Genomic DNA, 112,668 nt, shown 5'->3' with positions numbered 1-112,668 from the left:
GTGAGGCGTGCCTGGTGGCTCATTCCAGCGGTGGCAGGCGCGCCCCAGCCTTTCGAGGGCTGCAGGTTACGCGATTGGTCATACGCCTTCTGCTTCTTCACGACAGGAGGCGTGAAGGGGATTGTACTGGGGGAGGCGTGAAGAGGTTTTCCTGATGTAAGCACTAGAATGTATCTCAAAACCCGGATGTGGTTCTGTGCTCTCAACGTAGGGTCCAGTAACACCGGTTTGAGTACAGACTGTTGGGCTTCACCTTGTTTCTATGTTAGCTTGTATAGCAGGAAATAGTGGTTATCCTTGAACCTTCTTGTACTTGTGTAGATTAAAACATTCCTTTAATACCAGTGATACTTGATGATACTAAGTAGTTGCTTTTACTTAAGTCATTCTGATTATAAGCATGTAAAAGTCCAGTGTAAAAATAATCAAATAATGTATGTAACCTATTAATCTATCTTGTCCAGATCACAGAATCACAGAAGTTAGGAGTTGGAAGGGACCGTGAGCAGTGTTTATTCCAACAGAAATACCTATAGTTACATGATTGTCCAGGTAGTAAGTTCTAAAGCAAGTTATTAAAATACTGGTTTATGAGATAAATGTGGGTGGTTTTTTTTCTTTGGTTGTAGTTAAAATAAATCATCATACACTGTAAATCTGCAAGCTGTGTGGAATGTCATCAGTGGCACAAGCGTGAAACTTTTAAGCCAGCAAGGTGACAGACTTAAGTATCTTTGGTTAATAAGGGGGGCAGACAGGAATCACTCATTGTGTTTCCTTAACTGTGGAAGGCTGTAAATCTCATCCATTCATTAGAAGATATAAGCATGCGGTTTCTTGATTTATAAATTTTTAGGACCAATAGATGGTAAAATGCATCTTTTTGCATTCCTGTTTCAACCATTTGAGTCATCCCCTTGTATGACACATACTGTTTTATAGGGAAAACATGACCATTTTTTCAAAACTATATCCATTAGAACCCTGATTTACCGTATGATATATGTTTTTGCTGCCCTGAGACTGCTCAACTTTACATACATCTGTTAAGGGACTGATGAAAACTTTATTTTACAGATTTTCTCTACAAAAAAAGCTGTGGTATAAAGAAAAAAATCAGAAAGGTATTGGGAACTAGCATACAGAGCATATAATAGCCTGTAAGTTATCTTTCAAAAAAGAGACATTTTGTGATACTGAAATTTCATTTACAGAGCACTGAGACATCTGGTACTGGGAAAGAAAAAGATGATAAAACTAGTGTCCTGGCTGTTGTGCTCATTATTTTTCTTTTGAACAAAATTAGCTAAAATAAATACTGTGGTTTCTGGGTTTCTTTTTGGTTTCTTTAAAGTTTGTATTCAAACATTAAAATTTTGTTGTATTAACTGTCTTTGTGTTTCTACTGAACTGTGTAATAAAGCCTGCTTTGTAAAGACAGATGCAAATTCTGTGTATTTTATTGTGGTGGCAGCTAAGTGAGCATAACAAATCTAAATCTTTATTACAAGGTATTTATTTATAGACCAGACATGCAACATCAGAAAGCAGTAAAGTGTTGATGGCTACCATAAGTTTTATTTTATTATTATTTTAGGTGGCTGCAATTGAAATAAGCTAGTCCCATGCCAAATGCTGAAGATCTCAGTGCAAGTAAAACCCTTTGCTTCAGACTGATTTGGATGATGGATAGAAGTGTTACTCTTTGAGAACTGGGGAAGAGGGTTCTAAGAGCCATGAAAATAAGGAAGGGCATGCACTGCAGAGCATTGCAACCTACTGATTCCTGATACAGTAGCAAGAGAAACATAATCTGACTGAAAGAACAGAAGAAGAAAATCATGGCATTCCAATATTCCACAGAGTGTAAGAGTCTCAAAGCATTGCGGCTGCTGGAGAGGGAGATTCTATTCAGGTACCACGAGTCTGTACAAGACAATGTCGTTCAGCATCACAGTGAAAGGAGTTGCTGCCAATTCATACAATGCAAAAAAATGGGGAAACAGAAATTCAGTTTTGTGATCAACTCAGTAGCTGCTGAACAGGCCCATGTATATCTCAAAATATAAGCTGATAAGCAGTCGTAACTTCAGCATAATTTGCATACTCCCATGGGTACATTTACTTCTTGCTTGCCTGTTAGCTGTGTTCAACTGTTTCTGTGTTAAACTCTGTTTTTTCACCTGTTCTTGGATTGACAGCTGCTTCTATCAACTAGATTTTACGTTTCTTGGAAGAGTGCAGATTATTCACACATGTAAGAGAAGGAAGACATCAATCAGCATGCCTGCTTTTTAATGCTGCTCCTTTTTTACAACTTAGGTGCTCAATATACTGTCTCTTCCTTCTCATGTGAGACTCAGTGAAGGCGAGAACGTTAGAATAAAGGTATGGCTTATAGTCAAGATTTAAATAGCAACATACATCGTTTAGTCAGTTGCCTAATTGTACATAAGAAGGTGGCAAGGATGAAAATTTCATCAGTGTTGTCTCTGTTTAAGTTCTGTTTACTGTGAATAAAGAAACATTTATCTCTGAGAAACTCCCTGTTGAGGACCTGGCCAGTAACATTTTTATTTCTTCAGAAGAATTTGCATAGATAAATGGGAATAGAAGATATGCTTTCACATAACCACAGTGTTTTGTAAAAAAACAGAAGGCTGCAAAATGTTCTAAGTTCCCTTTCTACTGTTTCACCAATACGGAAATGAAACTTATACTGGGAGTGATTTATTTAATTATTATTTTTTAAGGAAGGTTCAGAATTTAATTTCCAATCCGTTTAACCATCAGTCATAGAAGCACAGAAAGGTTTGGGTTGGAAGGGACCTCAAAAACCATCTAGTTCCAAGTCCCCTTGCCATGGGCAGGGACACCCTTCACCAGAGGGAGTTAATGGCACAATAGAAAATTACACTTACTTTTCTGAGATTTAGCCTACTAAATTTTATGTAACATTTTTTGTTTATAAAAAATCTTGAATTAATCAGATTTGATTGGATGAAGTTGAGACCCATGCTAGCTGTGTCAGCATATCAGCTTCCTTTAAGGAAAGAGTGCCCAGTTGCACTGGTGATGTTACACTCATCTAGCAGTGATGTTGTAGGGAGATGGAATATGAGCAAACATTAGCAGTCATTGTGTCTTGCTGGCAGACACTGAGATCGTCACAGTTTTTCTGTTGGTGTGAACCTCCAGATATTCCTACCCTACCAGATGGCAGGTATTTATTACTGAACCAATGGTGTATTTTGCCAAGGATGCAAACTGTGTTTGGTTTCTGTTTCCCTTTTCAAACGAAATCTGAGTTCTGCTTATCTGCAGAAGCAGTGAAATCTGCACCAAGGCTGAGAGAAACATTACTTTGTAACACAAGAATGAGATACTTATTAAAAATAGGTTTTTTAAAAAGTTGAGCTGGAAGCACAGGTGAAGAGAACATCAGCAGGACTTTGTGCCAAGCTGAGCTGCTCTCTGGTGTTGTGTTTTCCTTACACACTCAATTAGTTCAGGAGCAAGAGAGACATATCCTGGGTGCACGTGTGTATTGGCAAAATACCATCCCAGGTAAAGAGCTGGCACCTATTCATGCGTTACACCTTAGTGTCTCTACCTGCCCGAACAGCTCCATCCGTGTGTCAGCGGGGCCGAAGGACCCTGGCGATTTCCGCTGCCTGGAGGGCCGTGGGTGCCGCTCTGCCCTGCCCCGAGCAGCCCGGCCCGGCCCTGCCCTGTCCTGCCCTGTCCTGCCCAGGGTCCGCGCCAGCTCCGCCGGGGGAGAACGGCACGGACCGGCGGCGCCTGGGTGCGGCGTGGGGCGGGGCTGGTGCCCAGCGGTGCCCGCTGCCTCCTCAGAGTAGCGCTTGACACTCGGGCGCGGGTGTTTAATACCCGCACCGATGTTTCCAAAAGAAAAGGGGGTATGGAGGTGCCTAAGAATTTCCGCAGCTGTGCACATTCACAGTACAAGGTGTCTTCCCTCCTTACTGCGCTTACTTAAATGCCTGACTTCCCCGCTGCTTCCCTCCGGATCCGTCCAAACCATCCACGGGCGGGCCGGGTGTCGCCTGTGTTAAACGGGGAGGTGAAATTCCTGCCCCCTCCCAGTGCCCGGCTTCGGTACCACCCGCGGGAGCCATCGGGCAGAGTCGCCGGGGCTGGGCGCTGCCGCCCATCGGGGCAGAGGGGCAGCAGCCAGCTGGGTACGGGCAGAACAGGCACAGGGCCTCCCACTCCGGCCAATTTCAGTAAGGAAGGTGAAATGCGGAAGTTGCCACCCAGACTATCAGAGGACCGTCGGGTTTTTAGCCCGGAGCATGCAATTAAGAAAACTAAATTAAGAAAATAAAGCCGCCCTTCGTGCGTACAGCCGGCGTCGGTCCTCCTCGGCAGCCGACAGCCGCGGCTGCTCTCCCTTATGGCGACTTTACCCGCCGCAGACAGGAGGGCGTTCGCCCTGAAAATCAACAGGTAAGGAAGGGGCTTTCCTCGTACCGCGCAACTACTCCCTGGCAGCTTTCACCTGAGACGCGGCTACGGCGGGCGGTCGGGCTGCGGGAGCGGCGGCAGGACGGCTCCTCCCAGGGAGAACCCTGGGGCGTGGAGCCATCTGCCAGATCCCGATAGCCGGGCTGGCTCTGCCCGCTGCCGGGCAACCTTCGGGTCCTCCGCCGGGCTGCTCCCGCGACCGGCAACCGGCCACCCTGGGCGCGCCCCGCCGGCCCTCTCCCGGCCCCGCGGAGGTGCACCCCAGCGTGCGCTCCTGCGGATAAATTTGGCCTGATGAAGGGTACACAGGCGAAGCCGGCTCATGGGTTCACGGCCTCTGTCTGTGAGGAAATACCCAGTCTCAGTCCGGGAGTTTACTCCCCGTTTGTCCTGTTCCAGTGATCCCCGAGCCTGCGGTGGGGGCGGTGAGGAGCTGCTCGCTGGCTGCAGGGCGGAGGGTCGGGGTTCCTCCTCCACACGCAGCAGCAAAACAAGCTGGTGCCTAAATTAGCGCTCCTGGGAAATAAAGGTTTTATGTAGGACATTAATGCTGCAAGGACATACAACGCAGGGATTATTTTGCTCTTTCCACCCTTTCACCTTGAGAAAAAAAAAAAGAAAAAAATCCTTCTGATTTAAAGTAAATCTACCTCACCCGTTCTCCCAATAAACCAAATAAACTAGAGGAGTTCAGCTATTGGAACACCATGCTCTTGCAGCTGAGCTTGCTGTCTGCTAGGCTTGGGGAAGTGCTGGCTCTCAGCTGGTCTGTGCTCTGTGGTGGTGGTAAGAAACCAAGACAATTATTTTCATGCTGTTTGGTTAAAGGATAACACAGGCCTCCTTGTAAGAGTCTTGTCAACTGAGTCAAAAACTGTTTCCAGGGTGTTGATGTAAGTACAAGGTAACTGAGTTTCCCGACACATAAAAGAACAAATAGCATAATGGTAATGTAAACTGAGGGTAAGTCTCTGTGCCAGAGAGAAAAGTATGTGGAGAAACTCCACCTCCTCAGCAATTTATGGAAGACATGGAGTTTGCAGTCGCAGAGGATAAAATTAGCTCCTCAGTGGTGTGCCTTTCCCATGGCAGTATACACATCAGTGTACCTTTCTGTATCCTTGGGGAATGCATTTTAAATTTGTGGTGAAACATTCACAAGAGCAAGACATCATATTGAGAAGCCATCAGATGAGCGCTTCGCTACAGGATCCTGCCACGATACCTGATAATTTGGAGACTCGGTTGTCTAATATTTAGAGGGCTTGGGTTATTTTCTTTCTTCCTATTTTTAGGGTCAGCTTTCTGGCAGCTTTTCCCAGCTGTGATGATGGTCACTGTTCATCTGTGTGACTAAATCCTTGCAAAATCATGGAGTCATACAGTTAATCTGGCTTCATTTCACAAAAGCTTTCAAAAGGTTTTGCTATTTTTTTAATTTGTTCTAATTTTTATTTTCTTTTAATTCACTAGTGAAATAGTGCCTTCTGTAGCAAATGGAATGTTCAGATATGTTACTCATCATGTTCTGAGCATGATTCCCATCTGCATGTTTATTTTGCAAGTAAGAATATTCTCTTTCACACAGTATGGTAGAAATTACTTATATTTACCAGCAGAAAATAACATTTCCCTCTCTTCAAAAGGTCATTTTTTCATGAGTTAGGTGAGTAGAGTGTCACTGACATTGGAGTGATATAATCTTCACAAGAAGTGTTTTTAATGCGGTGTTTTGGGCTGGTTTTTTCAAGAGGGATTTTCAGAACAAGAGGACTGATAGATCACTATGTTAGCTTTCCTGCTTGTACACAGAAGGCTAACTTGCAGCTATGACATTTTGTTCCTCTTTCTTCAGAGTTCCTGAGTTTACTTCTTCAAAATGCAGTTCTTAGTGAAAGCTGGCAAGGCATTAATGGCAGGAGTTATTATGTTGCCTGTATAATTGATCTCCATTCAAGCAAGCTCTTCTCCTGCTCTTTCTCTTATCAGTGGCTTGACTAAGCCATACAGTTTTTAAGAGGGCCAGCAGAATGTTAGGTTCTGTGTCAGTTCATCAGTACAGTATCAGCTGCCTCCCTGCTATTTATGAAAGGTGTGCCCTGGTGTGTTCAGTGAAGTATGATAGATATCTCACCACCTTATGGACTGTCCTACACACACTGCTCTGTAAACAATTAACAACATGATCAGAAATGTTGTGTTAGTGGTCTTATGATTTGAAGTTAGTGTAAGTTATCAGTCATGAGTGTTGGAGCTGCAGATGCTTGAGGAACAGTTCTTATATGATGAGCATCACATTTGTTTAAAACAAGATCAAACCTTAAAATAAGGCCTTCTAGTGCCTTCAAACTTATAAGTTGCATATGCAACCTGCCCACATAACCATGTCTTCCTACTTCTTTATTCTTCCTTCCACCCATCTCATGTCTGTTGCCCTAGTCTGTTGCTTCCTACCTTTTTTAGTCCCGCAAACGCTTGCACATATGTTTTTAAGGCATATATGTGAGCAGTTCCTTCTGGTTTAATGGGATAATTTTTATATAAAGGGATGTGTATCTCATACATAGTAGTGAAGGAACAAGCCTTTAGAGTCTCTCAAATTAGGCAGCATTCCTACTATTGATCCAGAGCTAAGTTGCAGAACACTGAGCAGGACCTCAGAAAACATCCTCTTCAAATAACATTGACTTTACTATGTGATAAATTAAAATTTTGTCCAACTTACGTTCTTTAAAACCAAGCCAAGAGTACCTCTTAAGTTGTAACTGTCTTTCTGAATGGCCTCTCACATTGGACAAAGGGAGGGGAACAAAACTCTCATTACTGTGCAACACTGAAAGGCCTGTGTGGCACTCACTGAGCGCATCAGGTGATTGGAAGGCATCAGTGGACATGAAACAGCAGATCATCCTTGTTGATTCCTAGGTAGCAATTAGAAGGCATCTGGATTGTGCGTTGTAAATGTGTCCATTTTCCAATCGCAGCATTTATACTTAGAAGTGAAGAAAGCTGAAAAATAATTTTGTAAGCTGCTGAGGAAAAACCACACATCATTGGTGAAAGTGTGGACTCTAACATATACCAGCAGCATGCATCTGAGAGGCCATAAAAGCTGAATTTTAATCAGTTTACCTCAGCAGTGTGTTAGGATAAACATAGCATTCACTGAAGGGATTTTCTATTTTTATTCCTTTATTTAGCTAGTGTAGTTTGGTATTTTATCTCCCACAAAGATCTTGCAGTTACTTGTTTTGATTCCAAGTGAACAAAATTGTGCATTAGGCACCCACCTGGGGCCCTGGCCACCAGTGCTATATGTTTGAAACGTTTTGACACATACATTATGAAACAGAGACTATTGAGAGCAGCAATATAGCTTCCTAACATATCACTTAACTTTCAGTCACGTGACTCAGGCAATTGAAACCCCTCCCAACAGACATACTCCTCAACTGTCTCTATAGGCAACCCACGTCTGCATTTTACAAGTGCTATAGAAGAAATTTTTAGCTTTTACTTCTATAGTTTCATTTCCTTGTCCCTGCAATTGTCTGGTTGCCAGACAAAATCTTCTGCTCTAGTTTTAAGAAGTGTACTTAAGGATAAATTTACATGCACAGATTTATATTAAAAAAAAACCCAAAACCAAACAACTCACACATTCAATACTAAAACAAGCATTCAGGTAAAGTTTTAAAATTTTTAAAAGCCTATGATAAAAGTGAAACCCCTGCCCAATCCTCAAACTGTACTATGAATTCTACTTTACATTAATAATGACAACATATTTGAATTATTTCTACCCAAAATTAAAAGGTCAGATTAAATCCTTTATTGTATAAAGTTTTGGTTCTGAAGTTTCAAAAGAAATTATCCTAAGTGGCAGAGGCTGTTGCAGGTGTCAGTGGCAGAACAGACCATTTCATGTGTACTCTGATGGCAGAGTTCTGTTCGGTGCAATGCCTTTATGGGGCTGAGGCCACCATCTTGATTGAATTTCAGTAAAACCCTTTTTATACAGATATAATAAAATGCCAGTAACTTACAAGCATTGTCTAGGTTCCATTGTATTTCTTTTAAAATTTAAAATGTATTTAAAAAACTGCAGAAAGAAAATCATCCCTTTCTATGTACAACAAATCCATGTAGCAAGCATAAGGATCTAGCGCATTTTTAAAACAATATGGTAAGTCTCATGGTCACTTTCTTAAATAAAGTAAAACATTATAAAAACATTAATAAAATTACCAGTCTGCTGTTAGCAAAGGCGTTTTCTGTGTTGCTGCATATCTGAAATATATGTTCATACTTTATCAGCTTCTAAAAGCTGCTTGTAGATATAGCCTTATCAAGTATGACCATGGTCTTACAGTATGTAAAGTCAGTACAGTGGTAGTATTCAAAATCCTGTGTTCACTTTTACGGAGTCAGCTTAATTCAAGAAAGACAGTGGAAAAGGGGGGCACACTTGATGAAAGGGTTGAATCCTACTTTAACCTAAGGAGTTACACACCGGGAATCTATGTAAGTGACTACAAATCAAGTTAATAAGCCTTTTCAGGTTTACATTCAATACAACTTTTTGTAAATTGATCAAATAATAACCCATTTGAATTAGTCTAAAATCCACGCCATAAATATACAGTGCACAGAATTTACCTTAAAGATCACCTAGTTCCAACCCAGCTGCCATGGGCAGGTACACCCTCCAACAGACCAGGTTGCCCAAAGCCCCATCCAGCCTGGCCTTGAACACTGCCAGAGAGGGGCATCCACAGCTTCTCTAGGCAACCTGGTCCAGTGCCTCACCACCCTCACAGGGAAGGATTTCTTCCTCATATCTAACCTAAATCTACCCGTTTAGTTTAAACCCATTAGCCCTTGTTCTGTCACTACACTCCTTGATAAAGAGCCTCTCTCCAGTTTTTCTGTGGACCACCTTCAGGTACTGGAAGGGTGCAATAAGGTCTCCCCAGAGTCTTCTCTTCTGCAGACTGAACAAACCCAACTCTGTCATCCTGTCTTCACAGGAGAGGTGTTCCAGCCCTCTGATCATCTTTGTGGCCCCCCTCTGGGCTTAGTCTAATGGGTCCATGCCCTTCTTGTGCTGAGAACCCCAGAGCTGTTCTCAGTACTACAGGTCGGGTATCAACAGAGCAGAGGGGGTGAATCACCTCCCTTGACCTGCTGGATACGTTTCTTTTGATGAAGCCCAGGATATAGCTGGATTTCTGGGATGTTCATGCTGAGCTTCTGTCCACTAACACCCCCAAGTCCTTCACCTCAGCGCTGCTCTCGATCCCTTCATCCAATATTTGGGGTTTGCCTGGCCCATGTGGCGGACCTTGCGCTTGTCCTTGCAGAAGTTCATACAGTTCACATGGGCCCACCTCTTAATCCTACCAGGGTCCCTCTGGATGGCATCCCTTCCCTGAAGTGAAACACCACCACTCAGTTGAAACTGCACTACTCAACTCGATGTCTGCAAACCGTTTATGGCTCTACTTGATCACTTCACAACTTACTGCAAGCTGATTTCTCCTAGCTTTTTATGGCATCATTGTTTTGGTGTCTTCTGGATTTGTATTGAGCAAAAGGAATAGGTTGCACTTGGCTCTAAAGCAGGTGCAGAGGAGAAAGAGAAGACAAGGAGCTCTGCTCCTTCATACACTACTTATAAAGACCAGCCCTCTCTGCAGCCTCTGCACATAGGTGCTCTACATCCCATCTCACCACTGTTTGAACAAGGCAATCTGAGCAGAAAAGGAGGAGTTGGGACCATGGTTTTATCCCTGTCATATCAGTTATGACCATTCATTGTGTGTGACTAACTAAACAGCTACTGAATGCCTCACACAGCCTTTTCCTTGGGTTTAGTAACCTATCTCCTTTTGGGACATTTTTACAGGTACTCCTTCACCCCAAGGAGAGGTGTAATCTGTAGGGATAGTAACCTTCTAAACCTACCACAAAGTCAGGAGTATTAAAGCTAGCTAGGGATGGATCCTTTCTATTGTAAACAGCTCTGAAGATAATAGAGGGAACTTCCTAATGCCTGCGAGGTTATCTTTTCATCAGCCCTAGGGTTAACTCATTTGCCTTTGCTAGGGTGTTTCCAGTGAGCAGTCAAATTAGAGTGAATCTGTGTCAGTGCAGCGCTTCAAAACATGTTCTACAACTACATTCGAGCAAATGACAAATTCAAGTGGTATAGTTTGGCTGTTCCCTCCGTATAATTCAAATCAGTATCAGCTGATTTGCATCTCACATTCTGTCACTGATGATTGCCAGAAAAGCCACGCTTTTCTCTCCAGAGCTGTGTGTCCGTCCTTCAAATGTTTCTACTTCTGGTGGGGAACTGTGTGAACATCGCTTCCTCTTCTTGCAGAGGTGGATTGTAAATCAGTTAGAGTAAGCTGAGGAAGAAGCAGTATTATATATAAAGATTATGCCATAGGGTATTAATGAATGGTGCTAATACAGATTCCTGTAAGTACCTGATCATTTTTCAAAGGTGAGATTATTCAGGATGCTCTTACTGGATTTGATATCCTATTGTTCATCACAAAGTCTAAATGCACAGACCTTTCCTCTGGAACGCTGTGCACAGTTTACAACATTTCTGCTTAAAATGCATCTTCTAACTTTTAGGAAATAGAAAAGAAAGAGTAAGAAGATATCCTCTTAACTGATTTTCAGAGGATACTAGTGCCTTGGTTTATTGACAGTGGTTTACTTTTTGCTTGTATTGTTCACCCTGAATTTTATGATTCCTTTTGCAGTGGTCTGCCTGCTACACAACAAAGTGCTAGTGGCCACGAAGGTAGGGGATTGGTGACAAACTCAGGTCCACCTTGCCAAATCTCAGTCAAAATTTACAAATGCAGGACAGATAGACGGCAGCAGGTAAGCAGCTGCAGAAAAAGCAGTTGATCATGCAAGCAAAATACTGTTGAGGCAGATGTTACTTGCAGCTGTTGTTAGGAGGAAGCCAACCTTTTCATCTGGCTGAGTACTCAAATTGTATTTAAAATATAACCATCTATTTTCTGTTACAGTTTTTTTGAAGACTGGTATTTATACTGTACTTTCACATTGCTGCAGTCACTGGAATCAGACATCATAATCCCTGCGACACTATTAGAATACTGAGGCTTTTGCTTTGTCTCTGGAAGATGGCTGGCAAGCACCTTCTGAATAGAAAAGCTGCATTTTAAAATCCTTTCTAAGATCTTTTGTCCCTCTTAGAGGACACTGGAGAAGAGAAGTCTGGGCGACCTCATTGCAGCCTTCCAGTACCTGAAGGGAACATACAAACAGGAGGAGAATCAACTTTTTAAAATGGTAGATAATGGCAGGACCTGGGGGAATGGATTGAAGCTAAAGGAGGGAAGGTTTAGATTAGGTGTTAGAGGGAAGTTCTTTACAGAGAGAGTGGTGAGGTGCTGGAACAGGCTGCCCAGAGAGGTGGTGGATGCCCCATCCCTGGAGGTGTTCAGGGTCAGGTTGGATGGGGCCCTGGGCAACCTTGTGTAGATCCAGGCCTGGAGGTTGGTGTCCCTGCCTGTGGCAGGGGGGTTCCAGCTCTGTGATCCTCGGGGTCCCTTTCAACCCATGCCATTCTATGATTCTATGATTTTTAGATTTCAGATGTATGTATACACTCTGAAGTCGAGATTGCAATTTATAATGTTCTTTTTTTATAGTACAGGCAATCCTAGGGTTACCCAAGCAGAATGTAGTTGCAAATGAGAAACATCTTTATGTCCACCAGGTCCTGTGCATGAACATTCCCTATTTATCCTTCAAAACAGTTTTCACTTTCAGAGGTGAAGGCCAGCCAGGAAGAAATATTTTATTTTGTGTTTTATACCCTCTACTGCTTCTAGATTTTACGATCACTAAAAATTATGGTTCATGAGCATGATCATGCTTTTTCCTATTCTGACTTGATTGGGGTTTTTTTGTTTTTTTTTATATTTGAAAACACACCGCAGACTATACTGTTGTTTGTAGCAGTGAGAAAAAGGATAGCCCATGAAAAGTGTTTTCCCAATAACATGCTCACACTAAACACCTGCCGTCATGAATACTGTTGCAAAAAAACCCCCAATAGGTCCAGACCTGGATCAGCCAAGTTCATATAAAAGAAGTCCACAATAGTTTACCTCACAACCTTTGTAAAATAATATTTGCACATAACAAAGAACATGGTTTCCAGACTTTTTATGATGAGTCAGCACACCTGTACTAGATATTAGGTAAGAGTTTATTTCAGTTGTCACATGCTCTGAGCTTTACAATTGTTGTAATAACAAAACTTCACATTTAGAACATTGTTAGAATAAAATTTAACCTTTCCCCATGTGTGAAATTTTCCAGATGAATGGCAAAGTGAAATTCAGTTTGTAACTTATGATATGAAATGCTATGCATCGTCTGAATGTATGTGTGAGGGTGTATGATGTAATCTCTATGGAGTTTGTTCCTGTAGTGATAGCCAGCAGACAAAAAAAAACATTATTTTTAACAACATAGCTTTTAACTAACTAGAAAAATCCCAACTTATGGTTTTCCTGTCACAGAAGGTCACAGTAAAGTTCCACAAATCTCTGTTCTTATGAAATGAGGGGCCAAAATATTAAGCATTTTTCAATTTCTCTGCCTTTTGCACCATCTCCTCCTTTGGCTTTTGAAGTACTCACTGTATTAAAGACCCAGCTGTGAATATATTGTGAATTTCTTTGAAGTTTTCAGTCATGAAAGAGAAAAAATACACTTTATTTTTTTACCTTGTTGATACAAATACCAATTGTATCCCTGATAAAAACGAAAACAACCCTGTAGGAGCAAGAGGAAAGAATATCCCTAGAATAACACTTACATAGTCTTTATCATTACTCTTAATGTTTTACTTTACTTTTTTTTTACTTATTATTAATAATTGTTTATTAGGAAGAAAGTTAAAATAAAGTAGATAAAATATTAAACTTGGTACAGGTTTTATGATTTTATCAGCATTATGGTAATATTTTATCAGTGAAGTCCTTGTGAAGCTCAGAGAATACATGTGAGCTGGAAGAGAAATCCTTGCATTTATTTCTTGGGAATTGGTAGGATAGGCCAGACAAAACAAGTCTAAAACCATAAACTGACACTGTTGTATGACATTCCAAGTTACAGTACAAAAGGAAGATGGCGTGTATGTCCACTAATGCATTTGACACTCTCCAAAACAATATCCTTGCCACTGGAGATACATGGATTCAACAGATGGACCCCTTAGTGGTCAGGTGGCCGCAGTGAAAGAGTTGTAGTCAATGGGGTTAAGGTCCAAGTGCAGAACAGTGACAAAGGAAATTCCTCAGGGGTCAGAATTGAGACTGTTGCTGTTCAACTTGTTTGTCAGAGATGGACAGTAGGATTGAGTGCACCCTCGGGAACTTTGCTAATGACACCAAGCTAAGTGGTATGGTTGACATACTGGAGGGAAGGGATGCCATTCAGAGGGACCTTGACAGGCTTGAGAGGTGGGCCCATGTGAACTGCATGAACTTCAGCAAGGCCAAATGCAAGGTTCTGCACATGGGTCAGGAAAATCCCAAGCACAACTACAGACTGGGCAAAGAATGGATTGAGGAGAAGGACTTGGGGGTGTTGGTGGACAGAAGCTCAACATGAGCAAGCAATGTGTGCTTGCAGCCCAGAAAACCAGTCATATCCTGGACTGCATCAAAACCACTGTGACCAGCAGGTCAAGCAAGATGATTATGTCCTTCTACTCTGCTCTGTTGAGACCCAACCTGTAGTACTGAGAACAGCTCTGGTGTTGCCAGCACAAGAAGGACCTGAAGGGGGTCAACAGAAGAGCTGGTGAGGGGCTGTTAATGAGGGCATGAGGTTATCAGACGTGGGGTAATGGGTTTAAACTGAAAGAGGGTAGATTTAAGTTAGATATGACAAAGAGTTTCTTGACTGTGAGGGTGGTGAGGCACTGGACCAGGTTGTGGGGAGAAGCTGTGGCTGCCCTTCTTTGGCAGTGTTCAAGGCCAGGTTGGATGGGGCTTTGGGCAACCTGGTCTGTTGGAGGGTGTCCCTGTCCGTGGCAGCTGGGCTGGAACTAGGTGGTCTTTGAGGTGGTCTTCTAACCCAAAGCATTCTGTGATTCTAGGAATGTTCTTGAAGTTGCCCTTGTTGTCCCTGTTGTAGAGGATCTAAGATTTTGAAAAACATTTAAACAATTTAGCAAGGCACAGGCCAACCAAAAAGAAGTAGGCCATAACTACAAAGTTTTGCCCTGGAATGTGCACCTGTAGAGTCTTCTGAAGAACTGCAATGCATGTTTGTTGTTCAGCCAACTCAATTTAAATTAACATTTAACGAAGAACCATTTGGTACTGTCTCCCATGACATCCTGATAACAAAGCTGAGAGACCATAGGATAGATGAATGGACAGTGAGGTGAGTTGAGCATTGGCTGTCAGACTGAGCTCAGAGGGTCGTGATCAATGGAGCAGAATCTGACTGGAGACCTGTGACTAGTGGTGTTTCCTCAGGGCTCAATGTTGGGTCCAGTCTTGTTCAATATCTTCATTGACAACCTTGATGAGGGAATAGCATCCACCCTCAGCAAGTACACTGATGATACACAGCTGGGAGGAGTGGGTGACATGCAGAAACACTGTGCTGCCATTCAGAGAGACCTGGACAGGCTGGAGAGTTGGGCAGGGAGAAACAGGTGAGGTTCAACAAAAGCAAGTGTAGAGTCTTGCACCTGGGAAGGAATAACCGCTTGTATCAGTACAGGCTGGGGGATGACCTGCTGGAGAAGAGCTCTGTGGAGAAGGACCTGCAGGTCCTGGTTGATGACAGGTTGGCCATGAGCCAGCAGTGAGCCCTGGTGGCTAAGAGAGCCAATGGGATCCTGGAGTGCATCAGGAGGAGTGTGGCCAGCAAGTCAAAGGAGGTGATCCTTCCCCCTCTACTCTGCCCTGGTCAGGCCCCACCTGAAGTATTGTGGCCAGTTCTGGGCTCCTTGGTATAAAAAAGACAGAGATCTCCTGGAGAGAGTCCAAAGAAGGGCTACAAAGATGATGATTAAGGGCCTGTAACATCTCCCTTATGAGGAAAGGTTGAGTGAGCTGGGACTCTTCAGTCCTGAGAAGAGAAGACTAAGAGGGGACCTAATAAATGTTTATAAATATCTTACGATAGGGATGCAGGGGGAATTGGCCAGCCCCTTTTCAGTGATCTGTGGAGACAGGACAAGGGGCAATGGCTGCAAGTTGGAGTACAGGAAGTTCCGCACCAACATGCGGAAGAACTTTTTCCCAGTGAGGGTGACAGAGCCCTGGGACAGGCTGCCCAGGGAGGTGGTGGAGTCTCCATCTCTGGAGATATTCAAGACCCGTCTGGACGCCTATCTGAGCGATATGAGCTAGGGAGCTGCTTTGGCAGGGGGGTTGGACCTGATGATCTCTCGAGGTCCCTTCCAACCCCTACGATTCTATGATTCTATGATTATACCTTAACCCTCCCTTATTTTGAGAACCAGCCAGTCAACAGTGCATTCAAAAATGTCTTCTCAAATGTTGATTCATAGCTTTTCTCTATTATCCATGGAGCACCGTGATTAAAAAGGACATTAACGCATGGTTCATCAAAACCAAATCCTAATCCTAGTCTTCAGTTTCTTTGCATGGCATGAAAGTATGGCTGTCCTTTTCTTCTACCACCAGGATTAGAAAATTATTTTTTTATAAGTGTTTATGGAGAAACAGTGAAAGAGAGCAACAGTGAAAAATCTTCACTGAAAAGATAGCATGCATGACCTGGAACAAAAATTAAAATTGATTCCTTTCCTGTTTTACTTTGTAACAACCTGCCGGCATCACAAAGTCAACAGTTTCCTTTTGGAGTCGTCTTTCTTTGTTCCTGCACATTCTCCTTTGAGAAAATTGTGGTTAAATTTCAATGATCTTGAATAGGATCTTCATTGCCTTAGCCGATACAGAGTTTAAAAGTGGTAGACCCCAAAGTAGGGGTGTGCCAGAGGTTGTATAGGTTAACTGAGCCATCAAGGAAATAGTTACCTAGTTCAGATTGACCACTGCTGTAAGCAGTGACTGACAAAGCAGACCTCTCGTGCCTTAAGGAGTAATTAGAAACTGAGAAGAAAAACAGGCAGTTCCACTGCTGGTAAGAAAAGAACTTCTAAGCAAGATTCCCATATTTGCTAGTTAAAGATCTGGATTGTTGCCCAAAACTTTGTGCTTGTGTGTGGGAGTGGAAGAGAGAGATAGGTAATCGTTACCTTGTTCTCTTCAAGGGGTTTTTGTTGCGTGTTTTCATTTTATAACTAGAGAAGTTTTATGTCCAGAAAAAACCCCAAAAGCTAGTTGAGAATTTTCTATGTCAGTGTAGGACGAAAGGGATTACTCCCCAGGCTAGCCAAGACTGACTATTTCACTTGTTAAGCAAAAGTCGCTGTTTTACTTTAACATTCCACCATCTATACATATTTAAATGTTAATGTTTCTTCATCTTTGGGGATAGTTCTTATAGCCTCCTTTTATGTAATTTTTTCATCTTTCCTTGCTGTCTAATTGTGTATGCAGCTCTTGAGGAAGACAACTCACTGTTCCTCAGAGTCTGCTGGAAAGGATTGTAAGGGTGTTAAAGACTACTCTTCCTGCCTCCCTCTTCTAATAGTAACTTCTAATAGTAGGTAACTTTGGATAACTTGATCCAGCAGGTATGTGAAGCACACTTTAAAATCAGGGGGTTTTTTCTGATTTCCACTAATAGATTAAAGCTGTTGGTTTTCTGGCTTATTTCTAAATTGTTGTTCTGTGTTTAAGTTTTCATATTATCTACATACTAGCAAAATACCCATTGTGTGTGCTCTTAAACTAAATATTTCAAATAACTATATTGTTGAGCAGAATTTACAGTGAAACTACAGAAACAGCTTTATGCATTATGAGCATTTATATAATTTTAATTACAGAACCAAGAAGTTTCAGCCACAGGTCTAAGACATGTTAGAGAAAATAAACAGCTATTTTCTCTTCCTTTCCTTATACTGAACCTAGTTCCAACCAATAACCTAAACCTCCAAGGTCCCAGTTCTGCAGTATGTTCTTCCCTGAGAAACCTCTCAGTATTTGACATAGAAGTTAGAACTGATTTTAAGAACCTCTAGGTGTAGTCTGTTACTTTGGTTACACTGCTGTTTTAATTAATTATGCAAATGGTACGCTTTGCATTGGAGAGTATTTGTGCAAGACAGACTATGTCTCAACTTCTTGTTTGCAATTCAGGGGAATTGCATTAACCAACAGGACAGACACTGGTGAAATTCTGATTAATCAGCACCGGTTTGGTTTTTAAACCAGTGGTCTGGTGACTTCCAGCTTTTTTTTTATTTCCCCCTCCCCTTCCCCCTCCTTTTTTTTCCCCAGAAAAGTACAGCATCATCATTCAGGTGGGGTGAAGGCCACAAAGTGAAGCAATGAACTCAAATTGACACTGCTTTGCTCCAACATGATGGAGGATACAAGGACCTAAAAAATACAGAAGACCCTTAGGCTGTCTTCATCTTCCATCTTCCCATAGGTTTTACACTGTCTTGCAACATACCATGTGAATGCTGACTGCGAATTCAGCAGTTACTTTTGTGGATAAAAACCTCCCCCAAATCTACACTGTTTCCGTTTCAGTTAGTATTTCCCCTTTATCTCAAACAAAGGGACAGGTGCCAAGATGAGATGTCTGAAGAGCTGTTGATGCTGCTGTTGCCATGGGCCTGTTCTCTAAGTAGTTCAGAGACATGATCTGTGTTCTCTGTGTGTTGTCACCATGGTATCACCAGGTGGCCACTTCCAGTATCTTGTTGCCATTGCAATAGGAATATTTTTCTTAATAGTTCATTAGATCTTTCTTGTTTCAATTTAAGCTGAGTACTTCTCCACCTTATGAACATTAATCTGTTTCCTTTACAGATTTCTATTTTTTGCATGGTCAAAGACAACTGCTCTTTCACCTCAATCCTCTTTTGTAACACATCTGTTGTTCTCAACCCTTCCCAAAATTTTCAACATTCTGACTACTCTCTTTTGAAGCCTTTTAAATTTCATTGCATCTTACTCTGTGGAGTTCTAAGTGTGTACATCAGCCTAAGGACTGTTTCACTGGCTTAAATAAACGGAAATAACTTCTCTTTTTCCTCACTAATGGTACTTTGCTAGTAAATGTCCCAGTATACTCTCATAGCTTCTTCTGTGGCATGGCTATTTCATTTCTCTTTTTGTATTTATGCATTTGATTAGTTTTTTCTTCCTAGGTTTAAGGGTTTGCATTTGTTTTTATTGTATCTATCCGTGCTGATATCAGACTGATAAATCCATATCAGCTTATGAAATTCAACAAGGGCAAGTAGGGTCCTGCACCTAGCAAGGAATAACCCCAAGCAGGGGTACAGGTTAGAGGCTGACCTGCTGGAAAGCAGCTCAGTGGAAAAAGATCTGGGAGTCCTGGTGGAGAACAGGTTAACCATAAGCCAGCAGTGTGCCCTCATGACCACGAAAGCCAATGGCATCCTGGGATGTATCAAGAACAGTGTGACCAGCAGGTCCAGGGAGGTTCTCCTCCCACTCCACAATGCCCTGGTGAGGCCTCATCTGGAAATGTGTGCGCAGTTCTGGGCTCCTTGGTTTAAGAAGGACAGGCAGCTACAATAAAGGGCTACAAAGGTGTTTAGGGGACTAGAACATCTCTCTTTCAAAGAGAGACTGAGGGACTTGGGACTTTTCAGCCTAGAGACTGAGTGGGATCTATCAATGCTTATCAATACTTGAGGGGTGGGTGTCAGGGGGATGGTGTCAGTCTTTTTTCAATGGTGCCCAAGGACAGGGTAAGAGGTAATGGACACAAACCTGAATATAAGAAGTTCCACCTAAACATGAGGAGGAGCTTCCTCACTGTGAGGGTGATAGAGCACTGGGACAGGCTGCCCAGAGGGGTTGTGGAGTCTCCATCTCTGGAGATAGGCAGAACCTGCCTGGATGCTGTCCTGTGCAGCCTGCTCTAGGTGATCCTGCTCTGGCAGGGAGGTTGGACTAGATTATCTCCAGAGGTCCCTTCCAATCTCTATCATTCTGTCATTCTGTGATTCTGTGATCATCATTACCTTATAATTGCCAGTAATATACCAATAGCTGACAAACCTTTTGGACCATAGCTTCCTGCAATCCACAGTTTCTAGTTGCCCCCCATACACTTCATAATCAGACTATTAATAAACAGGCATTGCTAAGGTGATGTACGTTGTAATCTTAACTGTGATTCCATGGTCTCCTTGCATCAACTGGAGACCACAGTTTGGGACCTAATGTTCCAGCTACTCATAAATCAATTGTCCAAAAAGTTGCTCTACTTCCTTTTTCGAGTGTCAGAGACCAGCTGACTGGTCCATGATTATATGGGATACAGTTGCCATTTTTCCTCCAATTTTTACCACATAGCTAGTCCATTCTTGCTGCTAACAGTGGCTGTAAGCCTTCCTTGGAATCAGACAGGGCTGCTATTCAAGCTGGGAGGGTAAAAGTATGGCCACAGAGTCACAGAATCAAAGGGGTTGGAAGGGACCTCAAGAGATCATCAGGTCCAACCCAAAGCCATGGCATACATAGATGGACTGCCACCTCCACAAAAGCTGGGGTACTGTACATGCTAGTTTAACGTTACCACCATTTAACACTAGCATCTGAGGTAGCTGTTTGATCAGAAAACAGCCAGTCTGGAATTATTGAAGAGCCGTCTAGAAATAACACTGTTTTCACCTTGCTTTTCAAGTTTTTGAAACTTTCCATGCTGAGCTCTTGCTGTAACACCCACCTTTTCTCTGTGTTAGGGTAGCTAATTTGTATGTTAGGTTTAGCTGCTTTTCACAGCTGTGTCTTTCCTTAGCCTGCTCCTAGTAGATCCTGCCAATTATTTCTGAGTTGCTTCAAACCAACTTCGCTGTCTTCTGTTGTTCTTACTGTATTTCTTCCCAGTGATAGGAAGAACGTGAAATCAATCACTTGAACCACTGTTAAACTATTTGAAATTCCCATATGTAGATTACAGGGTTCTTCTTCCCTTGGTTTATTTTGGAGGTTCTTCCTTTCAATATTGGACAGACTCTGGGACTAATGTTGGTGCTCTTGAGAAATGTATTTTCTCTCAGTTAGCTGGGCTTGCACAGACAGCAAATTTGGCCCTCAATCCACACGGTTCCTCTTTTCTAGATGAGAATTCATACCATTTCCTCTTCAAAGAGTCTGATGAGCCCGTATCTGATGTAATTCAGTGATATATCATTGTTTACTGCAGCAACTCCTGATATTCATGTAACACAGTTTTTAACATACTTTGAGCCAACATCTGCTGCTACATTTATTATTTAAATCACTAACAGGTACTTCTGCGCAGGGTAGAAGCTGACTCAATTTGAAGGAAAATAGTAATTTTAAATAATCTGAGTTTTATGTTAGATCTTGCTGTCCTGGTTTTGGTCAGGATGGAGTTAATTTCATTTGTAACAGCGGATGGAATGCTGTGTTTGGGAGTTAAAATGGGAGTAATGCTGATAACACCCTGATGTTGTTAATTGCTGTCAGAAAGTCAAGGACTTTCTCAGCTCTTCATGAGAAAGGAGGGGCGAAGCCAGGACAGGTGGCCCAACTGACCAACGAGAGTATTCCACGCCAATTACGTCCTGCCCAGGATATTGGGGGGCTGACAGGAGGAAGGCCGAGGGCGGCTCCGGGATGCGCAGTTCTTGGGGGACGGTCGGGTTCTGGGACGGCTCTGGGTGGCACGGCCTGAGTTGTGTGGTTTGGTGAGAAACTGCATCGTGTATCAACAGCTTCATATATTTTTGCTCTAAAGTCCTGTTAGCATTGTTATATTGTATCTTTCTGTTATCTTAGTAAACTATCCTTATCCCAACCCACGGGCCTCTTAATTTCTTGATTTTGGGGTTATTTGCCCCTTCCTTTTCCCTTCCCTTATTTCTCACCCCTCCCCCCCCCACCCCCTTTTCCCTGCTCTTTTCCTTTAAGGAGCAGGCAGCTGCGTGCACCTTGGCTCTCAGCCAGGGTGAAACCACGACAGTCTTTTTGGTGCCCAACGTGGAAACCACGACACTTGCCATGTACATTCACAATCCAGAATTATGTGCAATGAGAAGATGAGTAACAATAACTGTGATGTATAAGTACTTTTCTTTTTAAAATAGAGCAAAAATAGACTAAAGAATGCAAAGATTTCCTTACTACATGGCTTCTTGTTTATGTAATTATTGAGAGCCTTTTAAAAAATCCCATTTAATCCTCTCTGATTTTTGGAATACCATTGATGAGTAGGAATTTCTCTTCCAAATGGGAAGAAAAGGGATCCTGGGGTGCATCAAAAGGATCGTAGCCCACTCTACTCTGCCCTGGTCAGACCCCACCTGAAGTACTGTGTCCAGTTCTGGGCTCCCTGGGATAAAAAAGACAGGGATCTCCTGGAGAGAGTCCAAAGAAGGGCTACGAAGGCGATTAAAGGACTGGAGCATCTCCCCTTTGAGGACAGGCTGTAAGAACTTGGGCTGTTCAGCCTTGAGAAAAGAAGGCTAAGAGGGGATCTTATTAATGTTTATAAATATCTCATATGTGGGGCAAAAGGGGAAATAGCCAGCCTCTTTTCAGTTGTCTGTGGAGAAGGACAAGGGGCAATGGCTGCAAGTTGGAGCACAGGAAGTTCCGCACCAACATGCGGAAGAACTTTTTCACAGTGAGGATGACAGAGCACTGGGACAGGCTGCCCAGGGATGTAGTGAAGTCTCCATCTCTGGAGATATTCAAGACCCATCTGGATGCCTATCTGTGCAATATGAGCTAGGGAGCTGCTTTGGCAGGGGGGTTGGACCCGATGATCTCTTGAGGTCCCTTCCAACCCCTACAATTCTGTGATTCTGATCTGTCTGCAATTGTTGCTGCCTCCTTTTTTCACTTGGAAGTTGCTAAAGTGCATCTTGATCTTTTAAAAATTTTGACCTGCATGTTCATGGTGAAATATAGTGTAGATGTTTTGTTACTGTTTCCTGACAGATTATTCTTAAATCATATCAAATAAGAATTGATTTCTTTCCATGAGAAATGACCAAGCTACTCTGATTACTGAGTTTTCAGATTGGGTACTTGCTCTGGGATTTCTAAAGAATTCTGTACCGGCCTCTTTCTGCTCCCATTTAAATAAATGAATTAGCACGTTCAAAGTCTTTTCCTCAGATATTCAGTTGATACAGTACAGGCTGATTTTTAAATTCATGCTTTGATTTGTCTTGTGCTTTTCACAGCAGACTTCATTATTAAGTCTGGGATGACACTGCTCAATGAGTGGTCCTGTCTGGTTTTTATCCCATGGTTGATTAAAATGGGTCATTAAAATATTTTCCTCTGTGATGTTAATTTTTCTTTCCCTGCTCTATTATTCTGCATCTCTGCTTTGCAGAAATGAATCTGCAAGTATTACTGTACAGGTTGCAGTCACATTTCACTTAAGGGCAAGCTTATTCTTTCTTACATAGCCTTTCCCATTTGCAAGGGCTGCAATACAATGATAGAAATCTGTTGGAAGAGTATCAGAATCTTAATTATGTATGACTGCAAATGTTTTTTGAGATTTGCATCAACTTCAAATCAAGAGGAGTCTAGAACATCATAAAAATACATTTCTAAGCACTGGGACAGCGGACTAAACTGGTTAAAGTCCAGCACTTGGAATTTGTATGGCGATAATTGTTTTTTCTCTGCTTAATTAAAGGCACTCCTCTGCAGAAATAAGAAAGCAATTTACTCTCCAACCGGGTTTTGCACAGTTCTGTCAACGAAGCTTAAGTACCCCTGGCTTTTCTGCTCTTCATCTGGTAAGTTCTGGGTTTGTCTTATTTATACAGGTTTGGCATGTATATTGTTTAATGCTTTTAGGAAAATTAAATGATCCTTTAAGTTGTCTTTCTTTCCGCTGGCTTCAGCGCGACGCTGTTAAAACATACTCCCCAGTGATCTGAGGAAATTATGCACTTGAAAAAGCTGAAAAATGTCCTTGGAGTGTAAAATAGTCTTTCTGCATACTACTATAAATCAACATTAATTAGTGAATATCAGAATATATTACATCCTTTCCTTGCTGGAAACATTCAACCCTATGAAGTAAATGGATGGGATGGTGATCACAGCAAAAGGAGTTCAGTGAATAAAGAGATAAAAAGGAATGGTAGAGGCTCAGCTAGCTTGACTTAATACACAGCATCCAGAGTTAGCAGCAGAGATACCACGCTGACCTGTTTTTCAGTGCTGCAGAGTAAGCAGGTTAAATGAGAAATGCTACAGTATATGCCGCGGTAGGTACAGATGTAATTGAGTAGACTGTTAGATGTCTTCAAATCACCTCCAGCTTTCCACACGTAATCCCCCTCTAAAGAAGCCAGGCCATATGACACTGCCCTCATGACAAAGGGAAAAAATGCTAGATCTTTTTAATTGCCTTTCAAGAAGATGGGTATTCTGCAAACCCACAAATAAAACTCATTTGGATACCCTCCTTCTTCCTGCCCTTTTAATATTTTTTTTCTTATTTTCATTATACCAAAGAATTAGAAGCAGGAAAAGTCTGTGTGCATGATTGTGATTGTGACAAAAAGTAAAATACGACATGGGAGCAGTTACTTCCTGTCTGACAGGGTCTCCCGCCACCACTGACTTCCGTAATCTGCAGGAACATTGCTAGTTGCAGTTGCAAGGCTTTAAGTCTCTTCTACTCACAGAAAGCTGCTTCTGCTCTTGAGTAACCTGGTAACATTTCATTTACTGAGTATTGCGCCGTAGCTGCCATTTTGTGACCTGTCACAACCTACATGCCTCTAATCCATCATTCTTAAAAAAGGTATGTTTGCAGTAATGATTTGTGGCATTTTTTTGTAGAATAATTGTTTTGCACTCTTGTATAGTGTGCAAACAGGAGAGTTGGCTTCTCAGCTGAAACGGTATCTTTGTTGCCTTTGATAATTTGCACCAGTTCTTAGGGAGGCCATTACCCTCCACCCGCATTTACCTTTTTCACCATCTTTTTTACACGTGTCTAATTTATGATAGTCAAAAGCACTTGTTTCTAGTGATTAAAATCTATTATTAACACTTCAACTGGAAAAAGGTTGGAAGACAAATGAAAAACAATGGATTTGACTTGACTGAAAAGTATGATTTCTGAATGGAAGTGCAATTCTTAATCAAAAATTAGATTGTATTAAACAAAATTATTTTGCATGTGAGTCATTACATCTTCAGCAATTAAAAATATGTTACATGCTTTTGTATACTTTAAGTCGTTTTTTACTTTAATCTTTTGTAAATTATCTGTTTAATAGATCTTTGTATCTACATAAATACAGCAGCATGTAAAGTTTTACCCACTGGCAGTGCAGTAAATGAACTTCAAGGATATTATGCTGACAAATAACAAATAATTAATAGCTATTTGAGCCCAACTGTTGATCCAGTTCAGCACTACACTTAGTACAAACTGGAGGTAGTGCTTACCCCAAGTATTTATTAACGGGACAGTATATTTCTTCAGCTGGCTGCCTTGTTATTTGATGGACTTACCATCAGGTTTAGTTTTTTCCATTGGATAAAAATACCAGTGAAAGAGAGAGAGATTTCTCAAAAGTCTTTTCAGAGAATTCAATTGATCCCTTAAATGTACAGGCAGAGGGGGTAAGCTTTATTTATGCAGGAACTTTATTTATGCAGACACCAATGCAGTTTGCCTATAAAAGGGGAAATTAGGATGGGGGGTGGAGGTTAGTTTTGTTCAGAGGTCTCTACTATATCATTTGCAGGAGTATTTACCACATTTATTTACTTGTCTTGTTTATCTGTTTATATTTGCTTAAAAGTTTGAATTGTTTTGCTTCTACAGGTTTTCAGCACATTTCTTTTAAATGTGCTTGACTTTCTGTACAATGTTTCTATTTTTGTTAACTTTCTCAATTTTACTTCCAGAACACTAAAAACGGGTCCAAAATTCATATTTATCCCTAATTGGCTTTAACTCATCTTTCTACCTACAGTGACTGACATGTTACACATGAGCCATTTTAGTTCAGAGCTACCCAGAGCTTTGCCGCACAAATAGGACTCAGTAATGATGGGTGAAGGCTTCATGATTTTGGTCTAGAGATTTTATTTGTGGAGAACATTGGAGTGTGAGGAGGATAGGTCCGGAACACGTGTTGAATGATACAGCAGCCACAGTAACTGAATATAAAGGCAGTGGTGCTATAAGGGTCGATGGGTGCCTTACTTCCACACACACCATCGACAGCACTATAGAGGTAGTTTATCTGATTTATGTTCTGACTATTTATGGTTGAAAGCTTCAGAAGGTGGTCTTGTGAAATGCTAATCAGTGCATTGCAATCCTTGCTCTTTACAAACAAAGATGCTTTCTGCAATAATGTGGAATTGTTGTGAACCTATGAAGGGGGAGAATGTGGCGTAGGAGAAAAGGAGGAAACAGAAGCCATTTCTAAACGCATTAGCTCTGTGTGGCAGGGTGTGTTACCAAAGCAAAACTGTGAATAAAAATACCCCAATTGTTTTATTAAGTATAGCCCAATTAAAGATCATCAAAAGTGAAGTAAATGTGTTAGCCTTATTCTTCTGAAAGTGACTGTTGAAAAACGGCAAAGCTTCAAGATTAAAGCGACTTTTTAAGAAGATGAATAGTCTCTTGAAATTGTTCTGTTGATACTTTCCCAGGCAACTCAGAACAAGAGTATTGTTGCAGCCATCTAAAGATACAGAATATATTTGCACCTGGGGTTAAATTCAGTGCTCATGAGCAAAAGATGTGTTGCATAGCTGGAACTGCTCTATAAAAGGAAAAAGCCAAAACCCCTTCATATCTGCAGACAACCAAAAGCAGATGGAGATTCTAATGGGTACAGCCTAGAAAAGCTGTGAGGATGAGTTAGATGAGTTAAAGATGCCTTTATCAGGCATGAGAACAAGCTGCCCAGGGAGGCAGTTGAGCCACCATGCCTGGATGTATTTAAAAGATGGGTAGATGAGGTGCTTAGGGATGTGGTTTAGTAGAGGACAGGTACAGTTGAACTCAATGATCTAAAAGATTTTTTTCCAACCTTGTGATTCTGTGATATCTACTTTTTTGCTAGATCTCTTCCTCCTAGTAAAAAAGTTATTCCAAAGCTATTATTCTAGTATTCTGACCATTTTTCAATGCTCATACTGTGCTGAGGTGTCATTGGCCTTTCTGCAACTCAATGTAAACTATAGGTTTTCTAAAGCTGAGTATTTTGGATCTATTTGTTACATGTGAAGAAAATTAACAATACGAGATGGTGGACTCTGTATGCAAATGGAGAGTTGTTTTATTTTTATAAACATACAGAACCTATTTTTGTTGGCTATATATCCAGTAAAATAATCCTCAGTTTTATCTACACACAGAAAAACATACACTTTTAACAGGCAAAGTAACATTTATGCGTAAATGGAACACTTCTAGGTACCATAGAAAACAAGATTTTTGCCTCTGTTTTTGAGACTACACAGATAAAAAGAGCCAGAGAGCTTCACAGTGTGTATGAGTCACAGAGCTTGTATTTGTTTAATTTCCTTCTGATCAGGTTCTCTGTGTAGGAACAGGTGATTAAATGGAATTGCATACAGCTGCTCTCTATCAGGGTGCAATGCCATGTGCTGTAGAAATGGTGGATATCTAAGTTTTGCAGTCATAACTTTAGTAATTCCATGTAACCTTTTGTGTAGTGACTGTATCAATCCTTGAAAACTCCAGTAGCATAAGAACTCAAATCAGATGCAAACCACTAAGATTCAGAGCTGGAAAATATATGAAATACGTCTTGCCTCCCAAGTTTTTTTGGAGTTGAAAGCACATAGCATTTCTAATAGTTTCAGGCGTAGCACCTCAAATGAGTGTTATCTTCACAACAGCGGTCATGGTGCTTATAGTTGGTCCTTCTCTCAGTGTAATTTCTGAGACTTACTGCCTTGGCCTTGGTATTGGTAGTGTCTTTCGTCACATTCACAGCTCCCTGCCAGATGGCACTGCCTGCCACTATTGTTTTGGTCTTGTCCTCTGTCATCCCTACTCACTGGTGCCTTTTTCATAACACTGATTAATACCCTGGATTGGGCAAGGGGGACGGGGTGCACTTCATGCAAATCCAGCAGAACACATCTGGGGGCATCCAGGATGTACCTCAGTCAGCCCTCCTTCTACCAGCAACGAGGATAGCTCTGCAGAGAAAACAGGTTCAAATTTGCATTAAGGTGTATTATCTTCCATTTCTTCTTTCCACTTTAGAACTTTTCTCTCTTTGTTCCTTTTCTTTTTTTCAGCTGAATGTTTCATTAGCAAGTTTTCCCTGCATTAAGTGCAGTGGCACTGTATCTAAGGTTAGAAATCTGTTTCCAGTGTTTAATAAATAATGGAACAATGACAACAATTGAATAAGCCTAAATTACACTATTAAAAACCTGTTTCTAAAATAAACACCACTTTACTCCTTCCATTAGCCTTCCTTTTATGATGCAGTAGATCCAGTAGATTTTGAAGGCTTCCTAATGACGCGGCTGAACAACTTGGACTCTGAACTAGCACAAGAACTTGGTGACTTTCCTGAAGATGACTTGGACATTGTCTTTACACCCAAAGAATGCAGGACTTTGCAACCCTCTATGCCAGAAGATGGGTAAGGAGACTTTCTCTCCCTTTGAAACACTGCAGGTTTAAAAACAGTTTTGAAGACGCTCTTTTTGCCCTCTATGTGTTACATGGCATTGATCAGATCACTGAGCATCTCTTTCTCAGTAACTAAGTGAGGGGGAATAGTTATACTTCACGAGGTTGGGGGTTGGGAGGAAGTGTTCATTTCTAGTATAGTAGTCACTTTTGGTTTTGAGCTGGCAGTAATGAAATAACTCCGCTATTTTCAACAGCTTTGAAATTAAAATAAGTAGCATACATTGATACTGGTGCATGGCCATCCTGGAAATACTTAAGCTGATTTGATAAACAGACAAACTATGGGCAACAGAATTTTTCAGAATGAGAAAAAAAGATGCATTGGAGAGTTTTCTGATGTGGTTTAGGAGAGTCCTGTGCCTTGTATACAAAATACTCTTCAAAGGAGTGTTTCACTGCAAATGGTATGTTGAAGAAGAACTACTGAATGAGAACTGCAACCAGATAAACATGAAACCAGCACCAGGTTAGCTCCAAACTGCTGTGTCTACAGAGGTGGCTAACAGCGCAACATGTTTCGGATGGGTGGCTGGCTTTTTCAGGAAATGAATGGCACAGTCTGTATTCTCTGCTGTGCTGAACCTGAACACTGAAGGGACAAACAGGCTTACTTAATGGTGTCTTGGCTCACAGGGTAGACCCGCATCCCACCCTGTTCCTGCAAAAGTTATTACAGCCAGCTCTAATTTATACTGGCCACCTGTATAAACTGGAGCCCTTATACAACAGCCGTGTTTCTTCAGTGTCTCCTGCCCAGTGTACCAAATCCAATGAGGCTAAGCAGGAACCCACAGTTTGTATAATTTCTGCCAGCTGTAGATTAGCTGAGAACCCCTCCCTCTAAGCAATGTCTTTCCCTGCAAGTTCTGTCTTGGCACAGAGCATCTCAGGAAGTTCAGGACAGCAAAGGCAGTAGAGCAAAGGTGTCATGCCAGGTCACCTGAGAACTCTTTGAGTCATACAGGTTGTAAGGTTTTTTGTAAAATTTTCACAAAAGATGATTCTCACTTGAAGTTATCCATAGAAAATGCTCCAATCTTTATCAGTTCTTGTTTTCATGTGGACTGGGGAGGAGAGAACAGATGTGGGAGACAGTGAATATTTTGATGCTTGAAGTTCCCGTTTATTTAAATTATGGACAAAAATAGTAAAAAATTATCCAACTTTGAAAAGAAACTTAAATTATAAGATGACCACTTCTCCCATATTTCCAAGGTTACTTCCCAGCATGCCAGCTGCTTGAAGCAGCTGTTATGTATTTGTTTTTCCAGTAGGAGCACGTGTAGAGTCACATTGTATAATCAGTTTTAGACCTGATTTGCACCACGGTGGTGTTAAGGGTTTTGCAAGGGGTCTGTGGCAAAGCTCAACACCAACAAATATGCTTTCAGCCAATTTTATTTATTGTTTTTACACAGCAACTTCCCGCTTAGCCTTTCATACCACCATTATCAGTATTATTGCATTCACAGAAAACCTTGGTGAAAGATTCCAAGGAGTGTTGTGGAAGATGAGAGCACAGAAGTGGCATGCACCAGAGACTCTACTGTAGGCTGTGGTGTCCTCCTGCACCAAGACCAAGAAACAGATACCATTTACCAAACTGGGTTAATGTGCAGTACTGCCTGCTTGCAAACATACATCCACCTGAAACACATGCAGAAAGTGACCATGTGCTGTGTCAGTCTGACTGTGGCAGGGGCACACAGTGGTCTGGTATCTGCCAAGGCTTGGTCCTGCATGAATCCAAACCACTTCTTGGTAATCAGGTGCAAATCTGTTAAGAGTTGTGGGTGGAAACTGCTAATAAGTATCATAACTTTCACCCATCCCTGCATCACATGTGTATCTTGCTCTTTTACTTACTTGGATCAGAGAACATAACAACCAATTTTTGGCACTGGTCACTGAAATTTTTTAGAATAGGGGCAGGGGAATTATGCTATAGCAGCATGACAGCAAATTCATGGACATCAAATTTAGTGCATACTATGCAAGTTATGGTCAGTATCCAGGCTATCAGGCAGTACTGACAGCCCCCTGCTTATCTGAAAATCATAAAGTTGTATTAGAGCTTATTCTTAGATCTTGAACTTTCATTATGCTATATGATTAAAAACGTGGCGTCCCTTTTTAGAATTTTCTCCATTTTTATAAGAAAGAGAATATATATTCCAAAATCAAACAAGAGACTACGCATTTGCAAGAGTCCAGGAGCTGAGGTATCTAGAAAAATATATCTGTAGGTTGACACTTGTTAGCAAGTTTTGGAAAAAATCAGAAAGATGGGTACCCAGTACAATTTCTTTTATTTTGCTGTATTTTATTGCAACTTAAGCCTTATATATATGAATTGCAGTGTGGCAAATTGTTACCTTTGTTAAATGTATGTTTGTTAATTTATGAACACAGTAACGAAAACCTGCACCAGGGAATTCACGGACTATGAAGAAATCCTTTCACCTTAAACAATGGTTTAACAGCAAAATAAATATACAGGAGAGGAACAAATAGAGAGGCCTTTATCTGAACAGCATGTTTAGATAAATCTCTTTGTCCTTAAGGTATGACCTAGGTACTAAAATATTTACCATGCATTGCTTTTTCCCCAGGGTTGAGCTGGACTTGCATGTCAGAGACTGTGTCCAGACGTATGTCCGGGAGTGGCTGATTGTGAATCGAAAGTAAGCTACATACAACTAAATAAACCAGAAAATACCTTAGATCTTGTTTGTCAGAGAGGAGATTCATACTGTTATAAGTAATCCTATGGAGTAATGACTTGCATCAGTGGTTGGAGATAAGAAATTACTTTCAGTAGTATATATAGCTGTACTGTTTTGTTTGAGCCAATGGGCTATAGCTAAATATTGTTGCATCTGTTTCTTATTTACCAGGCAGTCTAGGAATTAGTTGGGAAGAAATTCACATCAACTGTCTGTAATGATGATTTGTCTAACTCAGGACTACCAGTACTATTTGATCACACTAAAAGGAAAGATAATAGGGATAAAAATTACATGTATATGCTCTTCATTTTCCCCTCCATGCCCATAAAATTGAAGATGACCTGATTTCTCATGGTATCTGAAAACAAAATGGACTGCTCCTAGCAAAAACCTGAGGATTATGGGGGTTTTGCAGCAGTGATTGATTGTATTCATGGGATTATTAGTGTAAATTCCCCCTTTAACTGTTTTGCATTAGTAAGCAATTTCTGCATTTGGGGCCGTTGTAACTCAATGCACAGAATTGGAGCTGTAGTCCTTACAAGTGAATTATTTTATTTTAAGATTTGATTTGATTTTATAGGATTCTTTAATTTGGTTTGGTTTGGGTTAGTTTGGTTTTGGATTATTTTGTGTTGCGTTACATTGTGTTCTTTTGTGTTATTTTATTTTATGTTATTTTAGAATATAGTTTCGTTCCATTAAATGAGTACTCTCAGTCAGTGCTTTATGTCTGTCTATGTACTCTCAGGGATATTCTGTGCAAGTGGAGTTCGCCTACTTCCCCATCACCCCTTCTGTTGTTCAGAAATATGGTTTTGGAGCTCTGTTTTTCTGTGTGGCTTCCTGTTCATCCCCTCCTGCACTCACGCCCTGTTCTTGAGAAGGAGCAGCAGCAGCCTTTGGTAGAGTGCTGGCACATTTGCTGCCGTTTCGTTGTGCCCCTTTGCTGGGCCCTGTTTTTCTCATTGACGATGTGCATCGTCAATCAGTGCGTTACCGGTTGACTTCTGGAGGCTGTAAAGGAATGGAATTGTTTAATTGTGCAGCTTGTGCAAGGACAACACAGCTGCTGAAGGTTATTAAGAGACTTCCTCTGGGGTTGATGTTGAAATTGATTGAGTTCTCAGAACTGTTCCACTAAGTCACTAAAAATAAGCTAGTGGGCTTTGCAGGCTCTCCACCTCCACCACTCACAGCGCAGAAGTTAGGTTCTTCACCCAATGTTGTTCTTTAAAGATCCATTGTATAGGTTTGTCTTGTGCACACGAGAAGGGAGCAAGCAGTAAGATAGGTGAGGTGAAAAATAGAACATGGATGTTTTTACACTTACACAGGCTTGTAGAAATGTGAATGGAGCTGTAGAAATACATGTGCAGGGAGACGTTTGTCATGTGTTTTACTACTTAGTTCATTCAGGTAAGGGAAATTTGCATTCAAAATCTTTATTGAGCAGTTGATTCTGTGATAAACATGATGAAGGGCCCTGCCAGAGAGCTGAGCTTTGGTGTCTGTGGCTAACAGAGCAAGTTAATCAAAATTTCAAAGAGCAAGACTGTGTAAAAGATGTTGCAGTGTCACATAAACAAGTGATAGATGGTTATTGGGAGTCTCATGTTATGCTTGGATACTCTTCTCAAAATAGATGTGAGAGGAAGAAGAGACATTAAGGGAGAGATGAGAAAAAGCAGTTGCAGAAAGCTTTGCATTGTGTTGAGAAAGGCTGGAAAACCTGTAGTTGCCTACTTGGGAGACAAAGGTTTACAGGACAGGTTGCTGAACATACAGTCTGGTGAGCTATGGATGAGTGGAGTTCTTCCATTCATGGATGCAGAGGTTCAGAAGAGGAGAATGAAGAGTGTTCAGTGCGTGGCATAAGCAGAGGTGGTCCTTGTGTCCCAGATTTTGCCTGAGGCTGAATGGGAGGCTTGTTCCTGTGCCACTGGTTCTCCTTTTAGTTGTCCTTTGTTCTTTTTCCTTGTCCTATTTTCTTAATTCATTTCGTGGCCATTAAATTGACATGTACACTAAAACAGGATTTGCCTCTTGGTGAGTTTTAATTGCTACCATGCTTTTTAAAATAAAAAAACAATATAAATTTTCCAGGAATATGTGGCTTAACCAAGCAGGCAGCTTCCAGCATCCTCACTGATGGGTCAGTGTGAGAAGCTGAAAAGTCCTTGACAGTGTAAAAACTGCCAAGAAACAGCCGACATCAGTGTACTATCAACCTCATTCTCATCCTAAAACGAAACCACAGCACTATACCTACTACTAGGAAGAAAATTAACTTTATCCCAGCCAAAAGCAGGACAACATCTCTAGTGCAGGTTTGTCCATTAATCATGTTTGCCACCCAAGGTGGTGAAAAAAATAACAATAAAACTTCTTTTGGATGCTGAAATGGCTTAAACTTGTGCAGAATATCTGTCTTTTTATTCTGGATGGTTAAGACAGTTCCAAATCAAGGTCACATCGAAGGATAGCTGGGATTGTCTCTTTTATGACTTGAGTTTTCATTTGCAGTGAGCTGGTAAAGAAGTAAAATGCAGACAATTAAAACACATCAAAGCATATAATCTGTTACTCCCTAACTGTAATAAAAAGATGTCTTCCTGATCAATAATTGCTTATAATGAATTGCTTTATGAAAGTGCTCAGATGTTTAGATATTGCTTTGCAAGTGCTACAGAATGGAAAAAGAGAAAAACAGTGTAACTAAGAAGGCTGATTGCAAAAAGGTCATCAAAGCATTTAGCAAATTGCATGTTGAAGTGGAAAAAATTGAACTCTGAATGCATCTGATTTTTTTTTTTTTTTAGGGTGCCTGCTGGGTTTTTTTCATCTGCCAAAAAAATCTAACTTGAAATTAGAACCTTGCTGCAAAATTTTGGGATGTTGCCTACATAGGGGGTTACAGTGTCCCATAGCAGTAGCCCTCTTCAAAACCAGGCACTGGTTTTGAAAGGTGTAGTCTGTTCTATGTGGTTAACTTGGGATATCAGCTAGGTCCAGGATAAGAGTGGTAGGCTCCTTGAGGTATAACTGCAAGACCAAAGAGCCTGCTGAGAGATAAACAGTCGTGATTCATGTCCTTAAGATCATGAAGTAATTGCCATCTCTGATGTGTTGCTCAGAGCTCAATTTATACTTGGGTCAGGTTTGTTGCTGTCTCAGACTCACAGTCTATTCAAAGGTGATCTGAATTAATTTTCTTCTTTTACTAACCACTCTCAATATACATAACAGAGTTGCAATAGTATGATAAAACAATTAAAAGTAGTGAAATGTCACATTTTTGCATAAAAGCTATGGTGTACTGCTTTTTACCCAATATTTTTTTCCAGATGCTTAATTTTTTTTTTTTGTCTTTTCTATTTTATTTTGCCTTAACTGTTCTTCGTGCTGCCTTGACTCTCTGTGAAAGGAACCAAGGGAATTCAGATATTTATAGCCTGAAAAACAAGGGATCCCGAAAAGATTTCCACAAGACGCTTCAAAAGCAAACATTTGAGTCAGAAACACTGGATTCTGGTGATGCAAACTTTCAGGTACATTCTCTTCACTTGGGGAAGAGCAATCAGATATAGCAGCTTTCCTCAAGGGAAGCACCCTAGGATGTCTGGAATGGCATCAAGTGGAGGGTTGTGCTGGCCACTAGGCCTCATGGCAGAGATGGTGTTAAGGCCCTCTCTGCCAGACAAGCAAGAGATGTTTCGTGACCCTCCAGTGTCCAAGCCACAGCTCGCCATTGTGTTATTTTTCACCAGGCAGGGCCCCGACAGGTCCACCCTCTGCCTGAGGAGGCCTCGCGGACCACCCTCACCTCCTCTGACTTTGACCTGCGCAGCCTGCAGCCAGACCCACGCCTGGAAAACCTGCTGCGGCACATCAGCGCAGAGGAGTTTGAGAGGCAGAATGAGGAGGCACGGCGCACCAACAGGCATGCCGAGCTCCTCACCCTCTACCCCTCTGTGGATGAGGTGAGCTTGGAGGCTGACTGGCCCACAAACCTTCCCAGGCTGTCTCTCCTGGCTTGTTGAAGGCTAAAACTGCAACCAATGTCAAAAAACAGGGTTTGTGGCCTAGATACATGTCTCCTTTGGATAATAACATGGTGAACACATGTCACCGCAGGTTCCTGTCATCTATCTTAAACACGCGTTCAGGGCATTGTACTTGGATTCCTGGGATTGCCCGAGGATTTGCTACAGCTCCCTTAACCTCATGCTGTTGATATGGTTGTGTTAGGACATTACCCTTTTTCTGTAACACTTGTTTGGGGCCTAGAAGTGTATATATTCAGTGTAAATGCCAGAAATGGATCAGAAATGTAAATATTCAGAAATACAAATCAGTTTTCTTTCATCTCTGAAGGCATTAAATGCCTGATCAGGGGGAGAAGGTGTAGGAGTGGCCCACTTAACATCACATCAAGGTTTTATGTAAGTATGGAAATTTACCTATTTTTCAATTGATGATGACTAAAATAACTGTTCAACAATAGGAAGATGCAGTGGAGATACGGCCAGTGCCAGATCGCCCAAAGGAACATCTGGGCAACCGGATTTTGGTGAAGCTGCAGACCCTGAAGTAAGTACCTTCCACAGGCCTCACTCACCATTTTTCAGCTCACACCAGTGTACTGCTGCTGACCCTACTACATTGCCACAGGGGTCCTGTTCTGCAAGTGTCTGCATGCTTGCTTCTTCCTTCTTAGTGTAGCAGTAGTTTCCATCCATCATTATGGAAGTCTTTGACTTGTCAAGGGTAAAAGAAGTTGTGAATGAGCCCAGTTACGTATTTCCAACAAACTAGATCAGTCTCTGTGTGCATGCTACTGGACTCGATAAACAGAAAAAAGAATAATCAAGAAAGGTATAATCATTTTCACATGATATCTGAGACTACCTTTCTGACAAATTCAGAAAGTACATTGCATGCAGTTTACTTCCCTTCTTTTCCTCTTTAAATCATCTAACAAAATGTACTAATAAAAAAACCATCCAGACTTTGAGAGAGCTGAGGTCCGGTACTAAGTATTTTCTAATGTGCCAGTCAAAATATAGGCTTTTTTTCTTTTTTTCTTTTTTTTTTTTCCATTCAGTGCCCTAAGAGAGTGTCATTAATCAGTGTCCTGTGTGTCTTTCCTTAACAGGTTTGATATAGAGATCGAACCTTTGTTTGCATGCATAGCTCTCTATGATATAAAAGAAAGAAAAAAGGTAAGTTTGCATGCAGTATTTTTGTTCAATTGGCTTGAGTAATAATTTAGGAAAATTAGGAAAACTTATAAAAAGCATGTAACTTTTTCACATATGCAGTTTGGTCCAGGTCTTTTAATCCAGTCAAAGTCGCATGCTTGAAATTGTTTATTTTGTAATTCTAGTTACTACTTTGACTTATTTTAAAATAACATTTGATGCATTTTTCTTTGCAATACATTTTAATTCTTTTTCTTTTCAAGATCTCAGAAAATTTTCATTGTGACCTCAACCCTGATGCATTAAGAGGATTCTTGCGTTCTCATACACCCTCCATTGACTTGTCTACTCAGGCAAGATCAGCGATATTTTCTGTCACTTATCCCTCATCAGATATATACCTAGTAATAAAGGTATGTTACAGTGCTGCTTCAACATCATTCTTCCTGTTCCCAGCTGTGCCTGTTGTCTGAGTTTGTGGAGCTGACAAACATGAATTTCTTGTAGCTGACATGAATTCTGGTATTTTTTAATAGTTTATGTGAAGGTGTCCATTGGTATAGCTGACTTCCAGGCTAAGAGGTTATGTTGATATCTGGTGTTTTAGTTCCTCTTAGTACCTAGAATTTCCTATCTTTACCCAAGAGAACTTTAGAGTGAAATAAACTTGAATAAAGAAAATTGAAATAAAGCCATTTAAAAAAAAATAATAATTGCACTCTGTGGATATGTTTTGTCTTTAGTTTAGCGCATTTTGCATTTTTTTTCTTAATTTAATTCTGAAACTGAGTTAGCCAAAACCACTTACTTGGAATGTGCTAATTTTCCCAATTTCAGTAAAAATGAAGAGGTACCTGATTGACAGTATTGTCACATATGTATTTCATGTTTTCTAACAAACCAGGTAAAAATTTAGTATTGGCTACTCCATGAAGGCAGTTTTAAGAATCCTATATTGAGCAGTTAGGCAGGCTGTATTTTATTGGTAGAGAAGCAACATGTTACTATTTGGGTGATAGTTTTTCTTTTTGATTGTCATACTTCGCTTCTTTTTGTAGATAGAAAAAGTGCTTCAACAAGGGGAAATTGGAGACTGTGCAGAACCCTACATGGTTCTTAAAGAAAGTGAGGCTGGCAAGGTAAGTAAACTATAAAGATTTTTTACATTAAAAAATACATGCACAAGAGAAAAAACCAGAGAATTCACAGAGCCTTTGGAATAGGACAGAATCCCAAGAACACTGGGACGGAAGCCACTTGGTGCATCCATGGTGCAAGCAGTCTGGTGTCTGCAACTGATGGGAAGAAGTCATGAGAAGGCAAGGTGCACTTTCATTACTGACCCTTTTGAAAAGCATTGCTGACAAAGCCTTCTGTCACAAAGCTGACAGGGGTGAGCAGAGGAGATGATGTTGCAATGTGGAGTTAGCAGAAATATTTGCACTTCAGAGACATGTTATGGATTTGGACAGGCAGACAACCTTTTGAAATGTGTATGTATCCAGTTCAGTGCTATCATCCATAGGTAACATCAGTTCTCTTCAAGGAATTCGTAATAATTTATCTCCCTGGAGCAGACTGACAATGTTTGATGAACTTCCACACACCTCTCACCTTTCGACTATTGCTTTCAGTGAAATGTTGTTTCTCTATCTGCTAAGGAAGTAGAACCTGCTAAGGTTTTACGGTGATCGTTCATGCTGGGCTTGAGGGTCACTGCAAACAGATCTGCATTCTCCTTTTCTGTAATGAAAATTAACTCATTGAAAAGAAATGAGAAGTAGATGTATAAATCAAAAATAGCTATGATCCTTGCAGTGATGTAGCAAGAAAACACCACAGATAAGAATGTAAATTATTTAATGGACACTAAATATGTCATTTCCTTTTTTTCTCATCTGTAGTAGCATTAAAATAACCAATTGATTTTCTTTGTCTTAGACAAAAGAAAAGATTGAAAAACTGAAAACTCAAGCTGAAGCTTTTTGTCAGCGGCTGGGGAAATACAGAATGCCATTTGCCTGGATACCCATAAGCCTAACTACCTTCTTTAACATTTCAACACTTGAACGAGAAATACCTGAGGCCGAAGGTTTAAATGGTATTTGTTTAACTTTTCTAACTAAGGCAAAACAACTTTTAGGAATATGTATGGGAGACAATGTCCTCTGCCATCAAGAATGAAAAACAGGTTCAAAGTAATTTGTAAACATTTGCAACTTAATATGCTCACTGCTTCAGCTCTGCATATTTATTTTTATGTATGCTAAATATTTTTCCATGTTTTAGGTCAAATTTCCATTGAACACTGGCTTTGTAGAAGTAAAAGTCCCTTTTCTACATTGAGTTTGTTTGCAATATAGGACAATCAAAATACATCCCATCTTTGTTTCTAGAGCTTAGAGGACTACTGTTAACAAATATGCTTTAGAATCAGTGAACTAAAAATCTGAATTAGCCTGTGCTCTGTAGCAGAAATAACATCACGAGTGTCCTCGACTTCCACTACTTCAGACAGTCTGAAATAAAAGTAGTGGAACATTTTAGGTACTCTTGCTGTCCTCTGGTGTTCCTGGGAAGCTGTAGATTTATCTTGTATTCTGATAGACTTTGTACGGAAGCAAAACACAGCAAGTTGATGTTTCATTTAATTTCCCTTTTAAGGAAAAGGATCTGCCAGTGACAAAAGGTCAACATTACTACAGGCAAGAAGACTTTCTGAGAGAAGTCTCAACTCGGAGGACAACTATCCAGTATCAAACTTCAAAACAATTTCTCTGACTCTCAACACCTTCTTTAAACAGGTATTGGATACTATTTATTTCTGATACCCTAACACATTTTTCATCTACATCATGTGAACTGTGTTGTGATGTTTGTGTGAGAACAGAGGGTAACTGTGCCCAAGTAGTGAGTAACCCGCTTGACTTTGCCTGGCTCTAGGACATGGTTCACTCAGAAGCTTTTCTCAGTGCCAGCGGAGTATTTTTGTAAAGTTATTGATCTTTGTCTTTCTCCGGTTAGGAAGGAGACAGGCTCAGTGATGAAGATCTATTCAAATTTTTAGCTGATTTCAAGAGATCATCTTCCTTGCAAAGAAGGATTAAGACTTTACCAGGTATATAATTTTAGATAGAAAAGAATGTATGTACTTTTCCATAGCAAATTGTTATGTAAATTCCAATCCCAAAATATAATTAACTTTGGGTTTAAGTCTGTAATATGTACTGTTGTGGAAGTTCCTGGGTTTCCAGTGTCTACCTGGACAGGGGTGCTTTTGAGGGGTTTTTTTTTCTGTTTAAGTGTAGAGATTTATATTTAGCTTGATATTCTAGAATTATTTGCTTTCCTCTCTATTTTAAAGTGTATCTACTGTATGCCTTCTGTTATTATTCAAAATGTTCGAAGACAGTGCTTTAGAGCAAATTTCTCAGATCCTTGCTCTTTCCCTGCAATGTTTTTAAATGGACCGTATTTTACAGAGGGAGATTAAAATGTGTACACATTTCTTATTTGGCTCTTTGGGTCGCTGTTAGTTAATACAGTAAGAGAAGCAGAGATTGTGTTTGGCTACTGTCAAAAAAACCTGCTCACTTCTTTTGTCGTTTTGTGTAAATTAGAGTTCAAGCTCCTCTCAAGCTTGTAGAGGAACCTTAAAAAACATTAACTGAGTGGGAAGCTGTTTTGCCTTTTTAGCTTAGTGACAGAAATGACAAGTATGAGTTCCCCAAGTGGTTGCCACTTAGCACAACAGAGAATTTAAATTGAAAGTCTAGTTATGCTTGAGTAAATGTTTCAGTATGAACTGTTTTAACTGCTCACTGCAGCAAGCCTGACTTTCCTAGTGGGTGGTATCTATTTCGGCAGAGATTAATCAAAGCTCAATCTGAGTATGGGGAGAGAGAGAACTGTGTTAGCTAGCAGCCCTTTTATCTTTTATTGGTCTCCCAGACAAATTTTGAGTTATTTGTGTATGAGAGATACTAGAACATCAACCCAATCCTTCTTTCTTTCCTGTTTTTTCTAACGGGGTAGACATAAAGAGCTACATATTGGCCTGATGTGTGGGATGTGTGTAGGTTACTTCCTGCAGACCTTGCTTGATCTATGCTTTCATTCTCATCCAGCCTTCAAGCCAAAGAATTGGTTTTCATTTCTGCACTGTTGCTATGTAACCTTACACATTGCGGGGGGTATTATTATACATTGGTTATTTTTTGTCTTTTTTGCTGATGGTTTTGGGTTTTTTTAAAGGAACAGTTAAAGTGGAGATTTCCCCAGCTCCAGAAAACCTTGGTTATTGCCTGACACCAGAATTACTACCAGTGAAGCCATTTCCAGAAAGCCGTAGTCGTCCTCACAAAGAGATTTTGGAATTCCCGGTTAGAGAAGTGTATGTTCCCCATACCATTTATAGGTAAGAAACAATACTCAGTCTTTTTTTTTTTTTTAATTTCTTAACATACATTTTCAAAAATATTTGTGATTTAGATTTTTTTTTCAAAAATAGAAACTGAAAATATTTTTTCAAATGTTAAAGGTTATGTGTTAGGCCGATGATTTAATGTTATGAGCCATTACAAGATAAAACGCCTATACGATGTTCTGTAGTGTATTTACTAATCTAATTATGCTGTCCTTTGAAAATTCATCTAAAATGTCAAAAAAACCCCTAGCAGTTCTCATTGACTTGGCATATATATGTGTATGTAGCTTTCATCTTCAGTGGGGTTTTTTCCCAATAGATCTTACAATTTTTAACAACTTTGGTAAATGTTTGTTCTGGGTGGTTTCTAGTGTTAGTCTGAGTCATCTGAGCATCCTAGGAACTACCATGCTGGTCTGTGTACTTTTTCACTCTGAACAAGGACTCTAGGCTATGTTGTTTCTTTCCTTAAATCTGTTCTATTCTGGTTATTTTGAGAAGACCCTGCTTTTCAGTGGCATCCAACTGAGCAATTCCCATAACTTCTTAGTGGTGGAACACATCTGAGTGGGTAAGAAGACATGAATATCAAAAGAATGTGCTTCAGTATGTTTGTGCAACATAGTAGTGCTAGTGAGCAGTGATAATGGAAATCACTGACTAGCAGTAATTCAAACAGGGGCTCAGACTGTGTCATGAATCTGTGATATTCAAAATCCTGAGGGCAATTTCTCTGTGCTCTTGGCACCGTAATGTTGAAATGCAGAGTGTTATGGTATTTCTGCCTTCTCTGTGTGAAAAAGATTGGCAAGAATGTCTTCTTCCTCAGTCTCAGAGTTTTTAAGGGGTTTACCATGACATTTCTATAGGGAACATAGTTTTTATACAATTGAAAGTAAAAATGTAAATGAACTTTAGTAATGACACCTACCCTCCCCTTTTTTAAATGAAAAAAAACCCACTATAATTTTAACTTTCCTATTTATTGTCTGGCCCAAATAAGGAGTACCATGTGTCAACTTCAGTGTGCAACCTGTTTGTGTCTAAAGAACTGCTTTTGAAAATTAAAAGCATTACTAATGGCTCAGTTGCTGAGCTAGAAATAAAGTTGAGTCTGCACAGAATATTCGCTCCTTAGTTTTTACCAAAGCAAACTTCTGCAGCCAGACATCATGAATATCAAAGCCACCATGCTGAAAATTAATTTGTGCATCTCCTGAAGCAAGTGTCTGTACTGAACACATACACCCACATTAGAAGAAATGCATGCTGTAGCTCAACAGTTACACTCCTCATGCAACAGTTCACACCCAGCATGCATAATCTCTTCAGGCTTTTGGGGCTCTGCATTGAATTTCACTTTAAGTAAAATCTGTGGTAACAAAACAAAGTAGGACCTATCCAGCCTAACTTGTAAAAATGAAGAGAATATTTATAAAGACTATTTGCCCTCGTTAATCTTCTCTTTAATTAGTGATGACACAACTGACATGCTGTAAATAGTGTTATGCTGTAAACTGGAAACTCAAGCATCTAATACACAAATTGCACCCTAAAGACAGGGGAAATGATGAAAAAACACAGAAATGCTAGGTCATGTCTCAACTGCCTTGTGACAACAAACATTTTCAGAGCAGGAAAAGGGAGTTGCCAAATGAAACTGTTAATGAACTCCAGCAACAATTCCCCAGAAAATCAGACAATGCAGTTTTGCCAACATTATAAACCAGCAGGGTTTGGAGCTTGATTGTATCCTGGAAGTAACGCTTGTGCTTGTGCAGTATCATTGAAAGCATCTCCTTTTCCCACAAGCCAGAAGCAGCTCGGCATATCTGCGATGCTTTTGCCAGTGCTTCATTTGGTGAGCAGAAGCATAACGGGGGAATGGTGGGCAATACATCTGCTTAATTTAACTGTCATGAATTTCTCCTTGCTTACCCCTCATCATGGAGAATACTGGTTTGAGCCTGAGGTTAAACTAACCTATGAAAAGTAGAGCCACATTTGAAGTCTTTAATTTTTTTTATTCCCTTTGCTGTGATCGAAACCATTCTGTTTTGATTGAGCAGTGTGCTAGCATCAAGTCATAAGTGAGTGTCATGGCCTGCTAGTGTGTTACAGTTTCCATATTTTTACCAGTTCTATAGATGTATATGTTACAAGATGAAAAATTGATAAAATAATAGCCTGTTTTCTATTAACATTGTTAAGAATGTAGGAGATGGTTACATATAGAAATGTACTTGAATAGATATATGACAACTTATAAAAACACAGTCTGGTAAGCTCTTAGTGACATAATGTCTACACATGTCTAGACAGATGCAAATGAAACATCTAGCTCCAGTTTTTCTCCTGAATATTTAAAAGAAAGGCAAAGATTTTATTTACTTTGGCTTGTTGGTGTTTTTGCCAATGTAAACTAATTCAAAGAAAAAACCCTTCTTTTTTAATAATAGCCTTTCCTTTATGATAGGAGAAGCAGAATCTTCTTCTGTTACAGTCTTTTAACTTAGTTCTTGTTAGTTTTTATGCTGATATTATGCCATTTTTCTAAATTATACTATTTCTGATTTATGCCAGGGAGATCAGCCAGCCTACTTTCTGTGCACTGTGAAATTGAGCACTGTTTTTTGTTGTGTACCTACATTTCTTTAATAAAAATAGCTCCCTGAAAATGTCAAAACATTCCAAGATTTATTTCTTTCAATACCTTAAAAGGAAAAAATATTTAATTTGAAATTTGTTTATCATTTTATTTTCTCATGAAATAGAAATTAAAATTATGCTGCTTACTGTCACAGTGAAATTTTCGTGCTGAGGAAGAAGGATTTGCCCCATTGCTTCAGCAGTAACTCAGCTTAACCAGGCACACATAGTCCTGTCTTTGACAGTGGAAGTGCTAAACAAGGGGGTTTCAGAGGAAGGGTCACTTGACTATTATCCCCTGTTGTTTCATGTGGGCACCAGTGATAGTGCCAATAGCTGTCTGAGGAATATAAAGAAGAATTAGAGACCCCTGGGAGCAGTGCTAAGGGACTTTGGAACACAGATAGGTGTTTTTGTCAGTTTTTCTGGTCAAAGGGAAGGAATTTGAAAGGGCCAGTTGAATCTGATGAATCAACGAAAGGTTACAGCCTGGTGCCACAGCAAGGGGGTTGGCTATTTAGACCGTGGGAATTGCTTTAAGAAATCTGGTCTGCTGAGGGCTGATGGAGACATCTGCAGAGAAGGGGAAGAGCATCTTCAGTCATAGACATCTATATCCAAGTGACAGAGAAACCAACAAGGAGAGGTGCCATGCTGGACCTTGTTCTCACCAGAAAAGATAGGCTGGTGGGGAATGTGAATCTCAAGGGCAGCTTTCGCTGCAGTGGCCATGAAATGGTGGGATTCAAGATCCTCAGGGTAGCAAGGAGAGCACACAGCAAGGTTGCTACCCTGGGCCTCTTCAGGGACCATGGGACAAATTCCTAGAGGGAAGAGAGGCCTAAGAAATCTGCTTAGTATTCAAGGATCATGTCCTCCAAGCTCATAGAATCATAGAATATTCTGAGTTGGAAGGGACCCATAAGGATCAACGACTCCAACTCCTGGCTCTACACAGGACCAGCCAAGTCAGAGCATGGGACTGAGTGCATTGTCCAGATGCTTCTTGAGCTCAGGCAATCTCAGTGCTGTGACCACTTCCCTGAGGAACTTGTTCCAGCGCCTGACCACCCTCTCAGTAAAGAATGTTTTAATTTTCCATGTGTCTTATCATAGTTTCTAGGAGGATCTGCTCCATGGCTCTGCCAGGCACAGAGGTGAGACTGACCAGTCTGTGGCTCCCCAGGTCTTATTTTTTTCCCTTTTTAAAAATGGGGGTTTAAACACCTCTGGGTGGTTTTGCCTGATTTACGTTTTGTTGGGATGCATTGCTTCCGAGCAGTGGTTACGCACACAGACATGAGGGATAAGATGTTGGAGGCCAGCCATGCTGAGAGGGATTTGGGGGTCTTGGTCAACAAGAAGTTAAACACAAGCCAGCAGTGTGCCCAGGCAGCCAGGAGGGCCAACCACATCCTGGGGTGCATCAAGCACAACATTGCCAGGTGGTCCAGGGAGGGGATTGTCCCACTCTACACTGCGCTGGTGAGGTCTCACCTTGATCAATGTATGCAGTTTTGGGTGCCACAGTACAAGATGCAAAAATATTGGAGAGTGTCCAGAGGATGGCAATGAGGATAGTGAAGGGTCTGGAGGGGTAGTCTTATGAGGAGAGGTTGAAGTCCCCTGTTTTTTTCAGGCTGGAGAAGAGGAGGCTGAGGAGAGACCTCATCGTGGTCTGTGGCTTTCTGACAAGGGGGAGCAAAGGGGCAGGCACCAATCTCCTCTTGTTGGTGACCAGTGATAGAACCTGGGGCAATAGCATGAAGTTGTGACAGGGGAGGTTTAGATTAGATGGGGAGGGCAATCCCAAACACAACTACAGGGTGAGCAGTGAATGGATTGAGAGCAGCCCTGGAGAGAAGGACTTGGGGGTGGTGGTGGGTAGAAGTTCAACATGAGCCAGCAATGTGTGCTTGCATCCCAGAGAGCCAACCGTATCCTGGACTGCATCAAAACCAGCATAACCAGCAAGGCAAGGGAAGTGATTCTGCACCTCTACTCTGCTCTTGTGAGACCTCACTTGGCGTACTGAGAACAGCTCTGGTGTTCCCAGCACAAGAAGGACATGGAACTGTTGGACTGAGTCCAGAGGAGGGCCACAAAGATGATCAGAGTGCTGTAGCACCTCTCCTATGAAGACAGGCTGAGAGAGTTGGGTTTGTTCAGCCTGGAGAAGAGAAGGCTCTAAGGAGACTTTATTGCAGCCTTCCAGTACTTGAAGGGGAACTACAGGAGAGCTGGACAGGGGCTGTTAATGGGGGCAGGAGGTTATCAGACATGAGGTAATCATTTTAAACTGAAAGAGAGTAGATTTAGATTAGATTTGAGGAAGACATTCTTGACTGTGAGAGTTGTGAGGCAATGGAACAGGTTGCCTGGAGAAGCTGCAGATATCCCCTACCTAGCAGTGTTCAAGGCCAGGCTGGATGGGGCTTTGGGCGGCCTGATTTCATGGAGGGTGTCCCTACCCGTGTCGGGGCATGGAACTAGATGGTCTTTGAGGTCACTTCCAACCCAAACCATTTAATGGTTCTATCATGAAAATCATAGAATTTCCTTTTTCCTGTTTTATCTCAGTTAATTGAAAGCCTCTTGTCAAAAGCTCCATCTGATGCTCAGACACCATCACAGTGTTATTTACTCTTTTCTTCCTCTCAGCCTATGGGGTCTGGAGAGAGCCTGGTGAGCCCTGTACATCTCTTACAGGGCCAATGCTCTAGTTTTGTTATGGTCAGAGAGTATAGCAATGTTGTAGTTTTGTGTGTCTGGTGGAGAAGCGGGGGGCTACAGGGGTGGCTTCTGCAAGAAGCAGCTAACTAACTTATTTTCCATACTAAACATAGTAGAGATTAGCATTGCAACCTTGTGCACAGGTGAAGGAAACAGCTTCAGCTAGCCACTACAGTTTCATAAGGAAATCCCAGTTTATTCTGGTCCATAATACTCATCATTTCATCCCAATACAAGTATCTACCTGCTCTTTTCCAAGCTCCATAATGTTTTCTATGCATCTATTATACTATCTCTGCAGTAACAGGTTTTGTGGACGGTTTCCTAATTTTTCTTTTACCCAGGCAAAACTGACTTTGTCAAATACTGTGTAGCAAAGGTGAAGCAATTAAAAACTGCAAAAACTATTCTGGGAGCTCATGTCTCTCTCCCATAGGCACATTGTTTGTCACAGTGCTTTCAGATGAAAAACACCTGACCTGTAAAAAGCTTCATGTTCATGTAATAAAAGCAGAGAGGAAAATGTGCTACTGTGGCACAGTGATTTCTGTCTGTGTGGTCACTGAGCAGAGACTGACTAAAATATGTATTTGTCCAAACTTCCAGGTGAAAGCAAAACCTTTAAAAAATTAGTCATTATTTACAAAAAAAAATCAAAAACAAGTGGTTTCATTAGCAGGAGTTTGGGGGGTTTTCAAAATATTTTGGTTAATTGTAGTTTGATATCATAAATTAGATTCTTGAAAAGAAGTTCAGCAGACTTCTAAGTAAGTATAATTCAAATGCAAAGCAGCATTTTAAAAAATCTTGACAATTTGGTGTCTTGAATAGCTCCTAGCTTTCTGTATGAAAACCATTAGTAAAATATCTGCTTTCACATTCTGCTGAATAGTTTTATACTATTTAAGACTCTATTATATACTGACAAATACTGTGTTTTGCCTTCCAAACAAATATGATTGTGCTTCAACTTCAGTATTATTTTGTTCTTTGGTCTCTGTGGAAAGAAAAAAATCACTATCAGCAAGAAAATCCTGTTAAGGAAAGCTTTTAAAGCATCATAAAGTAAGAGTAAATTGTTTATAATGTATACCAAGGAAGCTAGTTCTCTTTTCTTTCTCAAGAAGCTAAATTGAGTCTTTGAGCAACCTGTAGAAATTCAAGATTGAGATTAACATGTAGGTATCTCAATTCAAGTAAGTCCCTGAAGTATAAGGATTGTGGGACTGCATGGCAATTCTTAAATCCAATTCTGCTTCAACCACTGGCATTCTGCAAAGCCTTGGACTATGTATTACATCTCATTCTTTCCAGCTGCACATTTGCATCCACAGCGAGGTATCTACCATATGGGATTGTTAGAAGGTTTAGACTAGTGTTCATACACTATGTTCAAACAATGATGAGCATTTTTGTTGCGGTTTTATTCCTCAAACTTGAGGCTATTTTTTCCCACTTTTTTTTTTTGCTGTCTTGTTAGGGGTATCACTACAGCTTCTCCTCTAGGATGTAGGGGTAAAAGCACTTCATTATCTAGCACAATGTCTTCCCAGAAAAACTAGACTGCTTGCTAATTATTATCATTAGTATTAAGTGCAGCACTGAATTCTCATCTTCCTGTCAAGAAAGAAGTTGTAACTTAATGCATGAAAGGTATAAGTAGGTTGACGGGACCACCTTTCCCTATGGATTTGAACGAAAACGTCGTCTTCTCTGATCTGGTGTTGCTGCAGCTCCACTTCAGCAGGCAGTAGCTTATGCTGTGGTCTTGCATGAATGTCTTAAGAAAAATTAAGCTACTTTGATCATTGATCCTGCCCCTGCTTAGGTAGTAGATTGCTGAATATTGTCCTTTCGTAAAGACCTCCCAAACAGAACTCTTTGAATCAAAACATTCCTTTCTGAACCTGCAGATCTTTTTGCTAGCCTTAGGACATTGTACTTTCTCCTTCCACCTGTCTACTTTTCACCGGAATGAAAATGCTCCAGATCCAAGATTTGTTAATAGTGTTGTATTACTGGTAGGAGTAGATAGCTTCCCCTTTGGTAAGTACAGGTGACTTCTTTAACTTAGGTCTGTAGAGCACTTAGAGAGAGAACACATCAGTTCTCCCACTGGATTTTTATTGTCCTATTGCTTGATAAATGACTGCTTCGAGATGTACAGCTTAGAGAAGCATCATCACTCAAGAGCAGTAGTACAGTTTGTGTTGATTTCTAGCTGCCCAGGTCTTGCATGATGCTGAATCCTATGTCATTGCTAAAGGTTTTAAGCATTTTCAACTGCACTTTTAGTACTTTATTGTGTGCAAGTATCTGGTAGGCTGACCAGGCAGCTTTCTACTTATATCCCTGTGGCAACAATTTGAAAAAGAGGAAGAAAGAGCAATTTTCCTTTAACTGAAATTAAACCAGGTTCAAGTTGCGTTGGTGGAGGGGGTAGAGGGAGGGTTCAGATGGGATATTAGGAAAACTTTATTCACTGAAAGAGTGATGAAGCATTGGAACAGGCTGGCCAGGCAGGTGGTGGAGTCACCTGTTCAAAACATGGGTAGATGTGGCACTTCAGGAAATAGTTTAGAGGTTATGGTGGTGTAGCACTGATCATTGGACTTGATCATCTCAAAGGTCTTTTTCCAACCATGATGATTCTGTGATTCTAAGAAGATGCTGGTCAATATTAAATACTGTCTCACATTATCCAGCACATGTAACTTCAGTGGGGCACGTTACTGGTATTTTGGGAAGATATGGTGTTCTATCATATTTTCTAGCACTCCTTCACTGTGTCATTTAATAATTAAACATATCAGAACAAAATAATCTCTGAACACTGTCTCTTCTGATGATTCCTAATTTTAACAACATGAGAGAAATAATTCAAATTAATATCCAAATTACCCATGCCAAGATACAGAGCAAAGAACACATATATAAGCTCTTGACATGACACATTGAAGTTCTGTCATTGTGTCATTTGTTTTACTCAGCAGGAGACTAGGACAGGTTTTCATATTTGGTGAAGTGTTTTGGATTACGTTATAATTTTCAACCATTTTTTTCTGAAGATTCCTTGCCCACCCTGACAAAAAAATAGCAGACTCAACAAAGATTGAAAATTGTAACTAATGGATGTATCAATTTTTATTTCCAGTGCCATAAGGATTAAGTGACAATGGTAATCTCTCCATCATTGTTCACCTGTAATACTTTTGTGGTTTGTATCAGTATTCACTATTGGCAGTCATATTGGCTTTTGCTATGTATGGGTTTTTGTCACAGTCATCAAAGAACATGCCTAATATTCATTAGAAGTTTGAGATGCATTTGGTGACACGTCACACATAAAATTTAGCAAGGAGAAGAATTTTATTATATCACACATAGGCGCAACCAATAATTACAAATGGTAATATTCAATGAGACTTAAAATTCTGCAGAGATTTTGTTTTGGCAGAATATAGGTCAGCATTGCTTTGGCCATGGGAAGTGATCAAATCACCGCTGCTGAGTCTCATGAAAGAGTAGGAAGGTCAGCAAATGCAAATGAGAATTGCTGCATCATGTCTTGTCTCCCACTATCTTCCCCAGAAAACAAGTGATTCAGAAATAGCCTCTGCTAGGGAAGCTGTATGGATTTGTGCCTTACCCAGGATCCACTGTCCTCTGGGACTCTAGTCTCAGTGAGGTTTGGTGCTTAGACATATCTTTTGTAGACCCATACTGACTCCTGAATAGCAATCTTGTCCTTTGTAAGCACATCTGACTGTATCTGGTGATAGAGCCCTACATTTTCTGTAGGGGAGCAGAGAAGAAGTTCAGTCACACTGGCCAAATCACACTGCTGTGGCCTGTTTGAATATTGCTCAGCGCAGAGCCTCGTGGGATACACAATGCCTCTTGCAGCTCACCATGTCTTTATGGGCATGCTAGCTGTCCTGTTATTTATAGACAGCAGTGTGGGCTGTCCTGAACACCCTTGCTACCTGCCCTTTGGAAATGCTCCTTGCAATTGCTTCCTCTTAGGCTTTTAGAGGGTGTGGACACTGATAAGCAGTAGCACTTACATAGTGGTCAGCAATGGGTTTACAAATCATGCCTGCATGAAGGAACCTCTTTAGATCATCTCTCCACCTTCCTACTTTAAAAGATCAGTCATCACTTTCATCTCTGCAGGGTATCCAGATTTGTCATTTGCCTCTGTTCTTCCTCAGCACTGATGGGCTTAATATGCATGTAAGCAAGACCCCTAAAACCGCTTAAGCATAAATGGCACATGCTTTAGCTCTTCAGTACAGTACTTGCTGGAAAAATGCTTTCTTGGTTGTGTAGTCAGCAGAGAGCTTTCTGTTTATGATTTTACATATCTTTCATCTCAAGTCATATCTAAATGTAAAATCCAGTACTCAGGGACATTATATGGATTTGTGACATCTTCTGCGGGGCTGCAGATTAATGAAGCAATGACTGGATTATGCAGTCTTCCCTACACGTATTTCTTCACCTCTGGCAGATATAATATTGATAATATCCTTCATTTAATATGTCATTGCCCCAAACATAATTCAGTGGAGGTTACCAATATATTTCTTTCACATAGCTTTCCCCAGTATTATCTTGGAGAGAATTTGGCAGGACAAAAATTGCATTTAAGAAGATAAGGAAGAGAGTTTGTTAATGTGGCAAGCAGGAATACTATTCTGAGCAAATGGGAAGGCAAGTTACATGCTGTCTGTTTTACTAGGCATTCCATGGCCCATGTAGCATCCATTGCTTAGGAAAGTAGCTTGGATTGTGTAGCTAAAGAGATTGTCACATTGAGACACATGGCAATAAGGAGAATCAACCACAGTTTTCTAGGTCTTGGGATACAACAAATGGAAAATGGATTTAATGACAGCATTCTTCAAAACTGCTCCACATTTTCAGCTGACAATGGTGCTGAGAAACCTGCAATAAAGACGGGATGACTTTGTGTACAGCTTCTGATGGTCACAGACAAAAAGAATGCATGAAAGCCTATGACTTGTTCTCATTGTTTCTCAGTGGAAGCCAGCATGCTTACACCAACACTAGTTTTACTCCTTACACTCATAGGACAGTGAGAATTCCATGCCAGACTGGGAAAATGATACATTAAGTAGATGTAATCATGATGCCAGAACATGTGTAATTTGGGTTTTGCCATAGACTTGCCATGGAGAAAATAGCATTTTGACTCTTCTACCAGAATTGCTGGCTTTTGAACTTGAAAGACCACTTATGCCACCAAATTCCTCAGGGAAACTGAAGGTGGTTTTTAAGTTAGTGAACTGTCCACTTATAGGAGCTAGTAAACAGCAAAGTATGCTGTATCTTAAGGTATTAGCCCTATTTATTACTAAAAAATGTCCATTTCTAGAATTGTAGTTGAAAATTTCTTGTTTGGATTTACTCAGGTTTATTGATACTGCTTTTTTATTTCCGTGATCTAGAAGTATATGCCATTTCTCTGGCATAGGCCAGGAATGTATTAATTTCTGTTGTTGATTTTATTTGCTGGTTTACTTGCTTTTATCATCTCTGAGTGATTCCTTACCCCTTCCAAAATCTGATTCTTCACAGCTGAGAAGGGAACTGCTTTCTTGAGAGACACATGCTTTTCATTACATCAAGCTAAGATATTAATTCAGTTCTATCTGAGAAGTACATATTAAAAAAAAAAAAAAAAGAGAGATAAGCTGCCTTCTCAAAGATATGGCTTACCTTAAAGCCAGGATGTTCTGTGTGTCACAGCATGAACTTAACCTTTTCCTTGTGAACTTTTGAAATGGAGTTCTGGCAAAGCTTTCACTATCTAGATGAAATTGAAGAACAAGGAAAGGAATCAGCAAAATGCTACTTTGTGCACTTCATTTTGAAATACAGATTCTTGCCATTTACCCATTTTATTCTTCCATTTCTTTCTTCCAGAAATCTCCTGTATGTTTACCCTCAGAGATTGAACTTTGCCAACCGACCAGCTTCTGCGAGAAACATTACCATCAAGATCCAGTTCATGTGTGGTGAAGACCCATCCTGCGCAATGCCGGTAATAAGTGCTGAAATTTCTTAGCAGGCTTTTGCTTACATGCAATTCTGAGGAGTCTCTGAAGAGGTAACTCACTGTTTGCTTCCCATTACGACAGTTAAGAGTGTGGCCTTAAGGAAGCCCAACATCAGAGACCTTGTGGAGCTTGTCATTCTCATCAGAAAGCAGGGTTGTAGTACTTATCCTCAACAAGAACTTGTCTCTCAAGTGAAAGAGGCATAGTACTCCCTCTTATCCAAGGTCTTCTGACCTTATTTTCAGAAAAGTGACATTATATTAAATCAATGTTGTGTTGGAAAATCTAATGGCAAAATTCACAGACCTTCAGAGACCTTTTCAGAATCATGTAATCTGGCTTCCAGTGTAACTCCTCTGTATACACAAATTATTAGGTGTGACTCTGGAAGGTAGAAGTTGAGATATTCATTGCCTGAAACTGAACAGATACATAATCATGGAGTGTAGGTAGAGTTTTCCATGTTTGAAACACGCCATATATTAGGGCATACATGTGCACTACTAGCATAGCAGGCAGGACTGTCTATGTTTAGGTTATCTTCTCGTTATAAGATCCTCTTGTCACCTTTAACAAGCTTCACATGTTCCTTTTGAAATGTTCTAACCCAGATGTCTTCTTGGGCCTGAATTTTTGTGGAATTTTTCAGATAGTGTAACTGGCTATTTGAGAATGACACTGGGATAAAATCCTTTGTGATTTTATATGTTAAAGGTGGGGAAATGAGTGGAAATATTACTTTGAGAAATTTTAATACAACAGTATGTTGGAGCAAGGACTGCCACCTGATCAGCCTTCATCAGCATACTGACACTGTACAATACAGACCTTGCAGTCTTCCTCCACATGAACTCTGGAATTTAAACCAAAGGATCAGCACAGTGTTTTCCCAAGCCACATTTCTTTTAGAGCTGGAGCTATGCCATGTGAATGTAACACCAGCTTTTACACAATACTGCGTTGTTGGTTTCCTTAAACTCTGCCTGTATTACAGTTAGGTTCTGGCAGTTCTTAGGGTTGGACTCGATGGTCCTTATGGGTCCCTTCCAACTCTGTATATTCTGTGATTAGGACAGACACTGTTCATCAGGCACCCCTCTCCACTGTGAGAGACCTTCATCTCAATACATATGGCCATATGCTGTGCATATATCCTTGGCTAAGCTCATATCCCAGGGCTCCCTTTAAAGTTACTGGATTCCAAGACCTTACCATGAGGCTCTGTCTGAAATGATGGGGACAAACCAAACACCAAAAATGCCTATTTCTCTTCATTGATTGTAAAGGAACTTTGAACCTCTACTGTAAAGTGAGATGGAGCTCACTCTAAATGAGCAGACTACAACCAAAGAATAAACTTCCAAAAGTAACTTAAATGTCACTTTTTGTCATTTAGTTAAAGACAATGTGGCAATGTTTAATGTTACCAAGACTTTATTCCTACAGTTCCTAACTTTTTAGTGCATTACTGGAGAATATGATGTGAAGTAGTCAGTGGCTTTGGAAATGTCCTCTGCTCCATTTTCCTGATGTTTTTACCCTGAATAAGGAACATACTTGGTGATAAGACATTTGTGTCGATGTGCTAAGCCTAAGTGTTCTTAAAATTTATACAGGAAGATGACAATTAAATGCTTTAGACCTGACTGCTGTTACTTTCTTTTCTTTTTAATGTAGGTCATTTTTGGGAAATCGTCAGGTCCGGAATTTGTGCAAGAAATATATACAGCTATCACATATCATAATAAGTATGTATTATTATTTATATGACTTCAGAAGTATTAATTGCGACCTCCTTGCACATTTTTTAGCCTACATAATTCATCAAGGAATGCTGGTACTAATTCATGTTAAAAATTTACATTTTATGTGAATTTGTCATATCTAATTTAGATTGCTACTTACATTTGTATAAGTGGTGATTGCACAAGCTGCCATGGCTTTCCTTGTTTGGAACTTTTCAGAGGTTAGTTGAGAATATTCTTAATATGAAGATTAAGGAGCAGGAACAGGAAACAGCAGCACAACTTCGTAACAGCATTCACATCAGTGAATTCACAGATCCAAAAGTGTTGAGGGGAAACTCTCATCGTCATGAATGTAGGCTTGGGATTTAGGATTTACACAATGGATGTGCTGGAGTCCCGAATTAAATTCAATGTTTTTGAAAGTGTAGAGATGAGTGAAAGCAGAAACATTCCAGCTGATATATTATAACCGTAGCATTTAAAAGCCTACTGACAAATTTTCCTTCTGCTCAGTCTTATACTTACATCAGAAATGTACTTGGCTTTTTTTTTTTTCTTTTTAAACAGGTCTCCTGACTTTTATGAAGAAGTAAAAATTAAGCTTCCTGCAAAACTCACAGAGAAACACCACCTATTGTTCACATTCTATCACATCAGCTGCCAGCCAAAGCAAGGAGCAGCTGTGGAAACTCTCCTCGGATATTCAGTAAGTTCCATGTGGTGTGTAAGCATATGTATGTGCATCTATGTATGTATCTACATCACATGCAAACAGACTTTCTGCTTCTCAAAAATTTTGTCATATATTCCCTTTCTGGTTATGGCAATACATCAAAATCAATAGAAGATCTTAATGTTAATTCACAGAAACCAGATGCAACCTGTGCCATGTTACATCCTTGTCCTATACTTTTACATTGCTATGTGTCTTTGAAGTTGATGAATTAATCTGACACAAAGTTAAGTATGCGCGTAAATGACTGCAACAGCAATTGCCTAAATCTGTTAAATTCTATTTATTGAAAAGGAACTTAAACCCTATGCAATTGCAATTATTTATTGTTGTCCAACATTTTCATAAATGAGGTAATAACTAATATAATATTTTCAATTAGGTTTTATATGGCATATTGTTTACGTTCCAAAGTGTCTTTTATCCTTCTTAAAATTAAAAATGAGAAAGAATCCAGAGTCTACTTCTATTGCATTCATAATCTTCATCTTGTTTTAGCTTAAGAAATATGTATTGTAGCATAGTTTCTTTGACCTTTTCCTTTATCAATCAGTATTTTAACTGGAAAGATTTTAAAATAAAAACATAGATGATGGTAACATTTGAGATTTTAAAACATCCTAGCTATGGTCAGCAATTGAGCTGTGTGCTCAAAATGTGTTTTCCATGTGTTCTTCCTATGAAATTTGTATTAGGTTTTGGTCCCAACACTGAGAATCTTCTCAGATGGGCTTTCTTTTATGGACAGATGTAGTCTACCTGTCAGTGGGACTGATAGAAAGCAAATTAGTTTGTAGTTCATGAGGAAGACTTCACATAGGTGAGGATTTAATTTTCAAGCTTCTGTTCACCAAAATACAAAATGTTTCTTCCCTGTGATAGTCAACTGCATGACCTCTTTCAGAGTTGAATAGGAGAAAATATAAGTGTCTCCACATGTCCACATGTCAATGCAGAGTTATGATGGGTCATTCTGGCCTTAACCTTGATGGTCACCATGACCAAGATGTTCAGTTTATCCTTAGCAAAACTCTGTTGATTTGCTTTAAAGCCAAGGATCAGTGAATGGAAGATACATGCTTTTTAAAAATAAAAGTGTGGACTCTACTAAAACTTTCTGATAGGGTTTATTAGAAAAATATGTCATGCATGAAAAGCTCTGTGTTTGTTTCCTTCAAAAGGGATGGTTTGTAAAGCTGTCTTTTTTCTACAGTAGCTACCAGTGAATTTAAAATGCAAAGAAATTACTGGTGAATGGGATAGAGCAGAGAAGCTTGGGTCAATATCTCATTTATTGTTTTGTTGACTGTACATAAGAAATTAGATAAATAGCCCTAGTCGTATATAGTCATGAATATTGCTGTATTTTATCTTCATTTATTTCAGTGGCTACCGATTCTGTCCAATGATCGTCTTGAAACAGGACAATATTGCCTTCCTGTTGCATTGGACAAGCTGCCTGTCCACTATTCAATTCAGTCTCCCGAGGTAATAAAGAAAATTATGAAAAGATAGTATTTTCCTAATGTAGAAGAACAGCATAAGTGTTTTACAAACTAATGTTGCTGACTCCTTGCATACAATGCCTCCTTTTTGTACTTTAAAAAAGTAGAAAGCACTTGAGAAAAATGTTGTAGTTATTACTGTCAGCGGTGTTATTTTTATTATTATTATTTTATGTTGTTATATTGTGTTTCTTCAAGTTAGCTATCCAAGCAAAATCATTCTAAATTTTCTAATCAGGGATGCATTTGTACATTTGTAGAAGGTGTCGAGTCAATAATTTGTTTTTTCCATAGAATGATTTGCTCTTTTCTTTTTGTGGCTGTATGGGAGAGGGAGGAGAAATGGAATCAGGTGCCACTACTGGAGAAAAAAAACTGTACCTTCTGAGTAAATATGGCAAGTAGGAAACTGTCCAGAGGGTTAAAATTGCCTTTGGCAGAGCTTTAACTGGGAACTTCTGACCTTAAAAATATCCTACCAGAAGATGTATATTCACACTGTCTGTTCTAGACATCCAGCTGAAGTGCTCCAAATTTCCCTGCTCAATGCTCCATACAGTCTTATGAGAACAATAAGATGCCTTATATATACCAGATACAGAGGCTCTGGTCCTCTGTATGGTACTGAACTTGGGTATCTAAAGTGAAGTGAATAATGCAAATAGCTATAGATGCCTGTGTAAACAGACTGATCGTTACAAGGAAGATAACAATTCCCATATTTCTTTTCCATCACAGAAAGTCCCATCCCAAATACCACCTATTAAGTGGGTTGAAGGACACAAGGGTGTTTTCAGTGTTGAAGTGCAAGCTGTTTCATCTGTTCACACTCAGGTAATGCATCAGAAGCAACACAAAGCTGTAGTTTCATTTCAAAGTTCAGATGTTCAGGCTGATTTAGCAGATGTTTGACTGCCCACAGGTTGATAAAAAAACAACAGCTATGGAAAAAACCTCATACCCTCAGTGTGTTAAAAAATGAAATCTATCAGTACAAGTGAACAAATGAACAAGCTCAGCAGCAAGTGACATCAAGCAATAGGGAGCCTGATGTCCTCTCAGCTCAGTAAGAGTCTGCCTAGGTTGTGTTTGAAAGACACTGTCAAGGCCAGTTTCTGCAGCCTGCACCTTCTGTTCTGCTGTGCAGAGACACAGCACCTCCCTGCCTCTAGGGACAGGTTGTATTGCAGAATGCTTTAAGCAGTTCAGCTGTCGATCCTGTGTGGTGTGGGGACATAAGCTTAGTGCTGAATGAGGACTCTGATTCTGGTCATTTCCATAGGAAATTGGAACTTCGGCCATCTTATTGGCATACTGGTTTGAGGTAGAGCAGCTTTATTTTGTTTCTGCTACTTTACAGTGTCTCCTACCTAGCATCCCATTCTAGTTAACCCTGTTAGCTGTGTCCTAACAACTGGAGGCCCTGTGTCTAAAGCAGGTCCATCACCCCTTTTCAGCATTCCTTTTCAGAACAAGTAGGTCATACTCATAAGGCATATGACTATGTAACTGGAACTTAAGTGTGGATGGCAGAATGACTACAGACGTATGAAATAACAGTTTTATGAGAGAGGGGGGACAGTATTTTCATTAAATGAAGCAGTGACTTTAGTAATGTCTTGAACTTTTCTGCTTTTAATGTCATCTAACCAGATTCTGAATTTGAACCAGAAGAAACAAAACAAAGGCTCTCAAAGCTGCATTGCAAGTTGGTCTCTAGGGTGAAAAGTGATGTTAGTTTCTCTCATCCCCTCATATCTCCTCCCCTCAGGTATTATCAGCTTTGTTAACTGTGAGCGCACTGTATTTGCAGGACAGTCACCTGGAGAAGTTCTTCACTCTATGCCATTCTCTGGAAAGTCAAGTGACATTCCCCATTAGAGTGAAGGACCAGAAGATTACAGAGGCTACACTGGAACATGAATTGAAACTCAGTATTATCTGCTTGAATTCTTCACGCCTTGAACCTCTTGTCTTGTTTTTACATCTGGTACTAGATAAACTTTTCCAGCTGGCTGTACAGCCCATGGTCATAGCTGGCCAGACAGGTATTTATTGGTGCATGGGCTTGGAGCAGTAGTCAAAGTAATCTAGAATTATATCAGAAATTACTGCTAAATATTCACGGTCAGATTTAGTATTTGTGGTAGTCCACTTCAGAAAAAGATACAGGTCAGAAAGCAGGTTGTGGTTTAACCAGCAAAATCACTTATCCTGTAGCTAACATTGCTGACTGCACCACACCCGCCCCCCAAATATCTTTAGACACAACTGAGTGAGCACAAAACCAGAGAGGGTATAGTAATGCACACAGATTTTTCTGTTACTGAGGTTGCCTTGCCTATCACATATCATAGCTCTGGAGGGAAGGTATACTTGGAGACAATGATGTAGCTTATTTCTTACCTCATTTTGATAAGCAATACTTGTCATCTACTGTACTATTAGTGGGAAGTCCTGCTAGCTTGCATTTGTCTGTTAGTGGGAGAATAATGAGTGATTAGTCTTCTTCAAGTAGGCATTTTATAGGAAATGTGTGAAGGCTGTTAGAGATGTTAATTAATAGACATGATCTGCTTCTGTGTAACACAAAATGATGGGGTAGCAGTGATTAGGTTGAAAGTCAGTGGGTCTACTGAAGAATAGTTTTGTAGACTTTGGTCTGTTCAGGTATAGCAATTGTCATCTAGAGCTCTGAACTTGTTAAGAACCGAAATAAAGTAAGCAGGATTAGTTTGTGCTTGTACAATGTATGCCCTTACCTAATTATATTATACCCTGCAGTGCTGAGACATATTCTTGCCTTTGTTTCACAGCCAACTTCTCGCAGTTTGCTTTTGAATCTGTGGTTACAATAGTGAACAGCCTGCACAACAGCAAAGACCTGAGCAAAGACCAGCACGGGAGGAATTGCCTCCTGGCATCTTATGTCTACTATGTATTTCGTCTACCAGAGCCTCAAAGAGAGGTAGTCAAACCAGGTAATAATGGTGCAAGGGTTGCAAAACTATTCTTTTTTTTTTTCTTTTCTTGATACATGCTATTCAACATGGTGCTTCTGAGAGGAGGATTGAGGGAACTGGCCTGTAAAGTAGCAAACACAGCTCAGACCCAGACTGTGTGCCTTTTAAGGACAGCACTGATCCAATGTATCATTCTTTTCAGAGGAATGTCAGGGATCTCAGTACTGCAAAGAGTAACACAGAGGTGCCCCTTGCCCCAGCCCTATAATCTCCATTGGTCATTTGTTTCAGATGCAGGGTAGAGATGAGAGGACTCCACAACTATATGCAACACTTCATAAAGATGAAAGTGAGAGACACCTCTTAAACAGGGGTTTTCTTTAACAGACTATCCCCAGAAATTAAAATGTCCTTAAAATGCCAATCTCTTTTTGGCCTGTGCATCAGGAAACTACTTTCTATGCAAAACAACTTGCTGCCAGGTGGCATAGGTCCAAGCTCTGCCAATTTCTTCATCATATGAGGGATGTCATCAGAGGAAAAAATCCTCTTAAATTGGCTAGCAGGTTGAGGGAGGTGATCCTTCTCTTTTACTCAGCACTGGTGAGGCCACACCTGGAGTACTTTGTCCAGTTCTGGGCTCCTCAGTACAAGAGACCAGAGAGAGACCAACCATGGGTGCCAAAGGTGAACATCTCTCCCATGAAGAAAAGCTAAGAAAGCTAGGACTGTTCAGCCCAGAGAAAGGAAGGTTCAGGGAGGATCTTCAACGTGTACTAAGACCTGAAGGGAAGGCACAAAAAGGACAGAGCCAGGCTGTTCCCAGTGGTGTTAAGTGACAGGACCAGAGGCAATGGGGCACAAGCAGAAACACAGGAGGTTGCCTTTAAACATCAGGAAACACTTTTTTTCCTGTGAGGGTGACCCAGCACTTGCGTAGGTTGCCTAGAGAAGTGGTGAAGTGTCTCACCCTGGAGATGGATAATAGAAAGACATGTAGACATGGTCCTGGGCCACCTAGAACTACTTGGGCAGGGAAGTTGGACCAGATGACCTCCAGAGGTTCCTCCAACCTAAACCATTTGTTATTCTGCTGTGGTCCATTGTCCTAAAGCCTGTAGGATTCATTTGAATGATTGCTATGTATTAACTGACATACCACCAAGCAGCTGTGCTGTGGGAGCTGAAGATAGGCCCTTTTTCAAATATTTGTTTAAATCCCCCTAGAGGGACATGTAGACTTATGTTAGGATGTGCTGAATATATAAATATATAAAAATAAGGTCCATGGGGAAGCTGAAAATTCGGTAATCATTTAATGGAATTCCTGCTGGCAGTGCTCCCTGCTTACTTGGATACTTTGAACATGGTGTTAAAAGCTATGTGGTGAATGTGGTGTTTTGTGTTTAGACCTGTGAATCTTGTCTTAATAAACAGTAAATTTAAAAGAGATGGTGAGAATAGGAGTTATTGTAATAGTACTGTTGCTCAGTTAACCCTGTTAATCTTTTGCTAATGCTTGTGCAATCACTCTGAGAAATCACTTTTCTCACTAGACTGAGAAAACATCTACACTTCTTACTCAATGCCTGTGTAATTTGTTAATGAAGCAGCTGATGGTGAGATTTTCATGAGCTTTATGCTAGTCAAAATGCTGATGCTATAACAGCACTAAGAAAAGCTGGCTTGAACTTCATGTTTGTCTCACCTGTACGTCTTGTAGTCTTAGTTCAAGCATCTCACCATTGGTAGGTGCAGGCAGCAGTGCCATTTCAACAGAGTCTCGTTACTACACATTTGGACGCACTTCCGCAGTGTCTGTTGGGAATAAACTCCTGCAGAGCCGAGTGATAAGTTGCAGCAATCCTGACATCACTGTTACACAAACTTCTGCTGATGAGGAGGTCAAAAGCATCACATCATCCAAGGTAAAAGAACAAAGTCAAATATCTGGAGAATTGTATGGGCCAAGTCCAAATAATCTAAATTTGTTCTTTGTGGGTTGGATTTCCTTCTTGTAAATGCAGTGTATGTATCACCAGAAGCATTTTCTATTTATCAGATTTGGCATGGGAACAATAAATCCTATTGCTAAATTCTGATGTCTCTTATCAATGAAGAGAGCAAGAAGTAAGAACATTGCCTCTTGTATGATGGTTAGGCACTCCACAGAAGGTTTAGCTTTTTTTATGTGCCTCACTCTCCTGTTCTTCCTGAGACTTAAGTTGTGATCATGTTTGGCTATGTGGGCTGGTCCAGGCTGTGTGGAGTCACTGTGAGAAAAGGCCACTATTGTTTGCACAGACACACAGAAGTGTAGGGGTTGGAAGGGACCTCGAGAGATCACCGATTCCAACCCCTCCCCCCCCACTGGAAACAGATTCACTTTCTGAAAGGGATGAAAAAGTCCTCAGAGGAGAAATAGTTTTCCTAAAATGTAATGATAATTTATTTTTGCTCATTTAAACAATTTTTTTTAAATCATAGAGCCTATTTGGGACTAAATACTTTAAAAGAACCCAACAAAACAACAAACTAGGTAATTTATATGACAGCAGCCCCATGACTTTAAATTGGTTATAGTGCAGATGCCGTGTGCATAGTTTGTAACTGGCTCTTCTCAAATACTTAATTCAACCACAGAGTGAACCACAAACTTCTGTCTTTCTCGTCCACAACTACATATGCCAGCAACAACTTTTTCAGGATAGAAAGGATGATGACAGCTGAGAAAAAGGAACTTCCTTCCTTTATTGTTACCTGGTACTTGCTGGTCTACAGCATCCCAGGCTCATCTCAGAGCTTTGTGAGGATAGCTGTGCTCAGCTCCTCTCTGGACAATCCAAAATCCAAACAAATTCCCTATTCGACAGTGTCTGCAAAGCTGTGCCTCTGACAAAAGCTGTGTTTTCCTCCTGTTCCAAGTTGCAAGACTGGCATAGCTCCACATCAGCATGTCTGCTGCGCTCCGAACCATATCCCACCCCTCTCAATTTTCTTTGAGTGTTACATATGTAAAATACTACTTCTCAAGCAGGTTATTTTCAGAAATATTTTCAAGTCTTTCCTCTATTGAACAATCACATGCCTCTCCAGTTAAAGTAAATGGGTGCTTGTCTTTAGCAAACTAAATCAGAATTAGTAAGATGTTCAGGCATTGCCAATCTATTTGATTTATGTGAGCATACATATTCATCCATATATTTTTTTAATAATGTAGATTTGAACTCAATAGCTTTATGAATTTTACTCTAATATACGGTGTCCTAAAAAAACCCCAAAAAACCCAAACCAACCAACCAAAGAAAAATCAACCAGAGCTCAAGGAATTCTTTATTTCCCAAATTCATCCAAAATTAAAATATTTGCTATTACAATGATAAATGTAGCAATTTACAATTGGCTACTGCCAATCCACTGCCTTTTACTGCATTATTTTTAATGGAAGGAAGATTCCCAGGTGCTGGTTAATTCTGAATGTACAGCCACCAGATTATCTCCAAGGACAGCTACCTTTGAAAGGCTGAATTATAACGCTTCCAAAACACAGATGCAATGCTGAAATTGAACACGTGATGGCAGGGTTGGCATTTGTACTGTGTTGCGGCTGCTGCATTCAGATGGTCTTCGGCATCCCCTAGGAAGGGGGATGGGGGAAAAATTAGAAGAGCTCTTCAGGTGAACATATGTGCATACCTTCCAAAAAAATCCCACTGCTGCTGATTTCTTCTCTTGTTAATTAGATTAAGTTGTGTATTAACTTACTGTTATGTATTTCTTCTGGCTATGCTCTCCAGCCCATGGATCACTCCTCCAGTCGGATGTCTTTCTATGTTGAAGGAACAAATGACACGCCAAGCATTTGTGCAAACCCAAGACCATCCAATAAAAAGGTAACCTACCACTAAGTGTGAGGGAGCAGTTAACAGAGTCTGCAGACTGCTAAGGCAGTGCTGGTAATTGGTGCTTCTAAATGAGGGGATGGGGAGGGGAAGTGAGAACAAAATAACAACTAGTTTTATCAAGCAAGGAGTTTGTGATGGAATATTAGTAAATATTACCCAAATCTTTCTGCTTTTTCTCCCGAGTCTTTAGATTCTTTTTCCAGGACATATTTAGACAGGTAGTGGCCTGCCTGAGTCCTCCCTTTGCTCTCTTTCTCAAGGTGTTAAGGCCTCTGTTTTTTTCCACTGCTGGCTACTTGTCTTTACATGTTACAGTAAACTCCATCCAGAAATGTTTGCCATCTCTTTCTTCTGTAAATAATGTTTTTCTTTTGCCCTTTTTGTAGGTTTTAGCACCAAGAAATTCCTTCCTATCTTGAGTATTCCATAGTATCTTTCTTAACAACATAGAAGGTACCATATCACATAGAGAATTTTTCCAAAGCTGTAACTTGTATTTGGCATTGATCAGCAGGAGTGGCTTTGGATGAAGAAGCAGGAAGGAAACCTGCAATGAGCAGTTCAGAATCAGAGTTACAGTTAAGAAACTCTCCTTTGTTATTCCTGTGTATTGGTTTGATCTCTGCCAAAAAGCATAAATGGTTATACCTTATCTGAATATTGGATGGATTTGTATGTCATATTCAATGTAAATATGCTTAGGAATCTCATTAGCTTTATTATTTGTGTCAGGAATAAAAATCAGCAATATATTTTTGGTCCAGATTTGAGTTTCCTAGAAGTTTAGATTATTTGGTTTCAGTATCTTATGGTCAGATCTCACTGCAAAGGGTATTGTCTCCAACTACAAACGTCTGTACAAGCTGTACTGTGGTTATTGGTGTGTCTTTTCCAACCACAGAAACAATCTCACTTCTACCTTCTGTCATAGAATATGGATGTATGTGTAAATGGAAATACTAAGTGGGGAATGGGAAATGTGACTGCATCGTGCCATGCACACAACAAATGGCCAAAGGATCACAGGAATTTCCCAGTTTAGTTAATCAGGGTTCTGGATCAGCAGAAGAGGGATTCACAAAGTCTGTTTGCCACCAACATTCCTTATGTGTCGTTTTGGTTAAATCTGCCTCCTGATCCCACAGGGATGACCACATATCCACATCCAGCTGCTGACTCTTCAGTATGGGGCAGTTTCCTACAGGGAGGGGGAGGGGGGTATGTTACAGCTAGAAGATGAGCCATTTCCCAACATTTTGTGTTTATTATCTAGCATTTCCATGAGGAGCTGGCATTGCAGATGGTGGTCAGCACAGGTATGGTGAGAGAAGGTGTTTTCAAGTATGCCTGGTTCTTCTTTGAGCTCCTGGTAAGATTTGACAATGGTATTTTATAGTAAGTTAATAGTGAAATGTAGCAGCAGGTACTCCAGGCATAGATTTAGTTGGGCAGTAATCTCAGCTGTTCAGCCCCAATATGGAAAGGAGATGTCTCAAATAATGGAAATAAAACTAAAGAATTCACCCCCATTCCCCACAGACAACCTGTGATGGGAAAGTCCTGCATGAACTATGTGCATAGTGGTCCACAGTATGCAGAAAGCTGAAAGGTGGACATCGAACTGAGCCCTTTGTTTTCTGTGAATACCTGTTCCTGTCTTTTCCAACGTGGGAACAGTAACAAGGCTCCCCAGTTCACAGTTTCATAGTGCCCTGAGGGATGAAAGTCAGTGTAAAGAAGACACTGATTTCCACTGGCAGCATATAAGCAGCCCAAAAGCAGTTCAAGAAATAATAATTAATTCCAGAAGTGTCACTCTGTCATCATGAGGTGCAAAAGTTACAAACAGCAGCATTTCAGAGCTGCACATGCAAGGAACTGGGAAGGGTGATTCTGCTTTCTGGTACTCAAATTAACCAACTGCATGAACATGAACAGGAAGCAATTCCTCTGTGTTTGAGTCTTAGGCTCCCTGTTGTCATTGCCAATACATGTAGGATTTATCAGAGCAGCTCTGAGAGAATGAGAGTGATTATATTCAGGGAAATAGGAAATCTTACTGACATTTAAAACAGTAATTTTACCTCCAGTTTAAGCATTTTTTTAATGTGTCTTTTGGGGTTTTTTTTGCTTTTACAGATCAAGAGTATGGCTCAGTATGTTCACAACACAGAGAAACAAGACAACTCACGAAGAACCCGGTTCTCTGATCGCTTCAAGGATGATATTACCACTATAGTTAGTGTGGTTACTTCAGAGATCGCTGCACTTCTAGTGAAGCCACAGAAGGTAAATGCCTGATGCAAGCATCATGTTACACTGAGCTGTATGTAATACCATTGCACATTCAGCAGTGTCATTAGAATTAGACCAGAACTGAGGCGCTATTTTCACATTGACCTGAAGCAAGAGTTGTGGCTGTGCAAGGGGCAGCCAACCCCTTTCATAGCTGCAGCTCAGTTCCCCAGCCTGCTTCTTGGTACGACTGCAGGTCACAGGAAGAGAATCCCCTTTTCTATTAACAGGAAAGGTTGGACACCCATTTTCAGTGGTAGTGATAGTTTCTGCTAGTTTAGCCAGGGTATTGAGCTGCAGCCCAAGCAGGACATATTTCTTTTATCCCCCTTTCCTGTTGCCCTCATTTCTACTGCACAGTGTTTTATTCCACATTCGACTGAGGGTTGCAAAATCTACCCATGAGTGATCTACCCCCAGATCTCTTTAAAGAGGCACTGACCACATGAAAATTAAAGACAAGAAATAAGCCCTAAATCCCATTAATTCTTTTTCCTGATACATTTTGATAAGTTGTACTGGTACAACAGATTGTAAAAGTGGAAGGATCACAAAATGTAATTCATATTTTAACATTGATACTGTGAGTTTACATTACTATTTTCACTCTGTACAGGCCAATAGACAAACTTAAGACCACATCTATCACTGGATGTTTGTTCAGCTGCTGCAACCAACATGTTTTCATTCCCCAGAGCTGCCAGATGCACTAGGTTAGGACAGCAATGTGCTCTGCCACATTGCAGATTAGGCTGGAAACCTGGCCTGCTGGGTCACCTTTCAACCCACTCAGTTTCCTGTTCTGCCTCTGCATGTGAACCCCACTGTGCTGCTGAGGAGCAGAAACTGGAGAAGGGACAAGACAAGACAGTTCAGGGTAGGGAATGGCAGAAGTGATTGTTCCTTTCCACCATAAACTTTTCACTGAAGCTTTATACTTTGCTTGATCCTTTGATGTGCTTCTGTGATAGACACATGGAGATAAATTGCTTCTATAAAAATATGTGGGTTTTTTTTAAAATAAGTTGTGTAATACAAATGCAAAACATATTTAATGTAGCAATGAAACTGTACATTTTGCCAGGAGATTATTATTTGTGGCCTTCTTGCAAGAAAGATGTGGGTTTTATAAAACAGCCTATAAGGCTGTTAATTCAATTTGGTTTTGATAGAGAACTATGTGTGAAGATCCCACAGCAGTGTTTGCAAAACCAAGGCCCTTGGTTAGTTGTACAGAGATGCAGTAGGTAGTGTGTGTCTGATTTTTAAATTCAAGCAATTATAATCTATGTTTTAATACATGGTTGAGCATGTCAGATTGCCCTGTGGTTCTAAGTGATATGTCTGACAAATTTTAGCCTACCTAGTAAAGTCATGGAAAACTAGTTATTTCTTCCTAGTAGAAAAATGTTTTACTGTGTGAATTCCAGATATATTCCTGAACAGCAATTAAAAGTTGAAAAATGAAAAATTAAAACATAATCACTCTGAGGTGCTTCACACCTGTTCTCACTAGTCAGAGACACAGGTAGGGGCAACATTTTTCTTAGTCATCTCATCTGTCAGTCTTGAGTGAACAAACCTGAGGGCTGAGAATTAAATGTGTGCAGGTCCCTCAGGCACATCCACAAATTCCTCTTGGTGAGCTACATATGCTACTGAGATTTTATGATTTAAATTGGTAGGATTGAAGTAACTGTACCCTTATTTTAGAGGGTACAGCATGGGGTTTTTTGTGATTTTTACTTGGAGCTGCATATCTCTGGTCATCAGTTCAAATCTAAGCATGCAAGAGCTTAGCTCCTGAAAGGTGAAACGCACAGATTTATCTTACCAGTATTTTTTTACTATCAGTTTTACACTTTAAAATTTTAAACAAAGTACTTGTAATTCTATTAGCAGAGCCAGTCCAGATTGGTGTTAATACTTTAAACAGTATTTCCTGGTTTAAGAACCCAAACCATCATTCTCTGATGTTAAAGGAAAAAAAAATTAAAAAGGCATCAAATGCGGGATTGGAACCCATAGGGAATTCACAGTGGATCACAAATTCCATTTCATTGCTGTCAGACCAAAAGGTTGCATGGATGAACTTCTTAATTCATCATGTGATATTCCTCTGTGACAGCTACCGTAGTTGAAATAATTTACAGGAGTCATTCTGTATATTTTTAACAAGTTCATGTAAAATGGAGAACTGAAAAAATCTCCAGTATGTTCCATGAGAAGTTTCTGGGACCTGACCCCTACACTGTTTTTTAATGATTCTAAAAGGTCTTCCACCTTTATATAAATTTTATATATCATATCTGCAATTCATATTTTTTTTTCTTTTTTTAAAGGAAAGTGAGCAAGCAGAAAAAATTAATATCAGCCTGGCATTTTTCTTGTATGATCTTCTTTCTTTAATGGACCGAGGATTTGTGTTTAATCTCATCAAACATTACTGTAATCAGGTAGGCACCATGCATGATTGGGATTGCATTTGGCTTATAACCAGTCCAGTGTTCTGTTCCGTTTGATTAATTTATCCATCAAGATCCTTTGAGTTGTATTAAAGGCCTAGGTAATTTTCCTATTTCCTATTGCATATGCAGAGACTTTAAACCTCATTTGATTTGTGGTCTGCAGAAAAAAATTGAGTGGAGGTTAAGACTCCCTTAGAAATGTCATACCTTGCAGTGCTGCAGAGCATCCATGGAGCCACTTTTTCTTCCCTTACTTTTTTACATTCCTTACAGCTGGGTGTGCAGACCATGCAGAGCAGCTTTTGGTCTCTGTCTCTTCCAATGCACTGCTTTGAAGACAGTATTTAGATTTGGGGATTCAGTCAAAATGATCTACAAGTCTTCTGAAATTAAAAATAAATGATGATGCAGGATGTTGAAGGGGAAACTTTTCCTCCTGGTTTGTGACCTGATATACACACTGTAGTACTTCCACCAAAGGAAGGTCCTCTCTCAACTGGTAGGTAGGAGAATGCAAGGTGGCCACCATCCTGGTATCCTATAGTATGTGCAATACTCCACTGGTGCCATTGTTGATATGAAAGAAAATCACAAGACCACCAATGCTCTGTGTCATCAGACACTATCACTGCCAAAGAGCAACTAAAGAATGAAAACTAGATAGGTACAGGGAGCCGGTGAGCGTTTTAATACATGCTCAGATATTTGTCTATTTCTGTTTCAGGACTCAGGATATGTCACTGCATGGTAATTTAAATAGTGCACATCCATCACATGACATGTTTCTTGTTTGCTTCTCTAGCTCTCAAACAAGCTGAATTCAGTCTCCACCCTGATTTCCATGAGACTGGAGTTCCTGAGAATTCTCTGCAGCCATGAGCATTACCTCAATCTAAACCTCTTCTTCACGACCTCTGCATCTGCTCCAGCATCCCCCTCTCCCTCCTTATCCTCCCAGGTAGGTGTCTATGGGACAATATTGCACAAACATCACATGGAGCACACATGTAGAGAAAGGGTTATGTTGCTCTGTGTTCAGATACTTAGGTTAGAATTAGTCACCATTGGATCAGGCAGTACAACTTCCCTCTTAAAAGAGAAGGGCAGAAGAATAAAGAGTAAGGGACTCTTGTTATGCAGGACTGCATCTACACAAGTTAAAACTTAGCATCACACTGGTATGTACCTCTCTAGAAACAAGTAAACAGAAAGTGACTGTTAAGGTGCATTTGCCTTCTAGCTGCACTTTCTGTTCTCCAAGTAGAGGTAGATGCTACTACTATGTAAGTTAGTGACTACAACACTGTCATTTGTGACTTGTGCGTGCAATTGTGGATCAGTATGCTGTTGAGCCTTAGTGTTGTTCAGAGAAGGATTATCCTGCTTTCCTTTTAAATATTAACATTCTTTGTTCTGAGCTCATCTCCCTACCCCAGCAGTACAGGTGATGCGGTGAATTTGCCAGTCATTTCTCTGTTGTTCTGGACAGTGTTTTCCTTTTTATTTGACCTTTATGATTTTTCTGTGTGGAAACACTCAGGTAGTGTTGACCTCTCTGTGTTGACCTCTCCACGCAATTCTTGTGCGTGCCCCTCTGCATCACTTCTCATTCCTCCCAGGATGTCATCCTTAGTACATGAACATTTTTCCAGACTTGACCTGACACTGACACAGCTTTAGACTTCCTGAATGTCAGGACCTCCCATCCATCATCCTGTGTGTGGACTTCAAAAGCACATGCAACAAAGAAATTGGCATGCCACACACTATTTTGCCAGTCTTATCCTCTTCTCTACATACTATTTAGATGGTGTCTTCCTTTTGCCATGGGTCAGCCCCCTAACACAGGGTGATGGTCTGCCTGTTTTCCACCTCAGTGGTCTTGAGGAAGTCAGGACTGGAATGATGCATGTCAGTGCAATGCCCCATAATTGCCACAATTCTTGGATGCAGGGGATGGAACTGAAACTAAGAATGGTTATAGGTACAAAAACACACTGAGTAATGGAGCAGTTCAAATTCACAGCTTCATTTTCAAGTGTCATTGACAAAGAATTGGTTGGATGCTAAGATATGCTACATCTCATACCTTAGGGGTTCTGATAGTAGTAATAGTATTTTATTTAAGTTTTTATTAAGTTTTTCCTGGTCTTAAGGGTAAAGCATAAAGGTCTTAGTAGTTCTTAATGATTTCTTATTCATTAATGATTTCTTAATAGTTTTGCTTACTGCTAATTATGGATGCTAAAGGACTTGAAAGGGGGCTCTTCCGCTTGTGGAGAGAAAAGAAGTCAGCATAGCTCTTGCAACTAGTTATATAGTAAGTTAGAGTTGGACAGGCATCAGTTTAATCATTCTTTCCTTCAGCAACATCATCAAATCTTTTTCTCCTTTAGGAGTAACCTGTGAAGTGCAACCTCTGCAGATCAATAAGACTTTTGTGGCTCTTGGATTATTTAGTACATTAGCTGACCACCCTTGCAGTAATTTCGATCTGTCTGCAGGAATGCTGCCTAGCTAGGGTTCGGTTTTCAGTAAGAAATGTGGCCTTCTGAATAAATCTTTCAGAATTCTTGGAGAGAAGCCAAATTCACTCTAACTGGGTGTTCTAAATTTTAACATTATTCCATACAAACATAGTACAGCCAATGCCTGTCTGCTTGAGGTTGAAATGGGAGTGGCCTTAAGTACATGGATCCAAAATAAGAGACTCCTCAAAGATATGAGTTTCATTTGACCCAATATGCTGGAAGACAGCTGCCACCGTGTGGTACACTGCTACTTCATGTGTTTGTTTCCTGAGACTATTCCCAAGTAACTGGCAGAAATATTGGGAGGGAATATTGAAGAATATAAATCAAAAGCAAAATTTGGACTCATAAACCCCAGTAGCTGCAGTGGGGAGTAGAGTCTAAGACTTATGCTCACCCGATCAGGGGACAAAAACATTCCAGATGACCTGTGGCACAGACCTATGATTGGAGAAGCTAAGAAGTTCACAACAAATATATAGCAGCAACTTTCCATTCCTGGGCTGGCTGTATATCAGTCAAAGCCATAAGTTACAGCAGTTTGAAGGCTGCTCTAAATTATGCCAGCTGCCAGCATGTTCAGCCGAGGATTTCCAGGGTGAAAGGAAACACTGTTCTTATGCCTTTCCTGACCTTGCTTCCATGCTAGACATCATGGATTCCGAAGAAGACACAGTGCAGAACTTCTGAAATGAAGGTCCCTCTTAATGTAGCAGCAACCTTTTGCTGTACAATGCTTGATGGCTGCTATGCAACAGTAAGAGCAAAGTGAAGAGTTGTAACATGGAAAAAATTCTAACTTTGTGTCTGGCTCATACTATATAATACAAGGAAGGAATTCTATATCAAGAAATGTTGAGTTGCTCACACAGAACAAAAAGGCTGAGACTGCATCTTAGCAAGCAGCTCCTTTGAAACTACATGCTTTTTATTTCACACTCAGATGTTTTCCTCCAAAATGTCCAACCTTCTTTCAAAGTTTATGCTTTTTCTCTGGTAGAGATTTTTTGTTAGCTGCATGGATGGTGACTACAATTTCTTTAAGAAGCTTTGATTTCAGTTATTATTCTTAACACTTCTAATATACTTTTGCAGAACTCTAGCTCCTGCTCTAGTTTCCAGGACCAGAAAATTGCTACTATGTTTGACCTCTCAGCTGAATACCGTCAGCAGCACTTTCTGACTGGCTTACTTTTCACTGAACTGGCAGCGGCACTGGATGCAGACAGCGAAGGGTGAGTGTCCCAATTTTCAGATGTTAAAATGGGATTGGGTCATACTAGTACTCTTGGTAAGGTCATAATTTGGTTCCAGGGCAGTACTGTTTCCCCCTCTCTTTTCAGTGAGTCACTCTGTAACATAGTGGTAACTGAGTCATTGTTTCATCTGCAGTGTGTTGGTCCCAATGAATAAAAATATACTATTTGTTGCAATATTGTTGGCTAAATACACTAATTAAGAATACAACTTAAAATTGCAGTTTCTCTTCTCATTAAAACACAGCTGTCTTTGAGCTCAAGAATTTAGCTAAACTTTAGCCCAAGTGTAATGCTTTTCTTTAAGACACTCTCATCAGCATATTGAATTTTTATGGGAAGTTTGAAAGACTTGGGTCCTTTTTAATTGTGGTGAATTGGCCTGAAAGTTTAAGATAGCTATCTTTCACAGGGAACATGAGTCTCTGCTCAGAATGGAAGAGATTATCAAATTAATATTGGCATATTAACTCATTTCTTTCACCTCCACTCTGATTCTTAAATCTTTGATTTATAAATACTTTGTGCATGACCCATTAATGGACCTTATGTATGGTTTTTGTGTTAACAGGATTAGCAAAGTGCAAAGAAAAGCTGTCAGTGCTATCCTTAGCCTGCTGAGTTCCCATGACCTAGACTCACGTTGCTCCAAAAAAGAGGTGAAGATTAAAATCGCAGCTCTTTACCTCCCTTTGGTTGGGATCATTTTGGATTCACTGCCACAACTCCATGATTTTACAAGTAAGACCTTTTTTCCTTAATATTTTTCAGCTTCATAGAGTGACTTACCTAAACAGTCTATCAAACACAAAAGAGGTATGCCAAGTGCAGAAATTCACCATAGTCTACTAAGGTTGAATAATTCTTTACTTAGAAGTAAGCTGAAATTTTAAAGATGGGAAAAACTTCAGTGTCCTCATTGCATCAGCAAATGATAGACCAGAGATGTATATATAAGTACTCCTACCTATCTCTGTGTAAATATGATACTGCTCATAAAGTCTGCAAAATCTGTGAGAAATATTGAGATACACATATATTTAGCAGACAGTAAGGATGAAAACAGAACAGATACTGACATTGTGTCACACCAGAGTTAAAGAAATTGGATTGTCTTCTTTGTATCTTTTTCTATTGCTCTCTAGTGATGTTAACATGATTCCAAAATTAATCTTGGGCAAATTTAATCATCACACAGGAAATATATTTTATTATCTGTCATACCTCTAAACTTTGCTCTATATTATCAAGCCTTTTAAAATACCATTAGCTGAACTGTTTCCTTGCATTTTGCTACATGTGTTCATATGATACTGCTGAAAGTGGCTATGTCACAATTTTTATAAGACAGTAGATCTCTGCTTCTTGGAAAAAATGCATTTCACTTCCACAAATAAAATACAGGCTATAAAGAAGAAAAGGTATAATCTTTGAAGAACATACTTTTGTCACTGCTCCTGAAAATATTTTTCATTTAGATGTCTGGAGAAAAATCTTTGTACTATGTAAATACTATTGAGCAGTTTTGAGCCTAATAGGATGAAAGCCCTTATTATATGTTGGCTAATCAGACCTCACCCCATTCTTCTAATCTAAGTATTATTGTTGCACCACAAAAGAAAAGGAGACATTATGAGGAAGCCCAGGTGTACCAGTATAGGTAGGTTTTAGAGACGAATTCTTTTTGTGTATGTGTCACAAGAGTTTGTTGACCTCATTCTGAACACACTGGGACTGGCTGGTCACTCAGCTTCTCTGAAAAACAGGACTTGCAAAACACAAAATGGACATTCAGAATCAGAGGAGATTTTTACAAAACTTAGGTATAACTTGGTTTTTTAACTGGAAGTGTTGTCAAAAGCTGGCAGGGAATAGAAGCAGCTACCTGAAAGTAAACTTGTTCTTTAGCCAGCAGGAATTACTGTCTCTGTCAGCAGACTTACGTACTTTTTTGAGCATCACCAAACACATGTATGGCTTTTGTGTTAATCCTCTTGCCTGAAATGGACTGAAGGTGGATGATTCCAAGTCTTAAGAAGTGCTTGCTTTTCATTTCATGAAGTGGAGATAATCTTGTATTTGGTACTACCTTTTATTTAGTTTAGCTTCTCTAACACCTGGAGTTTATTGGACACATCTCCTTTCCTTGTGTTTTTTGGAACAATTTGGCAGCCTTTGCAGATGGCTGCAATCTGCCTTGCTAAATCTGCACCTCTGCCATTGCTTGGTGCATCAGCCAGACCAATATTCTCAGGGACGGAGGTGTTGATTTTTTGTTAGGTTACAGCCCAATGGCAGACTGTGACATGACAGTGACAACAACTGGCTTGCTCCGGAAGTGCCAATGGTTTATTTCAAATCTAGTTTCAGATGTGCGCAGCGGAAAGGGACGCACAGGAAACCCAGAAGAAGAACAAGAGGCTACAGGTTCAATCAATCAAAACGTGGCCCTTGCTATTGCAGGCAATCAATTCAATCTCCGGAACTCTGGAATATCTACAGTTTCCCTGGTATGTCTAGCACTCTGCCAGTCTCCTTGTATCTGTTTTCCTCTTTCTTTGCTTTCCTCTTTTACTATTTCTTGTAACTAATAACTAAAGTCATGATGAACTGCATTTTCTTGTTTCCTCCAGCCCCAGCGAATGCCTATCGTCTCCCTCTCTTGTCCCTCTCCTCCTCTCCCATGCCCATCCATCCCCTCATTTAATTTCTCCTTTACCATAACAAGTTTGACATTTTCCCCCATACACTTATTTCCAGTTCCACACCCAATATAGTCAGCTGATTTCCAGATCAGCAAATGACACTATGACTCCCACTGCTTCCCAATCTCACCAGAATCTGTGGATTTAGGACTAAGATCCTTCTTTTCTCTATGCATCTTCGTGTTTTTTTTCATCTTCTATAAAATTTGGATGAGAAACGGCATGGCAAGAGGGGACCAAACAACTATACAATTTTTTTTCGATATTATTATATGGAAATTAAAATACAATCATCCAGCAAACAATGCTCTTGTGCTTCTTTCTTTTACATGCATACAACTAGTCTTGTCACTAATTACACACATGTGCATTCAAAAATTATGATCAGAATAACCTGGAAAAGGTTGAACTTACTGTAGTCCTGAGATTTGATTTCACTGAAATTGAAATAACATTACTTCACCTGAATAATCTCCTTCTTCTTTTTCTTCTTTCAACTGACATTTACTTTATCTTCTCCTAGCCATACAGACAGAGTGCAACATTAAGTCCTGATACTACTCGCAACCTTTTGATCTGTTACCTCTGGATCATGAAAAATGCTGATCAGAGTCTAATACAGAAATGGATTGCAGACCTTCCATCCATGCAGTTGAACAGGATTTTAGACCTCCTCTTCATTTGTGTCTCATGCTTTGAGTACAAGGTGAATCATGGCCTGATTCGTTGTCTTCTTTCGATTTGGGGTTTTTTATTCCCACTAACTGTTGTTTGGGGTTTTTTCCACTGACCTTAAAGCAAAATGCATCCAAAACCTTTGGGGGAGCCCTATGAAGCTATCTTAAGTTCGTTTATTGTTTTTCTTTTCCTGGGGATTTGAGGACTGGTTTTGGTGGGCAACATATTGGCAGGACACTAAGGATAATCCTTTAGTTAAGAGCTGGGATTAGGCATCAGGACTCCACTGTTTGACAAGATCTGTCTGAAATTAACCAAATTATCTCCTCTCTGAACTTTAATTTTTCTCTCTGTAGTACTGAGCCATGTATTTGGGTTAATTAGCAGGACATATATTACCTCTTTCCTCATCTGCCATATTAAATTAGCCTTTATATATTATTACATTCTTTGCTTTCTGCCCAATCTACAAGTCTCTTCTGTTGTGTCCAGTCCTGGAAATGTAATTTGGACTCATGTCCAGAGATGGAGGTATTGGTGTTGACTGCTTTGATTTTACTTTCAGGGCAAACAAAGCTCAGATAAAGTTAGCACTCAAGCACTTCAGAAGTCACGAGATGTTAAGGCCCGATTAGAAGAGGCTTTACTGAGAGGTGAAGGAGCCAGAGGAGAAATGATGAAGCGCTGCAGAATACCAGCTGGTACTTCATACACCTCTCTCCACTTGTCTTTTGAGACGATCTCAAGATGTTGTAGACATAAATTAATTTGTTGGGTTTTATGCACACTCCCCATTTTCACCCTTGTATTTTTCACACATAGCCCTTTCTATTGGTTTTGAAAAAAAAAAAAAAATCATTAGCTTTTAACTATCCAAGGTGTAGCTAGGACTGAGGTCTTCTCAGATGAAGAGTATAAGGTCAACTAAGAAGCTTTAAGACATTCTGAGAAATTGTCTTAATGTCTAATCAAGACCCTAGAAATGGTATCAAAACTATCTATTAAGAACAGATTGTTCATAGCAAAAAAGTTTGTTTCATTTAATAAATGGAACAATTTGTGTTTTGGTCTTGAAGACATTAAGCAAGCTACTGTTCTAAAAATCCTATATGAAAAAAATGATGGGGTCCTATCCTTTTACTAGAGCCCTGAGGCTGTAAAATTGTATGGGTTTAGTTCTGACAGACTGCCACAGACATAGGTCTCCTTTTGGTGAGCTATCGGATTCTGGTGTCCCCTTTTGCTTTAATCTCACTGATATATGTTGCACTTTTAGGGAATGACAGATCAGCAGGGCTAAATGAAAACCTGCGCTGGAGAAAGGAGCAGACTCATTGGCGACAGGCAAATGAGAGACAAGATAAGTAAGTAATTTAATAAATATATATTGCTTTTATTAGAACCACAATGTTTGGGGTTTTTATGTTTTGTTCTTTATCCCAGGGTGTTTTATTACAAAGTCAGCAGTTTCAATCTTTTCCCTCTTCTGTGATAGAGAATGAAATAGAAAATATTTCATAGAAATGTAGAAGTACCCAACCCTTGCTGTAACACAACAATGAAATCATAAATACTTGAGACGTTTAAATAGTTACTGATACATTTTTTTTTCTTCATATTAACAGTATGGAAAACACTGTTATTGATATAAGTTGTGTATATATAGTATCAGTGCTGTGGAACACAGTTTTGCCATATGAAATCAGTGTATCTGGGTTTGACATACCTTGTTAAAAATTGAGAAGAGTTTTTAGCAGGAGTAGTGAATATTGACTCTGTAGTGTGTATTTTTCTTGTTGCAGGTTTTAGGTATGATGTCTCAGTACATTTCACTCTATCAGCAATATATGGTAGTAGACAAATCAGTGTCTATGTTTATGGAAAACTGTATTTTCAGGAACGCTTTTTGTTAATACCAGCATCTTCATTTTCCCTAAAGGAGATATGTCATTTGTCCATATATATACTTGCTTGAATTTTGACTACCTAAATGGGCCACTGTGTGTCAGATAGAGACAGTGGCCTCTCACCAGTCCAGCTGCTGTGAGCTTCCATGATACCCTCCAACATGTGTGAATTTGAACTGAGAACACTGGTTTGTGATATGCAGCAACTACACTGTTGTAGCTGAACACTCATTCATGACTCTCACAGATTTTTAAACACAGAATTGCTAATTTGTAACTTATATGTATAAAAATAATCCTTCCACCTTCTGTTATATTGCAAGAGGTGCAGATTCTGTGTGGATGTTTTTATTTTACCCTGAAAGCAGCTTGCTTTCTCTTGACAGTTTCATTGAAATCAGCATAAAACAATCCTGAAGCAGCAGCTCTGCACTATGTCTTTACGGTAGTTCAGCTAAACCACTTAAAATAAAACTTCTGATTACATAAGAAAAGCTCTGCATGCTGTCTCAGCCTTTCTGTTACACCCAGCATTCATCACTGTGGTATGAAAGATCTTTGCTCTCATCCATTTTCAGTCCCGTCAGTATATATGTAAGGAAGGTGTTTGCAGTTTGTATGTGGGCACAGCAGGCTTGCCCAGGTTACCAGTCAGCCTCATTCATGCTGATGCCCAGAATTCTTTGTAGTTGATTGTAGTCACATTTCCAAGCTACCTGTGATGTCAGAGATGATCCAGTCAGCATGGTTAATGTGCAGGGCTGAATGGCTCTGCAAATGGTTCCAAGGGCTACGCTGTTTGCTTAGTTTGGTTAGTTCTTAGTTGTGTTTAACAATCTCTGGCTTGATTATAGCACCAACCTTTTGTCAGGTCCTTCTGTTCTTCATTGCTTTGAGTCATTGTAATTAACAACCATACAGCCTCATTCCTAGCCAGAACTCTCTGGCTGTGACCAGAAGGACGGCTCTATACATTTCTGGTTTTCTTTTTGTGTAGGACTCTATTGAGCAGAAAAGGTAAGTGAATGTAGCAGAAAAGCCTCAGAATTTGAAGTCACTCAGAAATGTCATTTTAAGGGTGTTGCTTCAGCCACAGAAATGCACCTTAGGAGCTTTCGCCCAAGTCAAAACAGCTGTAATTTCAAGCTTTCAGAGAAGCTTCTGGCCATTCAACAGCCTTTCTCTGAGCAGTTTAGGAAAAAGAACAGGGGATTTGTGAAAATGCACTTTTGTTAGGAGCTGCACCTACGCTTAGAGCACTCAGCTGTATAGGAACCGTGTTCCAGACCTTGTCCTTTAGTCTCACCTACGCAAGTATCATGCATTGCCTTATCACAAAGGCAGTGTATGATACCCTCTTCCGTCTGTCTTTATAAAAATCCTTTAGTCCTCTCTTAAATGGCCTGGGCACTGCTGTATTGACCCCACAGCTGTTGGACTTGCTGTCTTAGATAGTCAACAGTGTCAATCATCCATGTTTTACATTGCTTACATTAAATACTGATGTTAGGGCATTGAAGCGACTTCCCCTTTGCCCAAGACTGTTAGTTTTACTTTTTTTCTAGAAGTGTTAGATCAATTGCCTTTTATCCCATTTTGTGTTTTCTGAATGCATTGCCTGTGTACAGGCAATGCATTCAGAAATTACTGCATACTTATTGAACAATTGTCATGGTTTAATTACATTAACTCTATTTCAGCTGAAACTGGGATAAAAATTGTACATGATATTGAAGGTGGAGTCGTCATTACACAGATTTTTATTAAGGAAGTATCTATCTAAACTATCCAGAAGCCTAGTTTTAAGTGTCCCCTTTGGGACTTCTGTTCTATGATATCAGCTCCTCTCATTTGACTCCACAGTTCTTAAGAAGCATCTCTGAACACTATTTTCATTGTTTGCTCTTACAGGGTTGTTCAGAATGGTATCATTTGTATTTTGGCTTTCTTTAAACAGCAGGCATTCTGAGTCTTGGGGTACTTTCTGTGTGCTTTACTTGGAACTTCTTTTTGCAGGACAAAAGCTGAGCTAGATCATGAAGCTCTGATCAGTGGAAACCTGGCAACTGAAGCTAACCTGATCATTCTTGATATGCAAGAGAACATCATCCAGGTGGGAAACAGCAGAGCTGGCTTGGTACCAATCCCTCCTCCCTCAGAAGCCAGTAGCAGCAAGATTAATTTTTCATTTTGTTTCTTAGGCAGTGCAAAATGTTTTAATTAAAGATCATCTGTAAACCTGTATAATCTTGAAGGGGAAAAAAAAGCAATTAGAAGAACTAATCCAAAGATGAAATTGCTGCCTGCCTTACTTACATTGTTGCCACAAACCCCTCCTAATGTAGGGCATTGCACTGCTGTGAATGAAAGGGAAATCTAACACCTTTTCATCAGTAGATGTTGAAACCCATTTCTACTGACTTACCATGATCCTGGAGTTTGGAGTTTGTGGGTTTGATCAGAGAATAGCAGTATGCCTGTTTATGACTGTTTAGCCTATCTGACCAGTAAATTCGAGCATGAGGAAATGGGAAAGCAATGGGAAAGATGACACTTGCTCATCATAGGATCACTTCCCAATCCAAGATACATGAAAGACTGGACAAATGGTGGACAGAGCTTCAAGAGTCACTGCAGAAGCTGGCTGAGCTTAGAAATGCATTGGAGAGTTTGCAGATATTGAGAAATATCTGGGACATTTTCCTCTCTGTCTTGCTGATCACTACAAAAATATTTTGACATTCCCCTGAAGCAGATGTTAACAAATTTAAAAACTGCAATCTCCAAACTCCTGGATGTGTCTCATGGACAGAAGAGCAGAACTCCAGTTCTTACATGCCAGTTCATTGCTGAATTACCTCATGCAGTTACTGTTTTTCTCATCCATGTGTAGGCAAGCTTTGCGGCAGAGTGCAGAGATAATCTTTTGGGAGGAGTTTTGAAGGTCCTGGTAAATTCTCTTGGCTGTGATCAGAGCACTACTTACCTGACTCATTGCTTTGCCACACTTAGAGCACTCATTGCTAAGGTATGCTCTTGACATACTTCTGTTTTCAAGCTTCCAATAAAGCTATTAGTGCAGCATTTTTAGAGCAGAGCTGTGTGCATTCACTTTTCCTTTGGCATTCGTTAATATGTTTCACATATATAAATCCAAATGCCTATCTATAGGGATGCTAAGGACTTCTACAGCTAAGGTTATTTCATTAATCACACAAGATGGAATAACTGAATCTGAATAATCTTGTAGTTTTAGCAGTCTATTCTTAAAGATAAAAATCTTACTAATAAAAAGGTAAAAAAAATATTTCAAACATATTTTGGTTTTAATTAGAAATATTAATGCCAGGGATTGCACAGATTTAAATTATCATCAGGACTAGTGTCAAACTAATTAGACAGCAGAGATCAGGGGGATGATTCTAGGTTTCTACTTTTAGGTAAAATCTAAGACATTAAAAGATTTCGTCTTCATTCTGGCTGAAAATTAAGCCAAATCCTAATCTCTCTTTCCTTTCTGATTCACCAGTAAATAAATAAAGATTTCAAAATGTCTGGACAGAATTCAACCCAAAGTTTTATAATATGGGTCATAATGGGTTAGGTGCTTCATGAGGACACTCTAAAATGTTTAAGATTCATTCTCCTACAAAGAAAAGCAGTTCCACAAAGGAAAAAATCCATTAAATTTGGGGCTTTTTCCCAAAAATCTTTTCTAAAATGCAAATAACATACTGTATGCTCCTGTCCAGTTAATGCCTGTCCACTGCTAAAGGCAAATAGGCTGACAAAGGCAAATTACAAGGTAGATACCTGAGTAGTTATGAAATTCATAATTACATTTGCATTGTACTTTACCTTTGAAAGATAACTTTCAATTACAATAATGAATTTTTTGAAGCAATTTTTATTCTCATTGAAATAGATCTTCTAGTTAAGTTGTCTCAGTTCTGTATTTTATGAAGCAATCATTCCATTTGTTTGTATTACACTCTAGGTATATAGATGTTATTTTGCAAACAAAAATTACAGAACCCTGTGCCAATGGCTTGTGATATAAATTAGACATAACACACCATCATAATGGAGTGAAGAAAGGTTGGTGAATGGGTCTGAAAATGAGAAATAATATCCCATGTTCTTTCCCACACCTTTATCAGTCCAGTGTGCGTACAGATGGTACTGGTGCATCTCTGCTGTCTGTGGTGAAAATTTCTTAGGACAGACATCTTGCCCTCTGCGTCTGTTGTCTGCTAGGTGCATTATGGAGACACTGTAAAGGAGGGTATGGCATGAAAGCTGGGCAATGGAAGTCTTGTGGGACACCATGGGAGGAAGAAAACACTGGAGGGCTGGGGAAGCATAGGGCACTGATGCAAAAAGCTAGTAATTCCTGTTTATGCTTAAGGAAGTATTTGCATGTTTTATCAACCATTATATATTTGAAAAATGGCAGCTCTCTATGCTCTATATGTTGCAATATTTTATGTTTTCAAAAATTCCTGGAGACATGGGACTCTGAGAAATGTTTTATTCTCTCTCTTTCTGCTTCTCTTTCAAAAGAAAAAGACTGTTTTCAACCCTTTTGTCTCTACAGAAAAGCTTGAAAATGGAACCTATAGGAATCAGAAGTCCAAAAATAAAGAAGTATAAAATGTATTTTTGCAAACTTTAGTCTTTGTCTGAATCTTGTGATTTTTGTGCACTAAACTAATCATGGTTTAATGACAGAAATGCAAGTAATGAATGTTTTCTTCTCATCTCCCTTAGTTTGGAGATTTCCTGTTTGAAGAGGAGGTTGAACAGTGTGCTGACCTGTGTCAAAGAGTTCTACATCACTGCAGCAGCAGCATAGATATTACAAGGACCCAGGCTTGTGCCACTCTTTATCTCCTCATGAGATACAGCTTCAGCTCTACCAGTGTAAGATTTTGAGAACAACAGTCTGTTTCGTGCCACCTGTTTTGCAATCAGTTGAATCTGAAAATGAAGTTGTGATAACAAAAGAAACACATCTGCAGATAAATATATTAATGCTGTTTCAGACACTTGAGGCAGAAGTGCTAGAAATGTAGAAGGAAAGTACTTTTAATACTTGTGCATCATTTTGTTTAGGAAAACATAACTTTTTCTGCAAAATCTGTAAATGTATCTTCAAATGGAACAGCATTATAGCAAGGACTATACCATGCAAAAACAGTATTCTTAATTTTGTTGATTTTTTCTTTTCATTCCTTTGCTAGAACTACTTAGACTAGTTACATTCTAGCACAATTACAACCTCAGTAGAACTACTGTATGCTTGTATTAATGGGAAGTTTTCACTAGACCCTTATTCTCAGGACTAAGCTCTGATTCTTACCATACATATAGAACAAAATACATATCTTATGCATGTAGATGCATAGTGTTCTAGCACAAAAGGACACGCATTAGCATTTTGGATAGCATCTGATCTTGCACGGCATTTTCTTCTCTGGTTGTTACTTTAAAAGCCTTGAATATGTAAAAGCTATTGGCTTTGCAAGAGCAAAATCTCAGCAAGGTGTAGTGCATCATCAGGTGCAGCCCTCACAGGTCCTTTGCCCCCCCAGATTTGTTTCAAGAATGTTTTCCCAGTCCTATTTCTTCCTCTCCTCCTTTGTGGGTGGGCTGAGCTACACGCTTACTGACCTCTGCAGAGGGATAATGAAGTCCCCCCTTGCCTCAAGCAAGCTTATGTATTCCAAGGGACATTCTTGCCCCAAAATACAGACCTGTCAGAATTAGTGAACTTTGTCTGAGCCAGGTAAAACAGGTCTGGCTTTGATGCACCAGAGGCTACTCCTGTGAGTGGTGAGTTTAACGCACTCAGTGTTACAGACAAGTGGGCTTGGTTTATACAGTAGACAGAGGTATGTGAACTGCTATGTATGATGCATTGCAGCCATCACTCTTTCATCTTTTGCTTTTTTCCTTCTGAAAGAATTTTGCAAGAGTGAAAATGCAGGTGACCATGTCACTAGCCTCTCTGGTTGGAAAATCACCCGAGTTTAATGAGGAATTCCTTCGTCGGTCTTTACGAACCATCCTAGCCTATGCTGAGGAAGATGCGGATATGCAGGCGACTCCATTTCCCATTCAGGTCAAATCTTTTATGATATCTGTGGCTTTTATCAGGACCATTCTCACGGGAGTGTACTTGGAGGAAATCTAAGCTCTTGATATTCCAAAGCAGTGAAAATAAAGATGTGGGGGTTATTGTATGAGTTTATTTCTAACACAACAATAAGTGGGGAAGAAGTGGAGAGCATAATTCTATAGAATAAACTTAAGAAGTTCCATTGAAGTCACATTACAGGAGAATTATTTCTTAGCTTTGTGTACAACAACTTTCTTCTAGAACCCAGCAGGAGCTGTACTCTGTAAGACGGAATTTGATTCACGATGTTTTCAGACAAGTAGCATCATGGAAACTTCTCTCCCTTTGTTATTTCACAAGGCAGCAGCAGCAATAATGAAAAACACTTGAGACAATTGTCAGTTGCTTTGCTAAAAATCTTGCACTAACTCAGCTTGTGCTGAACACTTACAGAAACATCAGCTTTGTTATCAGATCACAGGTCAACTAAAACTGAACTCTATTAACACATAGGTTTGGATATTTTTTCATTCAGAAATAGACAGATCAAAGTGTTCCAGCTAATTTTGATTAATTAAAATATGTGTTTAAGATTTACTATGTCAGCAGTCTTTACTGCATTGAATACAGTTAGGAAAAAATAACTTGTATTTAGTCCCTTTGGTAAGAGCAACTACAAGAAAGTACTATCATCTGGTGCAAATGTTGTTATTTTTCTAGAAGGAAAAAGTAAACACCTGAGAAATGCGTGTTGATCTTTGTATCACTGCAGGTAGAGGAGCTGCTGTGTAATCTGAATAGCATCCTGTCAGATACAGTGAAAATGAGGGAATTTCAGGAAGATCCAGAGATGCTTATGGATCTCATGTACAGGTGAATCTGTTTAGAATTATTACTTAAGAAAACTCTGTAGTTAAGAGAGTACGAGAACTGTGTGATTTAGGAACAAGCTGCAGACAAACCCTCTAGCTGTCCTGGTCGCATACATTCCCACTTTAGCTCAGTTGAACTGTCACAGAGCACCCAGGCTGCTGGAGTGAATATATTGCAGTGGAGCAACTGGGAAGCAGGCATAGACTTGGGCAAGGATGAGAGTCGGGGACTGATGAACACTGAAGAGCCTTCGGTTCAGCAGTTTTACTCTACTCACAGCCTCTGTGTGTCCTGCTTACCCCTGCCTAATCATTTCTTCTGCCCCGTGCAAATCATACAGAATAAAGGCAGATGTGTCTTTTTCCATACAACCCAGTTGGAGAATTATGAATGTTCTTTCTATTCACACCCCCTTTCTGCTCTGTGTTGCTAGAATTGCCAAAGGATACCAGACATCGCCAGACTTGAGGCTGACTTGGCTGCAGAACATGGCAGAGAAGCACACTAAGAGGAAGTGCTACACAGAAGCAGCCATGTGCCTGGTCCATGCTGCAGCATTGGTGGCAGAGTACCTCAGCATGCTTGAAGATCGAAACTACCTCCCAGTGGGCAGTGTCAGCTTTCAGGTAAGAAAAGGATCCTAAGCTCTGACAGCACAAAGCTGGGATGGCCTGTTCTGCTGGTAGCAGAGTAGAAGTGCATGCATGAGAAGGAAATGTTACAATGTCAGAGTATCTATCACCACTCTTGGTAGATTTGTTCTGGTGACTTAGGCTTACAGATGAGAACTACTACTTTAGTATCTGGCTGTCTCTAGCTTCTATTTCCAGCAGATGGATGCCGTAATCTCTTGTTTGTGAAGTAGAACCCCTCTATTATCACATGCATTTTCCTCAGGCTGGTACTTACCAATCATAACAGACACATCTTCCAAACTTCTTATAATCTAGGTAATTGGAAGTATTCAGTTCTTTTATCATGTTCTCCAGTTCTTTGCCTCTTTTCCAATTAGTAACCAACACCCTTTTGATTTACAAATAAAATAATCACCATAGTCTATATGCAGTCACATCAGAGTCAAGTTAAAATGTCCATAAATTCTTTAAGCCTAGGAAGTGTCTGTCAATCTATGTCTCCAAAGACACCACCATTTCTTTTGGCATTATTGAGCTTTCTATTCAGTAATATATTGATCTTTTCCAGTGTTTTCTTTCATTTTGTTTTCCACCCTTTTTCAGCCATTCTTTTCTACATCACATAGATGAAAGCGTAACTCTCTGTTAGAGTTAGGTATTTTGAAGTGTAGGTATTTTATACTTATTTTATACTTAAAAGATTGCACAGTTTTCGGTATCTTTACCTGAAGTGATTTCACATGCAAAATCAATTATTTTACTGAGCCTTTTTTCTTCACACATTATCAAAAATAGAAATGGCTGAACCCTTAAAATATTCCCATATGTTGATGATTCCTCCTTTATTCTCTAATTATTGGAAATATTTTGCAGAATCAATCAGATGTTGTATAGACATCTACTGTTTGGGCATTATTGCCTTTACATTGTAATCTCCTTAAAAGTATTAGGTTTCTGTAGTCTGGTGTCAAATCAGATTATTTACAATACCTTTAATTTTTTCTTTAGTAAAATTTTGTATCAGTATTTCCCACCACTTTGTCCTGGATGCAGACTCATAAACATACCGCTATCTACTCATCTTGTTTACTTTTAAAAACATGTGGTCTCCAAAGCATATTTCCTCCTCTGGAACTTACCCAGTTTTCTAAAACTTATGGTAACTCTGTCTTGCTTAGCTTTTTTTAACTGTTGAGGAGCACTTGTTATGGTCCAAATGATTTTGAAATGGCTAACACTAATAGTGGGTGCATTCATCTTGATATAACCATACCACCTGGAGAGTGGGGGAGGTCCCTTCAGAATAGTAAACTGCTGTGGTTTAACCACCTCAAGCATCCTGCAGCCACTCCATCGCTCACCCCAACCCCCAGCAGAAATGGGGAGAGAATCAGAAGACTGAAATCTCCTAAATTGAGATGAAGACAGTTTAAAGGTAAAGCAAAAGCTGAGCACATGAGCAAAGCAAGACAAGGAATTCATTCACCAATTCCCATGGGCAGGCAGGTGTTCAGTGATAATTGCTGATGATACACATGGTAACATGTGTATTGCCTTTGTTATACAGGGGACATATAAAATTCTTCAATATGAAAGGTAAATCCAGGCAAAAGGTGAGTGAGGCATGTCCACTTTGCAAAGACCATGAAAGCACAAGGCTTGTCATGAAGGTCCTCTACTGCTAGAGTCTGGGGGCTGTAAAATATAGAAACAGATGCCTGACATAGTTATCCAGATTTAAAGGCAAAGAAGAGATAATTGGTGTCTGTGGCTTTCTTAGTTATTTTCATAAATAAATCACTCCTCTGGCCTCTTTTCCCTTTGCTACAAAATAGAAAAAGGCACCAAAGGCCACGTGCCATTCTGTAAAAACAGTCCTTAATTGCTGCTGTTACAGAAAGGGAAGCCAGAAATGGAGCTGAATCCATGGATTGTAAAAATTGCCCTAGATATGTGCCAGGGAGGCTAAGTCTGGTTGAAGTCATGCTTCAATAAGACTCTCCTGGTCTCAGCAGGGATAGAGTTAATTTCTTTCTAGCAGCTGGTGTGCTGCTTGGTTTGGGAGTTGCGATGAGATCAGTGCTGATAACATACTGATGTTTTTAGTTGTTGCCAAGTGGTCAACAGCTGCTTAGCAAACTTTCCAGCTTCTCAAATTGACCTGCCCTGACAAGAAGACAAAGGGCCCCCGGGAAACTGGGAGGGGACACCACCAGGACAGCAGACCCAAACTGGACTAAGGATATTTTGTACCATGGGATGTCATACTCAATATATATATAATTGGAGAGGTGGGCCAGGAGGCTGTGCTGCTCAAAAACCAGCTGAGTATTAGTTTCAGGTAGTGATCAACTGTGTTGTGCATCGCTTGTTTCATATATTCTTTTATCATCATTGTCATCATCATCATTGTCATTATTATTATTCTTTACTTTCTGTCTTATTAAACTGTCTTTGTCTCAACCCACATGTTTTTATGGGTTTTTTGTCTTTTTGATCCTCTTCCCCATCCCACTGCAGTGGGAGTGAGTGAAAGGCTGTGTCATTGTTTTAACTGCCTGCTGGCTTTAACTGCAACAGAGACTAGTAGGTAAAAAGTGGTAGCAGTGTGCTAAAACATGCTGCAGGTTTTGACTCTGAAATTCAGACATATTCTTAACTCCTGGGAATGCTGTCCTGAGCTTTGTGCTTACCCTTATAGTAGAGCTTATGTGATGTGCAGACTAGGCACTGTGATGACAGCATGGTTGGAATGAATTTCTCCTATGGAGAAACGAATACACTCACAAAACCTAGGAAAGCCCCCGTGTTGCTAGTGATTTGTGATGCCAATTCTTTATCTGAAATATGGTCAATAGTAACAGCCCTCAGTGTCTCTGCCATTTTATAAAGATGTCTTTAAGGACTCAGCTAGCTAGCCAGCTGGTATCTGTCCTGCACTCAGACAGGTTGTCATTGCCAGTCTCTGCTGACCTGAGACACTATGACACTAATTTAACTCCTTTTAATTACTAGCAAATCGAAGCTTAGAATTTCTGCTGCTGTTGAAAGTTAGATATGCTAGTTCCATACTGAATGTACACATATTTTAATGTTCATTTATGTGAATTTCTGTGCATTATAATTTTTTTAGTATTGACTCTACCCAGTGTCATTTATTCAAAGGGAACCTAAAGAACTGTAGATATGATATTTCATGGTCTAGAATCTCAGTGAGTGACTGACAGTGTGTACTTTTATTTAAACACATAGTAAGATCAGTACCTTTAACAAGAAACAAAGTAAATTCTGCAGTATCAACGTGTAATATGCCAGAGGCTGCAGTCAGAAGCAGCATTCACTTATTGCAGTCTTTACAGCAGTATTGTCTATGTCCTACTTCTCTTCTTCTTGCAAAAGCAAAATGAACTACTTGAAAGTTCAACTTCAATCGGGTGGCAGAACATCTGGGATGCAGATTTGGAATTTCCCACCCCAGGTGCCAGCAGCAGGAAGGGCACATGGCAACCCATGTGGCATCTGTGGCATCAGAGATTGAGCTTGTTGCAGCTCCATGGAAATCCAGCCACCAGAGGTGGGGTGCAGGTTGTCTGCAGGAGTCTGCCTTCTAAACATAAGGCGAGAAACAAAGGTTAGGATTCTTGTAGCAAAACTCCTGATCCACCATCTGCAGAGATTTATGATGTTACATGTGCTTCTAAATGGAATTTAACTGCATATCCCCTGACTGCAATTGTATAATCTCATTCCTCTTGCTGTCATGTAAATAATTTGAAACTGTTTCTGCCTCAATCTTTATCATAGACTATTGATCTAGGTTTCTGATTTTATCCTCTGATGTATTTTAGAACATTTCATCCAATGTGCTGGAGGAATCTGCTGTTTCAGATGACGTTTTGTCTCCAGATGAAGATGGTATATGTTCTGGAAGGTATTTTTCAGAAAGTGGCCTGGTAGGGCTGTTGGAACAAGCAGCAGAGCTCTTGAGTACGGTGAGTGAGGGACAAAATCTCTGGGAGATGGAGTGGGGATATCTGGGCCAGATTCATAGCTTATTTTCCTGCACATAAGGAAACAAAGTCTTCTTACTGATAAACCAGGCTCCACAGATCTGCCCCACTGCAAAAAACAAGAGGCAGAGATACATCTTACGGTTGACCCAGCTCTGCCACAGCCAGCTTGGCTAAAATAGGCTTTTCAGGTAGTCTAGCACAGCCACATATCCATCTGTACTGTGCAGATCACAGGCAGCATCAGCAGAGATGGTCTAAGGCATGAACTGAGCCTTTTAGTTGCTTTCTTCGTGGGATAGTGCATTTAAGAAAAAGATCTTGCTTAAACTATGTGTTTTAGAAAGCATCTGAGAGTTACTCCTGTGCTTTTACACAGTATACAACCACCAGCCTCATAATATACATTTACCGTGTTAGAGGCATGATGTTGATATTCAAGTAGCTCATCATATTGTTATAGTGCTAAAGAGGATATATGATTTTGCATCTGTGAAAATATTGTTCGGGTTTCTTTCTTGTTGTCCTGAACCATAAATGCAAAACAAATCAATTTCCTTCTGCTCACTCTCATTTCTAATTCTTCTAGCCCCTAAGTAGAATTCCTGTGCTTTACACAGGAATTTGGGCTGAAGAGCCCAACAGATCAGAAATCCAAATTAGAACCAGTTTGTTGTTTGCAGCTACAGACTACCTATTTACTATTACTAGTTTTTAGAAAGCTAAAACAAATAACATAGAGAACTGGAAGATGAGTACCATAAATCCCCTTTTCATCCAGGCCATTAGTGGAGATCTGTTTTCAGAGTGCATGAAGACTCATTTCTCTTTATTTATTTATTTATTTATTTATTTTTATTTTCCCTCCCAAGGGAGGATTGTATGAAACTGTGAACGAGGTGTACAAAATTGTCATCCCCATACTGGAAGCACATCGAGACTTCAGGAAGCTTACCTTGACACACAGCAAGCTACAGAAGGCCTTTGACAGCATTATTAATAAGGTACTCCTGTGGCAAGGCACTGCTAGCAAAACATATTGCTGGGTTGCACTGTTTGTTTATGACTGGTGATAATAAAACTGTTCATGTGAAATAGATGCATTTCTTCTTTCTAATAAAAGCTTCCATCTGCTTTGGCCTACCTATACAGACTACAATGAAAAGAGGCTCTGTCTTCTCTGTAGGAAAAAGACGAGATTAATGTAAAACTGGTTTAGAGTTACAGAAGAATGGCTGAACAGGCCAAACAGAGTATGAACATGCAGGATTCCACCTGACCACGTCTAACAAAAGCAACTTTATTGTCAGTTAGTTACTGTTTTCAGTTACAAAGCAGAAGAAATACAAAAGCCTAGCTAAATTCTCAGCACTCATATTGACCCTTTTCTTCTCTTTCTTCAGAAGAATCCTATTGCTGAGGATTCAAAATAGTATAAATTAGATATAGTATAAAAATAGTATAAATCAGATTCAAATTAGTATAAATTTTCATTGCAAAATTTTAATTTTGTTAATACATAACTAATGGAATAAAAAATAATAATGTTATTTTGTTTTGCAAATGTCATTTCATGACTACCCAAAATTTTAAGTTAGATTTCATTCAGATGTCCCCTTAATTTGTACGCTTTCCTTTCATGTTTGTACACTTTCCTTCATGTTTCTAATCCATCAGCAGTGATGATACATAGAACTGGCTCTGAAATATGGGAAAATGTAGGATTGGTGGGTTTTCCTATACATCACTTGGGAGAAAAAAAAGGCATGCAAATACTGTAATGTTGACATGAAAAAAAGTAATCGAAAATTTCCTCTTTCCTTTTATCAATTAGGGTCAAAAGCGAATGTTTGGAACTTACTTCCGTGTTGGTTTCTATGGATCAAAATTTGGGGACTTGGATGAACAGGAATTTGTTTATAAGGAGCCTGCAATTACCAAACTTCCAGAGATTTCTCACAGATTAGAGGTAGGGAAAAAATAATTTTGTTAATATGATCTCCAATGTTATGTTATACTCTGTAAGGAAGCCACACACTTCTAACAGTATTCTTGCTATCTAAAAATCAGTAACAAACTGATTTGTACAGATTATTTCCTTTGTATATATCTTTTCCATTGTAGCCCTTTTTTACAGTATAATGATGAAAGTGATCCATTCTCATGAGGCCATGTCCCTTATGGCAGGCCTGTAATACATTGAATTATTTTATTTCAGCATGCCAGTTATTTGCTTTGGTATCTTCTCAGCTTTTTCATGGAACTGCAATGTTCCCTTCTGATCACTTTACCTTTTGTTCTGGGGTTTTTGTGAGCATCTCACCCTGATCTTTGTCAAAAGATGCCTTAACCTGTCCAGTTGCAGTTCACAAAGCAGTATAGTGACTGTACAGAACCCAGAAATTGTCATGGTTACTCCTGTCTCCTAGAGGCATAGAGATCATTAGCACTGTATTAAGGACTAAAAGCACTCCAGGGTAATTCTGTTTCCTTTCAGGGATTTTATGGACAGTGTTTTGGGGAGGATGCTGTAGAAGTGATAAAGGACTCTGCTCCTGTGGACAAAAGAAAGCTGGATCCCAATAAGGTAGGGAAGGTACTACTCACTGTTGAATGATTTGCAACAGAGGAGAAAGGAAGAGATCCCATTGAAACTTCTATACTCAAACATTAAGGCCCAAAAAAACCCCACAACTTGCTGTATTTCTGTCTCCAAGGATGTCCTTAAAGCTTTTGTGAAAGGCTTAGTCTGGTAGCTTGCCAGAGTATGGCAATTAGAAGTTCTGATCTCTGGTCCCAGGGTTAAATTGTGCACCCTCCCAGAGGCAAGTTTTGTCAGCTCTGGAGAAGGAGCCCTGAAGGACTGGCAGCTCTGTGTTCTTCCAGACCATGCCTAGCCAGTGTGAACTATGACCTTCTATGCTTCTTGGTTTATAAAGTATCATAATGATTCCCCCCTCTTTTCTCAGGCATACATCCAAATTACTTTTGTGGAGCCATATTTTGATGAGTACGAGATGAAAGACAGGGTAACCTATTTTGAGAAGAACTTCAACCTCTGTCGGTTCATGTACACTACACCTTTCACTAAGGATGGGCGCCCCAGAGGAGAACTTAGCGAGCAGTACAAGAGAAACACCATCCTAACCACAATGCATGCTTTCCCCTACATCAAGACAAGAATCAATGTCATCCAAAAAGAAGAGGTAATTGGGCTTTAAGGACATATCTAATTTCTCAGGGGTGGAAAGAGTCTCTGGGTGGGAAGGATTTCAAACGCTATGTTTGGCAGGAAAAAAAACCACTGAATTTCTTAGACACATTACTCATAAATAGGAATTACATAGAACAGGCAGACAAATGCAAGTTGGGTATTTACTATGGAGAAGAGAGGATAGCAAGTATGTATTTTTTCTTTTGATTTTGTGGTTGTAATGCTGTGTAGGAGCATGTGTGGAGCTCTGTTTATGCCTGTATTTATAACAGTCTAAACCAGCTCTGAGCTCAATTTAGTTATTTGAGACAGGGGAGCTTTATAAAAGTAAGAAATGCAAAACTATTTCAGACATGAAGTTGGTAACTTAGAAAAATATAATTATTATGCTACTAACATGCAAATAGGGAGTCAGATCTACATCCTATTCTTGCAAATTGTAAGATGTCAAAAAGCTTTGGATGTGATACAGCATCTACCAAGATGCCACTTGGAATCAACCAGTTTTCCTGTGTTTCACAACTACTGATTTTGGCATGAGTGAATGATAGAACTATTGCCAGTTTTAGAGCAGGTCAACTTCATGCATGATTCGGCTAAACAAAGTATCTTTTCTTCCATTTCCATTAGTTTATTTTAACCCCAATTGAAGTTGCTATTGAAGATATGCAAAAGAAAACACAAGAACTAACTGCAGCTACCAATCAAGAACCACCAGATGCCAAAATGCTCCAGATGGTTTTGCAAGGCTCAGTTGGAACCACTGTAAATCAGGTAAGAGATCCAGCTTAACCCAAATTAAGCGTTTCTGCATACTTTTCTCATTTCTCACATGCTTTCTTCCATCTCTTTCACTGGGAGAAGTACACCTAATCATACACATTTAGTCACAATGTGCATTTAAACTGCATCCCTTAATATTTAGTCATTGTATACTGTTCGTTATCTGTGCTTTTGGTGAAAGTGTTCGTGGAAGTGCTCTCTTGGTTGTAGTACAGAAATTCACAGAAGCCTTGTGAATGTATTCAGGGATTTTCCATTTCTTCTCAGACATGTTGACTTCAAGTTGATTCTTGAGGAGTGGGAATATTAATAGCAATTCTGCTGTGGGACCACAAAAAAAAAATCATAATTTCACAGAAAATACATGAAGTCGAGATCTGAGTGTCCCAAAAGAAAGCTGAGATGCAATAAATACACCTGCTAAAAAAAGAGCCAATTAAAAAAAAAATTATAAAAGAATGAATGCATAACTGAGAAAACTTGGCATTAACCCCAATTACCCAGAGTTTCATTTCTTTGCTGAAAGCCTAAATACTTTGAATTTCTCCAGTTTCTTCATGAACCAAAGCCTCTTGTCCAAGGTAACACACTGTTACAAGCTTTGAAAAGCGTGATCCTTTTCTGCGCTGGTCTTACTTGACTCCATTTGAGTCTTGCAAATGCCACACATAGGAGCTGTGTTTCTCTCATGTAATCAGGTTTGAGAGTAGAGTTAGCCCAGCTTTTCTCTGCTCTTTAGAAGTTGACTGTTCTTTTTGTGAGGGGCGAGGAAGAAATAAAAGGAAGACATCATAAAATGTAATGGGCAAAAATTCTGCTTGCCAAAGGAGAAATCGCGGGGAGGGGAGGAAAAATCCATCCTGTGTCAGTGCTTGCTTAGTTTTCTTTCATAATTCCATTCATGAAATAACAAACAGTTTAACCAAACGTGTGGTCTGTTTTCAGGTTAAGCAAGTGTTTTTTGACATTTTCCTGTGTTATTTCTCTAAGGGACCGCTAGAGGTAGCGCAAGTGTTCCTGGCTGAAATTCCAGCAGATCCCAAACTTTATCGGCATCATAACAAGCTGAGATTGTGCTTCAAAGAGTTTATAATGAGGTCAGTAAAATAAAACTGCAAGTCTGAATTGCATCAGTAAAGGAAACAATAGCAATAAGGCAATAATATGACTCTGTAATTAATTATGCCAGGTAGCATCAAGAATCCAGCCATCTCAAGCTTTAGACACTTGGTCCAGACTTGTTAGATGTGCTTCATGGGCAGTGCTATGGTAGGCTTTGCATACCAAATAAGAGCAAATTTTAGCACTTCAAACTAATTATGTAGAAATTCAGATCTTGCATTTGTTTTCCCTTTAAACATTCTACAGAAATGAAACATTTCAGACTAATGCCTTGATTTTCTTTTTAATAAAATGGTCATTTTAGTAGAAAGCTGTTCATAAGAAAATATTTGACCCTGTCAATCAAGTAGAAACACTGGTAGATATATACGGCCTTTGCTTTAGATATGCTTGTAAATCTTAACAAGGATTCTCACATAGCAAGATATTAATCTCCTTAGTCCAAATAAGGCATAATTGCTGAAGGATAAGCTTGAGTGAAATAAAATTGAGCCTAATGCAAAAGACATAGTCTCTACTCTCCACTAGTGTCACTTCATTGTTCACAGTAAGAAGGCAGATAGCTCACTGTTCTGCAGTCACTACATTTATTTTTTATTAGCTCCTCAGTGCATTTCTAATGTCTTAAGAACTAATCATCTCAATTTGTGTGCTTGGAAAAGAGGTTTCTTATTAGTTCATTATTATTTTGGACTTGACAAGTCCAGAGGAGCTGATTCAGATTACCCAAGACAAGATTAGTGAGTTTACCAGAAGTAAGTGATACATCTCATGCCCTTTCTTCTATCCTTTTGCTTAGGTGTGGCGAAGCAGTGGAGAAAAACAAGCGCCTTATTACTGCTGACCAACGGGAATATCAGCAAGAGCTCAGAAAGAACTACGGGAAGCTGAAGGAAAACCTTCGGCCCATGATTGAGAGGAAGATCCCAGAGCTATACAAACCTGTGGTGAAAGTCAATGGTACAAGGTACAGTTGGGGCATGGTTAGCTGTTGTAGCTGTACAAAAATATGCTATTTTTGGAAGGAAGAAAGGCAGTTTTACTGGCAGATAAAACCATGCCATACTACACACTGCCAATTTCATACTTGGTTAAAGAAGTCTTCTGACTTCCACTGGAGCTGAAGGTATTATTAACTGTGTCTCTCAAGCTGCTCACTCCTGGGGTAGGGGGGCTGTCATTTTAATGCATCTTAGAGAAGACTTCCCGATTGCCCTAATGGAAAGATACTGGAAACATCTTGCCATTTCTTCAACATTTGAAGCTAGGTATGTGTTTCTTTTGAGTATTAGCAATGTCGTATTAGCCAGCATGAAGTAAGAGTGATCCTTTCCCTACCATATAACACAATCTGGTTTAGTCCCATGACTGAGACAGAAGAGTCTTAACTTATTAATTTACACTTCTTCACAAAGCCACTGTGTCCAGTGTGTGGTGGGAGCAGAAGAGGGAATATAGCTCTGACCTGCAAACACATAAAATGTTTCAGCTGATGATTTGTTGGCTGCTTCTTTTCACAAGGCAGGTATTTCTTGGATTCCTTTTCATTTGCCAGCTTTATTTATGGATCTATTTCATTGCAGGGAATCTTTTCGTAACCACAGCTTTAGGAAATATGATGCCCAGACTTCTTCACAAAGCACCTAAGGACTAGCTGCTTTGTCAAGGAAAGCTTCATGCTGCAAGCCAGAAGTGATGGGGTATTCAACATCTATGTAATCAGGAATCTCTCAGAAGACAACATGTGAGCTTCCTGGACAGCATGTGGAAAAACATTTGCACAACATCACTAAATGAAAACCAGGGGATGACTCCTAATCAACCACATCTTGTGAGGGATTGGGAAGGAAGGGGATGTGCTTTTTTATTATTTTTAGTTACTTTTGCATACGTTGTAAATAATCACATAATGTGTAGAGGTGAACCATTACTGTAGTTAATGCTATAGGGTCAGTCACCACTAGCTAACAGGTACAGACATGTGCGCAATTGGTTTGAGGTCTTATATGAAACCAAAGAATGTGTCTAAGGTACATTGACAAATTATGTCTGTTTATGGTCTTTTTCCAAGACAGCATATATTCACATACTCTTCGCAATGGAGCACATTCTGCAAGCTAATCAGGTACTTAAATGTTGTCTTAATGAAGAGCGATATAGTCCCCAGCTTAGTGTTTGATGAGCTGAGCTGTAGTAAAGAATAATTTCCTCAGTCAGTTTCTGTCATCAGTTTCTGACATGGTGCTTAACTGCAGGGAGAGTTCTGCGCAGGTTTTCTCAACTAGAGCTTGGAAAGCAAGAAATAGCAGTAAGTAATTCTTGTAGACCTTCTAATTTTATTTTTTTTTCTAAGTATAGGAACTACTACTTGACATGCAGTTGGGTTTCTTAGTAAGTAATTAGTGTCACAGTTAGCAGACCTAATAGTAATATTTTAAAATAAGGTATGAGTGATTATTTTATTATACAGTAATTTTATGTAGATAACCTTATCTGAAATGAATTACAGGAGGACGCAGTGAGGATTTCCTAAGCAGCAGTTCACTCGGGCCTTACTGTAACGTAAGAGAAATAAGCGCATAATTTATAATACCTAACACAAGGTTTTGGAAATCATAGTTTAATGCTGATTAAAGTAACTAATTCCATTTGCCCCAACACAGAATGAAATGTTAAAATTAAATGAAACAGTGAAATTGAGGTTTTCCTTTGTACTTCATTTTAGAAAATGACAGTGCACTTTCTCAGAGCTGATGCTATTTGTTACTAAAGACAAAGCCTCTTTGCTCCAAAAGTATAAGGGAGATTATGGCCGCTGCTTTTAGTGGAAGCATTTTGATTTTTATGGTCATCTATAGCTTGGCCATTTGATTACAGGAATTTCCCAGCACTTCGTTGACATCTGAGTACGTCAGATTTTGAATGTGCTATGTAAAAGATTGTCAGGGATTGTCAAACAAGATGTGGAAACAGGTGTAAACAAACCCTGTACTTACACAGCACTTGATGTGTAAGAAAGCATTTCCCTCATCATTCATAGTACTGTTAAATGCAATAATCAGGAATACATACTCTGATTTTGAAGTGAATGCATCCAAACCACATAAGCAAATGTTGCCCCCATGGGCTTCTCTGTATTCAAGTTGCTTTGAAACAGTTCTAAATTGAAAAGATGATTAATTTCCCAAAACTCAGAAACTATGAGTTCTCTGCCAATCAGAACCTAGCCCTTATCTATCGTTTTTAACAGTCTGTTGGGAGGAAGGTCAGAATACTGTCATCTATCACACCCATAATACAACCTCATTGTTTACAAGATGCTTATTCTTTACAGCCTAAATAACAGAAACCTCAGGCAAACACAAAAATCCCTACAGGTGTATAACGTGCTAGGTAAAAGTAACAAAACATTTTGTGTTCATGTGTGGTCCTTGAACTGAAGCAATACCCAGGATAATATGAATACTGAAGGATTCTCCACTCACATGTTATAAACTGAGTGTTCCTCAACCACTTGGCCAGTTGTGCCTTCTGTTGCTTATGTTGCCCGTTCTACAAGTGAAACATGGATTGTGCATTTCTTTGAAGAATTGAACCACGTGAAATGTAAATTCCCTGTCTTATGATATTCTTTTTGCAATAAAGTGACTGTTTCACAGGATGTTCAGAAATGCTTTTGTGTTGCAACTTATACCTCAATAGAATTCAGCTGGAAAGAAAATATCAGCATGAACAACCTTTCCTTGTAGAAGAATCATTCAGTAGAAAAAGTGAAGAGTAGTGTTCTCACAGCTGGCGGGTCTGGGTTACATGACCTCTCTCTGGAAGCTGAACCTTGTTAGGTTTCCCACTGATCTGGAGTTCAGAAAATGAAAGCAAACATTTTCATTTCGGGTTTTTTTTTTTTTTTCTTTTCCCTTTTGGCTGTTTGGAGCATCATCACCTCCAGTATTTCAGAAGGGGGAATCGGAGCTTAGCAGACAGCCTGACATAGAGCCTGCAATGATTCTTTAAGGCGTTACAACCTCTCAAAGCAATGCTTGTCATGAGAAATTAAGAACATGGTAAGTCTTCTACTGTGCTTTACTGCACTACAGTGCTGCTGCCTTCTGGCAGACAGTAACAGGTTTGCCAGAGGGGTAACTCAGCTGACTATGGTTTAACCATCTTTTAAGCAACTTAAACAGCACAATTAAAAAATAATCAACACATCTCAATAAGTCTTCTCAGGTTGGGTAATGCTCCAACCTAATCAGGGCATTGAAAGGGCAAGGGGCCCCTGTGAAAAAAGTCATTTCTGATCATGCAAATAAAGGCGATGCACACTCAATTCCTCAATTAGTGTTTGGGAAGGTAACAGTAAAATCTGGCATTGAGTGAGCGTTTGACATAGCGAATTGAACATGTTCCTGTGACTCCGTGTGTTCCCAGTGAGGGGCTGGCTTAAATTAAGGGGTTTTTATTCAAAACCTGGCTGCCTTCCAAGTGTTCAAGAATTAAAAACTAACCTTGAAGAAGTTCTTTGCAAACAACATAGTCACAATATTGGTCAGTAAAAAAACCCTGAAAATATCAAGCTAAATGTTTAGCTGATCAAAACAAACAAACTAAAGACCCAAAGGCCCTCAATAGGGTTTTTTTCAAGGTTTAGTTTAGAAAGCCTTGAAAACGGTATCGTTTTGTTCTGCTTGTCTGTTCTAAGCAATCTGGTACTTCAAGAAGTAGTTTTCCCTTTAGGAAAATAAACGCAAAGTTGAATTATACCTTCTTTTTTTAAATTTTATTTTAACTTCCTTTAATGAATTTATACAGCATATGCTGTGGTAGGCTGAGCAAAGTATTGAATTTAGTCCCAACTGCTACACAGATGCACTACTTATAAGCTAAATACCTTCTCAGTTGAAACAATTGTGAGAAGAAAAAGGGGTCTGTACTTGTTCAGATGCCACATCCACCAGAATAAAAAGAGATCAAAATGCAAATGAAATGCTCTAAATCATTGCACACTTTTTTCCCTATGCTACAAGACTGATTTTATATTTTTGTTTGTCCATGGATGTAATTAGAACTATTTCTTTTTACAAGAGTAAGGCTTTCCCATATCTATCTATGTTCATGGAATACTTCTAAACATGTATTAGATGCCTACTAGGACTAGTGAAATCCAAATTAAAAAGAAAGTTAAACTCTAATAGTCAAAGGCACAAGGTATTTCAGCTGGATGTTAGGACTATGTCTTGCGCTGTGTAACAAACACAGGTAATCCAATATTTTGTACCACATGTTTCTCACTTTTCACAGATTTCTATAGATCCTCTGTAGAAATTCCTATTCCCCAAAGAGAACTCTGCAGGGAAAAAAAAAAAAAGAAAAAAAAAAGATAAAAAGAAAGCTTAGCATTGCTGATACATCTAGAACTTGAAAGTGCCAGAAATCTGTCTTAAACCCTCAGGTAAACTAGTGTTTCTGGACTTAGAAAACCGTGAGGAACGGAAGCAGGCACAAACCCGTATTCTTTTCTTTGTTTGCAGGTCAGCTTTAAGAGAAAGGAACAATCCCTTCTCAGGTATCGAAGAAAGGTTGGAAGTGCTCCCAAAGGAGTGTGTTCCTTCTTGAGTTAAGGCATAATATCCTGGGCTCAAAGCTAAACCCTTGGGGTGGCACTTTTCCCAGTGGGGGAAGGGGAAGGGAGGGTAAGAGGCTGACAGCAAGAACAGCTTTACAAAAATTAAGCTGATAGTGCTTGCCTCAGACCCTGGACGGGTGCCGTTTACACAGTCATTTCATGCTGGCAGCTTTGACCATTGGGAGAATAACATTAAACCAGAGTGGTCCTAGAAGATTTCAAAGAGGTTGGTTTACATAACAGGCTTCAACCATTGATTAATTTAGGAAGAACCTTGCAACCTGTGGCAGGTTAAGGAGGATAAAACCAGTGGCTGTGCAGAAAGGATTGTTCAGATCAGGTTTTAGAGATGCCCAGTTGCCCTCAAGGAATCTGTCCATAAAGAAACAAGTAAGCAATCAGACAGCAAAAGATTAAAAACCCAACACACTGTGCGGAACAAAGGGAGTAAAATGGAATAAAGGGCAGGTTAAAATGCTGAATGCACCTCAATTTCTAGACTGCGTGGGGCACTCAGTGCCGAAATGAGGGCTCCTCTGCCTTAATGAAAATATCAGGCAAAAAGTAAACCACACATGAATAAGAATTAAGCATTAGAAGAAACAACAACAACAGTGTTTTTTTCTAAGAAAAATATTCCTATGTTTTGGGGGGACGGGTATATTTTCGAGTTATTATTTTTTATTTTTATACCAACTGCCTGAATTCTGCTCATTTCTGTTAAGAACCAGGGAACTGCAAAAGCAACAAACAAAAAGCACACTGGGCTTTCCCCCAGCCGCCTTTGAAGGGGGCAGACTAAGTATCAGAATTGTTACTTCCCATGTAGGATCCAGGCAGCTGGGAGCAGCGCACAGCCCCGCACACCTCCTGCACCAGCGGGTGCCAAGCAGAACCCCTGGTTCCATGGCCTGTGCACTAAAGAGACACTATGGACAGACATTATTTGGCTTGGAAACACAGTCGCAGACAGGCATAGCTTGAGGAAACGGGGCAAAGGCAGACTGTCCTGTTATTTCTGCCAGCTCCGGTTCTCTGCTGACCTCTATCACTGAGAGTGGAGGATGCACCCAAATGCACCCACCAGTGGCTTTGCAGCTCCCGCTGGGATCCCACTAACAAGCCAGGCACCGTCACTGGGGCGCTGACCCTGTGGCCTCGGCTGCCATGCTGGGACTCAGAGTGTTTCACTGATACAGGCAACCTTCCTAGAAAGGCCAGCTAAGCTTTCCTTCCCTGCCGATCATTCCCACAGCCTGGTAAGGGAAAGCATTTAACACGCGGTATTTGTGGCTGCAAAACCAGCGTTTGTTTAATCCTCTGTTTAACTTCAGCAGCTCGCTTTTAAACTGTTCCCATCTCTGGTCTCCACAATGCTGCTGCAACCCACCCCTGCCAGAGAACACTGTACACAACTGCTCTGAACCTACAGATGGGTTGAGTAGGACAGTCTAGCACAGGAAGAAGCGGCCATGAAAGTGTCAATGTGGCTGCAAGTACAGCTGAGGGAGAGTGCTGCAGGGACTGCAGAAAAAACCTGGGACACAACAGCCCATGCCATCGAGAGGGGGGTTCTCAATGCCACCGCTGGAAAAAGGGTGGAAAATTGCCCAAACCCAAGAAATGCTTTGGAAATTAACACATTTTTTTGAAACCTCAGAAATGCTCTGCATTGGTCAAAACACCAAAGTGCATTCAATTGTATCCAGAGAGGGAATTTGCACTCCATGCGTTAAAAACAGGGACTCTTCTTATGGTCCACGCTGCTCTGAAACAAAGAGAGGGTACTTGTGTTTATACAATAACTGCCAGATCCCAGGTGAAGCCTCTGGCTGGCAAAAGTAAAGTTACAGGTCGGTTAATTTTACAGAAGAATCCATACTGGCTAGCTGTGCCAGGCTGTGTTGTCACAAGTACATCTGAAGGCTGAAGACTTCCACTGGTAGTCATGAGTTTGCTGAAACATACAGTGTTACTAGACCTGGCATGCCATGCAGCTCATTCAGTTGCCTCATGCGGTAGCCAGTATCAGATGCCTGAGGAGGAAGAATCTCTGTGAGTTATGAGACAGGATCTACACCCACCGCCAGTGCTGTAAATCACAGATTAATCAGCAAGGCATGTGTTTCAAGAACAGCTAAAACTTTCCCCAGTCTCTGCCCAAGCAGCTTCACACTGATGTCTGCAAAATGGTAATAAAGAAGATGTTCTCTTCTTCAGCTTGACTACTGGTCAAGGTGTACCCTTTAGTGTTCAGACTTGTTACTGAACAAGCACCAGATTGGTCCTTGTTTGTTAAGTCAGTATCATGTAGGAAAAACAGAAGATCGCTTGACCACCCTACTCAACAAAATGCCCAAATGCATCAAGTTTTTCCACTGGCACTTTTTATAGTCAAGGCCCTCCATATCCCATCATATCTAGTACATGAAGGGAGTCTACAGGAGAGGTGGAGAGGGGCTGTTTACCCGGGCATGTCATGATTAGACAAGGAGTGATGGGTTTAAACTGAAAACAGGGTAGATTTAGATTAGATATGTGGAAGAAATTCTTGTCTGTGAGTGTGGTGAAACGCTGGACCAGGTTGTCCACAGAAAGTTGTGCCCTTCCAGCAGTGTTCACAGCCAGGCTGAATGGGGCTTTGGGCAACCTGGTCTAGTGAAGGGCGTCCCTGCCCATGGCAGGGGGTTGGAACTAGACGGGACTTTGAGGTCCCTTCCAACCCAAACCATTCTGTCATTCCATGATTCTATGAAATCAAATAATCATTTATAGAAAGTACATCTCTCCATGTAAAACAGTGGCCCTTGCTAGCCCAAATCTGGCACAGAGAATGTTTTAATTTCAGAATTTGCAGTGTACAAAAACCAAGAGAAAACTCCACACATCTCATATATGAAATGTAGGGGTCCTTCAAAAGTCCTATCCACCTCCTGCTCTGGAATCAAAACTCTTCATGAGGGAAGAGCTCTTTCAAGCTCTCTCACATCAGGAAAACTAATACTGGGGTCATTCATTCCCTGAATCTGTCATCCCCTGTGATGATCATGCACAAATTTAGGACTGCACCAACTGAGTCTTACTTTGGGAGTTCATTTAACAAATTCCTTGTTCCAGCAAGAAATTGCCAAAGCTTTTCACCTCCTGCTTTCCTCCCACTGTTAATGGTTTTGGTTTTTACAGTGGGTCTCATTTGCTGTTGGGATTCTGCCTGCCCTGGCATGTGAGACAGGTATTCTGTGAACTTGTCCTAGCCAACTCTCCTTCTCGTGATCCGGCATGCAGACCTGTTCATCTCCCCCAGCACAGGTGTCCAAATAGACTTTTGGTGATAATTTGAGGTTTAAGGATGATTCCCCAATGTAGTTCTATACCCCAGTTGCTCTATGCATGTATCCAGTAAGAAAATTATTATATCAATGTCTCAGACAACTCAAGACAGGTCTTTTTGTGGATACTCATATTGACACTGTTGACTCAACTTAAACAGCAGTAGCCTCTTCAGCCAACTCAGAGGTAAAATACAGGTCTGGGAGTTATGGAGAACCAGGCATTTTTAAAAAATATTCCCATGTCAAAAGGTAGATGAAATCTAGAAGGCAAAGTTATGGCAATTTTTCTTTAAAATTAGGGCCGGTCAAACACTGTGGAGTATAGTATTTGAACACTGCTCCTTTAATGACCAGGCAAAAGGCAAGTGCCACATTTCTTCTAGTAAATGATTTCTGGAGTTGCATTCCTGTGTATTCATGCACAAATCAAGAACACTCTTGTGCCTCAAATATCCACAGGCCTAACAGTGAGATCCAGAGTGAATGTCACCCTCCAGCACCGAAAACTCAGCCACACGCTGCATCATCTCATCGCACTGCGAGTTGACAGGCAAGCACGTGGTGCAACTTCCAGGCTGCCACCAATGTGAGCCCCAAACCAGGGCGGACAAAATCCTCTGCCTTCTCTGGTGTTTGTGTAACGCCCCTCCTTCGCAGCTGGGGCTCGGGAACAAGCCACACGCCATGATCTGCTCATGGTGTGCAGTGCTGAGAGAAGCGTGGCGGTGTACACACCTGCTGAAACCACTGCTTCCCAAACACAAGTCAGAGCAGTAGGTGCACAGGGAGAAAAATGCCGGGCTTTTTACAGGCTTGGAGAGGATTACTCTGACTCCCAGTTGCTATCCCCCGCCGCCTGTAGTCATTCACACCAGAGCAAGGTGTTACCCCTGTTTTTCACAATGGTTTGCTGAATATTCAGGGCAGCAAAGTTCTGGTGTTTTAAAAAACTGGGTTTTACTTAATTCCTTAGATTGCTACTCAGCTGTGGTAAGGGGCCACTGCTTGGCATCGGTCAGCACTCCAAAGCGTCCTTTGCAGGCAGAAATGCACTGAAGGACCCTGAAGGGTGATACTCCCAGCCTCTCAACCCCTCTTTGTGGGAGACCCCACAGCAGCAGGGAGAAATCTGGGATGTGGGGAGGGAGGGCAGAAGGATTGTGGTGCTCTGGCTAGGCCTACACAGGTGCTGTGAATGTGGCTTCCTACAAGCCAAAGCTTCTTTTCAGTAAAAATACTGACTTGTTTTCAGGCAAGTGGTGTTCCTAGAACAGATAAAATAGGGCACAGGAAAGTCTAGCCATTTCCTATGGAAAGAATGTTGCAACTTTTTTGTTTTGGCAAAACCAGAATTATTCTCTTTATAAAATTTTAATAGGATTGTTTTGTTTACAGGACAGGGCTGTTTCCACTGCCTCAGCAAATCATGTGAAGTTTCCGTGGGGCTGTGTGCCTCATGGGACTGGCAGCATCTCAGATTTTTGGCAGTGCAGGGGGAAGGAGAGGGGAGGGGGGCATTGTGTAAAAAGTGAGTTAGCTTCAGCCTTTTCCACCCCCTGTCCTGATGAGGAGCTGCTTTCTGTGGAGCCAGGGACACCCCTCCCAGTTAAAGGAAGACCTACAGCAATTCATATACATGTGGCCTCTTGTGTGGGATCCTGTATGGCTGAAGATGAGCAAAGAATTACTGCCAAATACAGCAGCAAAGGGGATGTGTTGTCCCCCTCCTTTCCACCCTTCCAAACAGCCACAGCTGGGAGGAGGATTGGTGCAACCTGGCTCTAAGTTTACCCACCAGACAACCTGCACTCCAGTGCACTTCCAGCCTCTGAGGGCTGATATGCTCTAGCAGACCCATGCTTCCAAAGCAAGCTATGCCAGATGTCCAACACAAAAGAGGTTTCATGCATGGTGAGTGTTGAAACCCAGAGGGGCTGGGCTTGAGAGTCCATGGAAGCTCATCTTTCCTCAGCCCCTGCTCAATGCAGAGAAAATGAGGTTGGGCAGGATGACTTAGGACCTTCTCATTTTTAGTATATGTGCTATGTGTACATAGGCTTGATCTGTATTGTGTGCAACCTAAAATCTCAAAGAAAACTCTGCCAAAGCACACACAGTATTTATCTGCACCAGCTCCAGATCACAGAAAAGTACAATGTATCCTCTCTCTTCAACTATTACCTTGTTTTATTCATAGACATATCAGTTATGATAGCCTACTGCTTTACTCACAGACAATGGGCATCTGGCTTTTTGAAGGAAATAGGTGGGTTTGGGGTGTTGGGGTTTTTTTGGGTTCGTTTTTTTGGGGGGGGCGGGGGGGAGTAGTTTGCTAAATGTTCATGATGTGTCTGTGTCTGCCCAGCGTTCCTACCTGCCAGGGCAGGTCCCAAAAGAAAAAACTGTCTTAGTGAGGCAAACCCACTGATTCACACAGCTCTGGGTGGATAGTAGGGGTTGCACAGTCGACTCCAAGGGGTTGGGTGGCATGGGCAGTATCAGTGCTCCAGCCAGGGCATGCCCAGCTGGGAAGCACCACTCCGCTCCCTTCCACTCCCACTGACAGCCACATTCCCCTCTCACCTTGTGGCTTTGCCCAGTTAGCTTAGACTGAAGCCAGTTCCTTTCTTTGGTGCTTTACAGAGAGTTTATAGAGGGTCTGTGTCCCCTCTCCCAGCCTCTCCACCACATGTGCCAGGGCAGACAGAGCAGAGCTGGCCATCCTCACTTTCTTTCTGCTCCCTTACAACCCCCTTCTGCCCCATTTGGCAGATCCCCCAGCTCCCTTTCAGTGCACTCTGCAAGCTCTTTGCAGTGCCAGACAAGCCCCAAGGAACTCAAGGGTGAACCAAGTCCTGGTGGTTTTAACTCTATCACCAAACAAAAAAGCCCCGTCTACTGCATGGCCACACTGGAAGTCTTTTCCTGTCAATTCTTACACAGGTAACGCAACAATTAACTTCTTTATTTATTTCATTTGTTTAAACTGTCAAGACCTGGCAACTTCTGAAAGAAAGGATTAAGTGGGAGAAGTAGAAAGAGCCCTATCTGCTTGCTCTGTTCATTGCTGCAGTTTGGAGTGCTTTCATTCTGTGTTTGTACAGTTTCTGGTACAACATGGTCCTGATCCAACTATTCGGCTGAATAAGCTGATGCTAAGGAGTTGTTTGCTGGCCTGAGTATACTTTCTTTTTCAGTTGTTAATATAAATAATGGTAAGAGGTGCTCACTGTTGTCTCAACTATTTCTTTCATCAGTCCTGCATTTCTTCTAGGGTTGGTTACTCAGCCATAAAAAAGTAGCCTCTGGATGGAAAGTTAGCACAGTCAGAATTTATAATCATTGGCATCTTAAAAAGCTGAGGATCTGGTCCCAGATTTGAACTGCAAGTCCATCTAATAGTATGTGCTTTTGGATTAAAATGTACAAACAACTTTTAAGGTTTTTTTTTAAAGAAAAGCTTAGTGGTTTTAGAGATGATTCATACCAATTTCATAGCAGCTTCACTTAGAAAAAAACTTTATGTGATTTAAGCTCTAAAATGTCTTAATGGCTTCAGAGATTGCAGAAAAATACTGGAAATTATTTAGATGGAAATATCACCAAGGCTGTTAGCTTTTTACAGAACAAGAAAGCCCTACCATTTGCTGTCTACCATTACTTGAGCATGGTCCACTGGGAAAAAACAGAAGAGAGGTATTTTCATATTTCCTTAATATCCTCCTTGCTTATTTCTGGAATCAATATTCATTGAGGCCATCTTTTCTCATCCCCATTCATGAGCTCCAGGTATTGTGTCTGCAAAAGAAACATTTGGAATCACGCAGAATTATGGAGAGTTACCCAGGGAAAGGCAGAAGAAAAGTAGAGGAATGACACAGAAAGAGGGAAATGAGGAGGGAGGGTCAGGAGGTGCCAGCATTTGCCAGCAAATTACAGGAAAAAACAGAAAAAGCAAGGAGAGATGTGCCACAGCTGTATCCTTCAGCGTTGAGAAGTAACTCACAATAATCAACTTGCAGGCCCACACACCCAGATCTGGAAAAGAAGACCAGGTATCGTCACACTCCTGACATCACTCAGTCTCCCGCATCTTCCTTGCTCCTGGCCTGTGGATTCGCTTGCAGATCTGTCCATGTTTGGGAGGGAGGGACTGCCTGACCTGAGCCATGAAACCGTTCCTGCCATCACCACAACAGCTCTGAAGCATTTGTTTCTGGAGACCTGGGAGTTCCTGGGCAATGAGGATAGCACCTGAGGTAAGAGTGAGAGGAGTGGAAGAAAATGTGCATTGTTCCATACCTAATATTCAAACTGCTGAGCAGAAAACCTCGAGGTTCACAGGGACTGCTATACCCTTTCCCAGATGGAAAGGCTTTACAGACAGTCAGTCCTGGCCAGTAAAGCTCAAGGCACAGGGTTAGAGACATTGCCTCTGAGCCAAGGCTCACAAAGCAGTGCAGCAGGAGCTGATTCACAATCTGCTCTCCCTTCGAAGCCTTGGCCGAGGACCACGTCCAGCCCCAGGCAGCAGAATAGCCGGCGGTGGGTGGCCACGTTCTGCTGAGGCTCTGACACAGAAAGCAGCATTTCACTCGGCACTTCCCAGTGGGGAATCCCATCGCAGTGGCAGCCTGGACCGGGTATCGGGTCTGACCGAGGCCAACCTCCCTAATCTCTCCCTCCTGTCCAAGTACGGGGAAGACTTAGTCTAGGTGAGGCCCAAACAGGTTTTCCCAAGGATGTGGTATTTTTCTGTCGCAGCTCCCGGGCAGGGCGCTCCCGCCCCGCGGTGACCCGCTGATCCAGCCTGTCTGTCAGGCGGGGGTAAGGGAACTCCCCCCGCGCATCTCTGGAGCGGATTTGGGAAGCTGTGCCGCGACCGCCAACCTCACCCCGTCCGCCCCCAAAACGAGCCACAACTTCCCCTCCCCTCACCCCACCCCGCCCTTTCCCGCGGCGGGGCGTGAAGGGTTGCGCTGGGGGATGCGCGGAGGTGCGGAGGCACTGCACGGCCGGGGGGCTGGGGGTTGCTCTGCCAGGGGTGCGGAGAGGGTTTGCGCTGTCGGAAGGGGCATGAGCGGAGGCGGCGGAGTTCGCACTGGGGGTGGGGGGGAGGAAGATGGCAGAGAGTTCGCCGCCCGGGCGGGTGGGGGAGCTGCACCGCCGGGTGTGTGGAGGGATGTCCCTGGGAGGAGGGATGGCCCTGCTAGGGGTAGGGGGGGCGTGAGGGCCAGAGGTGCCGGCGGGGGCTGGAAGCGCGCCTTGTTGATTTTGGGCAGCGCGCAGCCGCAGTGAGGGCCGGCGCTACAAAGCGGCTGCCGGGGACTTTGCGGACTTTCGGTGGTGAGAGCTGGCGGGGGGGGGGGGGAAGGGGGCTGAAGTTTTGCGGGGCTTCGGAGCGCCCCACCGCTAACCACCACCACTACCTCCTTACCACCCCCCCCCGCCAGCGGCCGCGGCGGGGCTCTGCTGGGGCGCGGAGCCCGGAGGTGAGCGGGGGATGGGGCGGGCGGGGGATGCTGGGCGGGGGAGACCGGCACTGCTGCTCCTGCCCCTCTCACCGGGGGCAGCCGCTGCGTCCGACCGGGGCGGGCGGTCTGCCACGGCGCTGCCCCGCTGGCTGTCAGGCGGGCGGCGGTCCCGGTGGGCAGCCGGAGGAAAGCGAGCGCGCCGCGGAGAGTTGTTGGTACCGGTACGCGCGACCCGACTGGAGTGAAAACGCGTGGGTTTGCCTAGGGGGCACGGACGGGAGTGTGCTCTGCATCGCTGCATCCCGTCTCTACTTCGGAGCAGCGGAGGTGCGTTACAGCCCTTCGCAAGATGCTCGTCGGAACGTCTTGCTCCTCGGAGCAGCCGCGGTACGCCCATCACAGATTTCGGCGCTTCTCCCCCTACCTTGAGCGCTGGCTGCTTCCTCCTTGCTCGCCTGGGGATGGGTAGTGCGGCTAGACCGGGTGGGGAGCATCTGTCCACCGGGGGGGTGGCGGGATGGGGGAGGGTACCGGGTACCAGCGCGTGGAGTCACATCCACGGCGGGAGCCGTGCTCTCCGGTGCTTTGTTTCAGTGGACTGCCTTCGGTATCGTCTGACTCCTGAGGTGGCACTTGAGGAAGACAGTAGACAATTTTATTTCTGTTCTTTTGGGGGGGGGGGGAAGGGGAGATGTCCTGGGCTTTGGTGGTCTGCTCGTGATGATGTCTTAATTTCGGCTGCTTTTCACGGATCTCAAAAAGCTCTTAAAAGACACCCTAAAGTGTTTGAAACCTATCTTACTTTTCCTGGAACAAAGAACACTGTGAGGCACCATAGCTTGATACACAGTTTCGTGTAAAAACTGACGGTCATAATTACAAACCTCAGTGGTGACGGTGACTTTCTTCTGATTTCTTTGGCCCTGGGTTTCATATTAGACCAAACTAAGTTTCACTTTCTTGTTCTGATGCTAAAGTCAGGCATAGTGTGCTTTTTGTTAAATCAAAGCTCTCGGACATTTAATTAACAGCAGAGCCCATCTAGCAGTCTTGTGGCTTAGCTTTAATTAACAGCAGAGCCCATCTAGCAGTCTTGTGGCTTAGCTGACAACCTTGCGTCTTTGCCAGGAAAGAAAGGTGATCACGGCAATTTGCTGATTAAAAATATCAGATGTACCTTATCCTTTTATTTCACCCCTCCTGGCAGGGTGACTGGATCTGATTAAAGGTTGTGTGGGTGCGTGTTGCGAGGGAAGGAAAATATGAGGTAGGTGAGAGGTTCAGGTTAATGGGAATTTCAGAAACTAATTTATTATGAACTAATTTATTAAAAATACAAGGTGTGCAGAGAAGGCCCTGGCACTTTCTTTGGGGTGGGTCTTCAAGCCCTTGGGTCTTCAGCTCTGGAGTCAGATTTCCAAAAGGAATGTGTGCCAGCTGGGCAGTGGTGCCAGCTGCTCTTCTGTCTCCACAGCAAGCAGCATCTTTGAAATCTTGTCTCTCCTCAGACTGGGAACACCTTCCATGTTACTGACCAGGTAAAATGAAATCTTGTGCCAAAACTGCCTCCTCAGCAGAAGGGGAAGTGTTGTCCCATGGCTGGGAGGCCCAAGTCCTTCCTCCAGCTCTGTTTGAGAGAAAGAGGTTGTAGCTCTGGTGTACAGGGCTGCAGGAGGGGGTAGTGGTGGTCTTGGGTGTGGGAGCTTGTTGCCTGAGCATCTCACACAAGCATTCCATGCAGTGCTGGGTGTGGGAAAACAGGTTAAACCAGTGATGGGGGCAGCACCACGCCACCACCCCCCAGCACTGTAACTCTGGCTGCCATGGAGCAGCTTAGGCAGAAGGTCAGGTGGATACAGGCTCTTCTGTACCTCAACATCTGTGATATTGATGACCATGTGCTTGGTGGAATGTGATGTTACTCTGAACTCCTTTGCTTCATTTGTCTGATGTCACAGTGAGGTTTTACCCTCTTTATTGCCAGAACACTAACTAGATGGAAATTTATCAGCTGAGGTGAATGCTCCCTCCGTGGCAAACATGATCCTGCCATTAAATAAATTACCAATGACCACTCTAGGTAATTTGGTACCACTCCAGCCTATATTGGGGAGGTCCCCGGTGTCTTGGTGTTTAAATTTGTACAGACCAGCTTTCTTTTGAGATTAGACTTCACTTTAAAATTGCACTGGACAGCTGAAAACAAAAAACAGGTCCTTAGATTGAGAACCGAATGCGGATTGGTTTTGGGTGGCAGTTTAGCAGGTCTCTAAAAATGCCACCTCTTTGGGAGAGCTGGTAGAGGATGTATTTCACTGTATCTTCTGTCCGAGCCTGCTTGGTCCCTCCCTGGCAGGGTCCGTTTGCCTTTTCCCATTCTGGCAGTTTCCTCAGGCCTGTGAGCCTCCGGTGCAGCTTGCAGTCTGTTTCTGCAGCGTCCAGTACGTCTTAAATAATAGGTGCTGAAAGTGAAATGAAAACATCTAAATGAGGACTCTCTCCAGCAAATGATGCAGAGCCACTGTGAGGAGCTGTCAGAAATGGGCAGCTGATTGTGCTTTTAGTTACCAAAGCATTCCTTGTTAATTGAGGACGATGGTAGATTTCCTTGCGGTGTCAGCACCTGTTGTAGTGGTAGGTCGCCAAGGAGGAGGCTTTTTGCCCAGTCATTTAGCTAATGGAATTGGCTAATGGGCCATAGTGGAAGTTTCGGTGTCACTGATCAGGACTATCCGATCCACCTGAATTGGCTTTAGAAAGGGAAGAAACAGAGGGCTTGCAAAGTAGCTTGAAAGTTTGAGTGTCTATATGTGCATGGGTATGATTTTCACCTAATTTTTTGTGAGTTGTGGCAAGATGGCAAGTGCTAAAGCTAGATAAGTAGGTTGGAGTGTCATAAAGATGAGAAGCTAATGTGGAATTGCAACACAAAGTAGCAATGAGCAGCTCGTGAAAAGTTTTGATTCCACCTAACTTCGTAAAAATACATCAGACATAATATACAGATGGCTCTAAATGCCAGCTGTGACTTTTTTACAGGATTTACTTGGAATGTTTTTGTGTTTAAGCTGTACAAAAATACATAAAAGCCACAGTATCTTTTTATAAACCTTACATAAGCACTGAAATAAGTTTGTCTTGACTTGAGACTCAGATTTATGATCAAGCTTGTAATGTGTTCAGTTCCAGTGGGAAATGATTCATTATAAGTATCTTAATAGAATCTATTTGTGTGGTTGAGTAATTTGTGGTGCTGTGATAAGGCATTTAGGCATCTCATGGACAAACTGGGGAAGCCACTTAGGCGTGTCAACTCTGACACTCTGCAGTTACCTCCTGCTCCCATTATAGGTGCTACTTACTGAGGAGAAATAGCATGCAAATTGTGTTCCATCTGTCAAAAGGCTGGTACCTGAAGGGAAGCAATAATTCATGTCAAGAATGAACAACTGGCGTTATATTTTTTTCTTGTAGTTTATACTTTTTTTGCAGATTGCTTCTAGCAGTGTTGTACTGTGATTTGTGCCCTCATGTCTAGCTCATTCTCTAGCTCTGAATGCTGCCAAAGTGTTTTCCTTTGGGAAACCGTGTCTGCAATCATGACGGTGGTGTGGAGGTTTGTAGTTAAGTCTGAACACTAGTTTTGGGCATATTGTCAAACTCTGCAAAGCAGCTGAAAAATGTCTGTGGAGATGGGAACTTTTTCAGCACTAAAGACACACTTGTCCATGATGAAGGAAACAGGAAATTATTTTTAAGGTGCTGTTGTGAATACTGGAAGTGCTGTCTGAGCTTTGCTAGTAATGAAAAGACTTCTGTTGTTCAGGATGGGTGGCAAGAGCATCTGATACCGCTTCTGGGCTGTCACAGGCCCTAGGCTCTTACTGCTGTATTAAGCCAAATGACTAGTTTGGCTAAAGCGCAACTCATAAGAAGGCATCCTGTTAGACTTAAAATGCTCCCACAGGCTTCCCTTGGCAGTTAATGCCAATTTTTTTTTTTTGTCTCTTTCTGTGCTCAAAAATGTGTTTCTGATTTCTAATTAGAGCTGTACTGGGAAGAACAGCTGACAATTAACCATGAGTCATGAATGCATGTTTTGAATGTCCCTTTAATTCTTTAGAGATGTGAGTAGAAGACTAAAGACTCAGGAGCCTGACAAGAGCGGTTGGAAATTAATTATGGGTAAGCAAGTCTGTCAGAGTGGGCTGGCCCTTTTTAGAAACCAAACTGCTGTTTGCCTACTTGTTCCGTGTGCAGGATCCCTATTGCATGCAGGAGCCAAAATTAGACCAAGATACCTGCCCTCGTGGGCCCGAGGCTGTAACTGCGTCTCTGGGGACTGATGTGTCTCCAGAAAATTGTCTGGTGAATGAACGTGATGGTGGGTGGGTGGTTGTTGGGTGGCAGTGGCGGTGTTGCAGTCTGTTTCTGGATGCAGGGGTGGTGCCTCTGCACAGCGGGGGAAGTGTCTGTGCTGTACTAAAGCACTGGGGTGTTGCTCCGTGGCACACAGAGACCCGGAGGAAGAAATGGCAGTGAGAGGAGAGTGTCTTAGGTGCAAAGTGTGAACTGTTTCTCCA

General features: G+C 40.8%; 1 protein-coding gene across 1 annotated transcript; it reads left to right on the top strand.

The window, feature by feature from the left end:
• Positions 1–4,417: 4,417 nt before the first annotated feature.
• DOCK8 (dedicator of cytokinesis 8) lies at positions 4,418–95,300 on the top strand (the record flags this gene model as incomplete). Its single annotated transcript, XM_084278292.1, has 48 exons — positions 4,418–4,470; positions 23,344–23,446; positions 28,146–28,321; positions 30,987–31,058; positions 34,531–34,654; positions 34,874–35,086; positions 35,611–35,696; positions 36,262–36,328; positions 36,571–36,720; positions 37,366–37,446; positions 38,249–38,408; positions 38,972–39,111; positions 39,332–39,425; positions 40,562–40,724; positions 52,068–52,185; positions 53,879–53,949; positions 54,517–54,655; positions 56,069–56,170; positions 56,926–57,021; positions 58,001–58,235; positions 59,004–59,168; positions 60,903–61,078; positions 62,948–63,043; positions 64,329–64,424; positions 65,195–65,344; positions 67,693–67,806; positions 68,621–68,776; positions 71,445–71,584; positions 72,177–72,346; positions 73,970–74,115; positions 74,834–75,016; positions 75,554–75,689; positions 76,265–76,352; positions 78,912–79,008; positions 79,789–79,923; positions 81,666–81,818; positions 82,861–83,019; positions 83,789–83,889; positions 84,323–84,515; positions 88,373–88,516; positions 89,407–89,538; positions 90,369–90,503; positions 91,032–91,121; positions 91,504–91,740; positions 92,379–92,522; positions 93,522–93,628; positions 94,453–94,620; positions 95,237–95,300. 48 exons carry the CDS (start codon positions 4,418–4,420, stop codon positions 95,298–95,300), a joined length of 6,318 nt encoding a protein of 2,105 aa, XP_084134418.1.
• Between the last annotated feature and the right edge of the window lie 17,368 nt (positions 95,301–112,668).

Source organism: Gallinula chloropus (genome assembly GCF_964237585.1).
Source record: "Gallinula chloropus genome assembly, chromosome: Z".
NCBI lineage: Eukaryota > Metazoa > Chordata > Aves > Gruiformes > Rallidae > Gallinula > Gallinula chloropus.
This window is presented reverse-complemented; position numbering and strand designations above follow the sequence as displayed.